Source organism: Poecilia reticulata, chromosome 2 (genome assembly GCF_904066995.2).
Source record: "Poecilia reticulata chromosome 2, P_reticulata-male-v2, whole genome shotgun sequence".
NCBI lineage: Eukaryota > Metazoa > Chordata > Actinopteri > Cyprinodontiformes > Poeciliidae > Poecilia > Poecilia reticulata.
This window is the reverse complement of record NC_088831.1, coordinates 11,966,301-12,086,579: the sequence shown is the minus strand read 5'-3', so window position 1 is coordinate 12,086,579 and position 120,279 is coordinate 11,966,301. Positions and strand designations below refer to the sequence as shown.

General features: G+C 39.2%; 6 protein-coding genes and 7 pseudogenes across 30 annotated transcripts; 2 read left to right on the top strand and 11 right to left on the bottom strand.

Annotated features, from left to right (window-relative positions):
* The first annotated feature begins 3,399 nt into the window (after positions 1–3,399).
* On the top strand, positions 3,400–48,889 carry LOC103460834 (FERM, ARHGEF and pleckstrin domain-containing protein 1-like). 8 transcript variants are annotated; one of them, XM_081597540.1, is made up of 28 exons: positions 3,405–3,662; positions 12,869–13,084; positions 28,770–28,874; positions 29,518–29,560; positions 29,644–29,722; positions 31,102–31,199; positions 31,748–31,862; positions 32,239–32,386; positions 33,223–33,318; positions 33,607–33,770; positions 33,852–33,920; positions 34,050–34,125; positions 34,240–35,437; positions 40,850–41,052; positions 41,422–41,511; positions 42,780–42,913; positions 43,137–43,218; positions 43,291–43,352; positions 43,639–43,814; positions 43,894–44,024; positions 44,106–44,174; positions 44,810–44,899; positions 44,993–45,075; positions 46,406–46,518; positions 46,593–46,753; positions 47,183–47,290; positions 47,360–47,511; positions 48,324–48,889. In XM_081597540.1, the coding sequence occupies exons 2-28, from the start codon at positions 12,911–12,913 to the stop codon at positions 48,397–48,399; spliced, it is 4,095 nt and encodes a 1,364-aa protein (XP_081453666.1). In that variant the 5' UTR covers positions 3,405–3,662; positions 12,869–12,910; the 3' UTR covers positions 48,400–48,889. The 8 variants fall into 8 exon arrangements, 7 of the variants coding, with proteins under 7 accessions (XP_081453647.1, XP_081453641.1, XP_081453644.1 ...); XM_081597522.1 differs by having other exon boundaries at positions 33,604–33,770; XR_014083999.1 differs by lacking the exons at positions 47,360–47,511; positions 48,324–48,889 and adding an exon at positions 46,892–47,036 and having other exon boundaries at positions 3,400–3,662; positions 33,604–33,770; positions 47,183–47,277.
* A 94-nt stretch (positions 48,890–48,983) lies between these two features.
* LOC145547766 (gamma-glutamylaminecyclotransferase C-like) lies at positions 48,984–53,154 on the bottom strand (annotated as a pseudogene). The gene is made up of 2 exons (XR_014084085.1): positions 53,070–53,154; positions 48,984–50,786 (listed from the first exon to the last, which is right to left on the bottom strand). The product of XR_014084085.1 is annotated as a gamma-glutamylaminecyclotransferase C-like (transcript).
* On the bottom strand, positions 53,075–57,097 carry LOC145547760 (gamma-glutamylaminecyclotransferase C-like; annotated as a pseudogene). Its single transcript, XR_014084077.1, has 3 exons — positions 57,007–57,097; positions 55,646–56,206; positions 53,075–53,759 (listed from the first exon to the last, which is right to left on the bottom strand). The product of XR_014084077.1 is annotated as a gamma-glutamylaminecyclotransferase C-like (transcript).
* Positions 56,422–59,917, bottom strand: LOC145547765 (gamma-glutamylaminecyclotransferase C-like). The gene is made up of 2 exons (XM_081597702.1): positions 59,752–59,917; positions 56,422–57,464 (listed from the first exon to the last, which is right to left on the bottom strand). The coding sequence occupies exons 1-2, from the start codon at positions 59,755–59,757 to the stop codon at positions 56,979–56,981; spliced, it is 492 nt and encodes a 163-aa protein (XP_081453828.1). The 5' UTR covers positions 59,758–59,917; the 3' UTR covers positions 56,422–56,978.
* Positions 59,783–62,463, bottom strand: LOC145547757 (gamma-glutamylaminecyclotransferase C-like; annotated as a pseudogene). Its single transcript, XR_014084072.1, has 2 exons — positions 62,329–62,463; positions 59,783–60,441 (listed from the first exon to the last, which is right to left on the bottom strand). The product of XR_014084072.1 is annotated as a gamma-glutamylaminecyclotransferase C-like (transcript).
* A 336-nt stretch (positions 62,464–62,799) lies between these two features.
* Positions 62,800–66,567, bottom strand: LOC145547764 (gamma-glutamylaminecyclotransferase C-like). Of its 2 annotated transcripts, XM_081597694.1 has the most exons (3): positions 66,431–66,567; positions 63,689–64,146; positions 62,800–62,889 (listed from the first exon to the last, which is right to left on the bottom strand). In XM_081597694.1, the coding sequence occupies exons 1-3, from the start codon at positions 66,434–66,436 to the stop codon at positions 62,853–62,855; spliced, it is 501 nt and encodes a 166-aa protein (XP_081453820.1). In that variant the 5' UTR covers positions 66,437–66,567; the 3' UTR covers positions 62,800–62,852. The 2 variants fall into 2 exon arrangements, with proteins under 2 accessions (XP_081453820.1, XP_081453825.1); XM_081597699.1 differs by lacking the exon at positions 62,800–62,889 and having other exon boundaries at positions 63,182–64,146; positions 66,431–66,560.
* Positions 66,462–69,505, bottom strand: LOC145547762 (gamma-glutamylaminecyclotransferase C-like; annotated as a pseudogene). The gene is made up of 2 exons (XR_014084079.1): positions 68,997–69,505; positions 66,462–67,118 (listed from the first exon to the last, which is right to left on the bottom strand). The product of XR_014084079.1 is annotated as a gamma-glutamylaminecyclotransferase C-like (transcript).
* A 456-nt stretch (positions 69,506–69,961) lies between these two features.
* On the bottom strand, positions 69,962–70,847 carry LOC145547770 (gamma-glutamylaminecyclotransferase C pseudogene; annotated as a pseudogene).
* Positions 70,848–73,174: 2,327 nt separating this feature from the next.
* Positions 73,175–81,817, bottom strand: LOC103476806 (gamma-glutamylaminecyclotransferase C pseudogene; annotated as a pseudogene). 2 transcript variants are annotated; one of them, XR_014084089.1, is made up of 3 exons: positions 81,731–81,817; positions 79,807–80,388; positions 73,175–73,193 (listed from the first exon to the last, which is right to left on the bottom strand). The product of XR_014084089.1 is annotated as a gamma-glutamylaminecyclotransferase C pseudogene, transcript variant X2 (transcript). The 2 variants fall into 2 exon arrangements; XR_014084086.1 differs by lacking the exon at positions 73,175–73,193 and having other exon boundaries at positions 79,693–80,388.
* LOC145554390 (gamma-glutamylaminecyclotransferase C-like) lies at positions 73,327–76,241 on the bottom strand (annotated as a pseudogene).
* On the bottom strand, positions 76,858–78,518 carry LOC103460836 (gamma-glutamylaminecyclotransferase C-like). Of its 3 annotated transcripts, XM_008403158.3 has the most exons (3): positions 78,132–78,221; positions 77,303–77,411; positions 76,858–77,218 (listed from the first exon to the last, which is right to left on the bottom strand). In XM_008403158.3, exons 2-3 carry the CDS (start codon positions 77,394–77,396, stop codon positions 76,926–76,928), a joined length of 387 nt encoding a protein of 128 aa, XP_008401380.2. In that variant the 5' UTR covers positions 77,397–77,411; positions 78,132–78,221; the 3' UTR covers positions 76,858–76,925. The 3 variants fall into 3 exon arrangements, with proteins under 3 accessions (XP_008401380.2, XP_008401379.2, XP_008401377.2); XM_008403157.3 differs by lacking the exon at positions 78,132–78,221 and adding an exon at positions 78,231–78,518 and having other exon boundaries at positions 76,858–77,411; XM_008403155.3 differs by having other exon boundaries at positions 76,858–77,411.
* A 4,006-nt stretch (positions 81,818–85,823) lies between the features above and the next one.
* LOC108166123 (NLR family CARD domain-containing protein 3-like) lies at positions 85,824–108,902 on the bottom strand. Of its 4 annotated transcripts, none has more exons than XM_081597561.1 (11): positions 108,676–108,902; positions 103,391–103,563; positions 101,780–101,814; positions 100,764–101,045; positions 97,381–99,133; positions 95,423–95,602; positions 92,728–92,901; positions 90,574–90,747; positions 88,581–88,754; positions 87,889–88,041; positions 85,824–87,376 (listed from the first exon to the last, which is right to left on the bottom strand). In XM_081597561.1, exons 3-11 carry the CDS (start codon positions 101,805–101,807, stop codon positions 87,370–87,372), a joined length of 2,925 nt encoding a protein of 974 aa, XP_081453687.1. In that variant the 5' UTR covers positions 101,808–101,814; positions 103,391–103,563; positions 108,676–108,902; the 3' UTR covers positions 85,824–87,369. The 4 variants fall into 4 exon arrangements, with proteins under 4 accessions (XP_081453687.1, XP_081453684.1, XP_081453693.1 ...); XM_081597558.1 differs by having other exon boundaries at positions 103,391–103,525; XM_081597567.1 differs by lacking the exon at positions 92,728–92,901 and having other exon boundaries at positions 103,391–103,525.
* Positions 108,903–108,921: 19 nt separating this feature from the next.
* Positions 108,922–115,492, top strand: arl13b (ADP-ribosylation factor-like 13b). Of its 6 annotated transcripts, XM_081597636.1 has the most exons (11): positions 108,922–109,439; positions 111,714–111,784; positions 111,864–112,113; positions 112,196–112,301; positions 112,563–112,765; positions 112,836–112,950; positions 113,019–113,154; positions 113,458–113,577; positions 113,862–113,930; positions 114,275–114,325; positions 114,435–115,492. In XM_081597636.1, the coding sequence occupies exons 1-11, from the start codon at positions 109,381–109,383 to the stop codon at positions 114,446–114,448; spliced, it is 1,194 nt and encodes a 397-aa protein (XP_081453762.1). In that variant the 5' UTR covers positions 108,922–109,380; the 3' UTR covers positions 114,449–115,492. The 6 variants fall into 6 exon arrangements, with proteins under 6 accessions (XP_081453762.1, XP_081453766.1, XP_008427584.1 ...); XM_081597640.1 differs by lacking the exon at positions 114,275–114,325 and having other exon boundaries at positions 108,923–109,439; XM_008429362.3 differs by having other exon boundaries at positions 108,923–109,439; positions 114,275–115,492.
* Positions 115,493–120,279: the final 4,787 nt, after the last annotated feature.

Sequence of the window (120,279 nt, the reverse complement as noted above, 5' to 3'; positions counted from 1 at the left end):
GGGAGTGTGTGGATTTGTAGCAACAAAACAATGTAACTGCTATTTTATGAGTTTTTCATTGTTGTTGTTGATGATGTCACTCAATCCTGCAGTTTTGCATCCAATTTTTACAGACACAAACTGTATATATATATATATATACAGTTATATATATATATATATATATATATATATATATATATATATATATATATATATATATATATATATATATATATATATATACATAAAAATTCCCTTCTCACCCTCCGCGGGTGGTCTGTTTCATCCTCTGAGCTCGGGTCCTCTACCAGAGGCCTGGGAGCTTGAGGGTTCTGCGCAGTAACTTGGCTGTGCCTAGAACTGCACATTTCTGGACTGAGATGTCTGATGTTGTTCCTGGGATCTGTTTGAGCCACTGCTCCAGTTTGGGGGTGACTGCCCCGAGGGCCCCGATGACCACAGGCACCACTGTGGTCTTCACCTTCCAGGTCTTTTCCAGTTCCTCCCTGAGGCCCTGGTATTTCTCCAATTTCTCATGCTCCTTTTTCCTGATGTTGTAATCACTTGGTATTGCTACATCCACCACAACGGCTTTCCTCTCTTCTTTATCCACCACCACAATGTCCGGTTGGTTCGCCATTACCATCTTGTCTGTCTGGATCTGGAAGTCCCACACGATCTTAGCTCGGTCATTCTCCATCACTTTTGGGGGTATTCCCCACTGTGATCTCGGGGCCTCCAGTCCATATTCTGCACAGATGTTCCTGTACACTATGCCCGCCACTTGGTTATGTCGTTCCATGTACGCTTTCCCTGCCAGCATCTTGCACCCTGCTATTATGTGCTGGACTGTCTCAGGGGCCTCCTTGCACAACCTACACCTTGGGTCTTGTCTGGTGTGGTAGATATGAGCCTCTATTGCTCTGGTGTTTAGGGCCTGTTCCTGGGCGGCCAGGATGAGAGCCTCTGTGCTGTCCTTGAGTCCAGCTTTCTCCAGCCATTGGTAGGTTTTCCTGACATCAGCCACTTCAGTTATTTGTCGGTGGTACATCCCATGCAGGGGCTTGTCCTCCCATGATGGTACTTCCAGCACCTTGTCTTCTGTTCCCCATCGCCTGAGACATTCGCTGAGCACATCGTCCGTTGAGGCTTTGTCCTTGATGTATTTATGGATCTTGGATGTTTCATCCTGGACAGTGGCTCTCACACTCTCTAGTCCTCTGCCTCCTTCCTTACGGCTCGTGTACAGTCTCAGGGTGCTGGATTTGGGGTGGAACCCTCCATGCATGGTTAGTAGCTTCCTAGTCTTAACATCCGTGGCCTTCATCTCTTCCATTGGCCAGCTAATTATTCCGGCAGGGTATCTGATTACTGGTAAGGCATAGCTGTTTATTGCACGGATCTTATTTTTGCCATTGAGCTGGCTTCTCAGGACTTGCCTTATTCGTTGGAGGTATTTGGCTGTGGCTCCTTTCCTTGTGACCTCATCGAGGTTGCCATTTGCTTGTAGTATTCCCAGGTACTTGTAGCTGTGCTCTATGTCTGCTATTGTTCCTTCTGGGAGTGAGACCCCTTCTGTGTGAGCGACCTTCCCTCTCTTTGTAACCATCCGACCACACTTCTCTAGTCCGAATGACATCCCAATGTCAGTGCTGTAGATCTTGGTGGTGTGGATCAGTGAGTCGATGTCTCGCTCGCTCTTGGCGTACAGCTTGATGTCATCCATGTAGAGGAGGTGACTGATCGTGGCCCCATTCTTGAGTCGGTATCCGTAGCCAGTCTTGTTGATTGGCTGAGAGGGTTCAGGCCTATGCAGAACAGCAGTGGGGACAGAGCTCTCCTTGGTATATGCCACATTTGATGGACACTTGTGCAAGTGGTTTGCAGTTGGCTTCCAGGGTGGTTTTCCACAGCCCCATCGAGTTTGCAATGAAGGCTCTTAGAGTCCTATTGATGTTGTACATCTCTAAGCATTCAATGATCCAAGTGTGTGGCATTGAGTCATAGGCTTTCTTGTAATCAATCCAAGAGGTACACAGGTTGGTGTGTCGGGTTTTGCAGTCTCGGGCGACTGTGTGGTCTACAAGGAGTTGGTGTTTGGCTCCTCTGCTATTTATGCCTATGCCCTTCTGTGCCTTGCTCATGTATTTATTCATGTGCCCGCTTATCTTAGCCGCTATGATGCCTGACATGAGCTTCCATGTTGTAGAGAGACAGGTTATTGACCGATAGTTGGATGGGACTGAACCCTTCGAGGGTTCCTTCTGTATCAGGATTGTGCGCCCTTCAGTTAACCATTCAAGGTGAGTCCCATTTTGTAGCAGCTGGTTCAGTTGAGCTGCCAGTCGCTCAACTGAACCAGCTGATATATATATATATATATATATATATATATATATATATATATATATATATATATATATATATATATATATATATATATATATATATATATATATATATATACTGATTTTAGCCCTCATGGCAAAATGTTTGGACACCACTGGTATCCATGGTTGACAGGTTTAAATATTTTAGATTTTGAACTGGAGAAGATGAAATGTAATCCAGATCCTTAAAAAAACTATAGATTAGCCCTTTATATAGCCCTTTACCTTAGTAAAGGGCTATAGATAGCCTAAGATAGCCAAATCAGATAGCCTAAGTAGCTTTCTGATTTGCACCTGCTAAGGTTTTTCTAGACATATTCTGAGATTAGAGTCAAAATTTTACTTTTATTCTTCCTAATTTTGGATTTTTCAAACGCAAAGACTCAATTTTTTTTTACAAAATATTGGGTATTACTCAAAAGAAAAAAAAAATCTAAGTTTTTTTCTTGCATATTTTTGACCTTTGAGCTAAAAAGTCCTATTTTTTTTTTTTGGATAATTTCTGAGAAAAATTTCCTAGTTTTTTTCATCCATCCATCCATTTTCTATACACCCTTGTCCCTTAGTGGGGTCGGGAGGGTTGCTGGTGCCAATCTCCAGGTAACGTTCCGGGCGAGAGGCGGGGTTTAGTTTTTTATTGTCTATAAATAAATCAAAAAAATTCAATGTTCATTTTCCTCAAATTTTCAACTTTTGGAGCTGAAAGATGTCCTTTTTTTCTAGAAAATTCCTGAGATTAATCTCCAAACCTGTATTTTTCTAAAAATTTCTAACTTTTCAGTCTGAAAAATTTCCAAAAAGATTTTGGTGGAGATTTCCCTCCTTGTTTTCTAATTATAATGTCCCTTTTACACCGTCATAGTTTGCATATAAAATTAACATGAAATAAATTGTGGCACTTTGCAACTCTATTGTCTCAAACTGCGGAAAGGTGAGACACATTTGCAGTAGAAATGTGCAGCGGAACCAACCAGGAGGTGTCGCTGTTGCGCCGTCTCTCGTTGCGCTCTCTCCGCGCCCGACACGCCGGGTTGCACCACCTCCACCAGCTCCACCAGCGTCAGCGCTGGAGGCGGTGTGCAGCTCTTTATTGTTCTGCTGGAAAGCTTGATCCGCGGCCGGCCGCATTTGTTTCGCTGGCCGCCGCTCAGATGCCCCGTCCCAGCTGAGAGGGAGCGGTCCATCTGCGAGGACGACACCGAGGTACCGAGCGGTGGATCGGGATTTGTCCGACATAAAAGCAGCTCCTTTCTGGTGGCCAGTGTGTGGATCCTGGAGGAGGAACACGGGGTAAGGAGGAAGGCATCCCGGATCAGAGCGTGGCTCCATGTAGCCACTCTGGTTTTTTACAAATTTGAGAGTTTTCTTTGTTTTTTGTGCTTTAAAGGTGTTTTTTTGCTTCATAGTAGTTTAAGGACGCTCCTGTTGCAGAGCAGCCTGGTTATTTTCCTAATCTGCAGCGCTTTAGGGGTCCAACTGAGCCTGTGTGACTGTAAGCTTAATATCAGCCAACCATACCTTTCTATTGGCTGTCTTCTGATTATCTGCAGTTCTGATTTGGCGTTTTAGCCCATCAATATGTCCTACAAACATAAAAAAATAGGACACCATTTAAAAGCTTCTGTTTTCTGACACATTTGGACCTATTTACAATACTTAAATGTTCAATGCAAGTAATAAAAGCTAAATTAAGAGCCTGAAAGAGGTTGAAATCATCTATTTATCTATAGAACCCTCTACAGGAGACCTTTTCTGCCAACAGTCATCACTGCCTACAATAACTCTGAAGAATTTGAATTAGCATGAGTTACAGCAGCATCTATTTTCCCTTTAGGGTCAATAAAGTATTTTTGATTTGATTATTCAAAACAGCTGCTAAAAACAACCGCCCAAACAAATTCACCCTGAAAGCAGACCGCAAGATGCTAAAGAGAGGAAATTATTTGGAAATGTTTGGCACAGTGCTTCCGTAATGCACATGGAAGTGTCGTGTTTTCTTTAAATAGTAGACATTAACATATTAACAATTGTTAATTTAAAAACTAAGTTTGGTTGTATCTTTAAAAGGTGAGATGGGGTGAGGACACCCGCTGTTCCTTTTAGTTTTACTTGAGTAAATTTATTTTGAAGCATTTCCGCTTTTGCTTGAGTAAAATTTCAGGATTTTCTACCCACTGAATGAAAAACAAACATGTTTTAACCAAACATTCACCAAAAATTCACAGACACACACATGCAGTTTTTGTTAAAGTTTTATAAGTGTTTTGTTGAGAGAAGCTGATTTGGAAACAATTCTTTTGCCTGATTTTGTAATTTTTTTGGGGTACTTTTTGTCAAAATTTCTACTTAACTTTATATTTTTTCCGTCTGCTGGTGTAATTTTTAAATATGAAATTATTGATCATTTGATATGTCACTTAGAAAGTTTTACCAAGTACTTTTTTTACTCTTTAGTAATTTATTTTTCCTCTTACTTGAGTAAAAACATGCTGAAGTAGTGCTGCTCTTGTGTAATTTTTTGGGGGTTCTCTACCCGTCTCTGGTATTTTCTCTGTTTTCCTGCAGTCAAACATCATGCTTGCTAATCTGCAGCACACAAACACAGGCTGCCTTACTGTAACCCACTGACTGGCCTAACGGATTACTCTGCTAACCTACATTCTGCCTACTGTACTCAACTTCTTCACATGTGCCTCTCTCTCTGGGCCGGACCTGTTTTATTTCAGCCTGACAAAGCGAGCTCTCGCTCACCGATCTCAGACGGTTGGACGCCCCCTCCCCCCGTCTCTGCTCCCTCCTGAGTGGGGTCACGGCTCAGGGTCACTGAAGAGGCAGCACTGACTTTTTTCTTCTTTTTGCACGTGGTTGGTGGAGCATGTGGCTGTAACATGGCCTGCTCAATTGCTTTACATCCCCTCTGTATGTTTTCTAATCAATATGTCGCAGTGTGGTTGGTGCTTGTGTCTCCAGAGGGGAGCAGAGCAGCTAAATTGCCCTTTCAGTGAAAAACAGAGGGTGTCACCTTGATAAAACATGGTGTCGGGTCTAGCGTTGTGGCCTTGAGCTCGTCGCTGGCGGCTCGTTTAAACAACGGAGTCATGCAAGGCAGTCAGCAATAAAACCTCTGCTGGGTTCTCTGCTGTGAGACAGAGACACACCCCATGTTCTTTCGTTTTCAGATCCAAAATGCACCAACACATGTAGAAATATAGCAAAATCTGATCAGAAATGGCTTCAAGCGCATTAAAAAAATATGCCAGGTCAAATTCTGCTGTTAGGAAACCAAAATATATCAGATATTTGCGTTTTAAGCTTCTTAAAGAGAGCGTGGATTTTCCTAAAGTAGGGTTCTGCGGAGACATTCTGAATCGTCAGCAGCAGGGTTGTAATAGTTTTCATTATGGTTTAGTTTTATTTCGTTGTGACTTTTTGTTTGTCTAATTCTGTTTTAGAGTGTGTTTGCTAGTTTTCCTATTAGTTTTTATTTAAATATTGTTTTAGTTTTTTAATACTTTGCTTAATTTTTAGGTTCAGAATTCAAAAAGTAATGATTTGTGACGCAGCATACATAGATTTGGTAATAAATATTAAACAGAAGATGCAATTTTCCAAAAGCTTTCCCTTATTTCCCACAGTTGTGCTGCGTCAGTGATTGCAACATCTGTATAAATAAAATTCCACATTTAAAAACATTCCTTTGAGCTGCATCCATTAAAAGTTAATTTTGATGTTTTAGTTGCCAGTGAATAACATTAATCAAAAAAAGGACTGGTTCAGATTCTGGGAAACGCCACAAATCCACACTAAGTGGTTGTAACATCCCCTTTACGTTGTTTCATGTGTGACGGCAGCTTCTCTTTTTCAATATACGTTCACATTTTTCATTTTTAAGCCATAACATCAGTGCAAAAAATAGCCTGTGAATGTTATTATTACTTTCTTAAATTTTACGTCCAAAAGACTTGGGTTAAGGAGGGAGAGACGAGTTATGGTGTAAAATATGTGAATTAATCCAATAAAAACAGCTCAAAAATGAGAGAATTTGCTTACAGAGTGAATCTTGATCTGTACCAGTATGGGCTGAAAAGCCGCTCTGAGAGGAAGAAGCCATTACTGCAAAACAACAACAAAGAAAAAAAATGCCAGATTGTGGTTTGCAAATGCACTAAAACATTTACTTTTGGTGATGCATCTTGTGGTCTGATGAAATTAAAGAGGATCTGTTGGAGAGAAGAACGATTTTCCATGCCAACTGTGGCAGCATTATGCTGTTGGTCTGTGTTGCTGCAAGAGAAACTGGTGCACTTCATAAATGTAGAAAAGAAACATTGAAACAACATGTAAACACATCAACCAGGAAGTTAAAATCGGAAATGAAGGGGTGTAAGCAGCGTAAACGTTGAGCCAAAATGGCTACAAAGCGGCTTAAAGCTGCACTTTGTAACTTTTATAAACAATGTTATTTACATATTTGTTACATATCTGTCAACATATCATGATGGTGTGTTATGAGACAGATAATCTGTGGGAAAAAATGATCTTTTTCACTTCCTACCTGAGCTAAGAGGGAGGACTTAGTGCTGCTAACTAGCGTAGCAGAGAGCAAGGGATTGTGATTGACAGCGCTAAGACCCGCCTCCTGGCTCTAATTGGTTGTTTCTAATTAGCACTGGGACAAGGCAAAGAAGCTTCATATTTTCACAGATTATCTGTCTCATACCAAACTGTCACAACATAGTGACATTATGTAAAAAATATTTTTTTTTTATATAAACGTGGCCGTCACAAACTCTGAGAGCAAATTTGACCCAGGAATTTACCAAAACTCAAGGAACCTACTGACTGCAAACATACAAACTCTTACAAAGTATTTTTGTTCTACTTTATAATGCAAATATCTTAATGCATTTTAAATAAGACAACTTTTCAGCAATATACAGACTTGTTTTAAGTAAAAAAAAAAAAAAAAAAAAAAAGAGTACAGTACTAGAAATTTTAACATGCTATAAGTGAAATAATCTTCCAGTGGAACTTGTACTTTTTCATTAAGATTAAGGAATTATTTACTTAAACCTAACCTTTATATCTTGCTGAGAAGTTACCTTTAAGTTAGTTTCTTATGTCAAGATTACTAAGATATTCGCACTAGAAACTACTTGGTAAAACTTTGTATTTTTGCGGTGCTGTAAGAATCGTGAGGAAATTCCACCAAATAAATGAATGGCGTATGAACAAAACACAGTGTGTAGAACCGGATTAGTAATCCCTGTTTGACGTAAAATGTGCGTCGTGGCTCATCTGATTCCCAGGCTCCTGCGCCCAGCCGCCATCTCTTGGGAAACGCTGGGCGAACCCCAGTTGAAAGGCGTCTCTGGAGGCCTTGGTGAGTTAAAGCCGCGCTGCCTGACGCTCCCACAGTGGCTTCTTTTGTGCCTGCTGTGTGACCGACTCACTCTGTATTCCACCCTTGCACAACCAGCCTCCCTGCTGAAGACAGAGGGTGATGAGGAAACCTCCCAATTTTTTCCCTCTCTGGGTTTAATTGCTGATCCCAAAGCCTTAAATCAGAAATGTTTTATGGGTCCATTTGTGATGGAGGAACACTCCTTCAGATCAAGTCGGATTTTTCCAGTTTTCTAGGGATTATTGGCACCTGCTTGTTAGTAATAAAGTGAATTAGGGCTGTAAACTAGCATGCGGGAACACGGCTGCCCACCGATACTGGACTGCTGATAAGCTTTCACTTTAACGCTGTGGGGGAAGAGGCGCACAAAGACGAGCCAATGTTCCCACAGGTGTAATCAGTAACTTGAATGTCAGCTCCCTTTATAGTCTGGTCACTTCCTTGGTTCGGCTCCAGTTTCCAGTTCCAGCTTTTTGTCATGGAGGTGAGTGGAGGCAACGACACCCGCAGGGATTAAGGAGGGATTTATTTTGTGTCTTTCTACACCTCGATTACCTTAATAAAGAGCAAACAGGTGACTTATAGAGAATCAGCTATAAATGTAACAAAATTAACGTGAAAAAGACACATTATAGAGTTATTTTTCTAGATGTGCCAGTCTCTGATAATCTCTGTATCAGTCCCAGTATTTAAACAAATTCCATATTGAGCACATTATCACCGATACCCAATCTATTCGGTCTAATTCTATGCTTTGCACAGCAAAAACACAAAATCTTACACTTGAAATAAGACGAAACTAACTTGCAAGTAACTTTTTAGTATCATATAGAGGCTTGTTTTGAGTAAATAATTCTGTGTATATTGATGAAAAAGTATTTTCATCAATATACGTTTTGGCAGATTATTTCACTTACAATAAGACATTTTTCCCATGTTATACGTTATTTTATCTGCCAATGGAACTAATCAATATTAAGGAGTTGTTTACTTAAAACGAGCCTCAATATTTTGCTGAAAAGTAACTTTTAAGTTAGTTTTATTTCAAGTTTACTAAGATATTTGCACTGGAAACTATTTGTGTGCTTTATTTTTTTTATTTTACATTATATTTAGTTCCTAATTGCATTTTCTGAACCATTTGCTGCATTTTATTTGAACATGTTTGACCAACGCAGTCAACCTATTGTTTTTGCCAGTTTTGATTTCTTATTATTTATTTTACATTGGCTGTTCTACTCCTAAAACTGAACAAATTAAAGTTGTTTTTACATGTTTGACCAAGCTTAATTCAAATTCAAATTAAAAAAGACTTTATTGACCCCAAAGGGTAATTAAATGTTGCTGTAACTAATTAATTGAAAGTTTTCAAAAAGTTATTGTCGATACCAGTGGCTGTTGGCAGGAAAAATCTCTTGTTGCGGTCTAAATAAGTGTGCTGTACTGGTGCAAAGTTATTAAATAAATTCATGATTCAGTACATTTCTATCATGTTTAAAAAGAAACGTTTTAAGTCAATATATTAGAGTTTCTCCGTATCGGATTGTTATCGACTGATACTAAAGCTCGAATATTGGTATCAGAAGTTTAAAAAGTTAGTTATTTTGCTTCTTTTGTCACATTTAACTATTTCAGACCCTCAAAAAATTTTTAATATGAGGATAATTTTTTGATTAAAGGATTAAAGGTGCTAAAAAATAAGCAATAAAGAGAGAAAAAAGTGCTTTTTGCCCTGTGACGTATGTTTTAAATCATCAGATCTCATGCTTATGTAAAAAAAAAAACAAATAATGGAGAGAAAATACAGACTTGAAAACGAGGTTAAATTCCTGGTGCCTGACATAGATCACTGCCGCTGCTGGCCAACTCTTCCTGATCCACTTAGTTTTCTCATCCTTTGATCTGGTCTGGCTGCAGCTTTCATACAATAAAAACCCTTTGAAATTATTGAGGCCTTTTAAAATGACTACAAAGTGGATTTTTATGTTGTCGACTAAAAACAATATTATTGTTATTTGATTTTGCAGATTACTTTTCTGTGTAAAAATAGAACTTTTTCTTCTTATTTCTTGCTGTAAGTGGCTGTCGCTCCATCTTCAGCTCCATCATCCTGTTGACAATGTGAATTACATTGAAAACTTTGTCAGCCGCCCCGACTGTCTCCCTGTAAATATTTAAAACTCTGTATATAGTTGAAGCCTGACTGTATGAAAGGATAGCAAAGTCATCAATTTAAAAGCAAACACAGTCCGGGACAAATACCTAAATGTTTAGAGACCTGTTCTGTGGTCCGAAGCAAGGAAAACATGATTGACCGTCAATATATTTGGAGAATATGAGAACTGTGAAGTATGGGGTGGCAGCATCATCCTGTGGGGGTATTTTTGCTGCAGCAGGAAGAAAATTATTGAAATATTGAAGCCAGAAAGTTGAAATTCGGACACTAATGGTTTTTGGAAATGGAAAATGACTCAGCATCCAGTCAAACTGGTTACAAAGTGACTTCAGTACAACAAAGCCAATGTTTTTGGGTAGACATAACAAAACTCTGATGTCATTCTTGTGGAAAATTTGTGGACAGAGCTGAAAATGTGTTTGTGAGCAAATCTGACTCAGTTCTGGCAGAAAAAAAAATCAGGTGAGAAGCTCAAGGAAGTAGATCGAAAATGTTCGACCCAAGTGATACTTTATTTGACTTCAGACTTTAATAATGTATTGAAGTATTCTCTGATTTTTCTCATATTTATGTAGTAGAAATAATTTTAGGAATTACTGACCCAAAACAGGAAATGTTTAAACTAAGGAATTTTCTATATGCAAATATTTGATATAATCTGTATTTGGCTGCTAAACTTTGGCTCAAAAGAGAATAAAAATGTACCGTGTCCTCAGATTGTTGATGCAGGACGGTTGATTGGTTTAAAGATTTAAGAAGTTACTGAACTGAGGCCACCTTCCTCTCCTGGATCTCTTGTTGAGGCAGTGCAGAAGTGAGCAACCCTCCTGTCTGTCTTCTAAGACATTCCTCCACCCTGATGTCACCGGCTGCCTCAGAGGGAGGATATTTATTGCCGGCGGTTGAGGTTTATCAAGTGTGGGATGGAGGCAGGGGAGAAGCAGACAGAAACCCTCTGGACTGGACCGTATATCTCCAGTCTGGAGGCCTGCATTCAAGTCTGGACTGGTCTTGAATGGAGGTCTGTGTTTAGATCCCACCTGCTGGAATGCTTGAACGTCTGGGAAGGTGTGAGACATGTCTGTCTGCTTTTGCCGTGTTGTGGTTTGTGGCTAATTTCTTCAGAGTTTAGTGAAATATGTTGTGGTTTAATCATTGTACAAAGCCAGCTTAAACCTCACTAAATAACCAATTAGTGATTATTTAGGGGTGCAATCAATGAATCGACTTACTATTAATTGTTGATTAATGTTTATTAGACTAAAATTAATTCCATTAGATTTACTAAAAACGTCCACTTGGAAATGTTGCTGTAGTTTGACCTCCATCCAACAGAGGGCGCCGCTGGTCATCCTTGAGCGGAACCAATAGACTTAGAAACAAAGATGGCAGCGGAGTATACTAGAGCTTGAGAGAAAAAGTCCAAATGGAGTCTGGTTTGGGGTGTAAAGTGCACTTTATAAAGCTATGTTTAAAAAACAAAACAAAACCAAAAAAAAAACGACAAAGGCGGCGTCGGGCTATACCAGACCTTGAAGGAGAAGCGGTCCAAATGTAGTCCGGTCTTGTGAGAAATTCTGTTCCCCTGAGAAAATCTGTTCCCCCTGTGTCGGGAGCGCGCATAGCAGCCAGAGAAGTGGATCCGGCGGATCTGACCATATTCACGGCGCTTCTGATCGATTTCTCGGTAAAACCACTCATATGATCACGTCACTGTTGTAACTTTCAGTTTAATCGGCAGCTATCAAAATAAAAATACATACATAAATAAACGAGGTCTTGTGTGGAGGTCTTTTTACGCTGTTTTGTGTTATTTTAAACGCGAAGTGAATCGATCTTTTTTCAGCTTTTGTCTCGTAAGCCTGACAAATAAAAGTCAGTCAACAAACACAGGTTTCCAACACGTTGTGTGCATTTATAATTTTTCATTTCTCATAAAGGAGGAGGAGGGAAGCTGGCCGATAGCAGGGCAAAAAAATAAAGACTTCCTGAAAAGATCAGAGTGTAAACGTTTTGGTAAATCCCGTTGTAATGTAAAATATGACATTACTGGATTAAGGAAATGTCTAGTATGGTATCACACATAATATTTTTTGAGAATTTGGAAACAGGTGCTTTTTATTTCACAAAGGTATTGGAGGGGAAGAGGAGAGGATGGATATTTCAGCTGCCTGAAATAATGTGTTTGCCCTCTATAAAATGGAAACAAATTAATTTACCTGCAAGTCTTTTGCTGTGTTTATTCCCCTTATGATAAATAAGAAATCCTGCAAGTTTGAAAACATTTGCTCTTTTGCCAAAGTTAGGATGGGGGAACAAAATATCTTAAGCGCCTGATAAAATCTGTTCCCCCTCTCTAAAATGGAAACACATTAATTTACCTGAAAAGTCTTTTACTGTGTTCATTCCCCTTATAATCAATAAGAAATCCTGTGATTTTCATAACATTTGCTCTTTTTTTGCCAAAGTTAGGATGGGGGAACAAAATATCTTAAGCGCCTGATAAAATCTGTTCCCCCTCTCTAAAATGGAAACACATTAATTTACCTGATAATTAAATTTACCACATTAATTTACCTAATAGCGGTCATCCAACTGAGCTGCATGGCGGAGTAGCGTCGACTGCTGAACCAAAGATGACAGTTTTGCTACGAAGGCTAAGCTAATATGACAGAAAAGCTGTTGTAAGAATTGTGATTAGGTGTAGCAATGTGAGAAAACCAAAATTTCATGTGTATTCAGTCAGTAATTTAACACGATTCACATAAAAACGTTAAAATATAATGATGTGCTTGAAAAACAGTAATGGGTAATTTTATGGAAAGAGGTCGGCCATCTTGATGCAATACAAATCTTGGGTTTTTAATCAATCAGCTGTTTGCATCTGAGCAATGTTTCTATCCTTCTCTCCATCAGACGTGAACGTCGGTCCCTGCTGCCGTTTGAAAGCCCATCACCATGTCTGAACTGACCGATAGGCCCTCCACAGCCGGACAGCGGCTGGGCGCCCCAGAAAGCTTCGGAGTGTCCACCCTGGAGCCCGGCATGCGTCCTCCGGTCCAGCCCCCGGGACGGCAGGTTTCCATACGGGTTCAGATGCTCGATGACACGCAGGAGGTCTTCCAGATATCCGTGAGTGATACTTTTTTTTAGTGAATACCTTGCTTTGCATCTCAACCACCAACTTTATTGTTTTATGCAACACAAAAAGACTGGAACTTAAAAATATCTTTACATTTATTAACATGAAAAGTGTGATGTTTATGCTGCACTCTGAATGATACCCCTAAATAAAACCCAGCGCTCTATATTGAAGTATACATCTTGAAGGCAGAGTTGGGTAGTAACTAGTTACATTTACTTGAACAACTTTTTTTAAATAATGTACTTTTAGGAGTATTTTTACAACATGGTACGTTTTACTTCCACTTTTCAGATTTTAGTTGCCAAGATTTTTGAAATCAAGCATGACATTTGCTCACTTCCATGTTATGGACTTCTTTTAGTTGGTTTGTGGCAATACATCTTTAAAAAATGCTTAAAATTTAGATTTTTCTGCCAGTTTTTTCTGCCTGTTTTGACTAATTTTACAGCTTTAGATCCTGACCTGCCACTCCTGTTTGTCTTTTGAATCCTTTCTCTTTTAATTATCTGTTGAGACATTCATGTCCACACCTGAAATGCACATGCTCTTTCCCTTTATTTCCTTCATTGCCTGCTAAACTTGTTGTTTAAAGGCGACTCGCTATGAATGCCCTGCTCACCTTTGAGCTCAGACCAAGATCCCCACTTCCTGGAGATACACAGGAAATTGGAGCGAAGCCCACTTCCTGTTTAAACACACCACACCTACAGACCCTGACTCAGTCAGCTCTCTGTCTACCACCAGCAGGAATTTGATTGAGCTCACCCAGTTCCTCCAAACATGCTCCAGCACCTTTTCTGCGTACCATCTGTCTGCCTTTATGTCTGAATCACCTCTAAAACTGTGCCATGTTTGCATTTTGCAGCGTTTGCATGTGTTTTGAATCTAGCCGGAGCATGTTAAATGTCCTTGCACAACAGTTCTGCTCGTATCTCTGCAATTAATCCCACACTGCAGTGTGTCAGTGTGTCGTTTCCTTGAATTTCTGGTTTAACGTCTTGCAGTGAGCCGACACTTGAGTGTGTTCCTGCTCCAGGGCTTGCATGCCTTTTGGAAAATCCAGCTGCTGTATTATCAGCACAGATTTGAGGGGATTTTTTTTTTGTTCTTATTTGTGATGTTAATGAGGAGAGAATCCGCTGGCTTGTTGAGCTGCCGGTCTGGGAAGCCATAATTGGCTTTTAGCGAAAATGCCAAGAATGCAATGCGGCTGCTGCTTGAGGACGTGTCTGTGGATGAGAGGACAGTTGGGCAGGAATTTGGTCTGGATCTTTTTTTGAATGCAGTTTTAAATCCTAAATATATGCCTTTGCTTGTTAGGTTAAAACAAGAAGCTTGTGGTGCTCTGCAGAGCAGCGGCTGTCCAGCAGAGAGGAATCCTGCTCATTCTCCAGTCCCCAACTTAATCCACTCATACTTTTTGACAAATTAAAACCAGAACACACGAGCTTAGAAGATGGATCAGTGGCTCTTTTGAAGAGAATTTCAGATTTTTAGAAAACCCTGACCCTAGGAAACATTTTAATGCCTCTAAAGCATCTAATAGTTTGAATATTTTTTAGTTTTTACACATTTTGTCCTGGTTTTTCAGGTGAACAGTAGAGTGGGTGTGACTGCTGTAAAGAGTCACAGTAAATGTTCACTTTCAACACCTTACAAACATTACAAAATGGCTAACTTTAAGTCTTTTTCACTTGGGAAAGTTATAAGATTGTCGTCTGCTTTAGACGATATCCAATGCTAAGCTAACGACTAAAACTTAGTCATTAGTTTAAGTGAATTTTTCATTCTGATAGAACATATTAACTAATAACTTAGCACTCTAAAGCAAACATCCAGTAGCATTTCACGCTATAGATAATCAAATTAACACTCTAAATTAGCTGTTCATCCATCGGTGGACTGACTTGACTCCTGGTCTAACTGAAAAGCCGCTCGGGAAGGAAGAAGCTGTTACTCCAAAAGCAACTTAAATAGCCAGATTACAGCTAAATGTTATCAAATACTAAGAAAATTCATGCAAACTACTTGTTTTTTCGTATTTAGGAAACAAAGTAGGTATTTGGTAATCCAAACTGACCTGGAAGGTTTAGTGATGTGAATTTAAATACCTGGTTTAAGCTTGGTGGTTGTTTCTCTGCAGTAGCACCAGAAACCGCAAGAAGCCTCAGCTCAAAGGGATCCCACCTAATAAATGACGGCTGTTTTTGGTACTTAATGAATTTGGTGAAATAAAGTCTCCATTGTGTTTTCAGCTTGTTTCACCTAATCTGTCTTTTCCTGCTGCGGCGCCTTGCGGTGTGTTTTGCGCAGTAGGTGAATTCTCATGTGTGAATCGGGAGATAAGCCTCCAGCGTTGGTTTTCAACGGGCGTTTTTCTCCTCGGAGTTGGAGCTCATTAACCAGCCGGTTATCTCTGGACCTCAGCAGGGCGCCGCACAGCAGCAGCAATCCATTTTGGACCACTTTTACTTTCATCACCATCAGTCAGTGTGTGTCTGAGGGCGTGAATGCATCATCGTGGGTTCAGAACGGATGATTTGTTTGATATTCTGTTGTTTACGTTCACCTCTCCGCCCATGAAAACCGTTCAAAGATCTGCTCTCATCGTTGTTCTGGTTTCATTTGTTTATTCAAATGTTTCCTGTCCCTCTTTGTTCTTGGTGACCTTCCTTCCTCTCTTCCTCACGGCGTTCTTTGTTGTCGTTTTTTCTCCCATTGTGATTTTGTCCTGTGATTTTCCTTCTTTCTCTCCGTTGCATCCTTATTTCCTTCCTTTCAATCAGTTTGTTCCTTTGTCCTTTTCTTCCTTTCAATTCTTTTTCTTACTTTTATCCCTGCTTTTCATTCTCCTTTCATTTTTCTTCTGATTGTTCTGTCCTTTTTGTCTAATTTTTTTAATTTCTTCCTGCATCCCCTTTTTACTTCCTTTCCTCCTTCCTGGTGTCCTCTGTTCTTTCTTTTTCTTTTATTACTTTTTCCTTCCTTCCTTTGTTTGTTCCACCCTTCTTTCTTTACTTTTGACCCTTCCTCTTTCTTTCTTTGTCTCTTCATTTCCTTCATCATATCCTTCCCGTTTTGTCCTTTTTTCTTTCCTTTGCTTGTCTTTGCAGTTTCCATATGTAAATCCTGCCCATCATATAACCATTTTCAATAAATTAACATTTCCTTAGTATACTCATTTCTTAAAATGAACTCTGGAATATTTCCCCTGCTGCTTGTTCGTATTAAACCTGGTTTCTTTAATGAATATTGAATTATTGAAGATGCAGTTAAACATTTTAGCTCCATATTAAGATATCAGCACATGCAGACGCAGCCTGTGGCTCCATTATTAATGAAAAATGAAGGCAGCGATCACTCCCACTTGCTAAATAATTAAGTCCAGAGAGGAGGTGCTCTTTGTGCTCGCATCCACCTCAGTGAGATTGTTTCCTCTATAAACACTGACCTTGTTGCTCTTCATGCTGCCACTAATGGAAACTATGAAAGCAGGCGTCAGCAGCTCAGATGATGGGTTGTACACTGTGACTGCTAACGGGCTGCAGCTGAAGCAGGGCAGCTAATTAAGAATCAGTTTTAGCCATTTGCTCTGCGTTGCATCCGGTTCTGTGCAACGCAGCATGAATGAAAACCATTCAGACTGTAACTCTGCTGTTTTTATCCCTTCTTTGGTTGTTTACTGCACTTCTATTTTTATTTTTCTGCGTGTTTGAATCGAGCATCTCTGTTAAAAATCAACAGATTGTGCGTTCATATTCCTCCCTGGACTTGTGCTGACTAAGATCAAATCCTCCTGATTCCCTGGAGATCAGTTGAGCTGCTTTAAGCCCCCGTTCACCTCCCCTCACTAGGAAATCCCATTTACCCACATGACGCCTTGCAGACTTCAAACCAGCACATATGGAGCCACGTTCCCTCTCTCTACACCACCTGGCCTTTCGTTTTCTTCTGATAGACATGATTTTATTTTATTTTTTACTCGTTTCATTTCTTCTTCTTTTCCTGTTTTGTCCTCCATGTTGACTTGACCCTAATCCCTGTAAGACCATCCAATATCTGCTGTCTGTGATTGACTTTCTCAGTGGATGTCGGAGGCTTTAAAGGCACACCATCTGACAGCAGGAGTCAGATGAAGAGGAGTGGCTTTAGGTGTGTGATGGAGGTGTGTGTGTGTTGGGGGAGGGCTACAAGGATTAAGATGACAGATCTGCTCCATGGACATCATTTGATAACCTAGCGACACTCTGGGGTTATGATAAATAACAGACAAGTCCCCTGACATGTTTCACCGCACTCAAGGCGCACACGAACACACACGCCGCTGACATTTGAAATTGATGGGCCTTTGTGCTGCCTGCTGTCTGGGGACCGAATGCAGAGGCTAAAAATGAAGGAAGCAGGGAGCTACAACGCTGCTTTATGGTCCCATTGGACAGAGGCAGCGGTAAACATTAATCGTTTTTATTGTAATCGGTCTAAATGCTGAAATCTTTGTTTTATTGCAAAGGAAACTAAAGTGCCCACATAGTTAGGCTCCTTGCAAAGGTTCTCCTTGTTGTTTTGGTCCTAAAAATTAGGGCTGAAACGATGAATCATGGTGAATCAGTTATTGAAAAATTGCTTAAAATTTAGTAATTGTATAGAGACTCACAAAAGTCAATTTTAGGGCCAATTAAGTCAAAACTATACAAAAGAAATCCTGTTTTGTTGGCACATTTTGCTATTCAGTCATTAATTGGTTAATCCAAAAAATGAGCTGTAAGCTGTATTTATGTTGATTCGAGCAGGACTTAACGTAAATACAGTGTTTAGAGGTGAAAACAAATATGAATTTACAAAATAATTTCTCAGTATTATTATAAATTCACAGTGATGAGAAGAAAACTGTCCAAATATATTGAAGGAGTGGACAGTATAAAGATGCTAACAGTCAAAGACAAAAAACTAAAAAGTTTGAAACTCTTCATATTATTTTTCTTAGAACATAAATGCTTTTTATGTCTTAAATGCTAAACATTATATTTGATCAGTATTCAAAATAAGTACAAAATGAAAAATCTACTTTGACATTATGTAGTGTCTTGTGTATGTTTAACATTATTAGCTACTAGCAACAAGTAATTTGTATGTTCTCAGTTTATTACAACAAAGCTTCATTAATCAGGCTCTATAAAATGTTAGTAGTCTAACATTAACATGCTAGCGCTGAATTAATGACAGCTACATTAGCTTGCTAGCTACAAACACTAGCAGCTTGTATTATAGTTTGTTTTTTATTGTTGGGAGACAGAAGTGGTGTAAAAACACAGGCAGTTTTTATTTTCATTTATTCTGAGCGACTGTGTGTCATTATGTAACGGTTGGTATTGGGTTTCTCATTCCTGTGGGTAAAAGAAGCATTTCCTTCATCTTTTTTTAAGTTGTTTTTATGTTTAAGGGAATAAGTTACATTGCATTTCATATCTTTGCTAAATCCAGACTTTAAAAATCTTGCTCTGTCTTTTTTTAATTTCTGAGATCAAAGAAACACAGATGATGCTTCCCTCTAGGTTTGAAAAAAAAGAAGAAATGATAGCAGATTACTGCTGGATAGTGAAAAATTGTCCCCGATGGACAGAGATGATTGCTGAGATTGTCTGTAAATAGGAGCAGAAACCAAATGAATAGAGGCCCAGTGGAGGACAGAAAGGAGACGTGGTGCTGAGCCCTTTGTGGTGGAAAAAGAGACACACATCCGACTCCCACAGAAGCCAGTGAATGAGCAAACACTGGCTGCTCCGCTTGGCTGCAGTCCTTTTTTTTTTTTTTCCCTGCAGTGAATTTGGGCCTCGCTGAAGAAGTTCATCAGCAATCACTGTGCCCTTCTCACACAAAACCGCCAAACCAATTTTGTCGTTATTGTGGATTACAAATGTTGTTTTAGTGCAGCTTTCTGCAGCCGTAGAGGTGGACTTGTGGTGGAGTTTTCACTGTGGTTTTATCTGTTTGCTAGAAACCTTGAAATGAGCACCAGGCGAACGGGGACAATGCCAAACTCATTTGTGAAATCCTGGCTGAGGTCGTCTTCTCCTCTAAATGTCTCCCGACAGACAGAGTTCCGTCTTATTAGTCACTGCTGCTGTAAATCTTCATTTTGACGACGGAGGGGGGCGGGAGGGGTGTTCAGGCTCCGTCAGGGTTTTCCCCGCCTTCCAGAAAATTAAAACGAAACAAAAGGAATGCCGAGTATAAATCTTGCAGCAATTGCGAACCGTTTCCACATGGATGACATCAAAATTAATTGGAAACTTCAAACACTTTCTAAATACTATATAGGCTCCTCAATCACGGCAGTCTTCAAGTCGGGACTTTTTAAAGTTAAAGAGCTGCACAAGATCAAAAATGCTCAAAAGTGATTCAGTTTTATCAGCGTTTGAGGATCTTTCCACCTTCGCCAATTATATGACAGATCATGCAGAACGTGAATGCATGACTTGAAATATAACGTCCAATCAGTGCAACTTGGATCGGATTGCATGCACTAAAACTGCTATCATTATGGCATATTGTTCCGTTCTCAGTGTTCATCTCTGTACTTGCTGCCTCCTCGTCTCTTCCGGGACGTTTTCCAGAAGACTTTGTGTTATTCTGCAGCCCTGCTGAGTCGGTCTTCTGAGAAACTGGCGTTGGAATGCAGCTCTGACTGTGATGTTTAGGAGGGAAAAGTAGATTCAGCTTTCATCCATCTTTGTCTTCTCTGGGGTTTTTTTTTCTTTCTCTGATTAAAGACTTTTTGTCATTCTCATTCCAATCCGCAGCATGAAACTGGAAAGGAATTCCTTCAGTTTAGAGCTGAAATGATTTATTGTCTTGAATCGATTATTGAAATAATCGTCAGCTAATTTAGTAATTGATTAACTGAAGTGCATATAGTAAAAAAAAAAAACTCATCAGAGCAGCAATTAAGCCAAAAGTGTAAAAATATACACATTTTGAATTTATGATTAAAAACCAATTTGCTTGTAAATATGTTCTACTCAAAACTCAAATAGCAGTTTTAGCTTCTTTTGGTTCAAATTCCGTAAAAATAAAAAAAATTATTAATCATCTTTAGCTGTCCAATTATTAATTGTTTGATCAATAAATGATCCGATCAGCCCTGCGGTTTTTGTCATATCAAGCAAAAGAATCTGAACGTTTCTCATGTTGATGTTTTTATTTTTTTTAGCTGCAGATGCATCTTTTGCACACATAAAAGAAAGTAAATATCACATTTTAGGCAATAAAGTGTTTATTTTCTCTAAAAAAATTGTTTGCATATTGTATTGCTAATACTGTATAAAAATGGTTTAAATTCTTCAATGTAAAATTTGCACAATGTGCCTTTTTTATCAGATTAATAGTCAGATATTAATTGATCACTAAAATAATCATTAGTTTTACTCCAGTTACATAATTTGATTTTAATTAGAAAATCTGACATTTCTACATCCCAACATTTCCTCTGCTGCTGCTGTGAAACCAGAACTTCCTGATGTGACTCAGATTTGCAGATCTTTAAGTTTTTGCTTCATTTATAGTTCTTTTAATTGTGCTCTCAATCTCTTATTATACTAAAAAAATCAAGCGGACGTTCGAGATCAAGCTTTAAAAACGGCTACAGGTTGTTATTTCCATCCCAGAAGGAGACCCAGACGCCGTTTCTGTGCCGGATTTTTCCACAAGGCGTAGTTCAGACACACCCACCATCAAACTACACAAGATGCTAATTACTTTTTTATGCTTTGGAGCTGTGCTGTGCATGTATTCCCCTCTGCTGCTCGGTTTAATAGTCTATCAGGGCGCTCTGCAGACCGTAGCACACACACACACACACACACACACACACACACACACACACACACACACACACACACACACACACATTGCTGTCGTTGCTGCAGCCCCCCATCAGCAGGTTTGTGAACTTAATTTCCAAAACCTGGCAGGTATTTGCCAACATGCTGCTTTTTTTTCTCTTAGATGTGTTTGTGAGACTCTCTTTGTTGAGTTAAGCTGTTTAGCATAATCCATTGTGTGAGGATGTGATTGGTGGAGAAATAAAGGAACCGTCTCCCTGCTGTCCTGTTGTTGTTTTATGGGAAACTGTACAGTTTACACCAAGCTGTCGTCTTAGCAAGCAGCTTTTTATATACAGGTATTGCTCACAAACACCGTTTCACTCCAAATATTGACTTTGTCGTCCTTAAACCACTTTGAAACTAATTTTGTGGTTTGGTTGGGGTCGTTATGGTCAAACAATTTAACTTCAGTTTCATTTGACTTTGCAAAACTGTAATCTCGCTTTTTTTTTCTTATCATGGTGTTTATTTCCTCCAAACTTGAACTACTTCATAACTTTACACCACTTTCTAAATGTTTAAAAGTCATTCATATCTCATATGGCTTTTACCGGACCATTTATCCGCCATGTTTGTTTTGAAACGGTTGCGCAGACAGAACCAGGAAGTAAACATCTGAAAAGTAAAAACCTGTGAATGATTTGTTGGTGGGAAATACGGGTGTTGATGACGGATTATTATTCTGATACACCAACCAGTAGCAGGAAGGAGAACCATGTGTCCTCCTTCCTTCTTTCCTTTATACCTGTATTTTTATTTCCTCTCTCTTGTCCTTCATTGCTACCTTGTGTCCTTTATTCTATACGTCCTCTTTCCTACCATCCTTATTTGCTACCTCCAGTCTCAGTGCCCTTCAGTATCCTACTTCCATTCTTCCTTCCTCTTGTTTGTTCGTTCTGTTCTGTCCTTCTTTCCTTCCTTCCTTCTGCCCTTTCCTGCTAGCCACTTCCTTCCATGTTTTTTTTTTTTATTTCTTTCTTCCATCTTTCCTCACTTTCTTCTGGGCTTCGTTCTTTCCTTTATTTTTTTATCTGTTTGCTTCAATTTCTTTATTTCCTCCCTTCCTTTTTATCTGGGCTTACTTCCTCCTTTCCTTCCTTCCCAATTTCCTTTGTTCATCTCATCTAGGCTTCCTTCCTACCTTTTCTCTTTCCTTTCATCTGGGTTTGCTCCCTTCCTTCCTGCTGTCCCTCCTTCCTTTCTTCCATTTTTCTGTCTGTCCTTCCTCCCTCCCTCCCTCCCTCCACTCCTTCCTTCCTTATATCTGCCCTTCTTTCCTCTGATAGTTTCTTCCTTCCTCCTATATTTAAATTCTCTCCTCTGTATGAATATCTTTCATAAATATCACGGTCAACCGTCACGTTTTGGGTTTAAATCTTTGGGTTTAAATAAGCCCACTGAACTCTGGGAAGTTGAGTCTGGGATAATCTGACCTCTTGAACCCTGCTAGTCTTCTTCTTCTGCATGTTTGTAACCTGAGCTGAGCTTCCTGTTGATGCTTCAGGTCTCCTGACGCAGTTCAGCAGCAGGACGCAGCAGGACGCAGCATGTTCTGAGGTATGAAGTTTCATGATGAAACTGACCATGAAGGGAGCAAAACACAAACATCACCAGCCTCAGCTTCTCAGGACCTCTGCTCACATTTCCTCCTCTTTTTGTTCCAGTTCAAACTGGGTGACATTACAGACTAAAGGAAACTTGGGTGCTTTTCTAAATATTTCCTGCTGTGAAAGAAACAATGAATGAAGAATATTTGGAAACTTTCTACAAGCAGGATTCTCCATCCAAAAGACTGAATATCTTATTGGCCTGCAGGGTGAGAACTGCGAAGTGTTTGAGTCTAACAGCCAATCAGATGTTATTTATTATTATTGTTGCACCAGTGATTGTTGGAGTGATGTTGCTCTATAATGTGGAGACCTGCTGCTTTCCAGTTTATTCCCTCGGTTTCCCCACAAACCGAGGGAAACTTTTTGTAGGAAACTTTTCCAGGTTTCCTACAAAACCTGGAAAAGTTCAGAATTTGATTTATTTCCTGATGTGGATAAAGATGGGAAAATTGAATATTTTGGTTGTTTTACTTCATTCTGTGTCCATCCATCCATCCATCTTCCTGTCCATGCGTCCATTTATCTTTTTTCTGGTCCATCCGTCTGTCCGTACATGTCATATTTAATTCTTTCCCTCAGTAGAAATGTAAACTTCATAGTAACCATTTATTTTCATACTGCTGTATATATTTTTATAAAGCTGTAAAACGATATCCTTTAGGAGCAGAGATGAGATCAAAGGCAGAAACTAAAGTAAGTTGAAATAAGTGAATGTTGTGTTAGCTGCTGGGCCCGGAGGGGCCTCATGTGGGGAGGATAGTAGAAAAACAGTAAGTGATTCACTCTGACATACCTCTCTCTAGCTTGGCGAGGCGCTGACTGGATCACATGAGAAGTTCTGGGTTAAAGGGAGAGGAAGTGTATCTGTCAGCGTTGGAGCTGGCAGCTGATTCTGCAGAGTCGGCCACGCTGACAGCTTCCTGGCATGTTTCTTTCATGGTTAGAGGCCGTGAATGAAGCCGCGACAGAATGACTCAGGAGGAAGTGAAGGGGGCACACAAACAAACTCTCATTAATCCAACTTACTAAGCAGTTTGTGTCCATTATGGACTCTGATATACTCCGCCGTCTGATTTGCTGTGAGAATCAGGCCTGAATCATGTTATGGAAGGTAAACGGAGAGAAACGGCGTTTGCTGCTATTTTGAGCTGAGTTATTTGTTATGCAGAAGGACAGCTGGTCATTAAGGCTCTTGTCTCGACTTTATAATTATCTGAGGAGAGTTCGGCCCATAAACCCAGCTTTGAGAGCTGGACACGGCCCTCACATGTCGGCTGTTTTATCCAGACTCTGCTTCTGTGTATGCAGGCACGTTGGCCTCTACCTGGAATATTTTACCTCAAACAAATCCAAGAAGAAGAAGAAAATAAAACACTTTATCCGAGTCTTGCACAGTAAAAATGTGATTAGGAGTGTGTATGTGTGTGTGCCTGTGAGATTTTGGCTGGGTAAGAAGGCCTCATTGATAGAAGCTGCTGAAAGAAGTGATTGTGATTCAAAGTGAAAGGACCTCAGTCTGTGCTCAGCAGGGACCAATCTGCTCTCCGTCTGCTGAACGGATTCAGCAAACAGATAAAATCGCTTATATTTGTCAACCTTAAAACTACCCACACTAAAAATTTATAGCAGTTAATTTCTGCTTTGTTTTAACCTCTTGAAGATCCTCATTTTTCTGAAAAAGCTGCCAAGAGAGGGCCATGGGAAAAGGCTGAACAGCTGCCTGTTGAGTTTATTCTTCATTTATTGTCATATAAATGCAGCTAAATGATTTTTCCCATTGAAAATAGCAGAGGTTAAGTCACCCGTACCTCCCATTTTATTTTTATTTTTTATAGCTTTGACCTTTCTCATACCAGTTTCTTTTTAACAACTATAATATGAAATTATATAAAAACAACACAAAAACTTCATTTTATTCCCTTCTCACTCAGAGTTTGGAGCTCATTATTTATTTGCATTATTAGCAGAAGGGTGTTGCATTGCATCAGTTAGCTGTTAGCATCGCTAGCGTCTCCAAAGCAGCGGTCTCAGTGTGTATACTTAAAAAAAAAATGTAGTTCTTTTCCAATCTAATTTGTTTTATGATGGAAAAAGGTTGAAAGTTTAGTAGAAGGTAAGAGAAAAGTCAGGAAAAAATGATTTTCCTGTTTTGAGACAAAAACAGTTTATAATTTAAGCTAGTTGTAGCATATTGTATTAACAATTATTGTGGCTAACATCACTAAGTAAACAATGTATCTGTATATTTTGAGAATTTAATCCTTTAACTCTCCCAAAAAGATGAATCCGAATAGCTTTGTTAGCCTTCCTGTTATCTGCTGGAAGTCTTGCTTTTGCTCCATAACAACTTGAATGAACCACAAAGATGTTGAAGAAAACATGGATTCCTTTTAAATATCTTTTTATTCCTCTGTGCTTCCACTAACTTCAGTTTTTAAACTACTCATTAATACTGTATATAGCTAATTTTGAGTCTTCTTTACTTTGTACCAGCTTCCACACTGAAGTGAGTTGATTTTCCAACTTATTGTTGGAACCTAATTATTTAACCACATTAGAAGTTAATTTTTACTACCATAGAGCTTTTTTTTCATTTAGCAGACCAATCGGAGCAGACTGAATTCTCTTAGAGACAGGAACATAATTAAGAGCGTTTTAAATGTTAAGACTTTAATTTCTTCTTTGAAGAGATTAGCAGAGATGCTACCATGCAAAATGAAATAAAATCTACAGACTGTGGTCAAGATTCCTACAATTCAGTCACGGTTGGCTTTTTCCATGTTCTTTAAACCCAAAGACTGTACATTCAATAGAAAACAAAAGGTCAAACTGTTCCAAATTAAGCACATATTTCAGAGTTTCATGTAGCAGAAAGAGAGGGTTTTGTTTTTTTCACGACCCACTTCTCTCTTTCAGTTCCCACATGTGAAACTGCAGGGTGAACGGGTGAAAGCATGCAGCGCGATGGTAAACAAAACAATTTGTTTTGTCAGCAAACATTGGAATTTGGTGTTGCTAAATATGCCCAAAACTTAGGCTGTCATGAAGTGGGCTAAATGCTGGCTCTTGCTAGCCACATCTGAAGAGTTCAAACTTTACTTTCACCGCTCTCTTGGCCAAGTTTGGTCCAGTTCCTGCCAGCTACTGTCTGTTGTTTGCAGCAGAGCTGTTTGGGATTCTACTTTCCTCACTTCTCAGCACTTCAGCTCTCACCTTTTTTGTTGGTCTTTTTTTTATTTTTATTTCTCCCTCACACACTGTTCAGATTAGATCCAGTTTTTTCTTATGACTACCAGCTCGCTGTGTGGACAGAAAACTTAACGACAAACAGGTTTGCTGCAGCCTTTCAGATGAGCCGCTGCCAGCCGAAGGAAGAAAACTGAATGTGTTGACATTTTCTGGCAGCTGGAAGATAAAACCCATCAGGTTCATGAAACCTGTGTTGGTATAACTGGATTTGAATTTTCTGGCCTATGTTTCCACATGCATTCCAGCGTGTAATGTTACTTGAATGTGGTAATAGGTCTACTTCTCAATTTCTGTCTTTAGTTACTGAAGAAAGGTTAGCTGTAAGTGGAGGAAATGGTTTATCCTCTAAGCTAAAGGGTGTCTGAACATGAAGCTCTCACCTTTTGCAGATGATGCAGTTTTCTTTCTGTGGGTTATCTACCTGTTTAACCTCAGTGATGGTGATAAATTGGAGATCAAGAAGATAAGAAATCGAGTTTATGATATTCCAATGATAATCTGACTTTTTAATTAACACAGGAGATCAGTATTTTTGTCCTAAATTTGATAAAAATCTAAACTAATCCCAGCACTCACCTCATTTATCGCGGAAATTAACTCAAAATCAAGAAATCACATTATGTTTTTTGTGCTTGTGCATAACGGAGTTCATTCAAAATTTTCCAGAAAAATGGTGAAAAACATTGGCTTCAAGTGACGCCAACTCCCACCTGCAGGTGGCAGTACGTTTTACTCCTACACTTATTTGCGAGTAATAGAAAGTCAAATTTATTATCATATCTAAGCACAAATATTGCAACATTTCTTGCAAATATTTCTAAATTAGCACCAGAAAAGTTTTGATTTTTATTGCAAAGAATCACAAAATGTTGTTTTGATAAATTCTGGAGTGATTGATGGATGTGAAAAGATGTTCAATATTATTTAATTTTTAGAAGAACTTATCAAATGCAGAGACGGTTCTAAACTTTTATTTATCGGGTTTATTGATTCATTATGGCACAAGTGGCCCGTAGTTTGACGCTCCTGCTCTCGGTAGTTTTGGTAAACCAGAAGGCAAATCTCTCAATTTGCCTCCTTTCCATCTGGGGCTGAAATAATCGACTAACTTGGTGATTGTTTCATCGTTAACTGGAGCATACAGACTCAAAAAAGGCAGTTTGCTGAAAGAACAACACAATCAGAGCAGCAATTAAGCCAAATCTATGTTGTGCACAGTGGAAACAGTCTTGGCACTACCGCTACCACTTTTGGGGGTTCAGCCAATCAGCACCAAGGAAAATGAATGGATTGGCTGCTTTGCAATGCCAGCCAATGCTATTTGAGCTGCATTTTCGTTGGAATATTTTATATGTGCTTATGGAAAAAAATCTGCAAACAAGCAAATCTCTCTCTTCGACCTGATATTCTAACAGAAAACAAAAACCAGAACTCAGTGTTGAGATCTCTACTGTACATCTATGTTTCCAAACTCTGCGTTTTCACTCTCACGCTTGTCAGTGGGATTCAAATCTGGCCGTGTGTTTCCATCAGAGCTGTGTGCTTTTTGGGTCGGGCTCCTGCGCCTCCTCCCAGCCCAACGCGGTTCTGCACGGCAGAAAACCTGGAGCTTTTGTTGTTGAAGTTGGACGTCTTGTTGGAGGAGATTGGTTTGCTAATGAAGGCCGTCTGAAGAGGAAATAGCTCAGCTCAAAGTGAAGGAGACAGAAGCAGAGAGAAATCAATACAGTAAACCGGACTAATGTGTTTATAGGCATAGATAGAAAGGAGAAGAGCGGTGAAGGATTATTTTGACTGCTTTCTTGCCATGTAAGCCGTCCTCCTCTCTTCTGTTTTCCTACTTCCTCCCTTTTTGTCCCGTCTTAACCGCCTTAACGCGAAGATTACCACCACCCAGACCTAAATCCCGTCCAAACGGCAGCATCTGTCAGTCGGATAATATAGACGTTCTCGGAGAGCGTCACAGAATCATGATGTTTCCTTGATATCAGCCTGCAGCTAGAGCCAGTGTGTGTTGTGCTTGGTGAATAGCTGGATGAAGAGTGTGTGGGTGTTTCCCTGCGGACAGACTGAACACACACACTCACGTCGACATGCGGAGGCCAGATGGTGACAGACTTGGCTCACGACGCGCCCGGGGCTGCTCTGATGCACCGTGGCTGCGGTCGGACTTGTCACAATTAACAATTACATAATTAGAGTTGTTTGGAATAATCCTGTTCATATTTTCTTATTAAGCTTCAGTGTTGTTGTTTTTTTCCTTTCGTTTTTATCCTGGTTGGAAATTTTGACGTTTACCGTCTATTTCTGGTGAAATAAAGATTATTGATCGAAAACCAGGAGAGTTTAATCCAATTTAACTCCTGGTTTTTGATCAATAATATTTCTATTGGGTAATCTTAGGAATAACAAAAGTGCACCAGTCTCTGAACGCTCAAAGACTCATTTATATCATATTTTCCAGACTATAAGTTGCAGATTTTTATTTTTCATAGTTTGGCTGGACCTGCGATTTATTTGTTTTTTCCTCGTTGTGACTCATTTTTTCACCATTGGGACTTGAAGTCCAGAAAATATGGTAGTTATAGTAATGACTGAACAGCATTTCAGTGCTGAGTAGTCAGCAGTAGAAACACGTGGATGTCTGAAAAGCAGTTCTCGCATCTGTGAAGTCGGGTCACAACCTTAAAACAAGAACAAACTGGCTTCCACGTCTTTGTTCGATCAAAAAGAAGAGTCTGCACTTCACATCCGGGTCATAGGTCAGCTGCTTTTTGTCAGGATGTGCTCTTGATTCTGCTGGAAACTGTTGGATTGGGAATAACCCATCCCTCCCTCCTTCCCAATTCTGATTCAGTTTCTGTTGCCATCTTTTTACTCTTTCTAGTTTAATCCAACATGGCTTCCCCTCTCCTGTCCTTCTCTTGCAGCAACGCGTGCCTGGGAAGGTGCTTTTTGACCTGGTCTGCGTCCACCTCAACCTGACTGAAGGCGACTATTTTGGGCTGGAGTACACGGATCACCGAAAGATGACGGTAGGTTGAGTTTTGTTGGAAGGATTCAGTTATAATCTTCATAAATTGATGTGGATTTAAACCCTGGCTTTCTGCTGAAGTCTGGTTCCTGAGGTTTCTAGCAGCAGCAGCTGTTTGTAATGATCTGCAGACTGGATGCGTCTGTAGTTTGCAGTGGAAACTCCACTAGAGCACAAACGTGTAGTGAAAAGAAGAAGCTTTCTGGCTCCTATGAAAGCTGAACTGTTCTATGAAGATCAAATAACATGAAGTCAAGTAAATAATACCAATCTAAACCTCCACTCTATGATGTTTTAGTACATTTTTTAAAGCTATTGGTATCATTTTTAGCTCTTAGATTCTATTTGAATATAATAAACCTCTTTAATGACCTTCATTTTCAGGAGTAATGATGTGTTCAGCTGCAAAGTCTGTGCTTTTGTATTTACCTTTCAGCCTGAATGGTGCTAATTCCTCTATGAATTTTCAAATTGATGCAAATTACAATTTAATTTCCCTAATATGAAGCAAGGTTTTAATCAGATCAGGTCTGACTCTGCTGCAGTAATGAGTGAGCACAATGTTTAATGATGTTGTGATGCTAACAGCCTCACGGTTAGCGCAGCAGCGCTACGGTATGTAATGGAGTGTTTTCTGCTCTCAGGTGTGGCTGGACCTCCTGAAGCCGGCGCTGAAGCAGATCAGACGTAAGAATCTGTCGTGTTTCTCTCAGTCGTTCTTTTTTCCCACGTCTCCACTTCCTCTCTTACCCATAATTTCTCTCCTCCAGGACCTAAAAACACCATCCTTCGCTTTGTGGTGAAGTTCTTCCCTCCTGACCACACGCAGCTCATGGAGGAGCTGACTCGGTAGGTTTTTCACAGAAACCACTCCTATTTTTTCAGCCGTCCATGCTGCATTTTCTGGATGTTTCAAATAATACCTTGTCAAATATTCTAGTATTTTAAGCAGACACTTTAAGGCTAACTGTGGGATCTGGGAACCAGGCTCCTTGTAAAACTATTTTTTGCTTCATAGCAGCTAAAAAAGAAACTCCTGTTTTGCTTCTAGTCTGATAATCCGGTCCAAGCCGGCCCAGATGTTTGTCCAAGCTCTCGCCACCAACCTCTGACCTCCAGCATTTTCCCATGATGCAGCAGCTCCCAGAATATTTCTGTCACTTTGGGGATTTCTTTCTTAACCCAGAGAACAAACCAGTTGTTATAGGTTTGAGTTTTTCGCCCCTGGTCTTTTCTCTCTGCCTGTTTACTCACAGGAAATAGGAAGTGAGCAGGCAGCTGTTTGCTCTTCCTGTGTTTGGTCAGATTGGTGGAGATGTCTGGAAAAGTGTGGAAAAATAAATAAGAGTTTATAAACTTATTTAATTGACTTTATTCTCGATTCACTGGTCCTTTGTTTTCTTTAGTATTTACTTTCTCGTGTCCTCCATTTATTCCATTTCTAGTCTTGCCTTTTTTCCGACTGGCCTTCCATCCTTTTGTCTTTCCTTCCTTGTGTCCCATTTTCTTTCCTTCTTTTTGTCCTCTTTCTTCTCTTAATTCCTTCTTTCCCTTCCTTCCTTTCCACTTCTCTTCCATCATTTGTTTTAACATTTCTTCCATCCTTCTTTCCCTCCATTTGTCCTCTTTCTTTGTTTTGTTTTTCTTCCTTCATAACTTTTGCCCTTCCTTCTTTCCTTGCTCATGTCCTCCATCTTTCCTTGCCTTACCGTTTTTCTCCTTCCTTATTTTTGGTCCCTCTTCTGCCATTTCTCCTTCTTGTCTTTACTTTCTTCCCTAATCCTTGCTTTCAATGTGTCTTCCTTCTTTCCTTTCTATGTCCCTTCTTTCTTGCTTTCATCCATCTTTCATTCCTACTTTTCTTCCTTCCTTCCTTTTCAATGTGTCCTCCATTCTTCCTTTATGTACTTCCTTCCTTCTTTCATTCCTTCCTAGAACTCTGTTTTAGTTTGCAGTGTGACAAAAAGTTTAACTTGAACCCAGATTATCGTTGCTAAAATGTTCCAACATATTCAGAGATTAGTTTTTGTTTCGTCATATTTACTAAGCATAAACAAATGTGCAGATTTGGACTGAAATATGAGTTTTATGAGCAGTTCTTGTGTTAAATCAGCTCTGGTTTGAGGCTGTTGTGTTGCTGCATCCTGACTTGTTCCTGCTGGTTGATCTAATCTGACCATCTGATCATTTCCTGATGTTAGGATGTTTTTTGTCCTGCTGTTCTCCAGGTATCTGTTTGCTCTGCAGATCAAACGCGACCTGGCCTGCGGTCGTCTGATCTGCAACGACACCAGCGCCGCCCTCATGGTTTCCCACATCATTCAGTGTGAGTAAAACGCAGGTTTCACTTCCTTATTCCTTCCTTTCATTGATCTCATGTAGGGACAATCAGCTGCTCTCTGTTACAAATGTTTCAATCATTTGCTAAAGTCTCTTTCTGCTCTGAGAATATTCAGGAAGATTTTTAGGATTCCTGCATTTTTACCGGAAGTTCTTTGTGTCAGAAAATGTTTCTGGTCTGATTATAGGAATTTTGATCCAAAAAGGCTTCTGTCTCTGAAATCAAACACAATTCAAACAGATTTTTCCAGGATTTTCATAATCTCTGCAGATTTATGAGAACAAATCAGTCTGGAAAAGAAAAAATTACAGACAGAATGTTTTTACACGTCATTTCCTGTACAACTGATGCATCCAGTCAGCCATCCGTCAAACCATTCATCCATCCATTTTGTCTTGAATGTACTCATATTTGTACACATTTACTTCTTTTATCAGTTTTCTTCATACTTTTCAACTATTTGATTTTTCTAGTAGTTTTTTCTCTTTTCTTGTCCAAATAATCTCAGTTTTTTCCTCCCTCCGTCCCACCAGCCGAGATCGGGGACTTTGACGAGACGCAGAGCTGGCAGCACCTGCTGCACAACAAGTATCTTCCTGACCAGGACGCCATCAGAGACAAGATCATCGACTGCCACCGCCAACATGTGTGAGTTCCTTCGGTCTCCACTGCCGGCTAACATTAACATTTACAAACCAGGCGCACTTCCTTATTTTCTGCAAAGCCTCCTAAGCCCCCCTCCCCCAGCACAGATAAAGACAGAAAAACAAACCACTGGCTTTCCCTCGCTCCAATCCCTCAGCTCCTTCTTAGCCGACGCAGGAAGGAAGTGGCTAATTCAGGCGCTCATACAGGAAACAGGAAGCGATTTTCTTATTTTGCGAGGAAACAAAGCTCTTTTTGTGGCAGGTTTCTTTCCGGCCTGCAGCAGGCGCCTCCGTCTGATCCTGCTGTTGTTGTAGGACTTGTGCAGACTGTTTCTGTTTGGACTTCATTTCAACTGAGTGACGTTTTTCTTCCACAGAGGGCAGACTCCAGCGGAGTCGGACTACCAGCTGCTGGAAATCGCTCGGAGGTTGGAGATGTACGGCGTCCGGCTGTACCCTGCCAAGGACAGAGAGGGGACGAAGCTCAGCCTGACGGTGGCGCACACCGGGGTTCTGGTTTTCCAGGTAGGAACTTCCACCAAGTTCTGGTCCAAACACACCAGAAGGCAGCGGCTCAGTTTGTAAGGGAATCCTGCTAGAGACCCAAATATGTGGTTCAGGTTCACAGAAGCAGAGACTCACCTGAAGGCTGTCGGACATGAAGAACTGTCCTTCCTTGTGTCCTTCATGACTTAATGTCATTCATTTCTTCCTTGCCTTTAATTCCACTTTTGTATCCTTTCTCCCATCCTCACTTGCATCTTACTTCCTATCTTTAATCCTTTTTTGTCTCCTACCTTCCTCCATGTATGCTCCCTTGCATCCTTCTCAAGCTACTTAATTTCCTCCGCCCTTCCTTCCCCTCTTGTATCCTTTCTCTGTTCTTATTTGCATCCTACTTCCTACCTTGTATCTTACCTTTTTATCTTTTGTTCTGACTTTTTTGTGTCCTACCTTTCTTCCTTGTGTTCTCCATTGCATCCTTTTATACTTCACTCTCTCCTTCCTTTCTTGTGTACTCCCTTATCTTTTTATCTCCTACCTTTCTCCTTTGTCTTGTGTCAAAATTTATCTTATATCCTTCCTCTTTGTCTCCATTTCTTCCTTGCATCCTTCTTTCCACCCTTATGTCCTTCCTTGCATCTTCTTGACTTACATTAATACATTCATGATAAAATGTTGTGTTTAAAATGTTAAACTAAATAAAAAATGACTTTAAAGTCTGCAGGAACTTTAGGAACGTTGATTCCTTAAATATTATCTTGCTTGTTCCAAAATGTTTGTTTTCTAAAATCTAGAGGATAGTTTCTTCTTCTTGCAGTAGAACTGGCTGCATTCAGTTGGTTTTGTTTCTTGTTCAGGGTTACACAAAAATCAACGCCTTCAACTGGTCCAAGATTCGCAAGCTGAGCTTCAAGCGTAAAAGGTTCCTCATCAAACTGAGAGCCGACCCCTCTGTAAGTCCATCTAAGATCAGAGTTTTTATTGTTGAAATTCTGAAAAGATGAAACTTTTCAATTGTTTTCTCCAGTTAAAACTACTAAATAGTTTTATTAAGATAGACGGTAATTTTACTTCCACACGGGTAAAAATATTTTGAAGCAGTGCTACTCTTGAATACATTTTCTGGCTACTCTGCCCACCTCTTCATTTAAGGAAAGAAAGAAAGAAACCTGAGAATAAGGGTGTTTGTTTTCCACTCCTCTGAGTCCGTACTTTGCTGAACTCTTGGTGTCGTCCAGCAGAACTCCCACCACGACACGCTGGAGTTCGCCATGGCCAGCAGGGACTGCTGCAAGGTGTTCTGGAAGATCTGCGTCGAGTACCACGCCTTCTTCAGACTCTTTGAGGAGCCCAAACCCAAACCCAAGCCCATCCTCTTCACCAGGGGTTCCTCGTTCCGGTTCAGGTGAGCCAGGAACCAAAAACTGTTTTTTTTTTCCTGTCTTGTTTTTGCTTAAACTTACATTTAGATTCACTTTTCTTCCAGCGGGAGGACGCAGAAACAGATCATCGACCACCTGAAAGACTCTGAGCTGAAGAAAGTCCCGTTTGAGAGGTGAAGAAGCGTCCTGGTTCTGCTCCAGGTTCTCAGACAGACCCTCGTGTGGCTGTAATCAGATTTGCCTGGTGGGTTAGGTGATTAGTGGTGCATGCTTTGACCCGCTGTCACCTCCCGTTTTCACAGGAAACACAGCAAGGTTCTGTCCAGCAGCAGCATGTCGCCGCACTCATCTTCCTTCAGATCCCAAGTGCCAAAAGAGGTAAAACACCTTCCTGCCTTACCTATCGCCATAATTAATAAATCAATTAATCACACAAGGAATTAAATTGAGCACCACATTAACACTCACTTGTTCCCCATGGTATGTTTTCAGAGTGCCACGTCTGTCCTGTTGGCAGACCAGCCCGACTCGGCCAAAACCAACGGCACAGAGGAGCCTCCGACCAACGGCTTCCCCGACGGCGCCCTCAACTCTGACCCGAGCCGACAGAACCACAACGGAGCGGGCCAGCACCTCCTGAACCCAGGTCCAACCTGCAGGGCAAACAAAGGCAGCAGCTCCTCTATTCCTTACATAGACTGCAGCGACATAGACAGCGAGTGCGATGTGGGCAAGAGCGGCAGGGCCCCCAGGGGCCACAGCAGCGCAAACGACAGCAATGAGGATGAGGGCAGAGATGGGGGTCTGTTCGGGGTGGTGAACGGGTTCTACCACACCAACCACCAGGGGCTGATGCAGCAGGGGGTGATGGGAAACAGAAATGCAGAGGAGGTCCTGTCCAATGGCGGCTCCTTTAACAGCCGTCTGCCGCTCCACAGCACGCTGCTGGACGAGATCTTCCAGGGCCGAGACAAGCGCGGCGCCGGCGTCGTTCGCCCGCTGGGAACCGGGACTCGCAGCCAGTGCTCCAGCCCGGTCATCAGCAGCTTCCACCCGCGGACCAATTCGCTCAGCGCCGAAATGACAAACGGGCACGGTCAGCCGCGCGCCGGGTCGCGGTGGGACGACGGCGGCCATTATTTTAGCAAACGGCCCGGCGTCGTCCCTGTTGAAGTTCCCGCCGTCTCGCCGTCGTCCCACTACGGCAGCTACTCCCCGATCCTCTCGAACCGCACGCCGCCGCATCCGGCGAAACCGTACAACCTCAACATCATGCGGAACCGCTCCGACACCGACCCGTTCATCCTCAGCCAGCTCACTTCGACCCCGATACGCCGCGACCCCTACGGCTCCGGGGTGGAAACCCCAAGCTCCGCCCCGACGGAGCGAAAAGCCGCGATAGCTAACGGTAATCTCGCGGTTCCGGGTCAAGCGCGGTCGAACGCGGCGGCCCAGCGGCTGTTTGGCCAAAAACCAAACAACAACAACACGCTGAGTCAGCCGGTCCAAATGATCGACGGGTCCACTAGCAGCGGCACCGACACCAGCGACACGGAGTCCGACACCGGCAGCAGCGCGTACAGCCAGCCGCTGCTGTACGGTAACCCCGGGGCGGTTAGCTCCACCGACGGGAAGCTAACGTTCGGGAGTCTGCGGGCCGACGAGGAGCGGGAGCGGCGGTACCGGTTCGGTGAGGAAGACGTGGCTGGTCAGGTTTTTAGCTGCTGAGCAGGAAAATAGTTTGATTTAATCTACAGTTTGACTTATTTAGCTTTTAAATATCTGGATGTAGTCATGTGGAGAATCTGGGACGCCTCATTAAATATTGTGTTTTCTGGAAAATAAAGAGATTTAAATAATCATGTTTTACTCACTAAAGGTAGAAACTAAAATGTAAAAGTAATATTCTACATTTTGTGAGCTTATAGTGTAAAAAAAACTATTTATTACTTCTTATTTTTTGGTAATGGCCACAAATACTTCTCTTGAAAAACATTCCTATTTGACATAAGTTTTTCAAATTAGATTTTTTTTTATCACCAAATTGCACAAAAAGATTTAATTTAATCATATTTTCAAATGTTCTTATTTATGAAAATGGTTAAACTAACATTTTAATCGGGTTTATTTTTTTAATTAACTGAAATTTATCATGAAAAATAAATAAGACGAGAAATTTTTCAATAAGTGACACTAATGTCTGAGTGAGATTTTGTTTTTATCCATTTTATTAATTTATTCCTCAATAGAAATTATAAATTTGTAATTCGACTTTCTCAGTATTTTAGAAAACACGTTTTCATGGGGTGTCCTCCTTTTTCACACAACTCTGAAAGTAGAGGAAAAACGTTTTAGTAAACTTTTCTCAACTCTTTATAAAAAAAGTTTGTATAACAGATTTTGATCAAGTTTAACGGCAGTTTTTGAATTGTAAAATTGATGATTTTTAACAGAAATCTGTCGTTTTCTACTTCACTTTCATATAGATTGTTTTTTTTCGTCTGAACCAGCTGTTGATGCCAGTTTATGTTCTTGTGACAGTCTTGTAAATAGTTAAAATTTGCGCATAAATAACCTTTTTTTTAAGGGGAAATCCTTCCTGTAAAATGTGCCATAACTTAAAAACTTTGAAAATCTTAAAGCTCACATTTGGAGCTCCTAGTTAAGATTATTTCTGCAAGTCTTCCAGCTGTTTCTTTTAGCATTGATTATATTTATATCGGTTTCTTCTGTGTAGCAGGAATGTTAGGTTTGTTGATTTTTAGCTGATAAATTTCTTGACTTGTTGAGGAGAAACTGATTTATCTAGGGGCGTTGATTTTTCTCTGACGTTTGACATGAATCTCTTTCTGTGTCCATGTTTGTGGCTTGAAATAAAACCGTAGAGTTTGACTTTGTATTGTGCAATAGCAGTTTTCCTTAGAGGTTTTTATTGGGGCGTTAGAGAGGGACCGTTGTGAGCAGCTCAGTTTATTTAAAGAAATGGTTGATCTTAATTATAGCCCTGTTTAATTGTATATGTTTTCCCAGAGAATGGGTTGTATTTTAGTGTTTAAAGTGGCAGGGGAGGTCCTTTTGAGCACTTTTTGTTCATTATTACAGATTACATTAACTCTGATATGGATGTTTGCTCAGGAGATCTGTTAAAGGTGTTTTTCCACCTGTTACGCAGCATTTATTAGATTTTATTAGAAAAATCTAAAAACCCAAAAGCTGCAATAATGAGGTCGTATAAGTGTGCACATCCATAAACTAATACTTTTTGATATCCTAAAAGTTGCATAAAACAATTGGTGTAAGGATTTGCACACTTATATTTTCCTCTAACAGATTTTTTTCCTGTTAATTTGTGCTGGTTGCATTAAAGGAGGGGGAAGTATTTTTCATGTTTTTTAGCACTGGTGTGAAGACTTTAGAGAACTGCACCCTTATTTTATACGTATCCTCGACTGAGATTGATTAGCTGTGAATTGAAAACAGTCAGGTTTTGTGATATATTTTCTGTTTCTCCTTCACATCTCTGTTTTCCTCACTGTAACTCAACAGCACCACCCACAGCTGTCTGCTTGTGCTTGGCTCGGCCCCTGGCATGAACTCCACACTCTGCAATTAAATCTGAATGTTACCTTTCACTCAGTCCAGCTGCTCTTTCCTCACCTCTTAAACTGCAGCTTATGGAGGCTCCTCATCTCCATCTGTCATTCGTTGCCCGTTCGGCTTCCTGTTCTCCACTTTTATTTTTGCTCTCGCTGGAACAAGCAAATTCAGCTCCAGCCAGCATTTCACACCAATTTAAGGTTATTTTTGCTTCATATTGTTCACGAATGTACTGCTTCAAATCTGATTGGGTTAAATGTGGAAGATGTTCGACTTTTTTCCTGCTTTTTCTGAAAAAAAAAAAGAACAACTTTCTGCTTTGAAATGCACTGTTTGTTTTTTAGCATTTCCTTTCTGTTTCTATGAATGCATGTTAACCAGGCTGGAAAAGTGTCACTTTACTGCTTTTTGCTCACTTTGTGTGTGTGTGTGTTGAGGGGTTCACAATGGTTCACAATGTTTGAGATGCAGGTGATGCAGTCAAACATATCACCAAGCACATGCTCTTTACGTTTTGTTTTTCTTAATTTTCAGAGTTGTGCCTTTCAATCTCTTTCCCCTCCCGAGTGAATCACCTGCACTGCGTTTATTTCAAACATTCAGAAATCCGTTGTGTTTTGGATTTGTGCGACTTTGCTCCAGTTTTCTTGTAAACAGAGTGGGAGGGTGAAGACAGACAGACCAGCGAAGTTCATAATAATGCAATTATGTAAGTGCACAGAAGATATATTTGAGAAACGAGGCGTTTATGTTGTCAGATGCAGAAGTCTGCGTGTTGTCAGAGCTTGAAAACATGTATAAACACAGGGATACTGGAGCCGAGTCACACACTGTGCCGTCTTACACTTTGCCTGTTTCATATTTGCATTTGCTACCACTCAATCCCACTGATGCTTCTTCTTTGTCATTTTAATGAAACTGAATGTACAGTGTACAGTAACTGTCATGGCACATTAGGGCTATTTTAGGTTGAAAGAAATCTTGGAGCTGCAGGATGTGTTTTTCTGCCATATTTTTTCTTAATAAATTCGCTTTTGCCTCATAATAAATTTGATACATCTAGAAAAATTATCAATTGTTTTTTTAATACTAACCACTTCCACTGGCTCTGGATTTTCTTTTAACTACCTAAAAGGCCTTTCAAATGTCCTGACATTGTAACAGGCTACTATTTGTATTCATGCTGTAATTTGTTTGTTTATAGACTTAATCCAAACCAAATTTGTTAGTTTTACACTTTAATACTAAACTTATTCTTTATTCTTGTTATAATTACATAGTTGTCCTGATATTTGGTGAATAAAGGGAATAGATTGATCTTCTAGGAGTGAAAAAGCAGCATTAGATATGGGATACCAGCCAATGCTAACAGCCAGTTAGCTTAGCTTAACTAATTTAGCTTAGCTGAAAAGAGATGATAAATATAAAATTATCAGTTTACAAAGAATTAAAGTTAAAAGTGCAATGTTTTTTTAATGGAAGCAGGAATATTTTGGTTATTTTGCAATTTGTTTTAATTTTTTAACTACACCTTACACTGGTTACTTCTTCCTGCAGCATTTAGCTTAGCGTAGCAATATTTGTTGAATGTCCATGGGGTTTTTTCTTGTCAAATATTTGAAAATAACTAAATTTAAGTCTTTTATTGTCACTATAAGAACTGTTATATAAAATTGTAGCGTTATTGAAACCAAAACTTTGTAAAAATTCTCAATCCAGTCCTTTCGTAAGCTTAGCTAACTGGCTAACAAAGCTACGCTAATGGTATCACCCAGAAAGTATACCAGTTATTCTCAGTATATTGAACGAATATCTTGAAATAAAGCTCATAAAAATGTGAAAAATGGAGTATTAGAATTAAACCTGCATGTTTTTATGCTGCTAGCTGCCGACTTTTGAAAAGACGTTAGCTAGCCTTGCCGTGTTGCTGCTAACTAAAACATTAGCGACTGCTCCTGTTTGCATGTTTATTTTCTACTTTTAAAGCTGACTAAATCACCAAAAACCTAAAAAACTGCCTAAATCTTAATGATCGTTTTCTGATAAATATGTACAGTTTCACTCGTTTTCTATCACTTTTGCAACGCTGTTCCTTCACATCTATCGCCAAACTCTTGCTGGATGTTTTATTTGTTGCTTCTATGACTTTTCCTCCTTTCTTTCCTTCATTCGTCTCACTTTTTAATCTGTTTGTGGTGCACTAGTGTTAATAAAAGAACATTGTTTAACATAAAAAGGGACTCCAGAGTTCTGTTTGAACTGTGATCTCCTCCCCCTGTGTTGCATTGTGGTAGATGTAGTCTTCCTGTTAGCATGTGTGTGTCGTGTCGAGTTATTTGTCCATGGAGTTTTTTTTCTCATAGCACCGCCGCATAGATCTGCACTCACTGGTTGCAATGGTTTTACCCATGATGCAGTTTGATGTATAGCAGTGGAAACTTTGCAGAACTGGGCAAGTATACAGTCGAATTTAGAATCATGTAGTTTAGTAGTAGTAGCAGTAGTATTAGTACTAGTATTTGTAGCTGGTTTCTACGGTTTAATGGGAGAAGTTTGTGTAACGCTAGTATTTCATTGTGACATGCATATTTCAGATTCCCCACTAAGACTCAATTTGGCGTTTCAGAACCCCGCTATGCCCTGACCTACTTCCATTTGCTACACATTGCATGACTGAACATCATTACGTTTCTCTTGGAAGTTGAGCTTAATGCTAAAAATTAATTCTCTGTCATGTTTTGTTTTAGTAGATGTAATTTATTCGGGGTTCCTACGCAATCTGGAACTGGGTTTTAGTATTTTCCAGTTTGGATAATTGTGGAAAAAGAAGTGTGCAGAAAAATATTTGGATTTCCAGATTTTATTGTTTTATTTATTTTTATTCTCTACTTCCTTGTTTTATTCCCTCCTATCTCTTCCCTTCCTTTATTCCATATTTCTTCTTGTGCCCTTTTTATTTTTGTTTCCTTAATTCCTTTCCTAAGTTATCCTTTTTTACTCGTCTCCTTCCTCACTTTCTTCCTTCGTTCCCTCAACCTAAGTTTCCTACATCCTTCCTTCCTTCCTTCCTTCCTTCCTTCCTTCCTTCCTTCCTTCCTTCCTTCCTTCCTTCCTTCCTTCCTTCCTTCCTTCCTTCCTTCCTTCCTTCCTTCCTTCCTTCCTTCCTTCCTTCCTTCCTTCCTTCCTTCCTTCCTTCCTTCCTTCCTTCCTTCCTTCCTTCCTTCCTTCCTTCCTTCCTTCCAATTATTTGTAATAACTTGATGGCAAGCGTTAATATTTAATATTTTTAAATTAATGTAAAGGATGGAAAACTATGGAAAATTGAGTTTAAAATGTGTAGGAACCCACATTATGGAGATGCTTTCAATTAGAAAATAGTTTTAAAAATTAATACTTTTATCTAGAATCTAGAAAACCAAATGTTCACCAAATTCAAAATAAAACTGAACTTTAATTTCATTTTCACACAATCTCCCCGTTTGTGTTTTCCATTCCTGACGTTCAGACGGCTCCGATTCCAAGGAATCTCCACAGGAAAGGCTGGTTCCGAACGGCGGCGGCCCAGGGGAGGACCAGAACAGGGGCGTCACCAGCATGACAGATGTGTATCAGATTCCGGGGGGTCAGCCACTTTCGCCGCTCACCAGCCCGCTGCTCATCGAGGCCGGATACGTCCGCCATGACGACGAAGAGGAGGCGAGGAGGAAGGTGTGCTTATAGTGGAAAACCAAAGAATTTGATTGGATGAATGAAAAAGAAGAAAATTAGCAAAATGCCTGCAAATCTGCTCCCAGTTGTTTTATAATTTATCTACAACAAAAAGCAGAGAATAAGGTTGAAATAAATAAACACCTCGCAGCATGATACTGCCACCACCATGCTGAATGTTTTTATTTTAAATTTAAAGGTTTTCATAGTCGTGGGAAGAAGAGACTGATAATTTCAGTTTTTTATTTGTAGAACATTTTAAAAAAGATTCACAATTTTCTTCCTACTAATGATCTATGTAGCTGTGATCTCTGTAGAGTTGGTGATGATCTGTGTAGATGTAGATGTGCTGTGTGTGCTTGTGTCCAGAAGTTTCCCACAGACAAAGCGTACTTCATGGCCAAAGAGCTGCTGACCACAGAGCGGACGTTCCTCAAGGACCTGCAGGTGATCACTGAGGTGAGAACTGCTTCCTGGTTTTAGCTGCGACACGTCGTCGCTTCATCGGCTCTGATGGACGAATTCCTCAAACGGTTCGGCCAAACGGCTCTGATAAATCTGGAATCTGATTGGAGGATTTTCCACATCTGTTAAAGTGGAAAAAGAAAAGAAAAGAGGAGTGGAATGCTGTCAGATATAACTAAATGTTCTCTTCATCATTTCCTTCCTTTTTCTTTTCTTCCAACATTTTTTCTCCCCTTTCTTGTTGTCTTCATGTTCTTTCTTGTTTCCTTCCTTCCATCTGCCATATTGTCTTCCTTGTTTGTCTTTTCCATTCTTCTTTCCAAGCTGCTCGTTTGTCTTTGTATCCCTTCTTTGATTTTACTTTTTCCTGCATTTCTTTCTTCTATTTCTTTTGTTGCCCCTTGTTTTTCTTTCTCTTTTTGTTTGCTTTCCTTTTGTTCTTTCTTTCTCTTTTCCTTCATTTTTCTTTTGTTCTTGTTTTCAGTTTTTTTTGTCTTTTTTCAGTTTTTTTTCTTCATCTCCATCTTTTCTTTTCTTTCTTTCTTCCTTCCTCTGTTTTTCTTCTTTTCTCTTTATCATTCATTCTTTTTAAATATCTAGTTTTTTTTTATGTAAATCCCGACTGGAGACTTTGTTTTCTGAGACCTTTAAACTTTGACCTTTAACCCGTCCTTGCAGCAGCACTTCGGTTTCTCTGCAGGTTTTAAACTTTGTTCAAATCTCTCTCTTTTTTTCCCCCTCCTTTCTGTTTCTGCATATAAAAATAAATCGTCTGCATAATAAATCTCCCCACTAGAGGGCAGTGCAGAGTGGGTTGCATAGTTTTACTCTTCTGTTTTTAACTAAAGTAACTTCAGGTTCAGGCTCCTGCTCTGAATCCATCATGACCTCTGACCTTTCCTGTGGTGAAAATCTCTCTGTTCACATTTTTCTTCTATTTTTCCTGTTTGACTTTAGTTTTCTGTTGGAAGTGGAAGGAAAGCAAGCTGGATGACCTCTTGACCTTTCTCTGCTCCCTCCCTCCCTTTCCTCACTTCTTTCTTTCCTTCCGTTTTTGTTCCTCATCTCCTTCCTCCTTGTGTTTCTTGTGTCCTCCTTCCTTCGTTGGTGTTTTTATTTTATAACCATAACATACTGAGAATTCTGGGAAATTGAGTCTGGAGAATATTTTCAGTTAATGTGTCAAAGGTCTCGTCTTATTTTACCATTTCATGCTAATTTAGCTAATTTCCTCTCTGCTGTGTGTCTTCTTCTGTCCCCAGTTCTTCCAGAAAGCTGCAGGGAAAGATGAAGCCTTTCCAGATGCCGTTAAGAACCTGATCTCTTCCCACTACGATCCCGTCTACAGGTTTCACCAGGGATTCCTCAAAGAGACGGAACAGCGGCTGGCTCAGTGGTGAGCTCTCTTCTTCTACTGTTCTCCTCCTACAGAGGGATATAAACTTTATTTTGGTTCATAAGTAGTCCTCATTTCCTTAAATTCCTGCTTTCTTGTGTCTGGAAGTCTGTAAGGTGAAGTTTTCCACCTCTGTGTGTGTGAACTTTGGTTCAGCCTGCCCTCTAGTGGAGATTACATGCAACTGCACATGAATCAATAATAAATGCTCTTCCTCCTGCAGGGAGGGTCGGTCCAACGCTCACATCAAAGGAGATTACCAACGAATTGGAGACGTTTTACTGAAGAACATTCAGGGTTTGAGGGTGAGAGTTCGTCTGGATTTCCTCCCAGATTGTGGCGATTGCAGATCTAATTGCTTCCTTTTGTTCCTGCAGCAGCTGACGGTTCATCTGCAGAAGCATTCAGAGTGCCTGGTGGAGCTGGAGCGAGCTTGTAGGTAAGGTCAGAGTTCAACTGGAACGCAGCATAAGAGCAGCTCTGAAGTTGGGAGGTTTTGTGGATTTTAAACATACTGGTCAGGCACCAGTCTGACCTGTTTAAATTGGATCTATTGTGCAAAATTCACATTTTGCATGTTCTTTCTTCCATTTTTGTTTCTACTGCTTCTAATAAGTTGATATCTTTTGTGTCTGGAAAACCTCCCTGTTGTTGAGTCTGCCGTTGCCTAGCAACCCCAGTGTAGCTCAGGGCTTACCAGGCGTTAAGTCTGAGTGTGTGTCCAGGTCGAGTCGTAAGGTGGAGGCCGTGTGCAGGGACTTTGAGCAGCAGAGGGTTTGCTACCTGCCGCTCTACATCTTCCTGCTGCGGCCGCTGCACCGCCTGCTGCACTACAAGCTGATCCTGGAGAGGCTCTGCAAGCACTACCCGCCCACCCACGACGACTTCAGGGACAGCAGAGGTGAGTGGCCTGGTTTGGTCTCCGCCCGCCTTTTCCCCGCCGTCACCCCTCTAAAACCCGGCCGCCCCCGTTCCTCCAGCCGCCCTGGCAGAGATCTCGGAGACGGCGCTGCAGCTTCAGGGCATCATGATGAAGATGGAGAACTTCCAGAAGCTGCTGGAGCTGAGGAAGGATCTGACCGGCGTGGAGAACCTCGTCACGCCTGGCAGGGTGCGTCTTCCTCCACGCTGTCGCCTCCTCAGGTCTGCTGGAGTCCGGCTGACGGGTCGTGTTTGTGTTTGTGACCTGCAGGAGTTCATCAGGCTGGGCTGCCTCAGCAAGCTGTCAGGGAAAGGTCTGCAGCAGAGGATGTTCTTCCTGGTACCAATCACAGCTCCTCTCAGTTTACACTGCAGCTCCTGAAAACTAAACACTGGGATATTTACAGACCTCAGTACCAAAACCAAGTAGCTTTTCTTCTCATCTTTTTCCTTCCTTTCCTTCTCCCCCCAGTTTCTTCATTCCTCCCTCATCTTTTTTCCTACATCCATTACTTGTTACATTTTTCTTTTCTACCTTTCAGCATCTGTTTGTGGTGTTTCCTTTTTCTTTTTCTCTTTCCTTTTGTTTCATTTCCATCTTTGTCCATTTCATCTTTCCTTTTCTGTAGTTCCTTTCTGACATGTCATTCCTTCTTTCTTTCCTCCTTCCATTTTTCATTCTTGTCCTTTTTCCCTTCCTTTTCTCAATCTTTCTCTTTCCTTCTTTCTTTTGTTCCTTGTTTTCTTTCATTCCTTTCATCCTTCTTGTGCCCTTCCTTCCCTTTCTTTCCTTCCTATTTCATTTTCTTCTTTTTGTCTCCTTCCTCCTTTCCTTCTCCCTGGTCTCTAGACGTCTCTTTCATACATTCAAAGTTAACTTTTGTATTAAATTTGTCTAAAATCTAATTAAATGTCAGATAAATCTTGTATTTTACACGATGCCGTGTAGGAATGTTGTCCTTCTGCTTCCTCCAGTTCAGTGATTGTCTGATGTACACCAGTCGAGGAACGACTCCGTCCAACCAGTTTAAGGTCCATGGTCAGCTGCCGCTGTACGGCATGACGGTGTGTGATCAATAATAAGATCAAAATAACAATTATTGATCAGATTCAAATCTATTGAGTGTTTTTTCATTCATTTCTGCTTCTGTTCTTCAGATCAGAGAAAGTGAGGAGGAGTGGGGCGTCCCTCATTCGTTTACGCTCTTTGGACAGCGGCAGTCTGTGGTGGTGGCGGCCAGGTGAGGAAAACGACATATCTCAGCCGTTTTTATTCCTCCAGAGGCTTAAAAATAAGATTCTTTTTTTATTACACATCTTGTTTTATTTTGTTAAAGAGAAAAACGAATGACAGAAAATATTTTTCATAAAGTGGCTTTTATTTCATTCATTCAGTCGTTGAGCTGATCCTTTCCAATCTGATTCTTATGAGTTAAAATTTGAAATGACAACTTCACAAGATGCTCAACGTTTATCATTTTATTTTTTATTTTTCATCCTGGTGTTTTCCTAAAACTATGACTTCATTCTGGTGATCTTAGCACTTTATTCTCATATTATCTCTCGTTTTACTAAAACTGTGTTCTTGTAATACTGTGACTTTATTCTTGGAATTAAAAAAATAAATAAAGAATGATCCTAAAATCATGTCATCGAATCGATGAGAATTCAAAGTCCACATAAACAGAAGTTGCAAAAATCTTACCAAGTATTTTTGGTTGATTTTCTAGTGAAAATATCTTAATACATTCTAAATACGACAAAACAAACTAAAGGAGCTTGTTTTAACTCAATCATTTCTTAAAATTGAGAAAGAATTACTTGCAGATTCTTTCACTTAGAAAACGACATTTTTAGCATTTATGAGTGAAATAATCGGCCAGTGGAACTAGTACTTTTTTTTATCAATATCCTCCCAACTTCCAGGAAAAAATATTGTCCAATCACCATTTTTTAAAATCCTACAGTCTTTGTAAGGTAATAAAAGGTTTTATGCACTTACTTTGTCTCTTCCCATAAAATGTGTTATTACTGATAAATGGCATTTTTATTAATTAGAAAAAGGTACGTACAAAAGTCCCACCCATTCACATGTGGTACCATTGAAAAGCCCTACATGTCCTCTCCAGATACCAAAAGGAATTAATTCAGTAGAAGGCAGGGGGTGGGCGATATTCAAGTTTAGAAATGTCCTCTACAGAGGACAAAAATGAACTACTGGTAGTCAGGAGTAATTATTAAGTAATTATTTACTTAAAACAAGCTCCTAATATCTGCAGAAAACTTAGTTGTCACTTAGTTTTGTCTTATTTCAAGTGTATTAAGATACTTGCACTAGAAATTTGACCAAGAATACTTGGTATGATTTTTGTTTTTGCAGTGCAATATGTCGGCCAATCTGAACTATGAAGGAGTGCATTGGTGGGAAAAAAAAAATCCCAAAATTACATCTTTAAAAGTCCAGTTTTTTGCCCAAACTGCTCTTGAGTTTGGGCAAGAGCAGTTTGGGCAGAGTCAGAGATTTAGACGTCATGTTTGTTTGTTTGTTTGTTTGTTTGTTTGTTCCTGCAGTTGTGCTGCAGAGATGGAGCGCTGGGTGGAGGACATCAGGATGGCAATCGACCTGGCAGAACAGAGCAGCAGCCCAAACGCCGAGCTGCTGTCCACCAGTCCACCCGACACCAGTAAGATGCTCCCAGTAGACCAGCAGTCAAACTGGTTCCAACACCCGTCCAGACGGCATGTCTTTGTCCTTCAGAGCCTTTGGAGGACGCTGGAGCCGAGCTGGAGTCGGAAGAGGAGCTCTGCGGCTCGCGCTCGTCCCTCGAGCGCCAGAGTCACCGTGGCAACACCACCGTTCACGTCTGCTGGCATCGCAACACCAGCGTGTCCATGGTGGACTTCAGCGTCGCCGTGGAGGTGCTGCTCTGCTGTCGCCGCTCATCTGTGCTTCATTCTGTGTGGTTTTCTGCTCAGCTTGTCTTCTCTTTATCCACCTGTCCTCTTCCACTCCATCTGTGCCTTCATTTGTTTATCTGCTCACGCTGGCATCGGTAGGGCCGGTCAGTGAGTTCATGAGGCCCCGCAGTCTCACCTTGTGGTTTGCAGCCATTCTGTTACTGACATCTGGTGGCGCAGAGAGGTACTGCAGCAGCCGGGAAAGCACTTCTCTGTTTAGAAAGTTGTTCTACAAGTCAAATTGGTGAGAGTTTTGTGAACGTAAAGAGTAGATGGTAATAGAGGCAAGCAGCTTTCCCTTTTTACTCAATTTGTCCAATTTTCTTTTCAAAATTGTGAGCAGGGGTGTTGTTTTAATGAGCTTTGGGCTTCCTGTGCTTGTGTTTGCAGAACCAGCTCTCAGGTAACCTGCTGAGGAAGTTCAAGAACAGCAACGGCTGGCAGAAACTCTGGGTGGTCTTCACTAACTTCAGCCTCTTTTTCTACAAGTCACACCAGGTAAGACGTGCAAACGCGTAACGAAGAGTCGCTCTGGGATTTCTGTAACAATATCTGGCCTTCCTGCAGGATGAGTACCCTCTGGCCAGCCTCCCCCTGCTGGGCTACTCCGTCACCGTCCCAGCCGAGTCCGAGAACATCCACAAAGATTACGTCTTCAAGCTTCACTTTAAATCCCACGTGTACTACTTCAGATCAGAGAGCGAGTACGCCTTTGAACGGTGGGTGTTCACTCAACAAAGAGCAGCGATTTAATCTAGTTTTACCCGAGGAGTGAATGTTTTATTTAAACCACAGAAGACATGAAGTTAGAACTTACAGGGTTCCTACAAAAGGTGGAAATATCAGGAGATCTGAAGTGTTTTCCAAATTTGGAAAAATTCCAGGATCCTTCTTAAGTTCATAAGTAATTTGCTCTAATAAGACATAAAAAATATGCACAGCTCATCATCTGCCCGTCTGCCTATCCACCCGTACATCCACTGACCAATCATTTGCCAATTGGTCCATCAACCCTTCTGTCCATTGGTTAAAACATCCCTCAGCCCATCCACCTACTTGTGGGTCCAAAGGCCCACTATTGGTCATTGGACCAATTGTTGATCCATTGACCATGCTGTCCGTCCTCTTTCCCAATCATCCATCAATGGGCCCATTAATCTTTCCATCAACCCTTCTGTCCTCGTAACAATGCGTAATTGAGCGAATTCTTTTGCCAATGTACCCATTTGTTGAACCCATTGTGTGGCTCATCTCATCCATTGATCTGTATGTGTGTCCATTTACCCATCACTCCATCTACAACCTTCACCTTCCCGTCCTCCCACCCATCAATCAATCTGTTTATTCGCCCATTGACCCAAATATCAATCTGTCCATCCATCAGTCCTTTGCGAAAACGAATACCATTGTAGAATAGGTGTAGTAAATTAACAAATTTTATTTGGGACAATAATTGACCAAGAAATTTGAATTTGGAATATAAACTGATTTCTGTCACAAAACAAGTCGGTTTTCTTCTGTTGGTTCTCAGGTGGATGGAGGTGATCCGCAGCGCCACCTGCTCCGCCAGCCGCCCCCTGCTGAGCTCCAGGAAGGATCTTTACTGATGACTCTGTTGTCTCCACCTCGGCCTTACACAAAACCACAGACTTCTCTTCCAGCGTTTTAAAAATCACTTTTTTACACACCAACACACTCGGAGGTCCTCAAAGTTCCTTTCACACCGTTTATCTTCAATGTTCTTACTTTTTCTGTGCCAAACTGGAAAATATTAGTAGTATTGTCCTTATTTCCACTTTTTTAACTCGACATATTTAGAGCTCCATAAAGCAGATGTGTGGATTAATCATGATGCCATATTAGGACACAGAATCCATGTTTTTCTTTTTGTAATTCCTCTTTGTACAGTATTTTGATAACACTGTGAAAATAGTTTTTTCCTCCTTCGTTTTGTCTTCACTGAAAAGAAACTTCAGACCTGCTTCCAAAGCCGACAGAGATTTCTTCTTTATCGCCTTCTTCCCAGTATTTTTCCAGCTTTCTGGAATCGTTTTGAAAAGTTTGTGTTCATATGAAAAATAAACAAAGCAAATCACAGATTGTCGTGTTTTACATGTAGAGATTGCAGGTTTTCATCCTTCCTGACGGTGTTCCCCAAGGTTTTGTGTTGGGGATCCTGCAGAATCATTTTTTCAATTGGCTTGGGAGCCAAAATATCCAGTTGAAAATACTCAAACATCACTAAACTCTCTAGTATTTTTCTTTTTAATTATAATTACAAAAAGTTGGTTGTATTTTTAAAAATGTTACCTCCTGAATAAACAACCAAAACACAATATTTTAATGAAATAAGCAAATGAGACTTCAGTAGATTTGAAACAAAAAAAGCGGCAAAACGTATCTTAACATTTTTCACTTGATTTTTGTCGTTTTAGCAACATTAACAGAATTTTTCTCATTTTTACTTTATTTTGCCACCTTTATTAAGTCAGCATTTAATTAGAAGCCACTGGAAGTTTTTAGTCAATTTTACTAATAAATTAAATGGAATTGAAAACCCAAACCTGGGTGAAAACATTTACATTTTAAGAGTTGACTCATGTTTCAGTCTTGTCATGTCTCTACGCATTGGTTTGTGCTTCTTTGTCTACGGATTATCTCGGTAATCCAGACAAAAAAACCTGTTCCCCTACTTTTATTTGTGCAATAAATAAAAAAGCTTTTGTGTATGAGAAAAGACGAACACATATTGAAGAATTCAAAAGCACCAGAACAAGTAGCAACTTGTTGAGCAGAGGAAGCAACATTAATCTATTTCGTATTCCTGCAACACAAACTACCTCATAGAATGAGGCTGTAGACTTTCTCCAGATCACAAAACACACTTAGACCAGAGAAACAACCCAAAAAGATCTGATCCAGTGTTTCAGGACACAGCGGTCCAGTCAAATCACACTGAACACCAGAATAAACAATAAAAAACTCAAAGTACATCTGCTGTACAATACCCCTCTGCTAGGCTGCTTCACATTTAAAGAAGACAAAATAAGACACTTTATTATAGCTTAACGTTTTCATATTGCTAACAGCTGATTGTCTCCCACAAAGTTGTTCATTAAAAGTATAAAAAAGCAGATACAAATTTTTGGATAAAAACGTAAGACTGAGTGTTTTTGAACAAGTGAATTTCCTAATCCGGTTTTAAACTTAATCAGTTAGTGACTCGTTACTCATTGCTAGAACTATTGACGCCCTCTCTGTGGGTTTAAAGGCACTAAACCAGAGGTGTCCAAAGTCTGTCCTCGAGGGCCGGCATCCTGCATGTTTTAGTTCTCTCCCTGGTGGTAACAACCTTTCCAGCTTGTCATTGTTCCTCTTAAGCCTTCTAACGAGCCATCATTTGATCCAGGTACGTTAAACCAGGGAGAGAACTAAAACATGCAGGATGCCGGCCCTCGAGGACCAACTTGGGCACCCCTGCACGAAAGGCAGTTTACTCATCTGCATCACTATTTCCGATCTTCCCTCAGTACAAACTTTAGTCCGTGGTCTCCGTTGCAGTCGTAGTTTTCGTAGAAGGGCAGTGATGGCCAGTCCGGCTCGTAGGTGGTGGTACTGTACACAAACGCCTCCATGATGCTTCCAGGCGATAGCTTCTCCTCTTTGTCCGCCATTTTGTCTACCATCTTGACTTCCAGCTCCACTGCTGTCCGCTGGTACATGGTGGGAACCTTCTCGAACCAGTCCAAGTATTTCAGCATCTTCTCGTCCACTTTGTAGATTTCCCCATGAACTCTCTTGCCTTGTCCAGGAGGTTAAGGAGAAAGACAAGGTTATACTTGGTAGCGATCACCAGTGGATACTTCTGGACAGTGACAGCCGTACCGAGGAACTCGGCCTTTCCATTATTGCTGTCTGTCATGTAGGGGTAATTGGGTTGGCCCCTCTTTAGGGAGCCGTAAACAAAGACACGATGCATGAAGACTGAAGGCACCTGGGAAATAAAGAAGAGTTATCAGGATAGTTTTGGTTTGTTAATCTACATTGAATCAATATTAGTTAGAAATCTAGAAAAAATACAACTTAAAGCTGCTGTATGTAACTTTTATAAACTATGGTTTTTACATATTAAACACTTGACAGCGCCAAGACCCGCCTTCTGGCTCTGATTGGTTATTTCTAGTTAGCACTGGAAGAAGAAAATAATTTTTCTTTTTTCAAACTTCAGTTTTAAACACACAAAATTGATGCACTTTGAATTTAGGGACTTGAAATTCAGCTAAATTATTTAAACATTTATTTTACTCTACATGATTAAATTACTGAATTTTGTCCCTTGTTGCCCTCCATACAATAACACACATAAATATTAAAATTTTCTCAACAAGACCGTAAACTCCGACATATATGGAAGCACTAAAAATAAAATTCAAAGGCTGAACTGAACGCAGATTAAACCGAGTTTATAAATGAATAACACTTTAGTTAGGAGCCAACTGACACTGAACTGAGGTCAGCACTCGATAATCCAGCATTTTCTCCGTGCATTACAAACAAGCTTTTTCCTTTTTTGATGTTATTTTAGCGGATCTTTAGTTATGCATTTATTAATGTCACAAATAGTAAAATAAGAGCAGCAGCGACAGAAGAGGAAGAAGAAACCAGCGATCTGCTGCTGTCTGACCGATAAGGCTGACGTCAGTGTCCAAATACCTTTTATTACGAAGTCATCCCGGCCTCCGTAGTTGTTTGCCAAGTCCCCAACAACTGAAAATCCCACTAAACGTAAAACAGACGCAGTGGTCTTCTTACCTTCCAGGACGATAAATGTCAAGAGGAGCAAACCCAGGATATTGGCTCACGCATGCGCACAAGCGGCGCCTGTCACACGTCTTTCTCAGCAGTAGAAAAAAATGGATTCTGGGTATTTTAAGAGCAAAATCACACCCAGAAACACAATCACTCTGGTTTATTATTTGTCTTAAAGTTAATTTAACTTGATTTAACGCAGTTTGACTTGACCTCAGCTGAGTGAAGGCGTTTTACTGACACCTGCTGGAATTAGAAGATACTACAGGAGCGAAGAAAGCGCCTCTGTTTAGAAATTTGACCAAAACATTTTGATAAGACCTTTGCCATTCATCCACTCACGGGAATAGTAGTGAAGTTATTTTTCTATTTTTATAGATACAGTTTTTATAGATGAGTACATTGATCTGTCAAACATGGTATGATAAAAGAAGATAAACATATTTAAAAATCTTTAAAGTCTTCTAAATTTATGGTACAAATTTGAGATAATTTTCTTTTTTTGATGGAAAACAACATTAGGTATGATTCAAAACTCTTTCACAGTACTTAAAAAAAGACGTCATTATAAAAAAAAACCCAACCTGAGTTTTTTGCATTACAGGTGATAATAGCTAAAAAAAAAATACTTTATTTATCACATTATTTGGGATTATTACACTATTTTCTCTCAATTTTCTGAAATACTCCTTCGTCTAAGACAGTGGTTCTTAACCTTTTTTGAGGTACCGAACCCCCCAGTTGCATATGCGCATTCACTGAACCCTTCTTATTCCAACCCCCCCGACACACAAAATACTTTGTGTGTAATATAATTACATTATTAATGTAATTATATTACATTATATTACTAATGTAATATAATTACATCAGTAATGTAATTATATTAGCTGTCTAACCACCCCCACACCACTAGGGGCAGTACCAACCCCGAAAAGATGCGACTGAGGAGCAGATTTAGACTATTTAGACAGATTTAGAATTTGGTAAAAACGGTGAGTTTTGCTGAAAGACACAAGCTCAAATCCATGCTGAGAGTGGAGCTCCTTCAATCAGTGCTCCTCCGCAGCACTGATTAGCTAAGCAATGTAACGTGATCCTCTGATTGGCTAAGCAATGTAAGTGATCCTCTGATTGGCTAAGCAATGTAACGTGATCCTCTGATTGGCTAAGCAATGTAACGTGATCCTCTGCAGCAAGTGATGGCAAAGTGGCGCGTCATCACGACTTTACACAAGTGTGTCTTTACCTCCGCGGCAGAGGCTCCACCGAATCCCTAGGGTTCGATCGAACCCAGGTTAAGAACCACTGGTCTAAGAGCTTGCAAGGAGAATCAGTCTGAAATTATTCTGTTCATAACTTCAGAAATACAGCTTTAATTATTGCTAATTGGATGTTTTGCAACAGTAAGATGTTTTTTTAAGGTCTGTGAAAAACATGAGTAACAAGAAACTGCAATGTGGCTCACCTCCATAAGAGAATGAATGATTGTAAAGCACTTTGGAGTCCTCTGACTTGATAAAGTGCAGCACTAATGCAGCCTGTTCATCATTTAGCATTAAGCAATTTTGTTGATTTGCACATAACATCAAGTACTTTCTGCACCTAAATATCCATTTGAGAAAAATATTGCCTGTGTTCAAGACCTATTTGGTTTTAGTATATTAGAGATTTTCAGGGGAATAGAAGTTATGAGCATCACTCGACTGAAGCCCACTTTCTGTCCTCCCTCAGCATGAATTTTAGTCCGTGGTCTCCGTGATGGCCAGTCCGGCTGGTAGGTGGTGGTGCTGTACACAGACGCCTCCATGATGCTTCCAGGCGACAGCTTCTCCTCTCTGTCCGCCATCTTGATTTCCAACTCCACTGCTGTCCGCTGGTACATGGTGGGGATATTTTCAAATCTGTCCAGGAATTCAAGCATCTTTTCGTCCACTTGGTAGATTTCTCCATGGACTCTGTTGCCTTGGCCTGGGAGGTTGAGGAGGAAGGGGATGTTGTAATCGGTAGCAATCACCAGTGGATACTTCTGGATGGTGACAGCCGTACCGAGGAACTCGGCCTTTCCATTACGGCTGTCTGTCATATAGGGGTAATTGGGTTGGCCCCTCTTTAGGGAGCCGTAAACAAAGACACGATGCATGAAGACTGAAGGCACCTGGGAAATAAAAACAGAAGGAAATTGGTTTGGTTCTGTTTTGTTTTGAAGCAACAAATCAGTTTTAAAAGACTAAATTTATAACAAATGGTTGAAAATCTAAACCAAAACGCTACAAAAAAGACAGAAAATGAATTTAAAGTTGGAGAGTTTGTGAACATTTGACCATCACTAAGTCCACAGTTAAACTTGCTGCAGCTACATGTAATGCAAGTATCATCAGCATAAAAGTAAATATTATTACTTTTATTGCTAATTTATATTTAAAATAAATGTAGTTAGCTCTGAGTTTACTGGAGGTATCTTTTCCAAACCTTAGATAGGAAAAAGGAAGCCTTTTAAAAAAGAATAAAAATATTATGCAAATAGAAGACAACATGATGTATTATGTTTGCAAAATGTTTAATTTTTTGTTTGAATCAAACGGTTTTAAGCTAAACTTTTCCACTTAAACACAAATTTATTTAGGGAAAATTAAAAACGGTCAAAGGCTAAACTTGTTTTAAAAAAAGCTTTAATCAGTGGATTACTTTTATCGAAAAGCAGTGATGAATTACTTTAAGAGCCTCCTGCAGAAACACTGATAAGTTTTGTTCTTAGTGTTACGTAATTGATACTGGTTAAATATATTTCAGCTCTAAGTATTTAATATCTAGGTGTTTTTATGGGAATGTGGATTTTTCAGACCAATCTGAAAACCAATTTTGATAGGTAAACTTAATGTTATTGTGTCATTTAGCGCAGGGTGCTGGTCTCGGGTTCGGTGGTCTTGACTACAACTCTGCTACATGGCTCCTTGGTTGCATGTCCTCCATCCCGCCCGCACCTTCTTTACATCCCCTTTCAGTTAGATTTCTTTCTAAATAAATGTGACTAATGAAGTTCATGCTATGTTAGGACAGGAGACAAAATGTTTCCATCCCTGAAATTATGATTCATAGAATCACATATCTAAGTCTAAACTGTTACAGAGAATAAACACAATAAGAACATGTTTAATCTGTGGTAGTGTTAATTAAAATGGCACATTTCTGATGTATTAAAATTAAATACGATCGGCACACTTAATGATATTAGCGATTAGGTAATGCATTCAGCAAGTACTTTTACTTTTAATACTTAAGTATTTTTAAAAGCCAGTACTTTTTTACTTTTACTTAAGTAAAATGTTAATGTGGTACTTTGACTTTTACTTAAGTACATTTTTGACTGTGTATTTGTACTTTTACTTAAGTAAATTTTTTTAGTACTTTCTCCACCACTGTTGATAAGGTAATTTTACGATTTAGATATTATTTTAGCTGCTCATTAGACTTAATAATTAACACATCTGCACCATCTCTCCATTAATCTATACAACCAAAATAAAACTTGTTCAACGCAGACAAATAAATTTTTTTCCTTTAAATTTGGTGCTTATGCGCCCCCTTTTTGATTCTGCCCTGAGCAACCGAAATAATTTATTAAATTTGCTAAACGATTATTTGAAAAAAAAAAAAAAAAAAGAAAGAACTTTCCTCTTAGGTTCAATAAAATCTGCCATTACTACACTAATTATTTCCGTGTCGTAGCTTTAAAAATCAAACATGATGTAAAAATTATCCTTATATGAACATCAGAGCTGCTCTAGCTGAAGATTTCTATTGTTGCTGTGGTTTTGTGGCGTGCAGATCTTTAATTATAGATCTATTAACGTCACAAATAGAAACATCGGAGCAGAAGCGGCTGTCATGAAGGATTAATAAACCACAAACTGCTCTATACAAACTGCTCTATAATGACGTCGTCACGGCCTACGTAGTGTACTAAATTCAATAACTTTTATTTTTGCTAAAAGTAAATAGCTGAATACACCTGCAGAGGTAAAACTGGTCCAGTGGTCTTACCTTGCAGATCGGGAAGAACCGGTTTGAGTTTAGGTCATGTGGAGCAATCAGTTTATGTCCTTCACGCATGCGCGCAAGCGACTCGGGTAAAAAAAACAAACAGATGTTAATCTGCTCTGACGTAATTTTACACATTAAAGGACATCGTTTCCCCGACGATTAGAGATAATCAGGGCCGTGCAGAAGCCACTAAAGGGGCAGGTGCTCAACAACAAAAAAAGGGCACATCTAACCGCATTCTAGGACAGAATATTAACAAAGCCTCTCAGCTTTCAGAGTTGAATAAACAATGATAAATTACAAAATTGTGAGATATACAATCAAAGCTAACGAACATCTCTATATAGAGCATAACACTATGGATATGTAAGATATTTTATTAGTAATTTCTTTCTGCAGGTCTATTTTGTTTTAGGAAAGTATTGCAATATTCAAACCTGCAATTTAGCAAGATATGAAAATCAGAGCTTAGACATAAAACAAAGATCTGCCTGTTTGCTGCAGTGGAGATGAAGATGATCCATTCAGGAAAGCAGAGCTGCATCAAACTTTAAGGTGGAACTGCAGAAAAACAAAAGCAAATGTAGCCCGGGAAATACTTAGCCTCACAGGACACAATAAAATCTATTTCATATTCCTGCAACACAAAATACCTCAGGATGAGGCTGTAGACTCTCCAGATCACAAAACACACATAGACCAGAGAAACAACCCAAAAAGATCTGATCCAGTGTTTCAGGACACAGCGGTCCAGTCAAATCACACTGAACATCAGAATAAGCAAAGTATTTTTAATATCTGCTGTACAATCCCCCTCTGCTAGGCTGCTTTACATTTAATTAAAGAAGACAAAATAACACTCATCTTTTATTATAGCTTCACTTTTTCATTTTTAAATATTACCAACAGCTGATTGTCTTCCACAAAGTTGTTCATTAAAAGACAAAGCATAAAAAAACAAACATTTTTGGATAAAAATGCAAGACTTTGAGTGTATTTTAACAAGTGAATTTCCTAATCTGGTTTTAAACTTAATCAGTTAGTGACTCGTTACTCATTTGCTAGAACTCTTGACGCCCTCTGTGGGTTTAAAGGCACTAAACCAGAGGTGTCCAAGGTCTGTCCTCAAGGGCCGGCATCCTGCATGTTTTAGTTCTCTCCCTGGTGGTAACAACCTTTCCAGCTTGTCAATGTGCCTCTTAAGCCTTCTAACGAGCCATCATTTGATCCAGGTACGTTAAACCAGGGAGAGAACTAAAACATGCAGGATGCCGGCCCTCGAGGACCAACTTTGGGCACCCCTGCACTAAAGGCAGTTTACTCATCTGCATCACTATTTCCGATCTTCCCTCAGTACAAACTTTAGTCCGTGGTCTCCGTTGCAGTCATAGTTGTCGTAGGTGGGCAGTGATGGCCAGTCCGGCTCGTAGGTGGTGGTACTGTACACAAACGCCTCCATGATGCTTCCAGGCGACAACTTCTCCTCTCTGTCCGCCATCTTGTCTACCGTCTTGACTTCCAGCTCCACTGCTGTCCGCTGGTACATGGTGGGAACCTTCTCAAACCAGTCCAAGTATTTCAGCATCTTTTCGTCCACTTTGTAGATTTCCCCATGAACTCTCTTGCCTTGTCCAGGAAGGTTAAGGAGAAAGACAAGGTTATACTTGGTAGCGATCACCAGTGGATACTTCTGGATGGTGACAGCCGTACCGAGGAACTCGGCTTTTCCATTATTGCTGTCTGTCATGTAGGGATAATTGGGTTGGCCCCTCTTTAGGGAGCCGTAAACAAAGACACGATGCATGAAGACTGAAGGCACCTGGGAAATAAAGAAGAGTTATCAGGATAGTTTTGGTTTGTTAATCTACATTGAATCAATATTAGTTAGAAATCTAGAAAAAATACAACTTAAAGCTGCTGTATGTAACTTTTATAAACTATGGTTTTTACATATTAAACACTTGACAGCGCCAAGACCCGCCTTCTGGCTCTGATTGGTTATTTCTAGTTAGCACTGGAAGAAGAAAATAATTTTTCTTTTTTCAAACTTCAGTTTTAAACACACAAAATTGATGCACTTTGAATTTAGGGACTTGAAATTCAGCTAAATTATTTAAACATTTATTTTACTCTACATGATTAAATTACTGAATTTTGTCCCTTGTTGCCCTCCATACAATAACACAACATAAATATTAAAATTTTCTCAACAAGACCGTAAACTCCGACATATATGGAAGCACTAAAAATAAAATTCAAAGGCTGAACTGAACGCAGATTAAACCGAGTTTATAAATGAATAACACTTTAGTTAGGAGCCAACTGACACTGAACTGAGGTCAGCACTCGATAATCCAGCATTTTCTCCGTGCATTACAAACAAGCTTTTTCCTTTTTTGATGTTATTTTAGCGGATCTTTAGTTATGCATTTATTAATGTCACAAATAGTAAAATAAGAGCAGCAGCGACAGAAGAGGAAGAAGAAACCAGCGATCTGCTGCTGTCTGACCGATAAGGCTGACGTCAGTGTCCAAATACCTTTTATTACGAAGTCATCCCGGCCTCCGTAGTTGTTTGCCAAGTCCCCAACAACTGAAAATCCCACTAAACGTAAAACAGACGCAGTGGTCTTCTTACCTTCCAGGACGATAAATGTCAAGAGGAGCAAACCCAGGATATTGGCTCACGCATGCGCACAAGCGGCGCCTGTCACACGTCTTTCTCAGCAGTAGAAAAAAATGGATTCTGGGTATTTTAAGAGCAAAATCACACCCAGAAACACAATCACTCTGGTTTATTATTTGTCTTAAAGTTAATTTAACTTGATTTAACGCAGTTTGACTTGACCTCAGCTGAGTGAAGGCGTTTTACTGACACCTGCTGGAATTAGAAGATACTACAGGAGCGAAGAAAGCGCCTCTGTTTAGAAATTTGACCAAAAACATTTTGATAAGATCTTTGCCATTCATCCACTCACGGGAATAGTAGTGAAGTTATTTTTCTATTTTTATAGATACAGTTTTTATAGATGAGTACATTGATCTGTCAAACATGGTATGATAAAAGAAGATAAACATATTTAAAAATCTTTAAAGTCTTCTAAATTTATGGTACAAATTTGAGATAATTTTCTTTTTTTGATGGAAAACAACATTAGGTATGATTCAAAACTCTTTCACAGTACTTAAAAAAAGACGTCATTATAAAAAAAAAACCCAACCTGAGTTTTTTGCATTACAGGTGATAATAGCTAAAAAAAAAAATACTTTATTTATCACATTATTTGGGATTATTACACTATTTTCTCTCAATTTTCTGAAATACTCCTTCGTCTAAGACAGTGGTTCTTAACCTTTTTTGAGGTACCGAACCCCCCAGTTGCATATGCGCATTCACTGAACCCTTCTTATTCCAACCCCCCCGACACACAAAATACTTTGTGTGTAATATAATTACATTATTAATGTAATTATATTACATTATATTACTAATGTAATATAATTACATCAGTAATGTAATTATATTAGCTGTCTAACCACCCCCACACCACTAGGGGCAGTACCAACCCCGAAAAGATGCGACTGAGGAGCAGATTTAGACTATTTAGACAGATTTAGAATTTGGTAAAAACGGTGAGTTTTGCTGAAAGACACAAGCTCAAATCCATGCTGAGAGTGGAGCTCCTTCAATCAGTGCTCCTCCGCAGCACTGATTAGCTAAGCAATGTAACGTGATCCTCTGATTGGCTAAGCAATGTAAGTGATCCTCTGATTGGCTAAGCAATGTAACGTGATCCTCTGATTGGCTAAGCAATGTAACGTGATCCTCTGCAGCAAGTGATGGCAAAGTGGCGCGTCATCACGACTTTACACAAGTGTGTCTTTACCTCCGCGGCAGAGGCTCCACCGAATCCCTAGGGTTCGATCGAACCCAGGTTAAGAACCACTGGTCTAAGAGCTTGCAAGGAGAATCAGTCTGAAATTATTCTGTTCATAACTTCAGAAATACAGCTTTAATTATTGCTAATTGGATGTTTTGCAACAGTAAGATGTTTTTTTAAGGTCTGTGAAAAACATGAGTAACAACAAACTGCAATGTGGCTCACCTCCATAAGAGAATGAATGATTGTAAAGCACTTTGGAGTCCTCTGACTTGATAAAGTGCAGCACTAATGCAGCCTGTTCATCATTTAGCATTAAGCAATTTTGTTGATTTGCACATAACATCAGGTACTTTCTGCACCTAAATATCCATTTGAGAAAAATATTGCCTGTGTTCAAGACCTATTTGGTTTTAGTATATTAGAGATTTTCAGGGGAATAGAAGTTATGAGCATCACTCGACTGAAGCCCACTTTCTGTCCTCCCTCAGCATGAATTTTAGTCCGTGGTCTCCGTGATGGCCAGTCCGGCTGGTAGGTGGTGGTGCTGTACACAGACGCCTCCATGATGCTTCCAGGCGACAGCTTCTCCTCTCTGTCCGCCATCTTGATTTCCAACTCCACTGCTGTCCGCTGGTACATGGTGGGGATATTTTCAAATCTGTCCAGGAATTCAAGCATCTTTTCGTCCACTTGGTAGATTTCTCCATGGACTCTGTTGCCTTGGCCTGGGAGGTTGAGGAGGAAGGGGATGTTGTAATCGGTAGCAATCACCAGTGGATACTTCTGGATGGTGACAGCCGTACCGAGGAACTCGGCCTTTCCATTACGGCTGTCTGTCATATAGGGGTAATTGGGTTGGCCCCTCTTTAGGGAGCCGTAAACAAAGACACGATGCATGAAGACTGAAGGCACCTGGGAAATAAAAACAGAAGGAAATTGGTTTGGTTCTGTTTTGTTTTGAAGCAACAAATCAGTTTTAAAAGACTAAATTTATAACAAATGGTTGAAAATCTAAACCAAAACGCTACAAAAAAGACAGAAAATGAATTTAAAGTTGGAGAGTTTGTGAACATTTGACCATCACTAAGTCCACAGTTAAACTTGCTGCAGCTACATGTAATGCAAGTATCATCAGCATAAAAGTAAATATTATTACTTTTATTGCTAATTTATATTTAAAATAAATGTAGTTAGCTCTGAGTTTACTGGAGGTATCTTTTCCAAACCTTAGATAGGAAAAAGGAAGCCTTTTAAAAAAGAATAAAATATTATGCAAATATAAGACAACATGATGTATTATGTTTGCAAAATGTTTAATTTTTTGTTTGAATCAAACGGTTTTAAGCTAAACTTTTCCACTTAAACACAAATTTATTTAGGGAAAATTAAAAACGGTCAAAGGCTAAACTTGTTTTAAAAAAAGCTTTAATCAGTGGATTACTTTTATCGAAAAGCAGTGATGAATTACTTTAAGAGCCTCCTGCAGAAACACTGATAAGTTTTGTTCTTAGTGTTACGTAATTGATACTGGTTAAATATATTTCAGCTCTAAGTATTTAATATCTGGGTGTTTTTATGGGAATGTGGATTTTTCAGACCAATCTGAAAACCAATTTTGATAGGTAAACTTAATGTTATTGTGTCATTTAGCGCAGGGTGCTGGTCTCGGGTTCGGTGGTCTTGACTACAACTCTGCTACATGGCTCCTTGGTTGCATGTCCTCCATCCCGCCCGCACCTTCTTTACATCCCCTTTCAGTTAGATTTCTTTCTAAATAAATGTGACTAATGAAGTTCATGCTATGTTAGGACAGGAGACAAAATGTTTCCATCCCTGAAATTATGATTCATAGAATCACATATCTAAGTCTAAACTGTTACAGAGAATAAACACAATAAGAACATGTTTAATCTGTGGTAGTGTTAATTAAAATGGCACATTTCTGATGTATTAAAATTAAATACGATCGGCACACTTAATGATATTAGCGATTAGGTAATGCATTCAGCAAGTACTTTTACTTTTAATACTTAAGTATTTTTAAAAGCCAGTACTTTTTTACTTTTACTTAAGTAAAATGTTAATGTGGTACTTTGACTTTTACTTAAGTACATTTTTGACTGTGTATTTGTACTTTTACTTAAGTAAATTTTTTTAGTACTTTCTCCACCACTGTTGATAAGGTAATTTTTACGATTTAGATATTATTTTAGCTGCTCATTAGACTTAATAATTAACACATCTGCACCATCTCTCCATTAATCTATACAACCAAAATAAAACTTGTTCAACGCAGACAAATAAATTATTTTCCTTTAAATTTGGTGCTTATGCGCCCCCTTTTTGATTCTGCCCTGAGCAACCGAAATAATTTATTAAATTTGCTAAACGATTATTTGAAAAAAAAAAAAAAAAAAAGAAAGAACTTTCCTCTTAGGTTCAATAAAATCTGCCATTACTACACTAATTATTTCCGTGTCGTAGCTTTAAAAATCAAACATGATGTAAAAATTATCCTTATATGAACATCAGAGCTGCTCTAGCTGAAGATTTCTATTGTTGCTGTGGTTTTGTGGCGTGCAGATCTTTAATTATAGATCTATTAACGTCACAAATAGAAACATCGGAGCAGAAGCGGCTGTCATGAAGGATTAATAAACCACAAACTGCTCTATACAAACTGCTCTATAATGACGTCGTCACGGCCTACGTAGTGTACTAAATTCAATAACTTTTATTTTTGCTAAAAGTAAATAGCTGAATACACCTGCAGAGGTAAAACTGGTCCAGTGGTCTTACCTTGCAGATCGGGAAGAACCGGTTTGAGTTTAGGTCATGTGGAGCAATCAGTTTATGTCCTTCACGCATGCGCGCAAGCGACTCGGGTAAAAAAAACAAACAGATGTTAATCTGCTCTGACGTAATTTTACACATTAAAGGACATCGTTTCCCCGACGATTAGAGATAATCAGGGCCGTGCAGAAGCCACTAAAGGGGCAGGTGCTCAACAACAAAAAAAGGGCACATCTAACCGCATTCTAGGACAGAATATTAACAAAGCCTCTCAGCTTTCAGAGTTGAATAAACAATGATAAATTACAAAATTGTGAGATATACAATCAAAGCTAACGAACATCTCTATATAGAGCATAACACTATGGATATGTAAGATATTTTATTAGTAATTTCTTTCTGCAGGTCTATTTTGTTTTAGGAAAGTATTGCAATATTCAAACCTGCAATTTAGCAAGATATGAAAATCAGAGCTTAGACATAAAACAAAGATCTGCCTGTTTGCTGCAGTGGAGATGAAGATGATCCATTCAGGAAAGCAGAGCTGCATCAAACTTTAAGGTGGAACTGCAGAAAAACAAAAGCAAATGTAGCCCGGGAAATACTTAGCCTCACAGGACACAATAAAATCTATTTCATATTCCTGCAACACAAAATACCTCAGGATGAGGCTGTAGACTCTCCAGATCACAAAACACACATAGACCAGAGAAACAACCCAAAAAGATCTGATCCAGTGTTTCAGGACACAGCGGTCCAGTCAAATCACACTGAACATCAGAATAAGCAAAGTATTTTTAATATCTGCTGTACAATCCCCTCTGCTAGGCTGCTTTACATTTAATTAAAGAAGACAAAATAACACTCATCTTTTATTATAGCTTCACTTTTTCATTTTTAAATATTACCAACAGCTGATTGTCTTCCACAAAGTTGTTCATTAAAAGACAAAGCATAAAAAAACAAACATTTTTGGATAAAAATGCAAGACTTTGAGTGTATTTTAACAAGTGAATTTCCTAATCTGGTTTTAAACTTAATCAGTTAGTGACTCGTTACTCATTTGCTAGAACTCTTGACGCCCTCTGTGGGTTTAAAGGCACTAAACCAGAGGTGTCCAAGGTCTGTCCTCAAGGGCCGGCATCCTGCATGTTTTAGTTCTCTCCCTGGTGGTAACAACCTTTCCAGCTTGTCAATGTGCCTCTTAAGCCTTCTAACGAGCCATCATTTGATCCAGGTACGTTAAACCAGGGAGAGAACTAAAACATGCAGGATGCCGGCCCTCGAGGACCAACTTTGGGCACCCCTGCACTAAAGGCAGTTTACTCATCTGCATCACTATTTCCGATCTTCCCTCAGTACAAACTTTAGTCCGTGGTCTCCGTTGCAGTCATAGTTGTCGTAGGTGGGCAGTGATGGCCAGTCCGGCTCGTAGGTGGTGGTACTGTACACAAACGCCTCCATGATGCTTCCAGGCGACAACTTCTCCTCTCTGTCCGCCATCTTGTCTACCGTCTTGACTTCCAGCTCCACTGCTGTCCGCTGGTACATGGTGGGAACCTTCTCAAACCAGTCCAAGTATTTCAGCATCTTTTCGTCCACTTTGTAGATTTCCCCATGAACTCTCTTGCCTTGTCCAGGAAGGTTAAGGAGAAAGACAAGGTTATACTTGGTAGCGATCACCAGTGGATACTTCTGGATGGTGACAGCCGTACCGAGGAACTCGGCTTTTCCATTATTGCTGTCTGTCATGTAGGGATAATTGGGTTGGCCCCTCTTTAGGGAGCCGTAAACAAAGACACGATGCATGAAGACTGAAGGCACCTGGGAAATAAAGAAGAGTTATCAGGATAGTTTTGGTTTGTTAATCTACATTGAATCAATATTAGTTAGAAATCTAGAAAAAATACAACTTAAAGCTGCTGTATGTAACTTTTATAAACTATGGTTTTTACATATTAAACACTTGACAGCGCCAAGACCCGCCTTCTGGCTCTGATTGGTTATTTCTAGTTAGCACTGGAAGAAGAAAATAATTTTTCTTTTTTCAAACTTCAGTTTTAAACACACAAAATTGATGCACTTTGAATTTAGGGACTTGAAATTCAGCTAAATTATTTAAACATTTATTTTACTCTACATGATTAAATTACTGAATTTTGTCCCTTGTTGCCCTCCATACAATAACACAACATAAATATTAAAATTTTCTCAACAAGACCGTAAACTCCGACATATATGGAAGCACTAAAAATAAAATTCAAAGGCTGAACTGAACGCAGATTAAACCGAGTTTATAAATGAATAACACTTTAGTTAGGAGCCAACTGACACTGAACTGAGGTCAGCACTCGATAATCCAGCATTTTCTCCGTGCATTACAAACAAGCTTTTTCCTTTTTTGATGTTATTTTAGCGGATCTTTAGTTATGCATTTATTAATGTCACAAATAGTAAAATAAGAGCAGCAGCGACAGAAGAGGAAGAAGAAACCAGCGATCTGCTGCTGTCTGACCGATAAGGCTGACGTCAGTGTCCAAATACCTTTTATTACGAAGTCATCCCGGCCTCCGTAGTTGTTTGCCAAGTCCCCAACAACTGAAAATCCCACTAAACGTAAAACAGACGCAGTGGTCTTCTTACCTTCCAGGACGATAAATGTCAAGAGGAGCAAACCCAGGATATTGGCTCACGCATGCGCACAAGCGGCGCCTGTCACACGTCTTTCTCAGCAGTAGAAAAAAATGGATTCTGGGTATTTTAAGAGCAAAATCACACCCAGAAACACAATCACTCTGGTTTATTATTTGTCTTAAAGTTAATTTAACTTGATTTAACGCAGTTTGACTTGACCTCAGCTGAGTGAAGGCGTTTTACTGACACCTGCTGGAATTAGAAGATACTACAGGAGCGAAGAAAGCGCCTCTGTTTAGAAATTTGACCAAAAACATTTTGATAAGATCTTTGCCATTCATCCACTCACGGGAATAGTAGTGAAGTTATTTTTCTATTTTTATAGATACAGTTTTTATAGATGAGTACATTGATCTGTCAAACATGGTATGATAAAAGAAGATAAACATATTTAAAAATCTTTAAAGTCTTCTAAATTTATGGTACAAATTTGAGATAATTTTCTTTTTTTGATGGAAAACAACATTAGGTATGATTCAAAACTCTTTCACAGTACTTAAAAAAAGACGTCATTATAAAAAAAAAACCCAACCTGAGTTTTTTGCATTACAGGTGATAATAGCTAAAAAAAAAAATACTTTATTTATCACATTATTTGGGATTATTACACTATTTTCTCTCAATTTTCTGAAATACTCCTTCGTCTAAGACAGTGGTTCTTAACCTTTTTTGAGGTACCGAACCCCCAGTTGCATATGCGCATTCACTGAACCCTTCTTATTCCAACCCCCCGACACACAAAATACTTTGTGTGTAATATAATTACATTATTAATGTAATTATATTACATTATATTACTAATGTAATATAATTACATCAGTAATGTAATTATATTAGCTGTCTAACCACCCCCACACCACTAGGGGCAGTACCCACCCCGAAAAGATGCGACTGAGGAGCAGATTTAGACTATTTAGACAGATTTAGAATTTGGTAAAAACGGTGAGTTTTGCTGAAAGACACAAGCTCAAATCCATGCTGAGAGTGGAGCTCCTTCAATCAGTGCTCCTCCGCAGCACTGATTAGCTAAGCAATGTAACGTGATCCTCTGATTGGCTAAGCAATGTAAGTGATCCTCTGATTGGCTAAGCAATGTAACGTGATCCTCTGATTGGCTAAGCAATGTAACGTGATCCTCTGCAGCAAGTGATGGCAAAGTGGCGCGTCATCACGACTTTACACAAGTGTGTCTTTACCTCCGCGGCAGAGGCTCCACCGAATCCCTAGGGTTCGATCGAACCCAGGTTAAGAACCACTGGTCTAAGAGCTTGCAAGGAGAATCAGTCTGAAATTATTCTGTTCATAACTTCAGAAATACAGCTTTAATTATTGCTAATTGGATGTTTTGCAACAGTAAGATGTTTTTTTAAGGTCTGTGAAAACATGAGTAACAACAAACTGCAATGTGGCTCACCTCCATAAGAGAATGAATGATTGTAAAGCACTTTGGAGTCCTCTGACTTGATAAAGTGCAGCACTAATGCAGCCTGTTCATCATTTAGCATTAAGCAATTTTGTTGATTTGCACATAACATCAGGTACTTTCTGCACCTAAATATCCATTTGAGAAAATATTGCCTGTGTTCAAGACCTATTTGGTTTTAGTATATTAGAGATTTTCAGGGGAATAGAAGTTATGAGCATCACTCGACTGAAGCCCACTTTCTGTCCTCCCTCAGCATGAATTTTAGTCCGTGGTCTCCGTGATGGCCAGTCCGGCTGGTAGGTGGTGGTGCTGTACACAGACGCCTCCATGATGCTTCCAGGCGACAGCTTCTCCTCTCTGTCCGCCATCTTGATTTCCAACTCCACTGCTGTCCGCTGGTACATGGTGGGGATATTTTCAAATCTGTCCAGGAATTCAAGCATCTTTTCGTCCACTTGGTAGATTTCTCCATGGACTCTGTTGCCTTGGCCTGGGAGGTTGAGGAGGAAGGGATGTTGTAATCGGTAGCAATCACCAGTGGATACTTCTGGATGGTGACAGCCGTACCGAGGAACTCGGCCTTTCCATTACGGCTGTCTGTCATATAGGGGTAATTGGGTTGGCCCCTCTTTAGGGAGCCGTAAACAAAGACACGATGCATGAAGACTGAAGGCACCTGGGAAATAAAAACAGAAGGAAATTGGTTTGGTTCTGTTTTGTTTTGAAGCAACAAATCAGTTTTAAAAGACTAAATTTATAACAAATGGTTGAAAATCTAAACCAAAACGCTACAAAAAGACAGAAAATGAATTTAAAGTTGGAGAGTTTGTGAACATTTGACCATCACTAAGTCCACAGTTAAACTTGCTGCAGCTACATGTAATGCAAGTATCATCAGCATAAAAGTAAATATTATTACTTTTATTGCTAATTTATATTTAAAATAAATGTAGTTAGCTCTGAGTTTACTGGAGGTATCTTTTCCAAACCTTAGATAGGAAAAAGGAAGCCTTTTAAAAAAGAATAAAATATTATGCAAATAGAAGACAACATGATGTATTATGTTTGCAAAATGTTTAATTTTTTGTTTGAATCAAACGGTTTTAAGCTAAACTTTTCCACTTAAACACAAATTTATTTAGGGAAAATTAAAAACGGTCAAAGGCTAAACTTGTTTTAAAAAAGCTTTAATCAGTGGATTACTTTTATCGAAAAGCAGTGATGAATTACTTTAAGAGCCTCCTGCAGAAACACTGATAAGTTTTGTTCTTAGTGTTACGTAATTGATACTGGTTAAATATATTTCAGCTCTAAGTATTTAATATCTGGTGTTTTTATGGGAATGTGGATTTTTCAGACCAATCTGAAACCAATTTTGATAGGTAAACTTAATGTTATTGTGTCATTTAGCGCAGGGTGCTGGTCTCGGGTTCGGTGGTCTTGACTACAACTCTGCTACATGGCTCCTTGGTTGCATGTCCTCCATCCCGCCCGCACCTTCTTTACATCCCCTTTCAGTTAGATTTCTTTCTAAATAAATGTGACTAATGAAGTTCATGCTATGTTAGGACAGGAGACAAAATGTTTCCATCCCTGAAATTATGATTCATAGAATCACATATCTAAGTCTAAACTGTTACAGAGAATAAACACAATAAGAACATGTTTAATCTGTGGTAGTGTTAATTAAAATGGCACATTTCTGATGTATTAAAATTAAATACGATCGGCACACTTAATGATATTAGCGATTAGGTAATGCATTCAGCAAGTACTTTTACTTTTAATACTTAAGTATTTTTAAAAGCCAGTACTTTTTTACTTTTACTTAAGTAAAATGTTAATGTGGTACTTTGACTTTTACTTAAGTACATTTTTGACTGTGTATTTGTACTTTTACTTAAGTAAATTTTTTTAGTACTTTCTCCACCACTGTTGATAAGGTAATTTTTACGATTTAGATATTATTTTAGCTGCTCATTAGACTTAATAATTAACACATCTGCACCATCTCTCCATTAATCTATACAACCAAAATAAAACTTGTTCAACGCAGACAAATAAATTATTTTCCTTTAAATTTGGTGCTTATGCGCCCCCTTTTTGATTCTGCCTGAGCAACCGAAATAATTTATTAAATTTGCTAAACGATTATTTGAAAAAAAAAAAAAAAAAAGAAAGAACTTTCCTCTTAGGTTCAATAAAATCTGCCATTACTACACTAATTATTTCCGTGTCGTAGCTTTAAAAATCAAACATGATGTAAAAATTATCCTTATATGAACATCAGAGCTGCTCTAGCTGAAGATTTCTATTGTTGCTGTGGTTTTGTGGCGTGCAGATCTTTAATTATAGATCTATTAACGTCACAATAGAAACATCGGAGCAGAAGCGGCTGTCATGAAGGATTAATAAACCACAAACTGCTCTATACAAACTGCTCTATAATGACGTCGTCACGGCCTACGTAGTGTACTAAATTCAATAACTTTTATTTTTGCTAAAGTAATAGCTGAATACACCTGCAGAGGTAAAACTGGTCCAGTGGTCTTACCTTGCAGATCGGGAAGAACCGGTTTGAGTTTAGGTCATATGGAGCAATCAGTTTATGTCCTTCACGCATGCGCGCAAGCGACTCGGGTAAAAAAACAACTATAACATCTGCTCTGACGTAATTTTACACATTAAAGGACATCGTTTTCCCGACGATTAGAGATAATCAGGGCCGTGCAGAAGCCACTAAAGGGGCAGGTGCTCAACAACAAAAAAGGGCACATCTAACCGCATTCTAGGACAGAATATTAACAAAGCCTCTCAGCTTTCAGAGTTGAATAAACAATGATAAATTACAAAATTGTGAGATATACAATCAAAGCTAACGAACATCTCTATATAGAGCATAACACTATGGATATGTAAGATATTTTATTAGTAATTTCTTTCTGCAGGTCTATTTTGTTTTAGGAAAGTATTGCAATATTCAAACCTGCAATTTAGCAAGATATGAAAATCAGAGCTTAGACATAAAACAAAGATCTGCCTGTTTGCTGCAGTGGAGATGAAGATGATCCATTCAGGAAAGCAGAGCTGCATCAAACTTTAAGGTGGAACTGCAGAAAAACAAAAGCAATGTAGCCCGGGAAATACTTAGCCTCACAGGACACAATAAATCTATTTCATATTCCTGCAACACAAAATACCTCAGGATGAGGCTGTAGACTCTCCAGATCACAAAACACACATAGACCAGAGAAACAACCCAAAAGATCTGATCCAGTGTTTCAGGACACAGCGGTCCAGTCAAATCACACTGAACATCAGATAAGCAAAGTATTTTTAATATCTGCTGTACAATCCCCTCTGCTAGGCTGCTTTACATTTAATTAAAGAAGACAAATAACACTCATCTTTTATTATAGCTTCACTTTTTCATTTTTAATATTACCAACAGCTGATTGTCTTCCACAAAGTTGTTCATTAAAGACAAAGCATAAAAAACAAACATTTTTGGATAAAATGCAAGACTTTGAGTGTATTTTAACAAGTGAATTTCCTAATCTGGTTTTAAACTTAATCAGTTAGTGACTCGTTACTCATTTGCTAGAACTCTTGACGCCCTCTGTGGGTTTAAAGGCACTAAACCAGAGGTGTCCAAGGTCTGTCCTCAAGGGCCGGCATCCTGCATGTTTTAGTTCTCTCCCTGGTGGTAACAACCTTTCCAGCTTGTCAATGTGCCTCTTAAGCCTTCTAACGAGCCATCATTTGATCCAGGTACGTTAAACCAGGGAGAGAACTAAAACATGCAGGATGCCGGCCCTCGAGGACCAACTTTGGGCACCCCTGCACTAAAGGCAGTTTACTCATCTGCATCACTATTTCCGATCTTCCCTCAGTACAAACTTTAGTCCGTGGTCTCCGTTGCAGTCATAGTTGTCGTAGGTGGGCAGTGATGGCCAGTCCGGCTCGTAGGTGGTGGTACTGTACACAAACGCCTCCATGATGCTTCCAGGCGACAACTTCTCCTCTCTGTCCGCCATCTTGTCTACCGTCTTGACTTCCAGCTCCACTGCTGTCCGCTGGTACATGGTGGGAACCTTCTCAAACCAGTCCAAGTATTTCAGCATCTTTTCGTCCACTTTGTAGATTTCCCCATGAACTCTCTTGCCTTGTCCAGGAAGGTTAAGGAGAAAGACAAGGTTATACTTGGTAGCGATCACCAGTGGATACTTCTGGATGGTGACAGCCGTACCGAGGAACTCGGCTTTTCCATTATTGCTGTCTGTCATGTAGGGATAATTGGGTTGGCCCTCTTTAGGGAGCCGTAAACAAAGACACGATGCATGAAGACTGAAGGCACCTGGGAAATAAAGAAGAGTTATCAGGATAGTTTTGGTTTGTTAATCTACATTGAATCAATATTAGTTAGAAATCTAGAAAAATACAACTTAAAGCTGCTGTATGTAACTTTTATAAACTATGGTTTTTACATATTAAACACTTGACAGCGCCAAGACCCGCCTTCTGGCTCTGATTGGTTATTTCTAGTTAGCACTGGAAGAAGAAATAATTTTTCTTTTTTCAAACTTCAGTTTTAAACACACAAAATTGATGCACTTTGAATTTAGGGACTTGAAATTCAGCTAAATTATTTAAACATTTATTTACTCTACATGATTAAATTACTGAATTTTGTCCCTTGTTGCCCTCCATACAATAACACAACATAAATATTAAATTTTCTCAACAAGACCGTAAACTCCGACATATATGGAAGCACTAAAAATAAAATTCAAAGGCTGAACTGAACGCAGATTAAACCGAGTTTATAAATGAATAACACTTTAGTTAGGAGCCAACTGACACTGAACTGAGGTCAGCACTCGATAATCCAGCATTTTCTCCGTGCATTACAAACAAGCTTTTTCCTTTTTTGATGTTATTTTAGCGGATCTTTAGTTATGCATTTATTATGTCACAAATAGTAAATAAGAGCAGCAGCGACAGAAGAGGAAGAAGAAACCAGCGATCTGCTGCTGTCTGACCGATAAGGCTGACGTCAGTGTCCAATACCTTTTATTACGAAGTCATCCCGGCCTCCGTAGTTGTTTGCCAAGTCCCAACAACTGAAAATCCCACTAAACGTAAAACAGACGCAGTGGTCTTCTTACCTTCCAGGACGATAAATGTCAAGAGGAGCAAACCCAGGATATTGGCTCACGCATGCGCACAAGCGGCGCCTGTCACACGTCTTTCTCAGCAGTAGAAAAAATGGATTCTGGGTATTTTAAGAGCAAAATCACACCCAGAACACAATCACTCTGGTTTATTATTTGTCTTAAAGTTATTTAACTTGATTTAACGCAGTTTGACTTGACCTCAGCTGAGTGAAGGCGTTTTACTGACACCTGCTGGAATTAGAAGATACTACAGGAGCGAAGAAAGCGCCTCTGTTTAGAAATTTGACCAAAAACATTTTGATAAGATCTTTGCATTCATCCACTCACGGGAATAGTAGTGAAGTTATTTTCTATTTTTATAAATACAGTTTTTATAGATCAGTACACTGATTCTTGCATCTGTCAAAAATTGTTTAATAAAAGAAGATAAAAACATTTAAAGTCTTCTGAATTGATGGTACAACAAACTTGAGATAATTTTCTTTTTTGATGGAAAGAACCATTAGGTATGATTCAAAACTCTTTCACAGTACTGTAAAAAGACATCATTATAAAAAAAAAACCCACCTGAGTTTTTGCATTACAGGTGATAATAGCTAAAAAAAATACTTTATTTATCACATTATTTGGGATTATTACACTATTTTCTCTCAATTTTCTGAAATACTCCTTCGTCTAAGACAGTGGTTCTTAACCTTTTTTGAGGTACCGAACCCCCAGTTGCATATGCGCATTCACTGAACCTTCTTATTCCAACCCCCGACACACAAATACTTTGTGTGTAATATAATTACATTATTAATGTAATTATATTACATTATATTACTAATGTAATATAATTACATCAGTAATGTAATTATATAGCTGTCTAACCACCCCCACACCACTAGGGGCAGTACCACCCCGAAAAGATGCGACTGAGGAGCAGATTTAGACTATTTAGACAGATTTAGAATTTGGTAAAAACGGTGAGTTTTGCTGAAAGACACAGCTCAAATCCATGCTGAGAGTGGAGCTCCTTCAATCAGTGCTCCTCCGCAGCACTGATTAGCTAAGCAATGTAACGTGATCCTCTGATTGGCTAAGCAATGTAAGTGATCCTCTGATTGGCTAAGCAATGTAACGTGATCCTCTGATTGGCTAAGCAATGTAACGTGATCCTCTGCAGCAAGTGATGGCAAAGTGGCGCGTCATCACGACTTTACACAAGTGTGTCTTTACCTCCGCGGCAGAGGCTCCACCGAATCCCTAGGGTTCGATCGAACCCAGGTTAAGAACCACTGGTCTAAGAGCTTGCAAGGAGAATCAGTCTGAAATTATTCTGTTCATAACTTCAGAAATACAGCTTTATTATTGCTAATTGGATGTTTTGCAACAGTAAGATGTTTTTTTAAGGTCTGTGAAAAACATGAGTAACACAAACTGCAATGTGGCTCACCTCCATAAGAGAATGAATGATTGTAAAGCACTTTGGAGTCCTCTGACTTGATAAAGTGCAGCACTAATGCAGCTGTTCATCATTTAGCATTAAGCAATTTTGTTGATTTGCACATAACATCAGGTACTTTCTGCACCTAAATATCCATTTGAGAAAATATTGCCTGTGTTCAAGACCTATTTGGTTTTAGTATATTAGAGATTTTCAGGGAATAGAAGTTATGAGCATCACTCGACTGAAGCCACTTTCTGTCCTCCTCAGCATGAATTTTAGTCCGTGGTCTCCGTGATGGCCAGTCCGGCTGGTAGGTGGTGGTGCTGTACACAGACGCCTCCATGATGCTTCCAGGCGACAGCTTCTCCTCTCTGTCCGCCATCTTGATTTCCACTCCACTGCTGTCGCTGGTACATGGTGGGGATATTTTCAAATCTGTCCAGGAATTCAAGCATCTTTTCGTCCACTTGGTAGATTTCTCCATGGACTCTGTTGCCTTGGCCTGGGAGGTTGAGGAGGAAGGGATGTTGTAATCGGTAGCAATCACCAGTGGATACTTCTGGATGGTGACAGCCGTACGAGGAACTCGGCCTTTCCATTACGGCTGTCTGTCATATAGGGGTAATTGGGTTGGCCCTCTTTAGGGAGCCGTAAACAAAGACACGATGCATGAAGACTGAAGGCACCTGGGAAATAAAAACAGAAGGAAATTGGTTTGGTTCTGTTTTGTTTTGAAGCAACAATCAGTTTTAAAGACTAAATTTATAACAAATGGTTGAAATCTAAACCAAAACGCTACAAAAAGACAGAAAATGAATTTAAAGTTGGAGAGTTTGTGAACATTTGACCATCACTAAGTCCACAGTTAAACTTGCTGCAGCTACATGTATGCAAGTATCATCAGCATAAAGTAAATATTATTACTTTTATTGCTAATTTATATTTAAAATAAATGTAGTTAGCTCTGAGTTTACTGGAGTATCTTTTCCAAACCTTAGATAGGAAAAAGGAAGCCTTTTAAAAAAGAATAAAAATATTATGCAAATAGAAGACAACATGATGTATTATGTTTGCAAATGTTTAATTTTTTGTTTGAATCAAACGGTTTTAAGCTAAACTTTTCCACTTAAACACAAATTTATTTAGGGAAAATTAAAAACGGTCAAGGCTAAACTTGTTTTAAAAAAGCTTTAATCAGTGGATTACTTTTATCGAAAAGCAGTGATGAATTACTTTAAGAGCCTCCTGCAGAAACACTGATAAGTTTTGTTCTTAGTGTTACGTAATTGATACTGGTTAAATATATTTCAGCTCTAAGTATTTAATATCTAGGTGTTTTTATGGGAATGTGGATTTTTCAGACCAATCTGAAAACCAATTTTGATAGGTAAACTTAATGTTATTGTGTCATTTAGCGCAGGGTGCTGGTCTCGGGTTCGGTGGTCTTGACTACAACTCTGCTACATGGCTCCTTGGTTGCATGTCCTCCATCCCGCCCGCACCTTCTTTACATCCCCTTTCAGTTAGATTTCTTTCTAAATAAATGTGACTAATGAAGTTCATGCTATGTTAGGACAGGAGACAAAATGTTTCCATCCCTGAAATTATGATTCATAGAATCACATATCTAAGTCTAAACTGTTACAGAGAATAAACACAATAAGAACATGTTTAATCTGTGGTAGCGTTAATTAAAATGGCACATTCTGATGTATTAAAATTAAATACGATCGGCACACTTAATGATATTAGCGATTAGGTAATGCATTCAGCAAGTACTTTTACTTTTAATACTTAAGTATTTTTAAAAGCCAGTACTTTTTTACTTTTACTTAAGTAAATGTTAATGTGGTACTTTGACTTTTACTTAAGTACATTTTGACTGTGTATTTGTACTTTTACTTAAGTAAATTTTTTAGTACTTTCTCCACCACTGTTGATAAGGTAATTTTTACGATTTAGATATTATTTTAGCTGCTCATTAGACTTAATAATTAACACATCTGCACCATCTCTCCATTAATCTATACAACCAAAATAAAACTTGTTCAACGCAGACAAATAAATTATTTTCCTTTAAATTTGGTGCTTATGCGCCCCCTTTTTGATTCTGCCCTGAGCAACCGAAATAATTTATTAAATTTGCTAAACGATTATTTAAAAAAAAAAAAAAAAAAAGAAAGAACTTTCCTCTTAGGTTCAATAAAATCTGCCATTACTACACTAATTATTTCCGTGTCGTAGCTTTAAAAATCAAACATGATGTAAAAATTATCCTTATATGAACATCAGAGCTGCTCTAGCTGAAGATTTCTATTGTTGCTGTGGTTTTGTGGCGTGCAGATCTTTAATTATAGATCTATTAACGTCACAAATAGAAACATCGGAGCAGAAGCGGCTGTCATGAAGGATTAATAAACCACAAACTGCTCTATACAAACTGCTCTATAATGACGTCGTCACGGCCTACGTAGTGTACTAAATTCAATAACTTTTATTTTTGCTAAAAGTAAATAGCTGAATACACCTGCAGAGGTAAAACTGGTCCAGTGGTCTTACCTTGCAGATCGGGAAGAACCGGTTTGAGTTTAGGTCATATGGAGCAATCAGTTTATGTCCTTCACGCATGCGCGCAAGCGACTCGGGTAAAAAAAACAAACTATAACATCTGCTCTGACGTAATTTTACACATTAAAGGACATCGTTTCCCCGACGATTAGAGATAATCAGGGCCGTGCAGAAGCCACTAAAGGGCAGGTGCTCAACAACAAAAAAAGGGCACATCTAACCGCATTCTAGGACAGAATATTAACAAAGCCTCTCAGCTTTCAGAGTTGAATAAACAATGATAAATTACAAAATTGTGAGATATACAATCAAAGCTAACGAACATCTCTATATAGAGCATAACACTATGGATATGTAAGATATTTCATTAGTAATTTCTTTCTGCAGGTCTATTTTGTTTTAGGAAAGTATTGCAATATTCAAACCTGCAATTTAGCAAGATATGAAAATCAGAGCTTAGACATAAAACAAAGATCTGCCTGTTTGCTGCAGTGGAGATGAAGATGATCCATTCAGGAAAGCAGAGCTGCATCAAACTTTAAGGTGGAACTGCAGAAAAACAAAAGCAAATGTAGCCCGGGAAATACTTAGCCTCACAGGACACAATAAAATCTATTTCATATTCCTGCAACACAAATACCTCAGGATGAGGCTGTAGACTCTCCAGATCACAAAACACACTTAGACCAGAGAAACAACCCAAAAAGATCTGATCCAGTGTTTCAGGACACAGCGGTCCAGTCAAATCACACTGAACACCAGAATAAACAATAAAAAACTCAAAGTACATCTGCTGTACAATACCCCTCTGCTAGGCTGCTTCACATTTAAAGAAGACAAAATAAGACACTTTATTATAGCTTAACGTTTTCATATTGCTAACAGCTGATTGTCTCCCACAAAGTTGTTCATTAAAAGACAAAGCATAAAAAAACAACATTTTTGGATAAAAATGCAAGACTTTGAGTGTATTTTAACAAGTGAATTCCTAATCTGGTTTTAAACTTAATCAGTTAGTGACTCGTTACTCATTTGCTAGAACTCTTGACGCCCTCTGTGGGTTTAAAGGCACTAAACCAGAGGTGTCCAAGGTCTGTCCTCAAGGGCCGGCATCCTGCATGTTTTAGATCTCTCTCTGGTGGTAACAAACTTTCCAGCTTGTCAATGTGCCTATTAAGCCTTCTAACGAGCCATCATTTGATCGAGGTACGTTAAACCAGGGAGAGAACTAAACATGCAGGATGCCGGCCCTCGAGGACCAACTTTGGGCACCCCTGCACTAAAGGCAGTTTACTCATCTGCATCACTATTTCCGATCTTCCCTCAGTACAAACTTTAGTCCGTGGTCTCCGTTGCAGTCGTAGTTTTCGTAGAAGGGCAGTGATGGCCAGTCCGGCTCGTAGGTGGTGGTACTGTACACAAACGCCTCCATGATGCTTCCAGGCGATAGCTTCTCCTCTTTGTCCGCCATTTTGTCTACCATCTTGACTTCCAGCTCCACTGCTGTCCGCTGGTACATGGTGGGAACCTTCTCGAACCAGTCCAAGTATTTCAGCATCTTCTCGTCCACTTTGTAGATTTCCCCATGAACTCTCTTGCCTTGTCCAGGAAGGTTAAGGAGGAAGACAAGGTTATACTTGGTAGCGATCACCAGTGGATACTTCTGGACAGTGACAGCCGTACCGAGGAACTCGGCTTTTCCATTATTGCTGTCTGTCATGTAGGGGTAATTGGGTTGGCCCCTCTTTAGGGAGCCGTAAACAAAGACACGATGCATGAAGACTGAAGGCACCTGGGAAATAAAGAAGAGTTATTGGGATAGTTTTGGTTTGTTAATCTACATTGAATCAATATTAGTTAGAAATCTAGAAAAAATACAACTTAAAGCTGCAGTATGTAACTTTTATAAACCATGGTTTTTACATATTTGTTAAACAGTTGACGGCGCCAAGACCCACCGCCTGGCACTGATTGGTTATTTCTAGTTAGCACTGGGAGAAGACAAATTATTTTCCTTTTTCAAACTGCAGCTTAAAACACACAAAATTAATGAACTTGAATTTCATCTAAATTATTTAAACATTTATTTTACTCTACATGATGGATTTACTGAATTTTGTCCCTTGTAGCCCTCCATAAAATAACACAACATAAACCTCTATATTTAAGATTTCTGAACAAGTGCGTAAACTCCTATATATATGGAAGCACTAAAAACACAAATTTCTAAGGTTGAACTGAACTCAGATTAAACCGAGTTTATGAATGAACAACACTTTAGTAAGGAGCCAACTGACACTGAACTGAGGTCAGCACTCGTAAACTCTGCATTACAACCGAGCATTTTCCTTTTTTGATGTTATTTTAGCGGATCTTTAATTATGCATTTACTAATGTCATCGTATAAGAGCAGGAGCGACAGAAGAGGAAGGAGAAACCAGCGATCTGCTGCTGTCTGACCGGTTTAATGAGCCATAAGGCTGACGTCAGCGTCCAAATCCTATTTTATCACCTTTTATTACGAAGTCATTCCGGCCTCCGTAGTTTTTTACTGAGCCCCTACCAACTGAAAATCCCAAGAAACGTAAAACGGACGCAGTGATCTTCCTACCTTCCAGGACGATAAATGTTAGGAATAATTGCAGGATATTGGCTCACGCATGCGCACAAGCGACGCCGGTCGCACGTCTTTCTCAGCAGTAGAAAAAATGGATTCTGGGTATTTTAAGAGCAAAATCACACCCAGAAACACAATCACTCTGGTTTATTATTTGTCTTAAAGTTAATTTAACTTGATTTAACGCAGTTTGACTTGACCTCAGCTGAAAGTGAAGGCGTTTTACTGTCACCTGCTGGAATAAGAAGGTACTACAGAAGCGAAGAAAGCGCCTGTTTAGAAATTTGACCAAAAACATATTTTGATAAGACCTTTGCCATTCATCCACTCACGGGAATAGTAGTAAAGTTATTTTTATATTATTATAAATACAGTTTTTATAGATGAGTACATTGATCTGTCAACATGGTATGATAAAGAAGATAAACATATTTAAAATCTTTAAAGTCTTCTGAATTGATGGTACAACAAACTTGAGATAATTTTCTTTTTTGATGGAAAGAACCATTAGGTATGATTCAAAACTCTTTCACAGTACTGTAAAAAGACATCATTATAAAAAAACCAACCTGAGTTTTTTGCATTACAGGTGATGTTAATAGCTAAAAATATACTTTTATTTGTCACATTATTTGGGATTATTACACTATTTTCTCTCAATTTTCTGAAATACTCCTTCGTCTAAGACAGTGGTTCTTAACCTTTTTTGAGGTACCGAACCCCCCAGTTGCATATGCGCATTCACTGAACCCTTCTTATTCCAACCCCCCCCGACACACAAAATACTTTGTGTGTAATATAATTACATTAGTAATGTAATTATATTACATTATATTACATTATATTACTAATGTAATATAATTACATCAGTAATGTAATTATATTACATTATATTACTAATGTAATATAATTACATCAGTAATGTAATTATATTAGCTGTCTAACCACCCCCACACCACTAGGGGCAGTACCCACCCCGAAAAGATGCGACTAAGGAGCAGATTTAGACTATTTAGACAGATTTAGAATTTGGTAAAAACGGTGAGTTTTGCTGAAAGACACAAGCTCAAATCCATGCTGAGAGTGGAGCTCCTTTAATCAGGGCTCCTCCGCAGCTCTGATTGGCTAAGCAATGTAACGTGATCCTCTGCAGCAAGTGATGGCAAAGCGGCGCGTCATCACGACTTTACACAAGTGTGTCTTTACCTCCGCGGCAGAGGCTCCACCGAATCCCTAGGGTTCGATCGAACCCAGGTTAAGAACCACTGGTCTAAGAGCTTGCAAGGAGAATCAGTCTGAAATTATTCTGTTCATAACTTCAGAAATACAGCTTTAATTATTGCTAATTGGATGTTTTGCAACAGTAAGATGTTTTTTTAAGATCTGTGAAAAACATGGGTAACAAGAAACTGCAATGTGGCTCACCTTCATAAGAGAATGAATGATTGTAAAGCACTTTGGAGTCCTCTGACTTGATAAAGTGCAGCACTAATGCAGCCTGTTCATCATTTAGCATTAAGCAATTTTGTTGATTTGCACATAACATCAGGTACTTTCTGGCTTTCTGCACCTAAATATCCATTTGAGAAAAATATTGCCTGTGTTCAAGACCTATTTGGTTTTAGTATATTAGTGATTTTCAGGGGAATAGAAGTTATGAGCATCACTCGACTGAAGCCCACTTTCTGTCTTCCCTCAGCATGAATTTTAGTCCGTGGTCTCCGTTGGAGTCGTAGTTGTCGTAGGTGGGCAGTGATGGCCAGTCTGGCTGGTAGGTGGTGGTGCTGTACACAGACGCCTCCATGATGCTTCCAGGCGACAACTTCTCCTCTCTGTCCGCCATCTTGATTTCCAGCTCCACTGCTGTCCGCTGGTACATGGTGGGGATATTTTCAAAACTGTCCAGGAATTCAAGCATCTTTTCGTCCACTTGGTAGATTTCTCCATGGACTCTGTTGCCTTGGCCTGGGAGGTTGAGGAGGAAGGGGATGTTGTAATCGGTAGCGATCACCAGTGGATACTTCTGGACGGTGACAGCCGTACCGAGGAACTCGGCCTTTCCATTACGGCTGTCTGTCATGTAGGGGTAATTGGGTTGGCCCCTCTTTAGGGAGCCGTAAACAAAGACACGATGCATGAAGACTGAAGGCTCCTGGGAAATGAAAACAGAAGGAAATTGGTTTGGTTTTGTTTTGTTTTGAAGCAACAAATCAGTTTTAAAAGGCTAAATTTATAACAAATGGTTGAAAATCTAAACAAAAACACTCTGAAAACGACAGAAAATTAATTTAAAGTTAGAGACGTGGTGAACATTTGACCATCACCAAGTCCACAGTTAAACTTGCTGCAGCTACATGTAATCCAAGTATCATCAGCATAAAAGTAATGGTTATTATTATTATTACTAATTTATATTTAAAATAAATGTAGTTAGCTCTGAGTTTACTGGAGGTATCTTTTACAAACCTTAGATAGGAAAAAGGAAGCCTTTTAAAAAAGAATAAAAATATTATGCAAATAGAAGACAATAACTTTGTATTATGTTTGCAAGATGTTTAATTTTTTGTTTGAATCAAACGGTTTTAAGCTAAACTTTTCCACTTAAACACAAATTTATTTAGGGAAAATTAAAAACGGTCAAAGGCTAAACTTGTTTTGAACAAAAAGGCTTTAATCAATGGATTACTCTTAATGAAGAGCAGTAATGAATTATTAACAGTACAACTTTAAGAGCCTCCTGCAGAAAGACTGTTAAGTTTTGTTCTTAGTGTTTCGTAATCAATGGTGTCGAAAGTCTTCAATAAAAACTGCTGTACGGTATGTTTTGCTGTCCAAAGCGTCAATAAAAATATTTATTATTTTGCAGGGCGGTTCTATAAAGACTGAAACCTTGATAACGCGATTTTTATGATTTAGATATTGTTTTAACTGCTCATTAGACTTAATAATTAACACGGCTGCACCATCTCTCCATTAATCTATACAACCAAAATAAAACTTGTTCAACGCAGTCAAATAAATTATTTTCCTTTTTATTTGGTGCTTGTGCACCCCCTTTTTGATTCTGCCCTGAGCAACTGAAATAATTTATTTAATTTGCTAAACAATTATATATATATATATATAAAAAGAAATTTCCTCTTGGGACCAGGTTCAATAGAATCTGCCATTAATAAACTAATTATTTCCATGTCGTAGCTTTAAAAATCAAACATGGTGTAAAAATGATCCTTATATGAACATCAGAGCTGCTCTAGCTGAACATTTCTATTGTTGCTGTGGTTTTGCAGCGTGCAAAATAGCGTCACAAAACAGCGTCACAAATAGAAACATCGGAGCAGAAGCGGCTGTCATGAAGGATTAATAAACCACTAACTGCTCTATAATGACGTCATCACAGCCTACGTAGTGTACTAAATTTAATAACTTTTATTTTCGCTAAAAGTAAACAGCTGAATACACCTGCAGACGTACAACTGGTTCAGTGGTCTTACCTTGCAGATCGGGAAGAACCGGTTTGAGTTCAGGTCATGTGGAGCAATCTCAATTTATGTCCTTCTTCACGCATGCGCGCAAGCGACTCCGGTATAGAAAACTGTAACGTCAGCTCTGACGTAATTTTACACATTAAAGGACATCTTTTCCGGTCGATTAGAGATAGTAATCAGTGGGATAAATATGAATAACAAGTGTAACGACTGTTTAAAAATGATTTAATTCGGATTTTTTCACAATAATTAATCTGTATTTAGTAGAGATTTGTAGGTTTTGGCATAAATATGATTTAAAATGTTTTTTTTGTTTTGCTAGATCTAATTTTGTTTGTGCATTCATTGTTTTTAGCAAACCACTAGTGAATAGATTAAACGACTAAAGTAAATCTTGATCTTAATCTGGAAAAATATGCAGAAATATTCTCATATTTCTATTTTCATGTGCTCAAAAATGCATTCAGTCCCATTTTAATTATGTTCAAAACTGAGGACTAACTTTGAAAATCAGTTTTACTAAATATTATTTGGACACATGGATTGATTTCAGTTCTAATAACACAGAACATAATTTATTTATTTTTTAACCAAACAAAACAGAAAAAATATCTGTAAATATTCTTTACTTCTGATACAATTAGAAATCTTCAGTATTGATTTCTGATGTAGGAAATAGAATATGATGGCAAAAAAAACAAACATTTGCTACAGTAAAAAGACAAACAACGTAATTCCTTTAATAGGCCACACATTTTCCCCACACATATGAATACCTGAGGTTCTCAGATGGAGGTTTATAAATAAAAACACGGAAACAAAGCAGTTAGCCTTCTGCGATTTACACAGCTGGCTCCATTAAAATCCACTTAGCATCACTGAGATACGGCAGCTTTAACACGCTTACAGCAGAATCATGGCACAGCTTTTAAATCAGGAGTTCTTCCAGATCTGGAGCCAAATTTACTCATTACTGTCGTTTCTCTAACGCCTGAAGGACAAATAAAGGTCACACCTGGTGCAGAAGATGAATGAAACTCTAAGAGCAACAGCTTTTTCATTTTAAATGTGCTCCTCTCAGAGTATTTCATTGCTGAAATGAACTGATCCAAGAGACTAAAGTGTATTTACGTGTTTTGTTTTCCAAATCAAGATGGCTGACAGTAAATCTGCCAGGAACGCAGCCTGCTGACTCGGCCTGCAAATCCTCTGAGATCTAATAAACTTTCAGCTTCTGCAGCATGAGAGATCTTCACCAGCTCCGGTAACGCAATAAGGAGAAATTTATCATTTTTTAGCCCCTATGAGTTCACTTCAGCAAAGTGGATAATATGAAAATTTAATATATGGAGCTTATAGAGCATATAAGAAGAAAAGTAAGGCATGCAAACTGCCAATTCTGATTTCACATCACTTTAAAACTTAATTTCACTGATATTTTTTCCAGCTTTCCACCCTCTGTTAATCTGTATCTTGCAGCTAAAAGCTAACTTCCCCATCCTACTTTTTCTTCTAAACTGTTGTTGTAATAAGTATAACAGTCGTTCTACTTATTATTCATCTATTGATAGTAAAACGACAAAAAAGTATGAAGGAAATTGTAGGAAACCGACAGACAACAGCTCAATGAGCACATAGAGCAGAGATTACCGATCAGGGAATCAACACCAAAAAACGAACATTTTTATTTTATTTTACTATTATTTTATCATGAATATAACTATCACTATTGTAGATGTTTTGATTTTTATGCTCATTTCTGTATTTATCATCAAGACAATTTCCCAGAGAACAAAAAAGTCATGGGAATAGAAATTATTTTCACAGGTGTCTGAAAAATGCAATGAATATTCAAGTTATAATCAGTAGGCCTAACAGCAGCCAATCAGTGGACAAATATTCTTATTTTGTGCCATTTTCTAGTTGTTAAATATTCCACAAAATGACCAGATAAAAGATGAACAACATGCCAGTTTAAACTTTGAACTATTTGCAAAACGACTGTGCTCTGCAAAGTACTTCTTTCACGTTTCAAATATTAGCTGGTATTGGATACTGCATTCTGAAGTCCAAGAGACATTGTTCGGGCGCCATTTGTAACGCTTCGGGTTGTGTTTAAGGGAGGAGAGGAGGCGGTAGACTCGACAGGACGGTTAGAAACTCATAACTACACTGGAACTGGGAATTCCACAGTGTTGTCCTTTAATAAAATGCTCTTCGCCAACCTTACAAGCCCGGTTGAACGGCTGCTTTCATACATTCATGCATGAAATAAGCAGAATCCAAACAACCCGTAACGTTACTAAACTTAAGAGAGCTACATGTCCTTCTCAGTCCAGCAGCGGCACATACATGTGACGTCATCAGAGATACTAGAATGTCTTAAGAGCTACTACACAATTACGACTGTTACACATGCTTAAATTATAATTTAGACTAGTCAAAATTCCTTTTAAGATATCTCTAATTGAATTAGAGATATCTTGAATTCCTCCTGTCCTAATCAAAGTCACTCAACCTGATTGGATGTTTACCATCAAACTCATAGCTGGATCCTTGGCATCCCGGCTGCTGCAGCAGGTCAGTAGATGTTTCTGTCAGCTGGTCTGAAGATAAACGGCAACACTTTATTTGACGAATTGTGAATCAGACTGTCATGACATCGTCATAAACATAACACCTGTCATAAACATCAGTAAGTCTTCATGAATATTTATGACTGTTGTCATAAAGTGTCATTCGGTAAATCATGACACTTTTAATACAAAGCTGACATTATTCAAAATGTCTTTATGACGGCTTGACATTAACCAAAAATTCATATTCTGACATAAATTTGTTATAACAGTATTACTGATTACATTAAAAAAATTATGTAGCTTTGTTATTAAAGCTTAAGTTTAATTATAAAGTTGTTATAACAAATAAAATGTGTCCAATAAAAGAATGGTGAACATTTAGACAATTAATAGTATCTGTAGTCTTCAATATTTAATTGAGTTTTCTAGAAAACATAAAAGTTGCAATGGCTTGTCCACATAAAATAAGCCTTCAGTCCATAGAGCTGCAGCCTGTTAGGATTCTGGATGGAGGCCAATCAATAAGTTGCCTTGGTTACCAGTTTGCTGCTAGTTAACCTCACGTTTCAATGATTTTCTGGTTATATGTGTCAACAGATGATCCTGTAGCTGTGAAGACAGAGCTAACTGATATAATCTAATCTTTCCCAACAAATAACAGAAGCACAGTAGGCGTCACACACTTCCTCATGTTGTACATTAAAATGTTACTGCTGAGCTGAAAAATAAATTTGTTTTCATGAACGACAAAACTACCATTGAGAATTTATTAAATATTTCGCTTTACTTTTCCAATGAATTTTCTGTTGAACTCTGAACACATTAGAGCAGAGGTTCCCAAACTGTGGGATACCCCCCGTGGGGGGGCGCCGTGCCATTGGAGGGGGGCGTGGGTAGCAGTATGGATGAAAAACAAAAAGGACACTGTGTGTGCTGGGATGGGCGGGGATGTTTGAATGGATGAAGGAGAACAACAGTGAGCCTCCAAGAACCCCTTCCCCCCCGCCGACACACATCGCATGACAGCGATGTCATACGATGCCCCCCCTCCCTGTAGTAATCTTTAGGAGGGGGGCAGAAAGTGTTCGGAAACCTTTGGGAAGGCTCAGGACGAAAAGTTTGGGAAGCACTGAGAGCATCAGTCCTTCAGGGTGCAGCGTTCCTATTCTCCTCTGTATGGCTGAAACTATGTGGAAACTATCAAACCTTTCAGTTTGTTAAACTCCCTGCACAGAAATATGATCGCATACAATTGTGTATTAGTTCAATAAAAAGGTGGACAATCAGGTGGAAATGAAAAAAAAACAAAGAAACAAAAAAACAGAAACTTGAGTAAAAATTCTCTACAAAAATAAGCTGAGGATCATTTTGATAATCAAGACCTGAAAAAAAATATTACAAATATATTTGAGATAAAATTCAACCAGCTGAGATCAGAGCATCAATCAGGAAGGAAACACTGCTTTAATACAAACTAAATGTAAAAAGTTAATTGTGAAGAAAGTTTGAAATAAGAAAAATCTCAGTCATATTTCCTACTTTATTTAAAAAGTACTTTAAAAAAACAATAATAAACATTCAAAATAAAACGTGTCACTGATATCAACCATTGATTTTTTTCTGCTCCTTCCTGTGGCTCCTCATGTGTCCATAACTGTGGGCCTCAATTTTGTGTGTTTGGGCCACAAATGCTGTTCTTCTATGGACAATAGACTGTTGTTCTGACAGTCAAAAAGGAGTCAAATATGTTTAAAGATCTGTCCCTCTTTTCTTAACTAAAATGTTACATCAATCACATGTCATTTTTAACCTTTTGTACACAGTTTTGGTAATATGTGAATGTAAGATACTTTTGAATGACACATACGCATGATACCCATTATCTGCCAGTTATGATGTAGACCTATCAGACCAAAAAATGTACATAAATCCTTAGCTTTCATTCAATGTAAATTTAACCCAAATCTGCATGTAGATCAACCTTCAGATGATGATTGAATCAACATTGATATCATGTCAGTTATGGTTGAAACTGAAGTTGTTTCAATGTCTCTGTCTGACATTGTTTCCATGTTGTTTCACTCATACTGTGCTATCTGGGTTTTCATTTCTTTGTTGATCCCAATACAAAAAGCTAGACAGCATGAATATTAAAATAAAAGGTGCAGTTGTTATAATTGTACAAAGAACATTATTAAAATCTTTATTAATCAAATAACGCATATTAGAAGAAATGTATAAAAAACATAAACCAATCAGTACATTATCCCAGTGATTCTCTGAGGTCTGAATATGTCAATTAAATCACAGTAAAGAGCCTGATGTGACACATCGAGTCCTAAAATTCTTTAGAAAACTTAAAGTAAAACATGAAACATGGAGTTAAAAAAGTAAAACACAAAAACAAACCGAGAATCAATGATGATGATGCAAAACTTCATTATTTAAAGATTTATATAATGACTATAAAAAGATTAAAATATGTAAAACCTTTTCTTTTATCAGATAAATGCTGGATGTTCCTGAAAACTGCTCTAAGATCAGAGTTTCTGTGGGACATCCAGTTCTAAACTGGTTAAACTGGTTTCTGTGATGGAAGCTGAAGTTTCTCTGCAGTTTCCAGTAAAGCATCTTTTTATCTGTGGAGCTTTGAGGAACATTTTTCTGTCAACAGAAGAAGAAGCAGAGAAAAGAGGCTTGAAGTGTCTTTCATGATTCAAAGCTGAACTGAAAATGATTCCCATGTTTCCATTCTCAGACCATTTCTGGTTCCAGGATGAAAATGAATCTGAGAGAAAAAAGATCAACTTTCCAGTTGAATCCAGTTCAGATCAAAACTCCATGAAGCCTCTAAATGGAGCTCAGTTTGAATCGGATCTTTATTGATCCAAAGAGACAAACAATATCAGACAGTAAATGACAGACATGAGAAAATGTTTATTTGGAAATCTTGGAGGTCAGAGGTCATCAGGATGATCCAGTCAGAGTCTCTTTAGACTCAAACTGCTGCAGCTTCAACCTCTGAGGATCAGCAGGACACAGAGACCGTTCTCTACTTTACAGAGATCAGAACCTGCAGAGAAGAAGGATGGAGAGATCAGATCAGTGAGTGTTTCCAGCCTCTCCAGCAGCAGTCAGTGACGCAGCACATCCAGTAGATGGTTTCCAGGCTGCAGTCAGACTGATCTCAGAGCTGTGACCAAGATGAACCTGATCAGTTGTTTCCTGTTGAACTGAGAGAACAAACAGATCTGAGATCAGATCTGCTGCCACAGTTTGATGAATGAGGACCACTGTCTCTAGACATGTTGGACGGCTGGACGCTGGAGTCCAGCTGGACTTCCTGGAGACATGGACACAGCAACAACACTCATCTTCACACCAACACAAACACAGGAACACAGCAAGCTGCTGCTCCACTGATTGGACACAGAGACAACAATCAGCCAACCAGGAAGCCTGAACCATTCTCCTCCCACTGAGAAGCTGCAGCTTTACTGGGAACACTGGAGCTTTGCTCTGATGCTAACTGGGTTTAGTTCAATATGCTGACAGCAGCTGGACTCACTACAAACATTCACTTACTGTAAAGTCTTTACAAGATCCTTCAGCTGCTGAACGTCTGAATCCTTCAGGTTGTTGTATCTCAGGTTCAGTTCTGTCAGATGGAGGCTGTTGGACTTCAGAGCTGAGGCCAGAAAATCACAGCTGATCTTTGACAAACTGCAGTCATTCAACCTGAATAAAGAATAAAAGATGAGCTGAAGCCAACAGGATGCAGGTGAACCAGTTAATCCAACAGAACCAGTTAAAGATTCTCATGAATATTAAAGCCAACAAGCTGCTGCTTCAATAAAGACCTGCTGACTTCAGAACCAGAACCAGAACCAGAACCTGGTACTGGGTCATGTTGTGTTGGAGGATTTTAGTCAGTAAAATCATTCCAGGTTCTGATAAAAGTGTTGAAGCATCAATCATTGATTATTGATTTGTTCCTGTCAGATTCCAGGTATTCACTTTTCTAGACTGGGTTGAATGACCTTTGACCTGCTTCCTATGAGGGGGATTTCTACAGACTGGGGGTCCGAATGCTGTCCTGTTCTGACCTCAGGTCAGCAGGTCCAACTCAGTTACACAGAGGGACTAAATTAAACTCTGGATCCAAGTCCAGGAACAAACTCAGAAAATATTTATTAGAACAGAAGATATGAACTTTGATTTATGATCAATTATAGATAATTATTCACAGAAATATCAATAATTATATAATTACATACTCCAATGTCTCCAGTCTGCAGCCTTCAGTCTGTAGAAAACCACAGAGCTCCTTCAGTCCAGAACCTTCCAGGTTGGTGAAGCTCAGCTCCAGTTTTGTCAGATGGGTCGGGTTGGACTTCAGAGCTGAGAACAGAGACGTCCAGCTGGTCTCTGACAAACTGCAGCTCTCCAACCTGAATAAAGAATAAAAGATCAGCTGAAGCCAACAGGAAGCAGTTAAAACTGAAATATGAACAGATAAATAATAAAAATGTAGAAAATTAATTTCCCTGAATGTAAAAGAAACATGATGAACTGAGTCTAACATCTGATCCAGTCAAACTGGTTTAAAGAGTCCAAACCAGCAGAACCAGAACATTTGATCAAAAAGAAACTCAAAGTTTTTCTAAAACTTTCTCAGGATCTTAAACTCAGTCGGATGTTTTTTCTCTCCATGTTTCCTTACAGGCTCAGTATCAGCTGACTGCTCTGTACCATCATTTATCATCAGACATTTTATGTCTCCAGTTTTTGTTCATTAATATATTAATGATGTTTTTCTTGCTGGTTGTATTTTAACTGCAGCTCATTGCTAAGTATGACAGATGTAAACGGTTTATTTCAATCCGTCTAATTCAGAGTTTTACAACATCCATTACAGCTCAGATTCTGAAAGTTGATCATTTTCTCATTTTGTGGTGATTCAGTTCCTGAACTATCATCTAGAAAATATTGATCCTTTTCTCTGTCAGATTGATTTGGGTCATTTAGTTCAAGTTCTGAATCCTTCATCAGAGACGCTGCAGAAATGGGAACATTATCATAAAGAACAACCTGATTGTGAAGATGAATCATTTTTAAATCTATTTTCCAGGTGAACCACATGAGAATGATTTCAGTAACTGCTGAAGCTTGTTGCACACAAAGCTTTACAAAGGTAAGATCTCATTTCCTGTCCTACAAAATAAGAGCTGAATCAAGATGTTTGAACTAAATGACTTTAACACCATAACCTTCACAGAGTCAGTATTTACTGCAGGACTGTTAATTAATGATCTTTATATTATTTCTGTCTCCTTAATGTCCAGGAACTCTGCCAGAAGACTGTGGTCATCCTGATAGCGTCTGACTGTCAGAACTAACTCAGATTTCCTCTGGAAGCTGCTCTCAGTGGTTTGGAGGACGACTGACTTGTAATTTGCTCCATCAGTGGAATTGACACTAAAATGGAAACTCATCACTTGCTTCCATGTTGTTTTGCTTCCTGCCAACATCAAACTCCTGCATGAGCTGCAGCTCCATATGAGCAGGCAGTCAAGTCCCCAGAAAGCTTCCCTGTTTCTAGGAACCATTTCATCCAGAGTTGGTCGACTTTCTCTGTCAGACTGTGAACCTTTAGTCTGAGCATGTGCAGAACCTCTCCTAACACACCTGGTCCAGATTTATGAGCTGCAGTCTCTGCTGGTTCTGATGTCTGGACCAGAAAACTCATGTCCTGAAGAACCTGCAGCCTGTTGAGCTCAGAGAAAAACTCAGGTCTGGATTTTTTCAGACGAAGCTGAAGTTGGTTTCTAATTGAAGCTTCTGATTCAGGAAATGGATAAAGGGCGATTCCACCTAATTATTCACTACAACCAGGATCTTTAATCTGCTAAACATTAAAACACCTGAACTCTTTAAATATGGACTGGATGATTATCAACTAATAGCAGAATATTTAAAACTAAATGTGGGATTAGTGGAACTTCAATAAAGGGAGATTTTAATTCTCTCTGTTTTTGATCTGTTTCACTTAACGGGGATTTCTACACACTGGGGGTCCGAATGCTGTCCTGTTCTGACCTCAGATCAGCAGGTCCAACTCAGTTACACAGAGGAACTAAATTAAACTCTGGATCCAAGTCCAGGAAAAAACTCAGAAAATATTTATTAGAACAGAAGATATGAACTTTGATTTATGATCAATTATAGATAATTATTCACAGAAATATCAATAATTATATAATTACATACTCCAATGTCTCCAGTCTGCAGCCTTCAGTCTGTAGAAAACCACAGAGCTCCTTCAGTCCAGAACCTTCCAGGTTGGTGAAGCTCAGCTCCAGTTTTGTCAGATGGGTCAGTTTGGACTTCAGAGCTGAGAACAGAGACGTCCAGCTGGTCTCTGACAAACTGCAGCTCTTCAATCTGAATAAAGAATAAAAGATGAGCTGAAGCCAACAGGAAGCAGTTAAAACTGAAATATGAACAAATAAATAATAAAATGTAGAAAATTAATTTCCCTGAATGTAAAAGAAACATGATGAACTGATTCTAACATCTGATCCAATCAAACTGGTTTAAAGAGTCCAAACCAGCAGAACCAGAACATTTGATCAAAAAAGATTAAAACTTGAACTAAATGACCCAAATCAATGGGTCAGTCTGACAGAGATGGACAGAGAAAGTTTCTCTGAGCTCAACAGGCTGCAGGTTCTTCAGGACATGAGTTTTCTGGTCCAGACATCAGAACCAGCAGAGACTGCAAAAAAGAAACTCAAAGTTTTTCTAAAAGTTTCTCAGGATCTTAAACTCAGTCGGATGTTTTTTCTCTCCATGTTTCCTTACAGGCTCAGTATCAGCTGACTGCTCTGTACCATCATTTATCATCAGATATTTTATGTCTCCAGTTTCTGTTCATTAATCTATTAATGATTTTTTTCTTGCTGGTTGTATTTTAACTGCAGCTCATTGCTAAGTATGACAGATGTAAACGGTTTATTTCAATCCGTCTAATTCAGAGTTTTACAACATCCATTACAGCTCAGATTCTGAAAGTTGATCATTTTCTCATTTTGTGGTGATTCAGTTCCTGAACTATCATCTAGAAAATATTGATCCTTTTCTCTGTCAGATTGATTTGGGTCATTTAGTTCAAGTTCTGAATCCTTCATCAGAGACGCTGCAGAAATGGGAACATTATCATAAAGAACAACCTGATTGTGAAGATGAATCATTTTTAAATCTATTTTCCAGGTGAACCACATGAGAATGATTTCAGTAACTGCTGAAGCTTGTTGCACACAAAGCTTTACAAAGGTAAGATCTCATTTCCTGTCCTACAAAATAAGAGCTGAATCAAGATGTTTGAACTAAATGACTTGAACACCATAACCTTCACATAGTCAGTATTTACTGCAGGACTGTTAATTAATGATCTTTATATTATTTCTGTCTCCTTAATGTCCAGGAACTCTGCCAGAAGACTGTGGTCATCCTGATAGCGTCTGACTGTCAGAACTAACTCAGATTTCCTCTGGAAGCTGCTCTCAGTGGTTTGGAGGACGACTGACTTGTAATTTGCTCCATCAGTGGAATTGACACTAAAATGGAAACTCATCACTTGCTTCCATGTTGTTTTGCTTCCTGCCAACATCAAACTCCTGCATGAGCTGCAGCTCCATATGAGCAGGCAGTCAAGTCCCCAGAAAGCTTCCCTGTTTCTACGAACCATTTAATCCAGAGTTGGTCGACTTTCTCTGTCAGACTGTGAACCTTTAGTCTGAGCATGTGCAGAACCTCTCCTAACACACCTGGTTCAGATTCATGAGCTGCAGTCTCTGCTGGTTCTGATGTCTGGACCAGAAAACTCATGTCCTGAAGAACCTGCAGCCTGTTGAGCTCAGAGAAAAACTCAGTGGTCTGGTTTTTTTCAGACGAAGCTGAAGTTGGTTTCTGATTGAAGCTTCTGATTCAGGAAATGGATAAAGGGCGATTCCACCTAAGTATCCATTTCAATCAGCATCTTTTATCTGCTCTAGTTAAACATTAAAACACCTGAACTCTTTAAACCTGGACTTAATGATTATCAACTAATAGCAGAATATTTAAAACTAAATGTGGGATTAGTGGAACTTCAATAAAGGGAAATTTTCATTCTCTCTGTTTTTGATCTGACCTTTGACCTGCTTCACATGAGGGGGATTTCCACAAACTGGGGGTCTGAATGCTGTCCTGTTCTGACCTCAGGTCAGCAGGTCCAACTCAGTTACACAGAGGAACTAAATTGAACTCTGGATCCAAGTCCAGGAACAAACTCAGAAAATGTTTATTAGAACAGAAGACTTTGATTATGATAAATTACATATAAGTATTCACAGAAATATCAATAATTATATAATTATAAACCTCAAATAGTTCAGTCTGCAGCCTCCAGTCTGTAGAAAACCACAGAGCTCCTTCAGTCCAGAACCTTCCAGGTTTGTTCTGCTCAGGAACAGTTCTATCAGATGGGTCGGGTTGAACTTCAGAGCTAAGAACAGAGACGTCCAGCTGGTCTCTGACAAACTGCAGCCATACAATCTGAATAAAGAATAAAAGTTGAGCTGAAGCCAACAGGATGCAGTTAAAACTGAAATATAAACAAATAAATAATAAAATGTAGAAAATTAATTTCCCTGAATGTAAAAGAAACATAATGAACTGATTCTAACATCTGATACAATCAAACTGGTTTAAAGAGTCCAAACCAGCAGAACCAGAACATTTTATCAAAAAGAAACTCAAAGTTTTTTATGAGCAGCAGCCTGGAGCTACAGGTCCTTCTCAAAAAATTAGCATATTGTGATAAAGTTCATTATTTTCCATAATGTAATGATAAAAATTAAACTGTCATATATTTTATATTCATTGCACACCAACTGAAATATTTCAGGTCTCTGATGATTTTGGCATACAGCTCATGAAAACCCAAAATCCCTGTCTCAAAAAATTAGCATATTTCATCCGACCAATAAAAGAAATGTGTTTTAATACCAAAAAAGTCAACCTTCAAATAATTATGTTCAGTTATGCACTCAATACTTGGTCAGGAATCCTTTTGCAGCCTTTAATATGGCGTGGCATGGAGGCAATCAGCCTGAGGCTCTGCTGAGGTGTTATGGAGGCCATGATGCTTCGATAGCCTTAAGCTCATCCAGAGTGTTGGGTCTTGGTCTCTCAACTTTCTCTTCACAATATCCCACAGATTCTCTATGGGGTTCAGGTCAGGAGAGTTGGCAGGCCAATTGAGCACAGTAATACCATGGTCGGTAATACCAGTGGTTTTGGCAGCACTGTGAGCAGGAGCCAGGTCGTGCTGAAAAATGAAATCTTCATCTCCATAAAGCTTTTCAGCAGATGGAAGCATGAAGTGCTCCAAAACCTCCTGATAGCTGCTGCATTGACCCTGCCCTTGATAAAACCCAGTGGACCAACACCAGCAGCTGACACGGCTCCCCAGACCATCACTGACTGTGGCTACTTGACACTGGACTTCTGGCATTTTGGCATTTCCTTCTCCCCAGTCTTCCTCCAGACTCTGGCGCCTTGATTTCCGAAAGACATGCAAAATTTGCTTTCATCCGAAAAAAGCACTTTGGACCACTGAGCAACAGTCCAATGCTGCTTCTCTGTAGCCCAGGTCAGGCGCTTCTGCTGCTGTTTCTGGTTCAAAAGTGGCTTGACCTTTAACCTGGGGAATGCAGCACCTGTAGCCCATTTCCTGCACACGCCTGTGCACGGTGCCTCTGGATGTTTCTACTCCAGACTCAGTCCACTGCTTCCGCAGGTCCCCCAAGGTCTGAAATTATCCCTTCTCCACCATCTTCCTCAGGGTCCGGTCACCTCTTCTCGTTGTGCAGCGTTTTCTGCCACACTTTTTCCTTCCCACTGAGGTGCCTTGATACAACACTCTGGAAACAGCCTATTTGTTCAGAAATGTCTTTCTGTGTCTCAGCCTCTTGCTTGAGGGTGTCAATGATGACCTTCTGGACAGCAGTCAGGTCAGCAGTCTGACCCATGATTGCGGTTTTGAGTAATGAACCAGGCTGGGAGTTTTTAAAAGCCTCAGGAATCTTGCAGGTGTTTAGAGTTACTTTGTTGATTCAGATGATGAGGTTCATTGCTCGTTCAGAGAACCTTTTCATGATATGCTAATTTTTTGAGACAGGAATTTTGGGTTTTCATGAGCTTTATGCCAAAATCATCAGTATTAAAACAATAAAAGGCCTGAAATATTTCAGTTGTTGTGCAATGAATATAAAATATATGACAGTTTAATTTTTATCATTACATTATGGAAAATAATGAACTTTATCACAATATGCTAATTTTTTGAGAAGGACCTATATTTCTGCTGGTTCCTGATCATCAGCTGGAGACCCGACTTGGTAACCGGATCAGAACCACTCAGTTTATTCATTAATGGCCTTGGGTTCTTCTTAAAGCTGCTGAAAGCCAATGGAGGCCATTATTTCCTAAGGAGACGTGACCTGATGAAGCTTCATCACAGAGACGAGGCTCCAACCGACTGACAGCTGTCAGACTGAAGAGGACGGTTCCTCTCTGACCCGGCCCAACAGAACCACAGCTTCAGGACAAAGTGAGGAACCTGCTGCTGCTGCAAACCTCACTGTCATTCAGTTCATCTAGATTTGATTTTCTACAATCAGTCACTTCTTAGATGTTTCATTAATGATGATTTGAACTGGTCAGTGTTTGTGGCTCGACTGGAGGAAAACATTTCATTCTGGATGTAAAGATGAGAATCAGAAATAAAACAATCTGAATCGTTGCAAACAAACTGAAACATCTCCATCATTAATTAACTTCATTTGAATTATTTTACTCATTTTGTTCATCAGTCAGAAACATTTTAAAAACTGAAAAAGTTCAATAATATAAAAGTCTGAAATAAGAAAATAATTCATTTATAAGGTAAAATGTTTTAGATTTTAATCTGACATTTAAAAAGGTTGTTTTAAAATATTACAATTAATTATTAATTAAACTAAGGACTAAAGTATCAATTAATGATTTTATTGTATAAATAGAGAAAACAAACCTCAGATTCTTCACTTTACTGACTGAACTCTCCAGGATCTCAGACACATTCTTCATATCAGATTCTCCACCTCCACTTATGTTGATCTGATTTATTTCCAGTTCAGTCAGATCTGGGTTGGACTTCAGAGCTGAGGCCACAACTTCACATTCAGCCCTTTGGATCTTACAGCCACCAAGTCTGTGATGAGAGAAGAAATAAATTCAGTTCTAATTAAATCAATCTGGATCATAAACAGACTAAAATATGATACCAGTGATGTCATCATGATGTCATCAACTGATCAGCATCTGATCTTCAGTTTACTGAGTTTGACCCGACAGAGAGTCTGAGCAGTTCCTGACTAAAGTCCAGTTTCTGGTTCTGGTTCTGGTCCAGGCTTCATGCTCTCAGACCTTCAGCTCAGTCAGATGTTGAAGATCTTCTATCATCTGTGAAGGAAAGCTCAGTTTCTCTGCAGCATCAGAGCCTCAAAGGAGCTGCAGCAGCTGATGAAGAGGCTGACTGAGCTGAATGCAGGAAACTACTGGAGATGATGGAGAGGAGGAGGAACTGCTCACAGCTCTGACTCACACTGACTTGGACTAGACTGTTTGGCTCCTTGAGATCTTCCACCAAGCAGGAAGTGAGTTATAAATGAAGTGAGCAGAGCAGGAAGTCCAGCCTGCTGTGGACCTCTGGCATCTCTGGGTTTGTTTAGCCCATATCTGCTGCTGCAGCATCTAGAATCCTCCTCATCATTAATAATAGTAGTATATTCTATAGAAACGTGGCTCCCAGCAGCAGCTTATTAAATGCTGCCACAGAGGAAACTGGGAGCAGACCAGACACATGATGCTCCCAGTTGTGTCTCCGTTCATCTGCTGGATTTGATGCTTTAACAAAGTAGAAAGTGGACAGCTGTCAACCTGCTTCAGCTAAAAGCTTCAGATTGTTCTGGTCGTCCAGCAGAGCAGCAGCAGAACCGGTCCTGCTGCTCCTTCAGGTCTGGACCGTCCTCTGTTGACCTGAGAGGAACTAGGACAAACTGGTTAGAAGAGGGACACATGTCTCTGCAGTGGTCTGTCCATCGTCTCAGAGGAACAAAGGTTTGGATGTCAGAAGAAATTGTTGCTAAACTCCTCAAGAGCTGAAGAGCAAAACCCCTGGAGGAGACGGAGCGTTTGGGTCCAGCAGCATCTTCATGGTGAAGCAGTGAAAGTTCTCCAGGAACTAAAGAGGCTGGGATGTCTAAAGAGTTGAAGCTCATGTCTCTCAGGTCTTCATGGAGGACCAGCTAACAGCTTCAACAAAGGCTGCAGATGAAGTGATGATGAGGAAAATGGTTCCAGCTCTGGAAGCAGAGTTCTCAGAGCTTTGGGAGGATCTGACAGAAACTAGGACTTTTTCTGGAACCAGACAACAATCACCACATTTTGGTCTCAGTTACAAACTCAGAGGAAACTAGTGGGAGGAGGAAGAGGTGAGGATGATGACGGAATGAAGAAGATCAACGCTGTTCACAAAGTTTATAATTAATGCAGTGGTTTATTTTAATGGTTCAACTTTTCATTAAAACTAAACAATTATTTTATAAAAACAGTCAAAGATCCTAAAAGGTGAATTATGGAGCAGCAGCTCAATGAGTGAAGAGGAGTTTAAAGTTTAAAAAGTCTCTCTGGCTGATTGGATCTTAGAGAAAATAGACATTTTCTAGAGTTCATGGTTTTCTATTCATTTCAACCTGAAAACTGATAAAAAGTTAAATATTTTTAAATGATCAAAATGTCTAAAAACCAGAAGCTGCAGCTGTCCTGGATGAACTGAATGTTTAGATGTTTGAATGGCTGAAATCATCCAGAGGATGAAGGAAGTAGTTAAAGGCCAAAAACATCCAGAATCAACTTGAAGAAAGAAGAAGAAACAGGAGGACAATAGTGCTGAATCAGCATTCACACAATGAAAACATCTGGACTCACCGAGCCTTTCTGCAGTTCCTCACAGCTGGAACCAGTCTCTGTCGTCCTGATTCTGATGTGTTGTACTTCTCCAGGTCCAACTCATCCAGAACCTCTGACATCTGCAGCATGAAGGCCAGAGCTGAACAGTCAGTCACTGAGAGCTGCTTCCCTGAATCCAGCAGCCGTTGGATCTCCTGATAAAATGAGACGCCGTTCATCTCCACCAGACAGTAGAAGATGTTGATGCTTCTGTCAGAAGAGATTCTATTAGTGTTCATCTCCTTCAGGATGGTGATGATTCTCTGGATGGTTTCTGGACGGTTCTCTGTCTGACCCAGCAGATCTTCTAAGAGTCTCTGGTTGGACTCCACAGTGAGACCATGAAGGAAGCGGACAAACAGGTCCAAGTGGCCATTTTTACTGCTGAGGGATTTCTCCATGACTTTCTTCATGAACTCATCTAGAGATGTTTCATTGTATTCTTCTCCCAGGAACGTCTTGATCACCTCTGACCTCCTGCTGGTGAAGCAGTGGAGCATGTAGACTGCAGCCAGAAACTCCTGGATGCTCAGATGAACAAAGGAATAGACGGAGATGTTGTGCGTTCCTCTCTCCTTTTTAAACATCTGAGTGAAAACTCCTGAGAACAACGCAGCGTCTTCGATGTTGATGCCGCACTTATCAAGATCTTTGTCATAGAAAGTCAGGTTTCCCTCCAGCAGCTGATCTAAAGCCAGTCTTCCTAGAGACTCAATCAACTTCTTGTTCTCTGGACTCCAGATAGATTTTGTCTTCCGTCGTCCATCATACTTTTCCTCCTTGATTGTGAGCTGAACCTCCAGGAACTCTATGTACATCTCAGTCAGGGTCTTGGGCAGCTCTCCTCCCTCTCTGGTCTTCATCATTTCCTCCAGAACTTTAGCAGTGATCCAGCAGAAAACTGGGATGTGACACATGATGTGGAGACTTTTTGATTTCTGGATGTGGGAGATGATCCTGTTGGCCTTCTCCTCATCATCTCTGAATCTCTTCCTGAAGTATTCCTCCTTCTGGGGGTCAGTGAACCCTCTGACCTCTGTTACCATGCCAACACAATAAGCTGGGATCTGATTGGCTGCTGCAGGTCTTGTGGTTATCCAGAGGAGAGCAGAGGGAAGCAGTTCCCCCCTGATGAGGTTTGTCAGCAGAACATCCAGAGAGCTGGACTTTTCAGGGTCAGTTAATGGTTTAGTGTTGTGGAAATCCAGATCAAGTCGACTTTCATCCAGACCATCAAAGATGAACAGAACCTGAAACGCTTCAAAGTTGCTGATTCCTTTGGTTTTAGTGAAGCGCTCATGAATCAGTTCCACCAAACTGAACTTTTCTTCTTTCAGTACATTCAGCTCTCTGAAAGTGAATGGAAATATAAACTGGATGTTCTGGTTGGTTCCTCCTTCAGCCCAGTCCAGAGTGAACTTCTGTGTTAACAGTGTTTTCCCAATGCCAGCCACTCCCATGGTCATCACTGTTCTGATTGGTTGATCACTTCCAGGTGGGGCTTTAAAGATGTCTTCTCTTCTGATTGTTTCTTGTTTCCTGGATGCTGTTTCAATCCGTCTGACCTCATGTTCCTGGTTGACCTCTCTAGTTAACCCCTCTGTAATGTGGAGCTCTGTGTAGATCTGGTTCAGGGAGGTTTGATTTCCATGTTCAGCGACGCCTTCAGAGAGACTCTGGAACTTCTTCTTCAGAAACGTTTTAAGGTCACTCTGACACCGAACATCAAAATCTGAAGAAAAAGAGACAAAGACAAAACAGGAGAGACTTTAGCTAAACATAAGGAATAAAATTATTTTTGATATTCTCTGAGGAGGTTTGAATATAAACTTTAACGAAGGAAAAAAAAAAGTTTTTTAATAGCATTTCATAATATTTTCTCATCTAAACAAGTAAATCATTCCAACTTCAGTCCTTGAGGAGGGAGAAATTTTGAGATTTAATTTGTAATTCTGTGAAAACTCAGGCTTGAGCTCAGTGAGGCAAAAGGTAAAAAAACAAAGTAAATAAATGAACAAAAAGTTCAAACCTGATAAAAAACTCTGTTAGGTAACAAAAAATGCACAGAGATAATTAGAATCAGTTTTGCTCATTAAAACTCTTTCATGTTTTTCTCTGGTTGAAGGTTTCAGACATGTTTCCCACAGAGCGACCTCTGACCTTTGAGTTTTACCAAACTGTTTAATTTGAAATTGCATTCCCAATCAAAATGAGTCTAGTGAACTATCAGATTTGAAAAAAAGCATCAAGATCAAAGTTTTACTAATCTTCTATTGTACCTAAAGCTGAAGAGATTCTCAGTAGCTCAAACTCATCCTCTGATTTTCTATGTAAAAGTTTTGGCTTTGAATTTATTAATCGTCTGTCCTGAACTAAACTTGTTGAGACCTCAGACCACCTTTCTATGATTGTATAAATGCTCAGGCCTTTAGGGAAGATTTACATCAGTGGTTATATAAATATATTCCATGTTCCAGTTTTTAGTTTGTCGCTCTGAAGATCAGGAAGCAACAAAAAGAGAAACGATGCAGCTGAGTCAGAGTTCAGTCAGAGCTGCTCTTTGCACCAACATGTGAAAGACAAAAGTAAATAATATTAGCTTGGTGTTGTGTGAATTTGGATTTAAAATAAATAAAGTTCATGCATGGCTCCTGGTTTACATCTTTGACTGCATTTCCTACATTCAGAAGGGGTTGATATTTAAGAAAATAGAAACCAAATTGTATTTATATTTATAGTGGGCTACTCTCAGCATGTATTTGAACTCCAATCTTTTATTTACTTAAGCGCAGCTCAGTTTTTAACAAATCAGCTCATCTGAGTCTTTGTCATCATGTTTGGCTCAGCAATTAATTTCTCCAAGAAAAAATGTAATATCTGGGTTTATTTGAGTCCATCTGAACCAGAACCAGGAGGTTCTCCATCACTGCAAACATCAGAGGAAAATTGGCCTCAGATACTTCAAAACATTTATTTTTAAATGTAGAGAAAATGTTTGATCATTTAAAAAATGTACAGAAGCATTTATTTTATCACCATTGGCTTCACAAATTGCTCTAAACTTTTTTGTTGATCATTATTCAGTGTCAAAAAATATAATCCATATTTACCCATCAATTTCTAAAATTTAACAAATTATAATGACATATTCAGTCTTAAATTCAATTCAAGTTTCATTTAGTTTAATTGTCAACAAGCTGAACTGAGAATCCATATTGTGTCATCACACATCAACCTTTTCTGTGTGGCGACACATTTTGAATTCAGAAAATATTTGAAAAGATCAGATTTAATTGTTATTTAAAGTTGAATAAAAGACAGTAGAGGCTGTAAAAGCAGCTTTAATGAACTGTGTGTCTCACCTTTAACAGGAGACAAAGAGGACAAACCCAGCTGATTGGACAGAGTGGGATCTCTGTGGTGAAGACGTTTGATCATCAATCTGCAGGCTTCCTTTCCTTTCTTCATCACTGCATCGATGGTGGTGCGGACCTTGTCTTCTCTGGTTTGGTTCTTCTGAAGTATACCCTCCGTCTCTGAAAGCGTGATGACCCCATCTGATAGAAGGTCATCAAGGAGCCGCTTCAGGATTTCCTCAGAAACTCTCTCCACAAACTCACTGCGAACCTTGAAAAGTTTTTCCTCTGCAGGAAGAAATCAGAAACATAATTAATTCAAACTGATGTCTGAGAGAAAAACGTGATGAAGATCAACTATTCATGTTGCTCCATCCAGAGATTCAGAGTCTGTTGATCAGCTCCTCAGAACTAAACCTGTTGTTGTGTTTCTGCCTCATATCTGAGTGACGACCACTGATTCTGTCTACATGAGACCAAATGAAGCTTCTGGTTCATCACTTTCTATCCTCACTGCAGGAAGAACAATAAAAGAAACACCTTCTAAATATGGAGCTGCACTATTTTAGAAAACAAGAAATTATGATATTATTGGTGAATATTGTGATGAAAATATTGACTGATTAACATTTTCATCTCTTTTCTTTCTTCATCTCCATCTCTAAGCTTTAGCATCTCTGTCACCAAGTGTTGGAATAAAAGACACAGCAAGTCTGAGATAATAAATTAGTAATAAATGATGTGATTCCTGGATAAATTAATTAGTCTATATAGTAAATATTCCTGAAGTATCAGAGCTGCTGGCCTGTTCTTCACATTGGTTCCTTTTAGTTTCCATCTAGTTCAGTTTTTATCTTCAGGTTTCACAGAAACTCACAATGTTTCCACCAGAGCTTCACTGAACAGGAAGCATGAAAACAATAAACACACTGAGGCTGAGCTTCATCACATGGCAGCAACACAGGCTGTGATTGGTCAGTTTGTTCCTTTAAGTTTCTTCAGTTCTGCTTCTCATCACTTACCGAAATCCACTTCCTGCTGCTGCGCCATCTTTTACCTGGAAAACATGAAGATTCATTATATTTCAAACTTTATTTCATGAATAGTTTATTTTATACAGTTGGAATGGAAACTATAAATACCCTAAAAGTACTTATTTAAAACACACAAGCACAGACCCCTCCAGAAAAACATTCTGTATTTATGTAATCATGAAAGCTACAATGTCAGATCATACTATTAAAACCATCAGTGATATAAAAATACATTTATCACATCTTTCTTTACAATAAATAACGTTCCTGACTGTTAGTCTGACTACCTTCAGGCTGAAATGTAAACATCTTCACCTCTCGCTTTTTGCCATCTGACTGTAATGTGTTGCTCCTGCCACCAGGTGGCAGCATCAGCTGCAGAAAGCTCCTCCGGAAACAGTTTTCTGCTATTCTGGGTTGAAAAGCCCAACTTCGGTTCCCAGATGGCAAAACAACAACTTAACACGTTTGCTGCAGTTTTACTTGGAAACTAAAAGACTCACTGCAGCCATTTGGGTCAAAGGTCAAAATCCTGCCACCAACCCAAAGAGGAAAAGCTGCAGTGATTCTAAAGAGACTCAGTTCATTTATATTATATGAACAAACACAGACTGAACCAAAAATAGATAAAGATTTAACAACAAGTAGATTTCTTTACTTCACCAGGAACTTTGATTTGTTTCATTTAAAACAAGTTCAGACTAAAGGAGAAAATGAAGGCTGGAAATATCAGTGAAAGATTTCAGGGATTAAAATATAAAACACAAACAGACTTACTATTAAGAGTAAATTATTACTGTGATCGAACCAATAATTAAGCAGATATTTGCTAAATTATTTAAAAAACAGACTCAGAAACAGAACGACGGTCGGAGTGGAGGAAGGTTTTCTTGGTATTAAAGAAGCTTAAACATCTGAGCTTTCACAAACAAATCTAAGATTTTTAGTTCAGTTTTTACTTGTAAGGTCAAAATGTCAAAAAATGTAAAGAAATAAAATATGAAACATTTGATCCAAAATGGCCGACTTCCTGCTGGATGTGTAAATCGGGTCCAATAGTTTTTATTGGTTCTGATGGTTTGATGTTTTAACTCAGTCCAGGTCTAAATAACAGCTGTGGATGGTTTTAAATACTCTAGGGGACGCTGTGTTGTTATGTCACCATAATCACTTATTATTGATCAATAATTGATTGAAATGTGATCAGTTGTCCTCTGTCACCACTGACTGATTCCATCTGGATTTTCTACTGATAAAAGCCCAGAGAAATCCTCTCAGATCAATAAATTATTTACTTCATATTGAAACATTTTCCATCCACCAACCAGAACCCAGATATCTCAGCCGGGCCACAAACACTCAGAACCTACTGGTACCAGTTTGACTAAACTATGAAACTGGGAGCAAACAGCTGGTTGTCTGGGTTACAGATGAAAACTCAGAGAAAATCAGAGTTTCTGGTTGAAATCAGGAGCTGCAGCTCTGAACCAGAACCAGAACCAGAACCAGGCCCAGGCCCAGTTCTGGTTCTGTCCAGCAGCTCAAAGAGAGAAAACCAGTCAGGACTGGAAACCAGTAGAAAGTGGAGTTAAAATTCACCTGATCAGATATTTGCTTCTCCTTCTGTTACACAAACCGAGTCGGAGCCAAACTGGAGAACTGGACCTGATCCTCCAGAATCTGAACCGGACCCAGCTGAGGCTCCGCCCCCTCTGACAGCAGAGGTGTGTTCACCTGTTGAAATGACAGGAATCCTGTCTGATCATTGATACCTGGAAATTAATGTTTAAAACAATAAATTCACATTTTAGTTTAAATGTTCTTATGTTTTAAATATATTTAGTATTTTTTATCAATATTTTATTAAATTATTGGAGATTTTCAGTTTTATCTATAAAAAACTTTAACAACCAGCAAATTTCTGCTCAGAAACACAAGAGCAATAAAACTAATAATATTTTCTGCTTGTTCTAATCTGAGCCAACAGAACCAAGAACCTTGAAATGTTGAAGTTTCTCCACATGTTGACACGACCATCTGATATGTTCATGTTATCAAATACAGATTTTATGAATTTATTTAATCTTGTTTAATGTTGAACTGAAGGAAACTTTGATTCTCACCTGAACCTCTTTCATTCCTGACCATAATGTTCTTTAAGCTTTGGGCTCTTTTAGCCTGGAGGCTTTAAGTTGTTTAACTGGTTTGTCTCAAACGTTTCCAATGAAAAAGTTAAAAACATGCTGAGTTACAAACTGGTTTTAATCACTGAAGGTGTTTACTGTGAGATGTTTATGTTTCTGCTGTGCAGGAATGTTTCCTCATTCTTCAGTTTGGGTCGAGGTTCATCTGTCACACAGACGGCCTCACATTTAACTCTATCTCTAAAATATGAAATTTTAGAGATTGACTTGCTCTCTACTGGTTCTGGTTCAGATCAGGACAGATTGGTCAGATTGAACTCGACAGCTGATGGTTTTCCAGCCTGTCGGCTCTGCAGCCTTAAGAAAACAAACTTCATGATAATAGAAAAAGTTTCATCTTTCAGTCTAACAGAGACGCGTCTCTGTCACCAGTTTGAACCAGTTCAACCAGTTTGAACATTTATTTATAACCTGAGAAGCAAACAGGGGAAAGTCTTCATTACTGCAGATTAGTACAAAAATTAAGGGTAAAAAATAATAATGAAGTATAACATCTAAAAATGAAACATTACTGTGTATAAGTTATAGTTTTCTTTCCCTCCAAAGATTCGATGTTGGAGTAAAAACGTCTTTTGACTGTGATCACCTTTACAGGAACATTATTATCTCCTCTGCATGTCCACTGGATTTATTAATATAAATAAATGATCTGGACAGAAGAAAAAGACCCAGAAAGGAGGAAATACTTTTTATCATCCAGTAACTTCTAGACCAGTTAACTAGCTAACTGCTAACGCAGCCTTCTGCCCCCTAGTGGACTCCATGTGTAACATAGTAAAGCCAGAGCTGATATGGGAATAGTACTTCCTTTAGATTCTTTCAAAGTAAAACACAAGGAACGAAATTCCCCTGTAAGTACATTTAGTTCGGTGGTTTATTATTCCATCAGAAAGCATAAGTGCGTAATTTTCTTGGGATGTGATATAAATTATATAATTGGGCTCTGATTATCATAATTATTCTGTTTTACAGAAAAAATAAACATTTTAAAAATATTCTCCTGTCCCTAAACATGAAGCTCAGCATATTGGTGTACAAATCAGTTATTTATTTAATTTATTATATTGATGTGTTATCTGTATGTAAATAACACATCTATATATTAAATCAGCTGTCAGTCCATTCGACCAGTGTTTCCCAACTTTGGTTCTCAAGGCAAACTGCCCTGCATGTTTTAGGTATTTCCTTGCTTCAGTCCAACTGATTTCAATTGATGACTGATTAACAGGCCACTGTTGAACTGAAATCAGATAAATCAGGCACATTAAAGCAGGGAAACCTCTAAAACATGTAGCACAGTGTGCCTGATCACAATAATATTAATATTTATAATGAGAAACATAGAAACTTGATCAACTTAGCCTCTTCCACACATGAGAACCAAAATTTGGGTCCTCATAACAGAAGTCAGAAACCAGCTGAAGCTCTAGAAATTCACTTCTATATTCAGAGCGGGATATTTCCTCCCTCTGGTGGCCATAGAGGGAACTACAGTCCTGATAATCCATCCATCCATCCATCCATCCATCCATCCATCCATCCATCCATCCATGTCCCTAGTGGTCAGGATGGTTGCTGGTGCCCATCTCCAGCTAATGTTCCGGAGAGAGTGGAGCTTAGAGAAAAAACTAACAGTCTTCCTGAATCATATCTACTGTTTTCTGATTCATATATTATTCTGACATATTTTAATTCACTGACTGATGTTATATATCTAATGAAAACAGTTTTGAATGATAAAATATAGCTGCTGTGTTAAACTCTTTAACGTTTTTTCTGATCAGACTGAATAAAATCCTGCAACAACTCTTATGTTTGTCAAATTATCTGACTTGATAAAAGCGAAAATTAAAACAGAGATAAAAATTCATTCAGTTAAAAAAATTCCATGATGAATGTCTGTAGAATACATTGCTCACATAAGTTTCAAACATATATTTCCTTGATTTAATGTTTGCTTCTTTTGGTATTGGCTTTTTGGCGTACACTGAAAGTAAAATAAGGTTCTTTATGTGTTACGGTGTTTCAGGTACTCAATGAAAGTAGTGAAGGCTGCTGCTCAGGTGTTGAATACACTGTGGCAATACAGAGAGCTGAGGAGTCTCTATAAACAGGTGGGTGGAATATTTAACAAAGGTTCCTGTTAACAAGGCCTGTCACGATAACAAATTTTGCTGAGCGATTAATCATCTAAAAAATTATTGCGATAAATGATAATATTGTTTCAAGACTTTTTGACACCGATTTAATGGAAATGATTAATAATGCATGCAATTTCCTGCCATAGATATATACACTTTATTTTTCAAAAGAACACGCAACACTGGAACTGAAACTAAATAAACAAAACAACTAAAAACAAAAATAAAATGGATTCTCAGTCTCCATTAACAAAAAACGTACTTGAATAAAAACTAAACAGCATAAAGCCAAAGTGGAAATGAATACTGCATTCAACCAAAAGAGTGCAGATTATGAAGTCTGTATACTATATTGCCCTTCAGTAATCACTAGATTTAAATAGAGAAGACGGGCGGAGCGGCAAGAAGACGCAGGGGGAACCGTATCTGATGGGGAAACGCGGATTGACGTGGGAACGAGAGAGCAGACCAGAGCCAGACAGCCGAGCAACTGATCCCGCCTGTACATACTGCTGTAAACACCGTCCTATCTGAGCTCTGAACAAGAAACATGCAGAGGTAATAAAACGAAATAACACGGAGACCTTAAGGGACACGGTCATATTTTTCTAAAAGCAACAACTTTGAACCTGACCAGTCAGCTGAACCAGAACTCTGACACCAAAGCTGCGCTACTGTTAAGCCATGAGGCTTGTTGTGTTTCATCATGCTTCGGAAGTAAAAAAAACCCCTAACCACAGTGGCGGAGCTAGACTTTTAAAGTTGGGGGGGCCAAAAGGGGTGGGGGGGGCAAAATTTTAAATGTGTGTGTGCACATCATATATATATATATATATATATATATATATATAATGTAAAAAAATAACCAAACTAAATAATAAGCCCCTCTGTCATTTGACACGTTATAATTAACACCTTTGACTGGCGCACATGGAGACATGATAGACTTTACGCAAAGAGTTCATGACAGAGGCAACTAAAATCAATCAAATAAAAGATCCTTTCTGAATATCATCTCATGGACACTGAACTAAATGCGTCTTTCTCACCGGGAGCTGACAGCGTGTTGAAGAGTTATGGACACCTTGGTTAGGAAGCTCTGTTTTGAAAGGTAATTTGACAGCTAAAAATAGTTCGGGTCGGACCAGAACTATTTGCCCGATGGAGGCTCGGGCTTCTAATGAGTTTACATTTAATGAATTTGGAGCACACAGAGAAAAACTAACGAGAATGTGATCTACTTATTGTAGTTTAAGTAGAGGAATAACAGCTGACTGTTGAGAGAGGAAAGAAATTAAAGTGCAGATCCGTTAGGCAGAAACAAGCGCAGAGCGCTGGGCAATAAATGCTCCACCGTTACGCTCCAACTAATCACACATGAGATGACAAACGCCAAATATACAATATTTAGTTACACTGCTTACGTTAATTGTGTTTTAAAAACAAAACCAGTAAAAACTTAACTGAGTTAATATGTCAGATTCCCTCCTCACCTCGTCTTGATAAGAACAGAGAGCAGTTCGCTGGTTTCTGTCCAGACTGTGATCAAGCGCAGCTGACCACTTGGTGCTCAGACAGTTTCAACTTTACGCACAGAGAACATCGTGGAGCTCATTATTAATCATGCTAAGAACAATATCTGTCAGAGAATCATCTCTGATCTGGACGCTTTAACGGACCAGAGGCTTTGGAGCGTCCAGCAGCTGATCCGCTTCTGCTGGTTTTTCTCCCGCTGAGGGATCAGGAAACGATCAGAGTTCTGTCGTCTTCTAATCACATTTCGTGAAATGTTACCTGATTTCAAAAACGTTCTCGCAGAGAAATAATAAATGTTTAATTTGATGACTACAAATTGGAAATAAAATTATTTTTTTCTTTGACGGACAATGAAAAAACTCTAGCGCCACCTCTGTTCCGAACTATGAACATTGTTGGCTTTGGTTTTTTCTCTTTTTTGCGGAGGATCAATAAACAACTTATTGGTGTTTTACCATCACCACCAGGTATGAAGTGCTTTAGCCTTTGAGTTGCACCACAACGCAGCAACTGAAACATCCAGGAGAAGAATATCAGCTTGTTTTTATGAGTATAAAGGAGGCTGGTATCGCGCCTGATAAAAATCTATTTATGTCATCACATGGACTTATATAAAGTTTTATACATTTTCTTTTCATAAATTTATTATTGTTTTTCTTTTTAGATATTAGATTGACTTAGAATGATTCCAAATAATGTACAGGAATAACCTGGTGCTGTTACATGTCAATCATCAGGGGGGCCACTGGGGAGGCCAATCAGATGACAGGGGGGCACTGCCCCCCCCCCCCCTCTGGCTCCGCCACTGCCTAACCATAGTCTCCCTCTTTAATCTCTGACACTAACGACAATAAACACACATAATATACTTGAAAATAAGGTAAAAATATTGAATGTTTAGATACTTAAATAGCACATTTTTCTCAACAGTATCAGAGAATATTGCCTAATAGCATTGGCTAAAGTTAATATCAGCCACAAAGTTTAGGAAAGTAAAACTCACCTTCGTGTCAGTGAATGTATAACGAGGCGTACATCTTAAAACCTTTCTCCATCTTACTTGTTGGGGCTTCGGATAGATGTACATAGGTTGATCAAGCCCTGCAAGTACCTAGTGTAAAATGCCATTCCGCTTTTCCCCGAACGCGGAAACCGAGTTGCAAAGACATATGTCTATGTGTAAAGAGCCCATTTAATTATGACGTCGCACCCTTTCGGAAGATGACGTAATCACGCCCGCAGCCTAGCAGCAGTATCGACGGCGTAAACAAAGCGAGCCGCTAGGAGCTAAGTGGACGATGTTTCTTTGGTGGAATAGTGGCTCTATCTTTACACTTTTTCAGCAACATATCGACGAAGCTCGACTTCTGGTCGATGAATTTTAAGACTCCCTCGTCCGTTGAGTTCCCCCCAAAAAATTGCCTACCGTTACTGTTAGCTGCGTTAGCTCCAGCTAGCCTTGGATAACGGGATTTTTGTAGTCCTGGGAATTGTTTTCAATCGAGTCGGTGTTATTTATTAAAGCAGTTTTATCATTTCCACTCACGTCGAGCAAGTAGAGGGCTGCTAACGCTGCTGACATGATGAGTTAGCTCGCAATGATGTAGCAACTCGTGACTAAAAGGATCGTTCATCTGGATAGCTAGATAGCCCCCCCCTTGGATCGATGACCACCTAAGCAGCTGCTGCGATCTGGAGGCGGACTGACATGTTTAGTTTGATGGCGAACTGCTGCAGCTGGCTGAAACGTTGGCAGGAACCTGCCAGGTGAGTTGATGTCTTTTCTTTTTTCTTTTTAAAGAGACCAGAATGATAAACAACAGAGCTGGAGGTCCAATCAGTGCAGCGCATTCACGGATTGCGTCATGTAGCGGAAGATTCCTGCAGTCTAAATCATTTCTAATGCTCTTTGTAGATATTTTATTCTGTAAAATTAAATGATAGATCACTCATCATTAATACTCTTTTAGGGGAAGGCCATATTTGCTTTAATTTAATTCAAACCTATGATAATGGAGTTTTTACCTTCATCTCTTATTTTTGGTTTAGAACAAATGCAAACAATCCTGAAAATGAAGCTTTTTATGCAGTTGTGCAGAAGCAGATAATTAATTATCATAAATGTAATGATGGGAACAAGTTCCCATGTGATAATAACTATAAACTGTAGCTGATGACGTTTCCGGACTTAAAAAACCTGCTGGTGAATTTAACCTTAGCTGTTTAATCCAGATATGATTGAAAACAATCCAGATTTGTCTTGTTTGTTTAGAGGTAATTAATTCTGATCTCCATATTGTAATTTAAATTGTAATAAATGCAGCAAGATATTTTGATTAAACTTTTATTTGCTTATCGCCAGTCTGTCCACACTTTATCAGTCCAACACAAATGGTAAATAAATGTAATAAATTCACAAAGTAAAAATGTGTAATAAATTGGGGCAAATCATGTCTAAGCGTTTATGTTTTCCTATTTATTTAAGTTCAAGATCAAAGTCAGAAATGTGTAAAAAACCTTTTTTGATCAACTTGTGCTTATGCTGATAATTCAGCAACATATAACCATTTATTTATGTATGTACACAATAAGGGCAGCATAAAAGATTTTTTTACAAAATTAAAAAATATTAGGAAAAAAACAAAAAGTCTGCAACATAACAAAAAACTCAACTAAATTTATGAGCTGTAAAAAAACTAGTCATAAAAAAGTGTGGCTAGAAGGTGGGATGTTTGTTTGAAAGAATTAATCAATAGATTAATGAATAAAAACTAAAAACTGGTGTAACATGCAATACAACAAAACCAATATGTTTTTCTTAATGAATTGATTTAAAATCAATATTAAGCTAACAAAACCCTCTTTCTAATGATTTTATTACAGAAACTAGTTGAGAAGTTGATACCAAGACATACATCTGTCATATTTTTCATTTTCTGCATCACACTTGTTGTTGTTAGTGTCACATATTTCACCAGACAGCAGCCAGTAATCAACAGTACTTTACTCACGTGACGACTGAAACATCTGATCCTTAAGACTTAGCCAGAAATCCCAGACTAATCCCGCAGCCAGGTTGCTTCAGCGGGTCTCCTTCATGCTGCTGTTGCTGGTTTCCAGCGGCGACGACGGTAGCGTTATGGGTTAGCGGACGGCGTCTCAGCTCCTGGACCGATGAAGGCCAGCTGGCTGCAGAGGACGGTCGCATGGATTGTGCGTTTGATGTCTTTTAGGCGCAGATGTCAAAGTTAAGTTGTGCGTTGTTGATTGCTACGGCGATGTTCAGACTTTTTGAGTAGAGATTTCATAGCTTTGTTTTGGTTTGTGATGGAAAACCTGGAAGGTGACTGTCGCTTTAAAAAGCTGCTGCATTTCTCAACTTCCTGTGTGAATTGTTCCAGTAGCAAGTATTATTTCTTCATTCCTGAGACTAATGCAGTGAATGAAATAAATCAGAATGGATTAATATTCTTACATTAGTTTAAAACACAGTTTAATATTTCTCATTTTCATTTCATTTTTGTTGCTATAGCGATAGCACTGCCTCATGTTTCATTTACAGCCTCAAAGTTTGAATGCAAAATAGCTAAAAATATTTTATATTATTTCTTCACTGAGCTAAAAAACATCAGTTTTTAAATATATGCTTGGCTGAAAAGTTTGGCAGCAAAATGGGAAAAAGAAAAAAAAGATTAATATCTGTTTTTAATTTGCTAAAAAAAATCTTTTATAATTTCCTTCTTAGCTGCAAAGTTTGACTGTAAAATAGCTAAAATTAAATAATACTATCTTTTTAATTAGCTAAAAATTCTCCTTTTATGAATATCTGCTTAGCTGCGAAATTTGACATCAAAATAGCTAAAAATATTTAATCTTTAATCAGATTAAAACGTGGGAGCAGTGATGCAGCCTCACGTTGCGTCATCAGTGTTATGACTGCTGCTGACGCTCTCTAGCTTATCAGACGCATCATAACACCTGGTGGTTCTGCAGGCTGCCTTTGTTCAGCTGTGATGACTTCATGTTCGCTGCTCCTCACAGGAAGGTGACCCTGGTGATGGTGGGTCTGGACAACGCGGGGAAGACGGCGGCGGTGCGAGGAATCCAGGGAGGTTGGTTTCCCCAGCCGTGAGTTTTCAGCTGCGAATGAAGCTGCAGGACAGATTGTTCGTCATTTGGGTTTCTCTGCAGAGAACCCGCAGGACGTGGCTCCCACTGTGGGCTTCTCCAAGGTGGACCTGAAGCAGGGCAAGTTTGAGGTGACCATCTTCGACTTGGGAGGCGGGAAGCGGATCCGCGACATCTGGAAGAACTACTACTCGGAGTCCCACGGCGTGGTGTTCGTGGTGGACTCCAGCGACGTGCAGCGCATCCAGGAGACGCGGGAGACCATGGCACAGGTCCTGCAGCACCCGCGCATCGCTGGAAAACCCGTCCTGGTGTAAGTCCGGATCGAAAACATTCATCCTGAATTCAGGTTTCCCTCCAGCTGAGTGATTTCTAAACTTCCTCTCCGCTCGCAGACTTGCTAACAAACAAGACCTGGAGGGGGCGCTACCGGAGGCAGACATCATCGAGAACCTGTCGCTGGAGAAACTCGTCAACGAGAACAAGTGTCTCTGTCAGATCGTGAGTGTTTCAGTCTAACAGGGGTTTACTGAAGTAAAAATTAAAACTATATTGTAGTAAAAATACCAATAAAAGTAATAAAAAAAAGTTACTAGTTACATTTACTTAGTTTCGTTTACTTGAGTAACTTTTCTGAGTTGAGGAGTATTTTTTACTATGCTGTACTTTCTACTCTTACTTGAGTAAAATTTCTGGATTTTCTTGCCACTGAATGAAAAACAAACAAGTTTTAACCAAAAACTGTATCGGCGTCTGCTCCAGGAACCGTGCTCCGCCATCTTAGGATGTGGAAAGAAGGTGGACAAGTCCATCAAGAAGGGCCTGACCTGGCTCCTCAGCAACATCGCCAAAGACTACGAGGCGATTGCTGAGCGCGTGCAGAAGGACACGGCGGAGCAGCGCGCGCTGGAGGAGCAGGACAAGAAGGAGAGGGCGGAGAGGGTGCGGCGGATACGAGAGGAGAGGTGAGGACGCGACGGAGGACCGGAGGATGACGCAGATAAATAGAAACTAAGACATTCGTCCTGTCTGCAGGGAACGGCTGGAGCGTGAGGAAGCAGAGCGGGAAGGACGGCCCGTCCAGGAGGACCAAGCTGACGACGGGAACATGCAGAGCCCCTTCCAACCCATCGGAGATTTAATCTCCAAGGTTCACAATTGCCACTTAACACCGCCACAGCTTCAGCGAGCAAAAAAATAAAACGTTTCCTTCTCCAGAGAGAAGAGACGGACAGGAAGGAGCAGCTGGAGTTAGGAGACAGGAGTAACGGTCCGAAGGAGGAAGAGGAGGATGAGGAGGACAACGCTGGAGAGCCAAACAACACGAGACAAACAGCAGAAAACACGACGCCTGGTGAGTTCCTGTTCGCTCTTACGAGATAATTAAATGATTAATCAGATGAGGGTAATGTCGCAATAACAAATTTATCTGATGATAAATTGTCCCAGAAATTATTCTGGGAAACGACAATATGGCAGAACACATTCTCAAAAATCAACGAACTTTAAAGTCTAATCAGGATTTTACACTTTAATTTTAAATATCCAAAATAAACAAACAAAACAACAAGTAAAAGTAAATAATGCAAAAGTAAAAATCCTCTTAAGAGTTACTGAAGCACCGTGTCAGCAGTCACCAGCAGCCGTTTGGTCCCAGCAGGAGAGCAGAGCAAGAAGAAGACGAGCAAACTGCATCTGAAGAGGAAGCACCGGGTCGACCCGCTGAGGGCCGACGACGGCCCCACAGAGAGCCCAACGCCACCACCGCCGCCACCCGGTCAGTCTGATGGTCAACACTGGATGCCTACAACCTCACTTCCTAGCTACTTTACTTCTGTCCATCTTTCCTCCTTTCTTCCTTCTTGCTAATATCCATATTTCCTTCCTCATTGTTTCCAGTCTGTTTCCTATATCGTCTCTATTCTTTCTGCTCTGACTTGTAGTTCTGTAGATCAGTTGTTTCAGTGATGGAGGACCGTTGCCGCTGTCTCTCTCTCTCTCTCTCTCTCTCTCTCTGTTTTTTCCCCTCATCACTCTGTTTTATTCGTCTCTTTCCTCCAGTGGGATGGGCCACGCCCAAAGTCTCTCGGCTGCCCAAACTCGAGCCGATCGGAGACTCGGGACATTCCGGTAAAGCCGCCTGTGATGTCATCATCACCTCATGTCGTCATCGCACTAATTCCTTCCTGGTTCCAGCTAACCTCACATGTGTTCATGTTTAAGGCTTGCAGTCAGGTTTTCCTTCTTAAATCAGCCTTTATAAAGGAAAACCCGACGTTTGTTCCTCCATTTTTGGAAAAACGCTGATCGTTCCCCTCCTGCATCTCACCAGGCATGCGCTTGCTTCACTGTTGTCGGCTGCACTAACTCCTTTTCTCCCCACGTCATCACCACCCCATCGCCGTGCCTCCTGTTGCTCCCCGACGGATGTAGTTTAATAACCCAGCCGAACCTTTTTCTCCTGCCTTTCGCAGAGTTTTACAAGAAACCGCTCCCGCCGCTCGCCAACAGGCCGCGACCTAACGGTGACTCTCAAGACGTCATCTCTTAAAGCTCCTTCACTGACTGACCGACTGACTGACCGAGGTCAGCTTTTGACCAATCACAGCTCTTTTCTGTGCTTTCTGTCCCAAGCCAGCGGGGTGTAGACCACCAAAACCACACCAGTGGGACAACCGCGGGAGCCGGCGGCTTGGGCTGAGCAGAGGAGGAAAACGGAGCAGAGTTTCATGCTGAACTGTGGAACCAAAACAATAGATTTGTTTTCTATTAGTGATCAGTATTGAAAGCTGGGAGTCAGTGCATCCAACTAAAACACTTTAAACTGAGAAGCAATGTAAATAAAACCTCATCTAACCTTAGCACAATAAGAAAGGACGTTCAAGTTGCTCAGTTGTTTCTTTGTTGTAGCAGTGCAGTTGGAAAAATGCTCTTTATTTCCTCTAAAATGGTGAAGCTGTCAAGTTTATAAAAACATCTTATAACTACGGCACCATTTCAGGAGAAATAAACTGAATTATTAAGAAAAATGTTGCAGGGTTACAACCAAGAAATAATCGATCAAATACAGATTTCCCTACTTTTTGCGCTAAGTTTTCTGTTTGTTTTGAAGAAATATATTTGTATACTGATTGCCATTAAAAATGAACTGTCATTTATTTTTGCACTTTGAGATTCGTAGTGTAAGCTTGATGTAATCATGATGAACATGGATGAGATGGTAGAGATGTCTTTGCTTTTCATAGCTTTTTACATATTTATATCAGCTGGTTAAACTCCAGAAAGAAAAAAAACACTAAAATGTTCATTGCTGTCACAAGAAGAAAAAGCAAATTCTCAAAATCTTTTTAGATATGTTTTTATACCACTTTATTTACAGTTAGAAAATATGTATAAAAGCTACAGGGCTTCATACGTTTTCATGCATTCTGCTGTTTACACTGTGCTTGTGTTTTTAAAGTGATATTTCCTCCCATGTTTCCCAATGAAGTGGCTCTGATTTCATTTTATTTCTGTTTTATAAGAGTCAGCAGGAGGATGGAAGTGAAGAAACGAACATCACTTTAAAAACACAATGTGGACTTTGGATCTGTAGTGCAGTGATGATCCAAATGTTTGAAAAAAAAAAGATTCTTTTTCTACCCTGAAATTTTATAAGAGCACTATTAAAGATGTTTTAAATATTTAAAGAACTGATTAGAATCATTTGTTCACGCTGTTGCCAGATTAGATGTGTGGTTCCTGTGAATGTGGAGTGTTTGTTTTATTTTTGGAATCTATTAGCATCCAGATCGCTTTCTGAGCATCACGACTCGTTTGCTATTCAGTACTTTCTGCTGATGAATCTAACACTGTTGGGATGGATTTGGTTGTCGGATTCAGTCGTTTTAAAACTGTAGGTAGATAAGGAGACAAAACATATAACCTAAAACTATTATTGGATCTTAAAAATCATGTATAAAGGACATAATGGGATTTTTATTGTCATACCAGTGCATATTTACACGGTTGTAAATATGTATATTAATATGTGAATAAGTAGGAACTAAGAGGTGACATGAAGCTGAAATTAGCTTTGTTAAATACTAATGTGTAAGCGCAAGAGATACCATATATAAATATTGCACCTTGGTGATGAAGTGTTAAGTGCTGCTTTTATTTATTTATTAATTACACATTTTTCTTTTTTTATATATGTTAAACACCACCAAACTGGGTCAAAAGGGGAAGAAAGTAAGATTTTTTCAGCGTCCCCGATCTGTTTCCATTGTTTTCACGTTAGCCGTAAAACGGATAGAAAATAGATCTCTTCATTCTGACGCAAAGTGCGCATGCTCAGAGTGAGATTTTCTTTCTGGGTTATCGCCCACGTGTTCCATGTTTTTAATTCAGGAACTGAAAAGTTGACCATAGGAAGAGCCGCCATGTTGGATTCACGTCTGAGGTGAGAGAATCAAGTTTTATTGGTGTTTCCTACAGTCTGTCACCTTTCACAACATTTGTTAATGGGAGACTAAATTTAATAAATATTGTTTTCTGTTCAGTAATATTATTTTTGAAATGTTACTATTAATTCCTTGCGGTGTTCTCTGTTTGTCTTCTCTTGATGCTGTGTGGTGATGTTGCAGGAAAAAAGACTCAACATGGTACAGACTTTGGTTGAACAGCAAAGTTTTATTACAATACTGCAGCCTAAGTCAGCATTCTGAGCTTTGAGGAAATCTTGGCCCAATCGCAGCGAAATCCTCCCGATCTCTGGGCAGTGTCCGTTTTACAGGGCTCTGCACGACACATATTCCCCAAATTAAACAAATCACAAAATATATTTCACGATCACGTCTTCTTTCGGTCCTGGCGCTGGATTGTCTGCTTATACATCTGGAGAGCATACATTAGACTTATTTTTCAAGCTTAATGTCTTTTGACCCTTGACCTGACTATTTTCCCAAATCTTCCAGAAAGTTCTGTGTGGTCAGACACTACAGCCTTAACAATTTGAAGCTGAAGTTTGCTTTAGCTTTGGAAAATGATAAAGTTTGTGTCCACCTAATTTTTCACCACCTCGAGCATCGTTAATCTGCTCTAGTTTAAAAACTACAATACTTGGAGTCTTCATACCCACACTAGATAATTCTACACTCACAGAAACATTCAAATATATTCAGACACGTTTCAAAATATTGAATTAACGAAGGCAGTACCTGCAGAAGAGTGCATGCAGCATTAACTGGACAGGTCAACCCCCAGCGAACAAATATCCTGAGAAATTTTGGAGAAACTGGCCGCCTAGCATCATGAGGCCGACGATCACAGCTCCCACCCGCCTATGACCCCACTTTCCTGCCCATATTTACAGCCCCATTGTTAGAACTAGCCATCCATCCATCCATCCATCCATCCATCCATCCATCCATCCATCCATCCATCCATCCATCCATCCATCCATCCATCCATCCATCCATCCATCCATCCATCCATCCATCCATCCATCCATCCATCCATCCATCCATTTTCTTGCACCCTTGTCCCTTAATGGGGTTGGGAGGGTTGCTGGTGCCTATCTCCAGCTAACGTTTCGGGCGAGAGGCGGGATACACCCTGGACAGGTCGCCAGTCTGTCGTAGGGCAACACAGAGACACACAGGACACACAACCATGCACACCCATACTCATAGAACTAGCATCACATTAAAAATGTTATCGAACAAATTTTTCCTTCCTTTAATAGACTTCTAAAGCATGATGGTCATGAGTTGCACCTTCAAAGATGAAAGGCGTAATACCAGCTGATTGTGTTTTTGTTTCACTGGAGAATTAAGATATTACATCTTGAATGCTGCACTTGAGCAAAGAAATAACTTATTTGCATGCTGAGAGGGTGAATGACGCTGCAAAGTGAGGTTGAATTAGATGATCCGAGGCCAGAGTCGATTAAATTGCTTTGTAAAATTCATTAGTTTGGGTTTCTGAAAGTGTTGGACACACTCAGCGACTAAGAATGCTGAACGCCTGTAAGTCTTTGAATGGTTGAGCATACAATGACCTAATGATGTTGTTTATGTAGGACATGGACCTCAGTTGGGTTGGGAGAGAGTTGCACCTGCTTTGCTTCAAAGGGAATGAGTCCAGGTGGTTTGGACATCTTTAAGGAATCTTTTTGGACATTTTGGAAGAGATGGGTTTCTGACATCCTGCCTGGAGGAAGCCTCAGGGGAGCACAAACGCCTACAGAGGGCTTTTATTTCCACACTGAGGGCCTGGAGGGAGAGTTAGCACTGCTGCAAAAAAATATATTGCACCGTCATGGATCTAAATCTAAACAAATCTGACCAGTTATGGAAGAACTGAGCATCTACCTACCAACTGGTTTTCACTCTTTTTGATAAACATTTAGTCTTTTCCACCAGTATGGAGAAATTGCAGAACAGCTTGAATTCATATTGGAGAGTTTTCAAACATGACCATCTTCATTAAGTTTGGAGTTAATTGCAGATTCACCAGTACCTTTGTTTTGTTTCCTTTGCGTCATTCAGAGACAGACTTGCTGCATAAACCAACTAATTGATTTAGTTGATATCCATTACAAACTGATGGATATTGGCTTTCAAAATTGAATTCATATTATTTTATTTTGTTAATCATGACAGGTTGACCAAATCCTGAAGCAGCAAAGCATCCCAGACCATCATTCTACCACCACCATGTTTAACAGAAGGTATGTCTTTTTCCGAAATGCGGATTTTTTTCCAGTGTGAGATTTTAGGCAAGGTAAGATTGGTTGGTTGTTGCCAACATGACTTTTTACAGCTTTTTAAGCTTTAATATGGCCATAAAATGGTCTTGTTCCAGTTTTAAAGTTGAAAAATAAAAAGAAAACAATTAGCACACAGCAGAGAAAGTGAAATGTTGAAGATGATGGCATTAATCGAGGAACATTGAAGTCTCCAGCAGACCACATGTAGGTCTCTGCACTGATTTAATGTTTGTGAGGAAGAAGCTTGGAGACCTAATGAACCGGCACCACACCCAGAGATATAAAAGAACCCTCTGCTTAATCCAGTCTGCTTATATTTTCCCACAGTGGTGAATAACCACATAAATCCTTTATTCAAAAGTAAAAAGTGAAATGCTGTAATTGTACTATATTTCACATACAACGGTGTAAAACAAATACCTTTTAGTTTGACAATTTATCCACACAAAAACTGAAAGTTTAATTTCAGTAAAAACAATGTTTCTAAAAACTCATACTTGTGTTGTCTTGGGAAAATGGAGATTTAAGGTCAAGCACATTACAATCGACGACCAATAATGCGCCAACATATCCACATTCTTGCTTTAACTTGATTCCCAAACAACATTGTCTTGTGTTTTATTAACTTTATATTCTAATTATGTTTAAAAGGACTTCAGCCATTGTATCTGTCCACAAAACCAAACCCTGCGGCACCAGGAAGTTATGGTTGTTTTGAAGCAATCTGATTGGCTGTCGTAGGTTTTATCTTTGCACTACACTGCCCCCTACAGGTCTGGCATGTTTAAAGCAATGCTCAGGGTCGGATTTGTGTGGTTTCATATGTATGACAGTGTTATTTTGTTGGTTGCGCCATGAACACTGAACACATTGCGGACATATTTATTTTTACATAGACCGACTACATATGGACAAAACATTAGACTAAAAATATGATTTACAGTTCATTTCTTCAATTGGCTCTGACACTGAGGAAAAAATTGTTGTAAAGTTAAATGTAGCAGCTAAGCCCCACGGAGGATGAATGCTGGACTTGTGCTGTAATTGATTAGTTTGTCTGCAAAAATAGTTTTAATTGAAAGAGTAAATAAAAACAAAATTTTCTTGCAATAGAAATCATCTCACTATTGACACGTCTCGTCTTCTCGATGTTCATGATGCTGACTTCGCCACAGCTGCTCGCCGCCTGGATCTACAGGAAAAGTAAGCGTGCTGCTTCAATTTCTTTCTATCTACAGATCTGCTTGACAAATCCCATAAGTCAAGTCTTTTATAACATCAAAAACTAGATCAATTAGATTTATTTATGTAATTCCTTTAATAATTTGTAGGCTTTCTAGCACCAAAACTTAAATTGGGGAAACCACTTTCTCAATTTATTCTGAGAATTTTTCTTTCCAAATTAAAACAAATATGTTATTTTTGGTCAAAGTAGAAATGAGTTAAATTTACTCAATTACATTTTACTTGAGTTTTTTTTAAATTACTTTGAGGAGAAATTTTATTACGCTGTACTTCAGTAATTTTATTATGAAGTATTTCTACTCTTACAAACATGTTTTAACCATAAATACACCAGACACAGACACACACCTGCAGTTTTTGTTAAGGTTTCAGAAGTTTTATATTGATTTGGAAAACTTTTATTTTGCCTAATTTTGTTATTTTTTCTTGCATGAATTATTGTCATTTTTATCATTAAAATAACTGAATTTCCACTTGACT

Coding starts and splice junctions, on each gene's coding strand:
- LOC103460834 (XM_081597515.1), top strand. CDS start 12,911: ATGTCTGAACTGACCGATAGGCCCTCCACAGCCGGACAGCGGCTGGGC. Junction 43,815..43,893: donor CGACTTCAGGGACAGCAGAG/GTGAGTGGCCTG, acceptor CCGTTCCTCCAG/CCGCCCTGGCAGAGATCTCG. Junction 45,076..46,405: donor TCTGTGGTGGTGGCGGCCAG/GTGAGGAAAACG, acceptor TTGTTCCTGCAG/TTGTGCTGCAGAGATGGAGC.
- LOC145547764 (XM_081597694.1), bottom strand. Junction 62,890..63,688: donor AACGGAGACCACGGACTAAA/GTTTGTACTGAG, acceptor GTTTTTCTGCAG/TTCCACCTTAAAGTTTGATG.
- LOC103460836 (XM_008403157.3), bottom strand. CDS start 77,396: ATGCATCGTGTCTTTGTTTACGGCTCCCTAAAGAGGGGCCAACCCAAT.
- LOC108166123 (XM_081597561.1), bottom strand. CDS start 101,807: ATGGCGCAGCAGCAGGAAGTGGATTTCG. Junction 88,755..90,573: donor TGCAGACTGGAGACATTGGA/GTATGTAATTAT, acceptor TTCTTTATTCAG/GTTGGAGAGCTGCAGTTTGT. Junction 88,042..88,580: donor TGCAGACTGGAGACATTGGA/GTATGTAATTAT, acceptor TTCTTTATTCAG/GTTGAATGACTGCAGTTTGT.
- arl13b (XM_008429362.3), top strand. CDS start 109,381: ATGTTTAGTTTGATGGCGAACTGCTGCAGCTGGCTGAAACGTTGGCAG. Junction 111,785..111,863: donor GGTGCGAGGAATCCAGGGAG/GTTGGTTTCCCC, acceptor GTTTCTCTGCAG/AGAACCCGCAGGACGTGGCT. Junction 113,931..114,274: donor CGGAGACTCGGGACATTCCG/GTAAAGCCGCCT, acceptor TGCCTTTCGCAG/AGTTTTACAAGAAACCGCTC.